Here is a 121,896-nt window from a genome sequence, read left to right as displayed (position 1 = left end):
ACCCATACCATCAGCTCTTACCACCTATCAGGACTCATCTGATCAGGCCACAGTTTTCCAGTCATCTAGGGTCCGACCGATGTAGTCATGAGACCAGGAGAGGCATTGCAGGCAATGTTGTGCTGTTAGCAAAGGCACTCACGTCACTGTTGTCATAGCATTTTAATACCAAATTTCACTGCACTGTCCTAATGGATATGTTTGTCATATGTCCCACATTGATTTCTGCAGTTATTTCAAGCAGTGTTGCTTGTCTGTTAGCACTGACAGCTCTACATAAACACCATTGCTCTCAGTTGTTAAGTGAAGCCTGTCAGCCACTGCATTGTCTGTAGGGAGAGGTAATGCCTGGAATTTGGTATCCTCGGCACACTCTTGTTACTGTGGATCTCAGCATATTAAATTCCACAACAATTTCTGAAATGGAATTACCCCATGCATATAGCTCAAACAAGCATTCCACATTCTAAGTCTGTTTATTCCAGTCATGTGGCCATAATCACATCAGAAACATTTTCACATGAATCACCTGAATACAAACGACACCTCCACCAATGCATTGGCCTTTTATATCTTCTGCATGTGACACCACCACCATCTGCATATGTGCATGTCGCTATCCCATGTCTTTTGTCACCTCAGTGTGCCCTGACCAGTTATCAAAACAGTGTGCACAGAAAACTGTCAGTATGGCTGGAAACCTGAAAATGTGCAGTCTAACAAGATTGTTGACAGGCTGGAATTTCCATGCTCTACGGGTAAAAAGTTACAAAACATGCACAATCTGACTCACCAAAGCATTTTCACCTTTGTTCTTGGAATGAGTCTCACATGAAATGTATTTCAGTTGGGTTACTATCATGAAGGAACACTTTCGTGCAACACTGAAAAGCTCACAACTATGGAAGGACTGACAGAATGCATTTATCTTAGCATTTAGTCTTATATTATCAAATTAGAAGTCACTTGGAGCTGTTTTAGTTTGGAAGGCTACCTATGTAGCAACACAAAATAACAAACAATGATGATCTGATAGCTAATAATAATATATGTACAACCACACTTTTATGCTAACAGCCTAAATGAGACCGTAAGTCCAGAATAACAGTGGGGTTTGTATTAAATGGAGTTAAAACTTAATGTAAACTGCATCATTTGTGTAATACTAAGGTTGTGTGACAAATGGGAGCAACAGTAACACTAAAACAGAAAGAAACAGCATGAAGTGGTACCTGCGAAGAAATATTATCAACAATCAGAATAGGATTTCTATGTAAATATAAGGAAAACAAAGAGTGATGGAAATAGCATCTTTATTATTTTCCCCAACAACTATCATGTTTCATGTCAACAATTCCTCTTGTTTCTGAGTTACTGATACAAAGAGATTTTCTTGCCACGTCTTTGCCGTTCTGTTTTACTTTTTGAAAACAAATTTAAAAGATGTTTCATACAATTTACATTGCTGTTGTACAATGGATCATTTATCTGAAAATCTAAGTAAGAATTCTTGTCAGTCAATAAGATACATATGTCAGCCTCTCACTGAGCATTAGCTATCATCCACATGTACGATCACTCTGTACCATCACAATCTTCACTGACATCCGTATCAAAAACAACATGTTTTTAACTGAAGGTAATAACACATTTCCATTACATGCATGTGTATTTCAGTCATCTAGGGCGCCAACACAGAAAGACATGACCAAGAGTAAAATATTCCACCTCAGAGAAGCAGCTTCAAATGTAATTACCAAAGTTATCCGCTTCTGCGCTTATTTTTCACGGCTAACACTACGTTTGAAGGTCATGGAACGAAGTTCTTGGCCTGCCCTACTTCTGCTTGCAGAAATTGGGCGTAAAGACGGCGAAGGAGATGGGCTTGTCGAAGGTGAATCCTGTTCCAGGCTACTACCAGTAACTGCACTTTTTTCACGTTCTTTACGCTGCATACTGAATCTTCCCATACCTGGTCTGTAGATTTCAATACTTGGTCGATCCTGCAAGGAAAACCAATTTTGCACATGATTTCATTTGTTCTCATTTGGACAAGAAATTTATTAAAACTTTTATTCTACACTGGAATAAGCTATGCCCAAAATGCACTTCTAAGCCGAAAGAACAACCAAGGTATTGAAACTAGCCTGTCAGGATGTTTATTATTTGTGGTTTTCATCTCTTACCCTTAGGAATGTGGCATTACAACTCCATTTAAATTCTATACAAAGGAAAAAAATGCTGAAACTGTAGTCCTTTGTTACAAAACACAACACAGATGACAGAGAATGGCCTCTCCATCCAAACAGAAAAAAATTCACAAGTACACACAGCCCCAACCTGCAGTTCTTTCCACTATGTTTCATCACTCTATGAATCCTTCCATTATTTTCATTGTCCCCTGCCCTCCTCCAAAATTATTCCTACCTTTCCAAATCTAGACCACCATTGAGTCCGGAGATTTAAACACAAGCAATCACTGACTTTGTAATTATGTGACAATCAACACTTCACTTCATCTTAAAAGTATCACAATCATTATTTACACTTTATAGTAAAATTAGCACACAGAGGTCTTGAATGACAGTGTGTGTATAAAAAGTAGAATCCTTATCTCAAAAGACAGACCAAATGACACAAAGAAACAGGTTTCACGCATGATATTTTATTTGATGTTAAGCTGGCACATTGTCTGATTTACTATGAGCTGAGTCAAATGAAAATGTAAATATATTCCTTTTTTTAATTTTTATTGTTCACACATGGCGCAAAACTGTATCCCTCTTCGACATAGTCTCACCCATCCCCTCTGAAAGTTCATCAGCATTTACAAAGAGCCTAAATTGTTGTATAAGAGAAATCTTTTGGGGTCTTCATAATCACATATGCTTCACGTGGCATACCTTTCCAATAGAGTGGCACTTCTTCCAACCCAGAGCTTCTCTGAGTGGATCAAACATATCAAAATAAATCTGGGAAAGATGTGGTGTTGAGTATAGTTGATGCTGAAGACACTCAAAATTCTAGTCTGCTATTGTTGTTCAATGGCCCGTGCAATGTCAGGTTGCAACACAACACCTGCAGACCACAATCTACTTTGTTTCAATCTGACTGCAGACCAAAGATGATTTTTAATGTCCGCAGTTGCAAAGTTTTACCAATTTAAGGCTACTGGCACCATTTTTTATTTTTTACTGCGACACTTACAATTTTTATTTGGCCCTCCTTCATGGGGAAAAAAAGTTATTTATCATTCCATGTTCAGAAATCTAGGAACAGAATTTTTTCAACATACCTTAACACTGAGTATTTCCACTTTGAACTTTTACATGTGTAAACTTAACCTGTGAGCCTGTGCATACACACTGGCTCTTCATATTCCTCATATGAATGTTAACAGCATATATAATAATTGCCATTGCATTATACACTTTACTTACCTTATTTCTAATTCTTCTCTCAGCACGAGGATCTCGCTTACTTTCTGATTCTGTAATATTGCCAGATGCATTCCCCGAAGTTGTGGAAGAGGCTGAACTATCATTACTTTTTACATCTCTGGATTTGTTCACAGACTGGTCATCTCTCAGTTCACAGTTGTCACAAGCAGACATTTCATTTTCATTTATATTCTGCACGCTGTCTGCGTCCTGGTCTTGATTTTCTCCATTCTCTTGATCTAGTGTCTGTTCTTTTTCTTCCTTGCAGCTGACTGCTTCCTCATCTGTGTTAATGTTGTGGCTGTCTGTATCATTTTCTCCACAGTCGGGAAGGAGCATGCCATTTTCTGGGTTGGTACTTCCTTTTTGTTCATTATTGTCATCAAATTGGTAGGTTTTTCTGTCTTCAGCTCTGCTAACATTCTTGGAAACAGCCTCCTCAGTTAATAAATTGTCCGGTTTATCAGTTTTTTCATGCACTACAGTATCTATGCCCTTGCTGTTTGAATCAATACAAACATTAGTAAAATCTAGTGAATTACTTCTTTTCAGTGGCTGACCAGCTTTCGTTCTTATATCAACAATTATTTTTTCGTTGGCCTTAACTTGAGATGACTGGTTACTGCCATGTCCACCCACAGAACTGCTCCTCTTCACAGATTTCTTGTTATCCTGCTGACTAGCTGCTCCTTCAACAATGTCTAATTGTGCACTATTATCTTCAACACCAGACACTGCTTCCTGTTCAGTTTCTTCATGACACTGTTCCTTATTTTCTTTGTCCTCTGAGGCACCATCAGTAGGCTCTCCAGGGTCATCGACTAGTTTCTTAGCACTGATGTCTTTTTCTTGAACTTTGCTGTCTATAGATTTTTTCCTTGTCTCTGATTCACTATGTGAATTAGATGACCTCCTGTGTTCATTGCCATAGCCACTCCTCTTATGTTCTGCATCTTTTCCATATGTATATCTGTCATGTCTTCTTCCTTCAGTTTCTCGATAACTTCTCCTGTTTTCTGACTCTTTAATATTTTTATCATCTTTGCTACTGTGTCTTTCATTACCACCCTTTCTATCTATATCTCTCATTTCCTTATAAGATTTTCTGGGATGTGTGTCCTTTGAAGAAACAGATTTATCGAGTTCTTGACTGGCATGAGCATCCCCAGATTTTGTATTCTGGTTCCTCTCATTTACAACCTTCTTCCGTTGGTCATCTAATAATTTTCTATGTATTCTCCCTTCAGCAAGTTTTTGTCGTTCATCTCTGTAGCTTTTTGGCCCACTTTCCCGGCTCTTCACATCACGTGTCCTGTGAAAATTGATTTACTTTTAGTGACAGGAAGAAAGACATATGAAAGAAAGGGCTGTGTACAAGTGCAAAATTATCACAAACATTAACTGGGGGCCATGTAAATGCGCAAAATTATCACAAACATTAACGTATCATAAGTATTGTTTTTCTTATTGATGTGAAAACACTCCACTTAACATCTTCCGTGCCAGTTTTTGTTGGCTTTTATAATATGCAGTTAATGAGTGCACTACAGCTGCCCATTTTCTGCTAATTAGTAATGATATAAAACTTGGGCTGGCTTGTTAAATAAATACAGAAAAGCCCTTCCCTTACTTAGCAATTTTTGCAGGGAAAGGTGAGACTTGATGGCTTCAAATTTCCAAATCAAAATACATTCGTGTTATAACTTACAAGAGATATTTGCAGCAGCCAAAGACCCGAAGGAAATTAAACTATGAAGAGTACACTAGGGACTCCATCTACAAAATAACAGCCATTCAAAATCTTATAAGAATCCACCACACCAGCTTACATTACAGCACTTAGATACTGTTCTATGGTGGCTTCTAAAAGAGTACATTTAATCATGAAAATGGAATAACACTATTCTCAAGACTTGCAGAAGTGATAAAGAAGTGGAGAAAATGCTAAGTGTGGATTGGTCAAATAGTTAATTACGATTTAGAATTCTTAACATTCTTACAGACTTTTTAATGTTGAAATAGTAGGCCCTCTTGATGTTACATTCCTATATGGTCATAAATGAGTGAGAATTACTTCCGAGAGCTGTAAGATACTGAGTTGAAGAATATGCTACAGCTGCATCACTGTCTCCACTAAAATCAAAAGTGTATGCAGTTTCTAATTGTGATAGTAACTTAAGAAATGTACACACTTAACAAAAAGAAATTATTCCCAAAACTCTAGACATTACTTCAATTTACTACAGAGCAAAGTTAAAAGACTCTCTATGTCTCTGGATGGTAGAACAACTGTGCAGTTCAGCTTGAGAAACAAAAACAGTTCTTCACAGATACATACAAATTGTTATCATTAGATAAGAGAAACAAGATACAGCATTTAAAGATAGGGTCTCACTTTTGCTAGTTTCAGCTTAGAATAAGACAGAACAATACTTTTCCATAACTAACAGAAGAATCATACTTTCACTGCTTGCTGAACATGAATAGTGCCACAGAGATCCACTATTGGTTCTGCTGCTCATACTGATAAATGTTCTCCCATCAACTGTTTCACAGACATCCTGTGACAAACTGCTGCTTCAGTGGGCACCAATTATAAGTTTTCAACCTAGACGAGTTCTTACCAAATGCATAAAACATACGTCGCATCTTACTGCATATGACTGGGAGGTTAATTTTGTAGGCTCATGTCATTAAATACAATCTGCCTGTGACTTACTCAGTGCTTACCAAATGACAAGGCTATCAAGTAACTTACTATGTGAAAGGAAACTTACGCATTAAGAAAAGTTATGTCACAGCCAGTAAGGGAAAGTACAACACTGGTTCATCCATTGAAAGCTGCCTTGTTTCCCAGAAGTTCCAGCAACATCTGGAAAGTCTGACACACTTCCAGCTGCTGGGATAGTTTTATTAAGGAAGTTATTGAAATTAAATTAGCAAGTAACCTTATGAATATAATAGAGGGAAACATTCCACGTGGGAAAAATATATCTAAAAAGAAAGATGATGAAACTTACCAAACAAAAGCGCTGGCAGGTCGATAGACACACAAACAAACACAAACATACACACAAAATTCTAGCTTTCGCAACCAATGGTTGCCTCGTCAGGAAAGAGGGAAGGAGAAGTAAAGACAAAAGGATATGGGTTTTAAGGGAGAGGGTAAGGAGTCATTCCAATCCCGGGAGCGGAAAGACTTACCTTAGGGGGAAAAAAGGACAGGTATACACTCGCACACACACACATATCCATCCACACATACACATGGATATGTGTGTGTGTGCGAGTGTATACCTGTCCTTTTTTCCCCCTAAGGTAAGTCTTTCCGCTCCCGGGATTGGAATGACTCCTTACCCTCTCCCTTAAAACCCATATCCTTTTGTCTTTACTTCTCCTTCCCTCAAGTAACCTTATGAATAGAGATGGTGGTTTTTGTTTAAATTCTGTCTAGAATCCTGCTGTCTCGCTTGTCAAAAAACTGTGGGATAGAATTTAAGCAACCTCATCCATTGATTCTTAATTTCACTATCGATAACTTCTGACACTGGTCATCTTCACTTTGTGATGGTGCTGGTGTTACTGTGTGTGTGTGTGTGTGTGTGTGTGTGTGTGTGTGTGTGTGTGCGCGCGTGCGTGTGTGTGTGTTTTATCTTTACGAAGTTTCTCTGAAAACCTAAGTTTTAAATTCGCTTGCACAGTGCTTACTTGCTGCAGTTTTGCCTTGAAAATGGCAGGGTGTGCTCTTGTGAAATTATCAGCAGTTGTCGACAATATCACCTGCCTGCACTCCTGTAAGGTCCTCAGATGTAACACTTTTGATAGCATTGTGTACTGCGTACATTAGAGGACTGATTCGGAGACAATAATTGTTTTTATCACCATGACAATGTACCCTGTCTTAATGCAACATTTGTGAGGCACTGGTTTATGGACAATAACATTCCTGCAATGGACTGGTCTGCCCTGAGTCCTGACCTGAATTGCTTCAGACCCCCAACGTCCAACTTCACTACCTTCTCTGGTTTTTTGAGGAAGAATGAGCTGCCATTTGTTGTCAGAACCTCACTGAAAGTGTCCCCAGCAAAGCTCAAGCCGCCATAAAGGTGTAGGGTGGACACCTACCCACTAACAGGTGTCTTGATACTTTTGATCCAATAGTGTTTTGCAAAAGGGTGAATGAAAATGTTTTAAAGCAAACTTTCATGACATCATTCAAAACTTGAACAACAACAACACAAGAATCAGGGACTTCTGTTATAGCTATGACTTTTGGTGCTCTAATCACATTATTCTTGAGGTGTTCTCATGTTTGTGGAATTGGTTCGCTGCTTACGTAACTTGTAAAGCTTTCACCGATTTTTTGTGCTTGAAACGTCTGTACATTGCTTTTGGTATATTAATTGGTGTTGTGAAGGAGTGAGACCTTGATTTTTGAGAGATAGGACACAGAATTTATTTTGACATTCACAATCACTCTTGGTACCTTACAGGAGATAGCCACAGAACCTTTCAGAAGTGCACCAAGTATGACTTTAGTGAGTGCCTGGGTCTATCTTTTACTCATCCACAGATTCTTGATCAGTGTGGTGTGTGCATATTAATGGAAGAACACTTCGTGTTAGAGTCTTGGAAAGTGAAAGATGAAGTTCAATAATTCTCTGATGTGAAATCCATGATGGAAGAAAGTTTTAATTTGTTGTTGAAAATTACTGACTTCCTTGCTCTTTTCAACATTCTGCATTGGAAGGAAGGAAGGTCAGGGTTTAACGCATCATCGACAATGACGTCATTAGAGACTAATTCTGCACTGCAGTAGTCTAGACTGTTTTGAATCAAAGACATCCTCATCTAGTTACCTAATTATTTATGATGGGTATTTTTCACTTCTAAAGAGAAATGAGCTTTCTATGTTTTAAGTGATTAAATCATGTTAATGATTCCAAAATAAGTGATATTGCAATACTGCATAAGGACAGTATATCCAGGGATTCCAAAATCCTCCAGCATGGCAGTGCTGGCTGCCCAGAATCAAAAATTCTGCTTACCTTATTGCCAAGGGTAGACAGATTATCAACTGGTGTACATTTCTGTAGTGACTGATTCCGTACTTAAAAAGCAAAACAGAGTTATGAGTTAGGCAGCCCATTTGCAGCAAGCTCTTCCAATTCTGCTCCATGGGGCGGGGACACCAGCATGCACCTCTTAGGTCACCAGGGACAGGGACAGGCACAGGCACAAAGGTAGTATAGTGAAACCCATATCTCACATTTTCATGCAGTTCAGATTTTAAAAACACAAAATAGAGGAAAATGAAGAATTGAGGAAAACATGAAAACCCCAAAAATAAAAGCAAAAACATGTGTAATTGGCATATATGACCAAAAATTGTAATCCTCTCCAATACATTGTATAAAATCTGTGTAAGTGAAGGAATTTAAATATACAAGACAATGTTTATACAATAATTTGAGGTAGCAAATTTCATCAGTTTTTAAAAGATCACAGATGTGTAACAGCAAATAAAAACACATCAAAAAACTGAAACTGATGTACAGGTAAAAGGTAATCAAGCTATTTTCCGACGTAATATGAACACAAATTAGATGTCAAAACACACTTTTTGTGAGATCTTACCTTTGAGCTCACACAGGAAAAAGCAAAAATTGATGAACATGGTGAATTAAACCAAAAACTGTGAGGTATGGTGAAAGGCAATGGAATCTAACATGTGGTGATGTGTGGTTTCCGTCTGTAGCTAATGGTAAAGCAGCATACTCTGCTGACCTAAAGTGTACTGATTGTAAACTTTTCCTTGTTTATTGTGCTAAGTGGTTGAAGTGGAGTGTTCTGAAGTATTGCCAACGCACACTGTTTGCACTTCAAACTCGTCGTTTGCTGTAGTGTAAACAGAGCTGGTTTTGTGAAAGCATGTATATACACAGAAGTTATCCTTCACATATAGTACTTATATATACCAAAGAATATGAAATAAAGTTAAGTGTGCTGTGATTTCAGTGTTTCTCCAACCCAGCAATCCGTTACATTTACAACTATCTGTCTGCCATCACAATATATTACACACCACTGAGGAATGCAACAAAGACAAAAAATGGCTCTCAGCACTATGGAACTTAGCATCTGAGGTCATCAGTCCCCTAACAAAGACAAACAAGCCATTACACAACTGTTCACTGAATACATTCAGTTGATTGTGATGCTGCACATAGCAAATGGAGTAGGCTACATTGGCTGCAGTCAGCAGAGGCACAACACATTCCAGATTCTGTCGACAGGTTCCAAACTCCACTACTGCAAGTAAAATTAATGCATGGTATTGAAGGGCATTAACTATATAAATTAAACCTAAGTGGAAACTGCAGTCACTCCACTTGCTATAGCTTGCTGTTTATCACTCTATATGCTAGAAGCCACCACATTAGCATGACATCACCATGATATAAAACTATTGGCTGCAGGTGGAAAACAAACATCTGAGATGTTACAAACATCCGAGATGTTGTAACCCAGCAGTTTTCACTGTATTTCACAGCTTTCAGTTTATTTTATCATATAGGCTATACATTTTTGCTATTTTGAAGGTGAATATAAAATGAAAGAATACTAAAAAAAAATAATAAAAATAAATATGGCAGTAGTGTGTTGGAAAATGGCTCTTAATTATCTTGTACATGATTAGCAAAAGTGATACTCTTTTCAATTACATACCCTACTGTATTACTAGTGGCAAAACTCACTTCTCTTCCTAAGAGGTCTTGTATCTGATGTACAATTTTGAAATTTTTTCTTGTTTGTTTATGGATTTGTGATTTGGTTACGTAGTAACCACAACCAACTGCGGGAACGCCTTGGGCTGCGGATCGGAGCCACCAGGCGGGGAAGCCGCCGGCGGTGGAGCACGCACCACCGGGTAAAACCAGGACGAGTTGGACGACAGACCAATAACAACCGACAACAACCGACCACGACCGACTATGACCGACACAACAAGGAAGAGATAAACAACGGAGGTTTGTAGAAACCACAACACCAAACACCAACAGTAAATCCACTTGGAACCAGAGCCAGGCAAAAGTCAACAACGAGCAACGACAAGACAGTACTGCTGAGATAGAAACTCAATCCAGAGCGAGTACCAGACTGACTGGACTAGGGCAGAGCGGGTCCCTGTATACGAAATCGGAGGGAGCAGCTATTGGCCGCTGTCTGCATGTGGCGTAGCGGTGGCGCCCTCACTGCGCGAGAGCCGCTGCGCGGAACAGCCGCCGTGGACACGGAGCCCTCTATGGGCTGACCATGTCCATTTGTTCTGGCGCGTGTTCGACTTCCGCGGCGTGAGGTACTAGAGGTTATGTCAGTTGACATATGAGTGTTGGTAAAATTGCTACCTAGGAGGAGAGGAATTAAATTCTGGGATTGATTCACTTATAATTTGTTCAATCACTTCAATGTCAATAGGAAGAAAACTAGATGAATTCAAGTGAGACATCAGCTACAACATAGAATCGAGGTAAACCTACAAGGAAGAAACGTGAACTTGGGAATTTTTAGCATTGATCACGTGGGTTTTTCACAGGGGCTACAAATTTCTGGTGCAGAATCAGAAAAAAACATAAAATAGGAGAACCTAAAATTGATGTTCCACTGTATTTGCGATGTGGCAGGCAGCCCTACTGCACAGAAGAATTTTAAGACAACTAACGCAATTAAGTGGAATTACTATCAGTCTAGACAAACTGTTCTCAGAAATTTAAAGAAAGGAAGCCTTACGATATGTATACACTGCAGCCTCACTGCTGGCACCTTGCTCCATCTGCTGGCACATCATACCTTGCCACCTTGCCTCATTCATTTACACTGCAGCCTCGCTGCTCACTGCCTGCTGGGAAAATTACCCTGAAGTTGTTCACATATCGAGCAGAGTACTAGCAGAGGCAAACACCGCACTTCTGGAGTGACCTCGAAGCAGCCAATCACGGTTCACATTTCAAGACATATGGTGATGGTCATAATGCGAAACACAAACCAGCTCGATATCATCGCTTGGCAAGGATCAGAGCGAGCAGTGATGGTCCAAGTTAAATGGACCAGTAAGACGCAATGGGTTTGATTCATCATCGCCATACCATGCCTGTGAGCAGTAAGGTAGAGCAAAAATGCACTGTTAGAGCAACATGTGGGCTGGCCATGGCAGCACAAATCACTGAGTCACATTGTCACAACTTCCTTAAAAATATATTGGTGACAAGACAGAGTAAGAATGATGATTCCACATACGAACAGTGTATTATCACCATCAAGAAAAACACAGAAAATTTGTTATCTGCCTGAACATAACGAATTTTTTTACTACATTTTGTATAATATAGTTCTGGGTGTATGCAGAATTCTTTGTGACATGAATATCTCAACTTACAAATGCCATTAACAAAACTTACAAAAGACTAAGTTAAACTGTACTGCCTAACACAGTTTCAAGAAAGATACCCTGAATTCCTCGATGATTGTGGAACTGCTGCTTAAAACTGAGATCACCATCCACATTTCAAGGGTGTCCACAGCAACAAGCAGAACATATTTTAGATGGCCTGTCTTAGTTACCTCACCCTACATAAATTTCTACAGTTACTGCCTCAAGCTTGTTGGTGAAACAGACAAAGAAATAATATATGTATCCTCAACTGTTACTGCCCTTTTTCCCTTAACTCTGTATCCAGACAGTGTCTGATGGTTTAAAATCAGTTTCTTGCAAGCACAACAAAGTGCCCCCCCCCCTCCCCCACACTCCCCAAATGCAAATAACTTAATTTCCTGCATATGATTCAGAAAACCTTTCACATTTCACTTACTGTTTTATCGGTTGTTCAAAAAGAGTTGTCCTCTTCATCTTTCTTTTTAAGTGAAGCATCTGAGGAAGGATATGAAACAAAAGGGGCATCTGTGTGTTCATCTGCATTGGAGTCAGGTACATCATTCAAATGCGATAGTATTAGTTACCATACATCTGATGATTAACTGTTGTTTTTATTCTCTACTAGCTGGGTACCTGGTGTCCGAGTATGTACGAGGGCCGTTCAGAAAGTAACCTCCGGTTGATTTAAAAAAATACACCAAGTTAAATAAAAATATTTTAATATATACATCTTACAACTACATCTTTGCACTATTTTTCTACATAGTCTCCATAGCGATTGAGGCACTTTTCGTATCTCTTCACAAGCTTTGAAATTCCTTCTGCATAAAAATCACCCGCTTGTGCCTGGAGCCAGCCTGTGACCGCATCTTTGAGCTCTTCGTCGTCATCAAACCGCTGTGACCCGAGACATTTCCTTAAATGCATGAAGAGGTGATAATCACTTGGCGCCAGGTCTGGGCTGTAAGGTGGATGGTTGATAACGTCCCACTTGAAGGACTCAAGAAGGGCCGTTGTTCCGCGAGCAGAGTGAGGACGGGCGTTATCGTGCAAAAAAACGATACCGGAAGTCAGCATACCACGGCGTTTGTTCTGTATAGCCCATCGTAACTTTTTTATTGTTTCACAGTACACGTCTTGATTAATGGTCCTACCACGTTCCATGAATTCAACCAACAACACCCCTTTGGCATCCCACAACACCATTGCCATCAGTTTTCTAGCAGAAAAATCTTGCGAGGCTTTTCTTGGTTTGGTAGGCGAATTTGAATGTGCCCACATCTTTGATTGTTCTTTTGTCTCAGGGTTCACGTACTTAATCCAGGTTTCGTCACCGGTCACGATTCTGTTTAACAATGGTTCTCCTTCGTCCTCATAACGTGACAGAAAGTCTAATGCAGAGGCCATTCTTTGAGTTTTGTGGTGGTCGGTAAGAATTTTGGGCACCCATCGTGCACAGAACTTACGGTAACCCAATCTTGCTGTCACTATTTTGTACAAGAGAGTCTTAGAAATCTGTGGAAAACCAGTAGACAACTCCGACATTGAGAAACGTCAATTTTCACGAACTTTTGCATCAACTGTCTGAACGAGTTCGTCAGTCACCAATGATGGTCTACCACTCCTCTCTTCATCATGAACGTTTTTTCGTCCACTTTTAAATAGACGTACCCATTCATGGACAACTCCTTCACTCATAACTCTTGGTCTGTACACAGCACAAAGCTCACGATGAATAGCTGCCGCAGAATATCCTTTGGCTGTAAAAAACCTTATGACAGCACGCACTTCACATTTGGCGGGGTTTTCTATTGCAGCACACATTTCAAACTGCCACAAAAACTAAACTAGCGCCGGTACGACAATCACTCGACCACGGCTTGATGCCGACTGACCTGTTGAGTGCGTGAACGCACAGATGGCGTCGCTACTCCCCCCATAACCCGCACTGTGACCAGTCGGAGGTTACTTTCTGAACCGCCCTCGTATTTATTCCAGTCTTCTGTTTGTCCATCTCCTCTTTCACCACCTGACTTTCCTCCTTCCCTCTCCACCTTCTCCTCCCCTTCTCTGTTTATTTCGTACTCCTCTTTTCTCTATCCATTTCCTTCTCTCACCGTCCACCTCTAACACCACTTTGTCTATCTCCTCCTCTTTCCACCTCTCTCTGCCCATCTCCTCCTCTTTCTGCCCATATCCTACTCCTCCACCTCTTCCCCCTCTCCCTGTCCATCTCCTCCTCCCCCTTCCCCTCTTCCTGCCCATCTCCTCCCTCCTGTCTCCACTTCTTCCTCACCCCCAACCTCCCTCCGTCTCCACCTCCCCCTATCTCTGGACGTCTCCTCCTTCCCCCTGCAGTCTCATTTACATGCAGCTCACTGTTCATAATGTCTTATATTCTGAACTGTGTGTCATGCAATGAAATAATTTTACAGATACATTCAGCGGCATGTGTAGATACTGTCTGCATAAAGTGTTGGGAATAGAATTAGCAGAAAGAAGTAATATATTGAAACTTCTAGCTCATGTGGCGGTTTTACTGCACCAACAGTGAAAATGTAGTTATCTATAAACTTATTTCTTCCGTCATTTTTTGGTGAATACTCATGAGAAAAAGTTTTGTAAAGATATGAAATTATGTGTAACTCCTTTTTTTCATCTCCACTGCTTTGATATGTTGGTGATTCTTACCTCTACAATACTTCTTTCCAGGCAGTAAGCAACATTTGCGCCAAATTTGGTTCGAATTGATCCATTAGTTTAGGAGGGTATGTGGAACAAACGAACGAATGAACATATGCACATACATACATTTTTATAATACATATGAATGACTTGCTCTTTACCAAGGTGTTTTGTTTTTGTTATGGAGTTTTAGGTTAGGAAGAAAGAGCAACTCTACTATGCACATCAGGTTTTTGTTTGAGGCTACTTCCTGTAAAATAGTACCCACATGCGAGGAGCTGTTCCTGATGCATTTACATCTGTACAGTTTACAGTACCTTTACTTACGCTAAAGCACTGTACCTCTCTGATATTATGAGATACTGGCCCAGACTCATGGTGCTCTGGCAGAATGCTGCTGTTTCTACCGAGTGGCATAGGACAGCTGTTTAACAACTCTGAAACTGTAAGATTTTTTCCAAAACACCTTTTCAAATGCTCCTGTTCTCTATTTATCACAAAATGAGTGTTATGACACTCTTGTGCACTGTAACATTCAGTAACTTTGATTTACTTATACCATTTTCTGGAGGACTAGCTTGTCAATTGCTCCTTGTTACTGTGGATTTTGGTGCTCTGTGACGATCTACCAAAGCTGTGGAGAGTTTGGTTTGGCAGAACCCATAAATCTTAACATGAGCAGCTATGAGGAAGACAATTTATCCCAGTCCCCATTCCCTTAGACACACAATGTTTATCAGCATGGCTCATGGTGGTCAATGACACATGCCCACATTCAACAGTACTAGAGGACTGGTGGCACTTCAGATTCAGGAACCTCAAATGCTAGAAATTTTTTATATCCCCGCTGTAAAATAATTTTGATGCTGATGGTGTTAAGGCAAACAATCACACCACTCTTTGCGCTACTCATGAAGATCATGACAAATATGTTTGATGGCTAGAGCCAGGGGCACATGTAGCTGATTAAACATCACCATGAAGTGATGGGCAAGCAGTTCATTAACTTATACCAAACTGTTTGTCAAACATCATATTAGTCCCTTGTTTACAAGCGAGCACTGTTATTTCAATTTATTTTGGAATGCTTATACTAAAGTGTACGGTTATACTAAGCATACGACGATTTTGGTAAGTGCCTTCGAATTAGGTTGATAACTTTTGACAGCCAAGTTGCATCCTCTTTTTATTTAGTGTTGTCTGGAATCTACACCCAATAACGACTTTCACTACAGAATATAATCTTGTGCATCTAGCTGCACAGGAAAGTGGTGAGAAGACCTTCATTCCATGAACATTAACATGATCAGTTTCTTGATTTTTGCTGTCAGCAGTTAAAATAGCAACAACAACAGCAGTAACAACAACATTAATGAAGATGATTAAGCAGAAACTGTCAGCATAGCTTGTTCCATCTTCCCTATTTGAAAGTTTTCAAACATTATTGGGTTAATTATTTACTCCATTTTCTACTCTACTGTGAAGCAAGTAATAACGTTGGTTCTACTCATAAAAGAGCTTTACAGTTGTCTTCAAATAACTACTTACATGAAGTAATCCAGAAACTAATATCACTCTTAAATCCTAGTAGTATTTTATGTGGTAATATTGTGACTTACAAATCAACCAACTCCTTCAGGCATCAATCTCACAAAGTATAAGCTGCACTACATGTCAATCAATATCGTAAGAAAACAGATCAATCTCATGCAGTCTTGGTCACAGACTCAGTTGGCAACGCTACTTTTTTTTGTAAAGAATTCATGATATGCTATGCTTTGTGACTGTCTTCTTGGTCCTTGACCTATGCGTCACTGACATTGCCGAAAAAGCTCTGTTGTGTGATGCAGCACCATAAATGCAAAAAGCAGTTGGTGATGACATAGAAATTGCTTGTAGTTCCAAAGAATAATAAAAAAAAAATGGCTCTGGGCACTATGGGACTTAACTTCTGAGGTCATCAGTCCCCTAGAACTTAGAACTACTTAAACCTAACTAACCTAAGGACATCACACACATTCATGCCCGAGGCAGGATTCGAACCTGCGACTGTGCGGTCGCGCAGTTCCAGACCAGTGCCTAGAACCGCTCGGCCGCACCGGCCGGCAAGAATAATCATCAATCATTGAATGACAATAGTTCATTATCTTCTGGTTCACACAATATTGCACCAAAATAAGTCAATGACATGTGAAACAGTAGTTAGTACGAAAATAGTAGTATCAAAACTTCATCACCATTTGATACTCTAAGCATTGAGCAAATAAGACACTATCATTCCTATTTAACAGATGTGGCAACAGTTATGGGCTGCCTCCTCCACAATGTTAGTGAACAGACTACCTAAGCACTGATAATCTTGATGATGAGCACCCTAAACCCAAAAACAACAACCACCACATTATCTCTATAGTTGAGGTGAAGTTTGCTATGTATGCAACAGGTAAGGACACTGATGGACATGTCTGTAAAAAATTCTATTGATAGTATTTCCCCATTATCTTTCACTGTTTGTATCAGAACTTGTGTGTATGAGATCGTCACAGAAGAAGCTGAGTAGCACTGTGGTGAAGTGGATATGATACTAAACTGTTGTATCAAAGGTCGTGAGTTCAAAACACACCTGGACTGTACAATTTTAATTTCTATATTCGGTTCGAGTACATTCTACAAGTATCCACAAATGGCAAGAATCATTGTACTGGAATGTTCTGTAGCTGTATATATATACTGTACATGTTCTGGCCGGAGGCAGTTCGCTCCACACTCTTGTATGTGCAAGTGCTGAATAAACCTTCATTACGTGAAGTTAGTGTTCGTCATTCATCTACTTCCACCTTCCTCTATGTGACACTACTCTGGTAGAGATGTTGGGCATTGGAACTTGTGATACCGCACATTATTGATGACACAGTGGCTCCCCTCAGGCCACGACAGAGCCGCCGTTTACATGGCAAGAAACCTGAGTTCAATCCATATTCAATAGATTGCAATCTATCGGAGACAGAAGAAGAAGAGGACGTCACGATGACAGCAACCCTGTGCCACCACATGAGACAATCTTGCGGGTTCTTTGGTGACGATGGCCGAGATGCAAACAAGTGGCTGAAGGTATATGAGTGTATAGCCAAATTTAACAAATGGGATGACACCGTGTGTTTGGCTAACATGTTTTTCTACTTGGAGGGCACTGCCAAGCAATGGTCTGAGAACAATCAGGAGAAGTTCACAAGCTGGCAAGGATTCCAGGCGGAACTGCGCAAGTATTTTGGTGACACACAACAACAGAAGTGCAAGGCTGAAGATAAATTAAAGTGCAGGGCACAGCATCCAGGAGAAACGACAGCGTCCTACATTCAAGATGTTTTGGAGCTGTGTAAGATAGTGGATCCTCGAATGAAGGAGGAAGATAAGGTTGCACATCTCCTGAAGGGTGTTGCTGAGGACATGTACCAGGCCTTACTCATGAAAGAGGTTTTGACAGCAGACAACTTCATAAAATGGTGCCAGTATATCGAGACAAAGCATCAAAAAGGAACTATACGCAAGGTTTTGACAGCAGACAACTTCATAAAATGGTGCCAGTATATCGAGACAAAGCATCAAAAAGGAACTATACGCAAGAAGTTTGAATGGCTTCCAAATGTTGTATCAATGTCTGTGGTGGAGGAAGAAGCTAATTTCACAAGTGTTCTTCATCAGATAGTGATAGAGGAAGTTCAGAAGGCACCTGGATTGCACAGTGAGCAAAAAACAGAGACATTTTAAGAGGTCATAAGGGAGGAAGTGGAACAGACATTGAACCCAATCTCTCATCCTTCATTTCCTTTTAAAACGGTAAAAAAGTCGAGATCCAAGCAAAGTCACATTCCCACAATGCCACATGAGGAACCTGTTTGGACACCAAGAAAGACTGATGTCTGGAGGATCCAGGATAACCAACCAGTATGTTTCCACTGTGGATGACCGGGACATGTGCTGCACTATTGTCGAGAAAGGCAGCAGATATTTGATGACGCCCACGGTAGAAGACCGATCTTAGCCGACGTCAATTCCGGGACAACAAAGATGAACAAGATGTGGGTGCAGGGCGATGTAGGTCACTATCGCTGCAAGCTACCCACTGGAGGATGCTCCCCAACATGGCGATCAAGGTCTCCATCGCCGTTTAGAAGCTCCAGCCGATCACCTGGCCGCCGCAACCTGGAAAACTAAAGGGTGCGACCTTCCTTGGAGGTGAGGCCACCAAAGAGAAAAATCCTCCACTGTCAATCACTGCAAAAATTATAGGAAACTACGTCGATATCCTCATGGATAGCCGACCAGCCCAAGCTCTTCTGGACTCTGGAGCATCATATTCAGTCATTTAGGATAAGTACCATTACCAGTTGCAGAAAACCATATTTGTCGACAGCAAAACATCTCTGCTGAAGATCGCTAATGGGAAATATGCAAAACCTACAGGAAGATGTGTCATTCGTGTGGGTATAAGTGGCCATACACAGCCCTTATAATTCATCGTCTTACACGATTGTAGTCATGACTTCATTCTCGGATGGGACTTTTTGAAAGCTTCTCAAGCTATTATAGATTGTGGTCGCTTGAAGATTATGCTAGACGAGATGAGATACGGTGGACAGGAAGATGCGCATCTGAGTGTGTGGAGACTATGTGTACTGGATGAAGTGATCATTCCTGCAGTCAGCACTAGAAAGGTAGCTGTCATGTGTCATGCCATGCATCAACCCATGGATCTTGTAGTGGAATGTAAGAGAAGCATACCACTGAAGAATAACTTGGTCTCCCAGCCTCTGTCGTTTCGTTTAAGAATGGACTCGGTGGATTGTGGATAGTTAACTGTCACCGAGAACCACAGATTCTTCCAAGACACATGTGCGTAGCAAATGCTGAGCCATTAATTGCAGAACAGCTGAATGTCATAGAAACCTCCCATGCCAAGACTGTGGGCGAAACTGGCACTACCACTACAAAACAAGATCTTCTAGCTCGACTATCACCGATCTCACTAAGGAACAACAGGGGAAGCTACTTGCCATTCTTCAAGAGTTCTCTGAATGCTTCAATCAACAGGACAAGAGCAAATTAGACAAATCGACGGTGAAGCAATGGATTAGCACTGGAGACTATCAACCAATAAGCCAGAGAGCATACCGAGTGCCAGCAACGGAATGTCGAATAATATGCGATGAAGTAAAGAAAATGATGAAGAATGACATCATTCAGCTTTCGCAGAGCCCATGGTCATCACCAGTGGTTCTCGTTAGGAAGAAGGATGGCAGTTGGCACTTTTGTGTTGATTACAGGAAACTTAATGAGATAATTATAAAAAGGACCTTTATCCTCTTCCATGAATTGAAGATACACTAGACTGTCTGAAGGGGGCTAAGTTTTTCTCAACCATGGACATGTACTCAGGATACTGGCAAATCGATGTAGATGAGGCTGATCGTGAGAAAACTGCATTCGTCAGCCCTGAGGACGCTTATGAGTTTAAGGTAATGCTGTTTGGTTCGTGTAATGCACCAGCAACTTTTGAACAACAATGTGTCTTTGTTATTTAGATGACATTATAGTGTTCTCAGGGACATTTGATGAACACATAAAAAGACTGAGGGCCGTTCTTAAGTGTCTCCAACAAGCCGGACTGAAACTTAATCCAAGAAAGTGTCTCTTTGGAGCAAAAGAAATCAAAATACTTGGGCACCTTGTTTAAATGACCCAGAAAAGATGAGAGCTATAACGGAATTTCCAATTCCTTAAAGTATTAGAGATGTGAGAAGCTTCCTTGGATTGTGTCCTTATTACCGTTGTTTTATCAAAGACTTTCGTATCAAAGCCAGGCCACTCCAAGAGTTGTTAAAAGCTGATGCCAAATTTATCTGGGATGGTGCTCAACAAGATTCTTTCAATGTCCTGCGAAAAGCTCTGATGACTGACCCTGCACTTGGTCTGTATGATGAGAGAGCACCTACAGAGCTACACACAGATGCCAGTTGGTATGGGATCGGCGCTGTTTTTGTGCAGATTTTGGATGGAAAAGAGTAGGTTATAGCCTATGCTTCTAGAACACTTACAAAATCCGAGAGAAACTACTCAACTACAGAAAGAGAATGTCTTGCTGTTATCTGGGCCATGTGCAAATTTCGACAGTATCTCTATGGAATGCCATTCACAGTTCTTACAGACCATCATTCACTTTGTTGGTTGACAGGTCTTAAGGATCCAATAGGACGACTCACCAAGTGGGCGCTACGTCTTCATGAGTATGACATTACTATAGTGTACACAGGTGGAAGAAAACACCACGATGCCAACTGTCTCTCAAGAAATCCTGTGCAAGATCATCAAGACTTTGATGAAGATAGTGACTGTCTCGCTGCACTCCAGGATCTCTCTGCTGAGCAGAAGAAGGACGCCAAGATATCTCAAATTATGCTTGCCTTAAATCAGTCAGAGGATGTGAAAAGACAATTTAAGGTAGTTTATGGATTACTTTGCAAGAAAAACTTTGATCTGTTTGGAAAGAGGTGGTTACCGGTGATTCCTAAACACATGCGCTTAGATGTTGTACAGAAATTCCATGACACACCTGAGGCCAGACGTTTAGGATTTATTAAGGCATATGATAGGATCCACAAGAGATTTTTCTGGCCAGATTTATTTAGGAGTGTCCGTCACTATGTGTCGCACTGTCGAGAGTGCCAGACGAGAAAGGCAGTTCCTCAGAAACCACCTGGCCAACTCATACCAATTCCACCAGCTGAAATGCCTTTCCAGCATCTTGACATTGACCTCCTCAGAAGATTTCCAACGTCTGCTAGTGGCAATAGATGGATTATTGTTTGGATTGATTATCTGACGCATTACGCCATTACAGAAGCCGTGAAAACATCCAAAGCATTCGAGGTAGCCAAATTCATTGTGGAAGGCATTGTATTAAAACATGGTGCCCCAAGGTCATCAATTATGGACTGAGGAATAGTTTTTTAATTGAATCTTGTGACAGAGATAAACCATCAGTGGAACATTACTCATCACATGACGACTGCCTACCATCCACAAACTAACAGGCTTATTGAACACCTTAATAAGACCTTGGACAACATACTATCAATGTTCGTCAATGTTGAGCAGAGCAACTAGAATGAGGTGCTACCTTTTGTGACATTTGCCTACGACACCGCCAAACAAGACACCACAGGATTTACACCATTTTTCCTGGTGCATGGGTGTGAGGCAACGATGATGGACACTGTGTTTCTGTTACGTCCTGATGACGTGGATGACGACTACATTGGCCAGGTGTTAACCAGAGTTGATGAAGCTCGGCAGTTAGCTCGACTCTGCACACTGCAGGCTCAAGAAAACAATCGCCACTGCCCTGTTGTCACCAGCCTGGTGACCTCGTCTGGACCTTCACTCCTGTTCGGAAGGTTGGTCTCTCTGAGAAGCTCCTCAGGTGCTACTTTGTACCTTATAAGGTTGTAAGACAGTTGTCTGATGTTACTTATGAAGTTGAAGATTTCGACCCTGACGCAAGACGATGGATCAGAGATACGATCCAGGTCCTTCAAATGAAGCCCTATAAGGATCCTGCAACCCAGGGTAAATTTGAAGCTCCAGCAACAGGCAATAAGCGGAAAGGTAACAAAGAATGTAGCAGCAAGGGAAGTTCTAAGAAGATCACCGCCAGGGCGAACATGAGTCATCGAGAGTCGGAGTATGCAGAACTGATGACTCGTTCCCAGACTAGGAGGATGTAACTCCGAGATGCTGTTCTCTTAAGGAGGGAGCAATGTCACAGAAGAAGCTGAGTAGCAGCGTGGTGTAGTGGATATGATACTAAACTGTTCCATCGAGTTCAAAACTCACCTGGACTGTACAATTTTAATTTCTATATTCGGTTCGAGTACATTCTAGAAGTATCCACAAACGGCAAGAATCATTGTATTGGAATGTTCTATAGCTGTATATATACTCTATTTGTTCTGACCGGAGGCAGTTTGCTCTGCGCTCTTGTATGTGCAAGTGCTGAATAAGCCTGCACTAGGTGAAGTTAGTGTTCGTCATTCATCTACTTACACCTTCCTCTACGTGACAATATGATATGCAGTGTATTTTCAAATATGTGTAATTGCTGTGCAAAATTCATACTTTATTCTCAGTGATAAACTATATTTGATTTAAGACATATTCTTGATAACCTTCAAGTGTTTTGAACACTGTGCACAATACATTTCACAGTAAATCAACAGCTGCAAGCTGAACCTGTGTGTTCTGCAAAATTTTTTCAGCTATATCTAGTTCTGAAAATGGCCCTAACGGCAGTGTAAGTTCACCTGTAGTTAATACAATACTTCCATCTTTCTTTTATGACTGCACTGTGAACATGGTCTTTACAAAGTATAATCATGTGGCGCAATAAAGTGTTGTGTGCACATTACAACTGTAATGTGTTCCATTTTGTTGTGCCCTTCAGTAGCAGTATAGTGAGATGCATGTACTTAGACAGCTGCAAGCCAAGGGATGGCCTTATGAAGGGACCTGGTCTAAAACCGGTGGTCATTTACGTAAATAAAAGTGTGATTGTAGACTAATGATTTTTCCTGACTGTGTTGGTTGCTGATCCAATCAACACTATGTGGGAAATATGTTACTAGTAATTACCACTGTAAATGGGAATGAAGTTGGCTTAGTATTAACTATATATTATGGAATGTACAGGTATAACTGGTTATTATTTGGGGTAAAAGCATGCCTCTCATATTCCAAAGACATTTGGAACAGCTCATCCAAAGAATAACACAATGTGTAAACAGCCTAGATGACATCACAGGAGCAGCATGTTACAAATTTAGAAGTTTCTTTCAATAGATTCCAGTCCAACTGCATTCACAGTCAACTGCAAAATACACTTTCTTTGTTTATTGTTAAATATTTAAGCCATAACCTCAGCAATGTGCATCTTAAGCCAGTGGCTAAGTACATCACAGAAGAAAATAGTCTGTGAGACCATAAAAATGTAAAATAATACATTCCATCTTCAGTAAAGTGACATACAATGGAAATTTTATTCCTTAGGACACCCAAACAGAGCAACCATTGATCTGGTTGTGCAAAAAAGATATTGCCTTTTACTGGTCCACAAACTGCTAGAAGGTCTTCATATAATTAAGAAAGTGTGTTACATTTGCTTCTGCCTAGCAACCTTCATGCCATTTAAAATGCTTACATCATGAAAAGGTGCACTGCAACATGGTACCTGCACACTGTTGATGCACTGAATGCTGATGCCATTTAACAATTGGTGGTGTATGCCTCTAAAACATTATCAATGTTGCAATAAAAATTTTCCCAAACAGAAATGGAGGCACAAGGCCTTAATTATGGGCAAAAAAGTTTCATTTATACCACTAAGGGACCAAGTCCCACCTGATTATAACCCATAAACTACTGATCTCTCTGCTCAGCCTTCAGTCAAACAAGCAGAGAGATCAGCGCAGCACCTATGGATGTAGGTCTTGTTTCTTTGTAATTAGCATGATACTCATTACATGCCCAACTCTCAACATTTCGAGGCAGATGCACTCTCCCACTTGCCGAGGGCACCCGACTACAATTTTGACATATCTGAGGCACTGTGTTACCAAATAGAAGATAACATGCAATTGACGTGAATTTCTCATAATCACTCATGAAGGAGCTCAATTCATGAGGCAAGATATAACAATCCGAAGGGTGAGATTCTGTTCTATGGAAGTGACTCAAACAATTGGCAAAGGAAATAGATCCAGTGCATTGAATAATTTTTTTCTGTGTGACACCTATTAAATATCAGCACTGGAGTATTACTGTGGAATACAGATGAAGCTTATTGCAAGGATTGTTCAGGTCCAAACAGCAAGCCCACATGAAGCTGCTCCTGTTTAGCCTTTATACGTATGGCCTAAACCACACCACCATTGAGAGTGGGTAAATTTATATTATAATGGACAGCTCAAGAGGGCAATTTGATTCTGGGTGGTTGATGCTACCTCAAATTCACTGTATGACAATGCTTACAACACAAGTACTGACACAGGCCTTATCAAATATCTTTCTTACAGAAGGAACTCCTGAAATAACAGTGTGACAGTTGTCTGCAATTAGAATCATCTGAGTTTCAGTAATTTTGCGGGTGTAACAGTATCCAACACCTGACCACTGCTCTGTTCCATCAAATGTCCAATTCATGGGTGGTGCAACAGTGTGATCTGATGAAAAACATGATGTTGTCAGTGTAATCCAGCATAGCTGACAAGATTCCTCAGATATTTTAGGTCCAGATATGGCAACGTCGGCAGCCCAGTCATATGGGCCCAGACATTAGATGCACCCAGGCCAGAGCCCACAGATGAGGCATCATCATTACACAGGGTTGCACGTTTAGCCCGACACCAGGGTGCCATTATCAGCAACAAATGTTACAAGTCAAAACTTGTCAGAGCCAGGATCTGCCAACACAATCAGCTCCAGCCACGATACTGAGAAGAGCAGAAACTTCAGCAAGCTCACCCAAAGCTGAATTGCTACATACATGTACCACTGCATGCCAACTCCCACTTAGCCCCCCTCCAACCACCTTTCCGGCAGCTATAGGCTCAGGTCCACACACTCATATCAGCATATTCATTACTATAACCAGTGTACGTGGCACAGGTCAGAGTGACATCTAGTTGTTGCCAGCTGTTGTCCACCTGGCACGTCACACTGAATGTTCAATATTTTAGAGGAGATACAGGCTTAGACATAAAACATGGCTGCTGGCCAGCCATCACAGAGACTAATTCTAAATCATTCACATAAAGTGCCAATAAAACACGCTGCACTTCAGAATTCTAAGTTCTTTGTACAATCTGGCAACACTGTAGGTTACCAAAGTGTCTGGAGGAAGTGTAGCCTTCCACTTGAGATATTACAGTGCTGTATCTGCTTTCAGTCTAGTAGAAAATGTTTGCAATGTACACAAAATCGTGGGATCTAGCCCATGACTTCCTTCATTATTTAAACTGCATTGTAGCTGTCTGCTAAAGGTAGCAATCTCACAGAACCTCAAAGATAATTTGCTTCACTTTTTAACCTACCAGCAATAGCAAAACTTTCTGCAAAAGAACTCGTGGCTGTGTCAAGATCAGGACAATTTGAACTCGAGAGTTTCCTCACTCTGCAGTGGCCAACAGCCACTGCCACCCACAACCAACCACTTAACAATGGTTGATACCCTAACAGGTGAACATGGTGTGGAGTATCTTGAGCACATTTCTGCTTTCCCACTGGTATGCATAAAATTGTTTCTTATTTTAGTTTGATTTTCCACATGAAATAACTTTGATAAATAAAGTGATCAGTGTGCAGTACACACCACATGTTGGTTGTTGCTATGAGAGTTTTTATCAAGTGTCATTTTCTTATTTGAAGTTATATTATATGTCTTGCTATTAAAAATTGGATTCTGTACACTTGAGTCTTATGAAAGTCGTTTAAGTGTTATAAAATAGTGTCACAAGTGGAAAAAGATGTAACATTTGCAACATATTCACTTTGAGTTTAATGGAGAGATACAGGCAGTGAGGCACCTCAAAACATCTGTATTGTGTGTGGGGAGAGTGCTACTGGACAAAACACATCAGAAAAGGGTCTTCTTGTTTCAAGAAAGATCATTCTGGCAAGAATGATTTTCCACAACCAAGAAGTCTTAATAATTAAGATATGTGATGAGCTATGACATTTGCATTCAATAGGCTCAGTGCAGAGACTGGTGTATATGTAACACTCGCTTAATTCAAAGCAACAAAAATCAAAGCATTGAGTGTTACTGTATTTTTGCTTGAATGTTATCTGTTTGCTCACTGAACATTCCTAAGCCATATTATAAATGGTGACGAGTTTTGATGGTTTTATGTTAATGTCTTAAGAAGAAACTAAAACCCATCTCCTCATTTACATAGTATTTGAAGAGAAAATATTTTGCACATTTTGGCACAAAAAATGGTGTTGTGCACAACAAATTCCTTCCCAGGGGTGTTTCATTGCAGCTGGCATTTTGCCAAAAACTGAGACACCTTTTAGTTGCATTATAAGAAAAACAACCAACAAAACTGCATCAAGTATTGGTACTACAAAAGAGGAGTTAGTTTTGTAAATCATCGCTCTCGCCCACTGTTTCATTTGAGCTTGTGCCCTCAAATGTTTAATGTTCCCACTCCTCACAAAAATTCCTTTCTGGTTGAAAATGCAATCTAAACCTAGCTTGAAGACACCTTTAACTCCGAACGAGTAGGTTTCTGCAAGTGTGGAATTGGTTAACTACAGGAGCACTGTCAGACTGTTTTACATAATGTGAGAGAATATAAAATGCTGTTGAAATATGCAATGTACTAATACAAATGGCTTACAACTTAGCATCATAACCTTACAACAAAGGCTTATTTTAATAAAATAAAGTATCAGTAACATGAGCATGCCTAAATCAACATGGATTAGTAAGATATTATGCACTTTGGACTTTGGAACGGTCTGTGTTTAAGTGCTGCCTGTGTCATAGTCAAGTAGTATGGAAATTTGACTATTGGAGTAGATTCATAAAGAAGCTCTATTAAGGAATTAGTCAGTACCACAATTTCATAAATAAAATTGTGCATTCACAAAAGCTAGAAACTAAGTTGGCAGAAACAGAAACAGGAATTATCAAGTTTGCAGTATCGTAAGTTTTGTGCCCTTACTCTCTGGGGTACTGGAAGTAGTGGAAGGACTTATGATTGAGAGGTTTTTTAATATTTCCTTATTGATTTTCAATTTCGCTACTTGTAGCTTGGTTACAGGGCAAAACTTGAATTATGGCATGTAAAGAAAACTTTTATTAAACTAGCATGTGCCACATCATTATGAAGTTTCATATTCATGAACTGTAGAACAAGTACTGATCTATCTAACCTAAAGTAGCTAAGAAACTGACCTCCATCACATAATGCTACAGTTTTGACTTTATGTGCTGGAAGGCTCTGTTGTGTCGTATTATGAGACAGCCTGAAAGCTTAAGTATGTGAATCAGCCCCGCAATTTACAAAAGGTTGCTCATGCCTGGTATAGAGCACAATTACTAATAATAACCAGATGCACTGTCTACAGACAAACATCATAAATAACTATCACAATAATTTATGATTTTCACTCTTAAGTGTCTTGAAAACTGAAAAGCTGATTCAATTTTTGGAGAGTCTCCAGTGGTTATACCGCAAACATTATGAGCAGCAACATGTCTTCTGATTGTTACAGATTTAGAAAATATTTTCTTAAGAATACTGTCACTATCCCCAAAACAGAGGAAAACAAAAGAAAAGACAACAACACAGCAGTGATAGTAAAACATGAACAAACACAGAGACTTTACAAGCTATGAATAATATGACCTAAAAAGCAGGCTAAGAAAGCTGTGGAGAAAATTAATGTAGTAAATGTGTGCAATTCAAGTTTAATTCCACATTCTGCAAACACGAAAGGAGGAACAGTCATCAGAACATGGAACAAAGAATGCAAGATGCTGACAATAATGCCTACAATAAAATTAACCTTAAGCAAAATTATCATTCAGTTTATAAATACTGAAAGAATGAAAAGTATCATCTACTCATAATGATTGCAATATAACCACTGCTTATGCTTTGTCAACGAAAGAGGAAAACATCTATTGTATATTGAAGAGCTTTTCAGCTTGCAGTGTTCAGATACAGAGAGAACCCGAAATAACAAAAAGTTTACCAACCTGAGCAAGGGAATAATTCGTTATGCAGTGCTTCACATCAGTGCAGACTTTATTAATTTAATCCCTGATGGTTTCATATGTACAACACCTATGGGCTGTCATGATGTTCATATCAGAATTATCAAGGTGTAATGCAATGGTACACAAGGGCAGATACCTTTAGTATGTGCTGATACTATCCACACATGCTTATGCATGATGTCCAACTATCACTATGTTGGAATATAGCCCTGACTCGGTTTTTGCCTGTGTAAGAATTTCTCAACTGTGGGTGAATAGCATTAACACCCCGGCAACAAACCCAGATACATTATATGCCAATAATCACAGCAAACTGCCCTAAGCTTGCGTCTTCCTGCCAATGAGCCATTTTTTTTTTTTTTCCCCACAGCAGACTGTCCGTTGTGGAGACAATGAAGTGTTACAGTGCTGAAGATCGCTGTGAGTGGAGACATGTAGTTGAAGATGTGATTGTGCAAAAAATGAATGAAAAAATGAGGTAACAACACAAAACAATGAGTAAACCAACTAATGATGATGACAATGATGGGCGGTCATGAATTGAGTGAGTACTATATTCCCAAAGTCATATTATTCAGATTGATGCCGATTACAAGACACATTATTTTCAAGTTGATCTTGAGGTGTGTTTTGCAAACAATGGTGCCCAATTTAAACTACAAAGTCTGCAATTTTTAACTTGTCATATAACATATAATATTATTTATAAAAGGAGGTGCATAAAGAACCATTATACTGCAAAAATGATGTTACAATAGGCCTGATTAAGTATGAAGCAAGCTATATTGAGTATTATTATTTACAGTAGTTACTTATTTCATGAAAAATTGCAGTTATGATATATAAGTATGTTTTTGAGTGAACTACATTACATATATGTATTACAGCTACATGTGAGAAATTATGCCATTGTAAAGGTGTTATGGAACTTTTATTTGCAAATTCTGTAAAAGGAACAAACAAGAGTTTGCACAATTGCAGAGGTGATATGTAGGCCTTTAACTTTTCATTTTTCAGCCTTTAGAATCTGTAGAATGTCTTGTTCCAGTCAAATGTATACTTCCCAGAAAGTCAGATGATAGCGATAATGGGTTAAGTAAATTTGCCACAAGCTATACACAACTTACAGTTGTAGCTAAAATTTATCTTTGTTCCCCCGGACTGAAGCTTACATTTAATTAGTCTTAACAACATTACACATATTGCATTAACAGTATCAAAATAGTCATTAAAGACAATGGGGAAGAAATTATTAACACTGATGGTTAATATAACTGCCAATGACATTTCATTGCACTCACTAACTGTAAAATACGAAAACCAATGACATCATTAGAATATGAATATTTCAAGGCACATGTCACCAAAAGAACTTAAACATTCTCTCATTGTTATAGTAAATTACGTAAAAGATGGGAGAAATCATAATTTGCTCAAAAAATAATTTTTTTGCAGTCAAAGAATTAAGTTTTCTAACTCTATGCCATTTGCTATGCAAGAATTGTTCAGATTACTTCATCAAAACCACAAGTAAATATCTAGTGAACATAGTAAGATAATTCAGCTCCAGTCCTGAAAGTTCATCAACTACGTATTATTTCCTTAGTCATCATTTTGTGATGCTGCCAAGCCATGTCAAATACAAGTAAAACAGAGAAAAGAGCATTCTATTTATTCAAATAATAAGTGGTCAGTATATTTTAAAAGAGTGGAACCAGGAGTGCAGAAAACTGATTGATTAATTAGATATAACATAAAGAACTTGTATAGTTACTGCCATTTCAGCTACACAGCAACCCGTAATATTTGCTATGCAATTATCTGCAGAATTAATGTAATTATAACAATGAACTCTGTTGTCATTTTTGTTTCATTAGTAGCTCATGAACTGAAGGCTATGTTTGTTAAGTCATTTCTCCAAGCACATCCAATGTTACCTGAATGACACCTTTCCAGGATGTTGGATTGGAAGACGAGGAGCAGTAGATAAACTTCATTATTGGTGGCCTCCCAGGTCTCCAAACCTCACACATTATGACTTTTATATGTTTGGTTATGTAAAAGACTGTGTCCTCCCCCCCCCCCCCCCCCCCCCTCCTTCCCTGTGCCTGACACTCTTGAGAGTCTGTGACATCGCACCGTTAAAGCCATGAATTCAATAACGAAAGACCAGCTGCTTCTTGTGTGGCAGGAAATGAGCCACTGTTTTCATATTTGGCATGTAACACATGTTGCTCACATTGAATGCATAAAATTTTGAACTTTTCTCTTTACAGGAATGTTATAATTATGTTACTATCTTTTGTAGTTTGGAAGCAACAAATTTTGAAATCTGTTCCATTTTTTTTAATAGCCCTGTATAGCCACTGGAGACTGTCCAAAAATGCAATAGTGTCTGGTGAATAAGCTTCCCAGTTTACAGGATGCATATGAGAGAAAAATAAAAATAACTGTGGTAATTATCAATTTACAATGTTTAATTTACAGCTGGAGCATCTGAGTATTATTAGCCAGCACACTGCAAACACTAAACCTAGTTATGGAAATGGAAATAAAACTCGCTGATATATACTTTTCGTTTTCTGGTCCTCGGTGGCCACATCTTTCAAATGCAAACTATAGTCACTGATGACGTTCAAGCAAAAATACAGTGATAGTGACTCTTTGACTTACGTTGCTTTGCACGAGGGTGGTTTGAAAAGTTCTCAGAATCACCATGAGACGTCAACGCTTGAGCAATGAGTTGTTCACGTGATATTCATTGGACTGTTGCCTGTAAATATGTGCCACCTCAGTGCTCTTGGAAGAGAGGTGTGGCGGTGATGTGGCTGTTGTTCCTGCGTAGTGATTTACAAAGATGGGAGGGGGATGGAAATCGAGATTCGAGCAGTGATTAAGTACTTTGTAACAAAAGGTATGAAAGCAAAAGACATTCATGCCAATTTCCAGAATACACAGGGGGATCATGCTCCTTCATATTAAACTGTTGCCACGTGGACGAATGAATTTAAATTTGATCGCGAGAGCTTAGATGATGATCCGCACAGTGGTCAGCCACGATGAGTCACTACTCCTGATATCATTCCAAAAGCCCACAAAATGGTCATGGAGGATTGCCGAATGCAAGTGCGTGAAATTGCTCGTGTTTACCAGATGTCATCTGAAATGGTATATCACATTTTAACTGAAGAATTAGAAATGAACAGATTACCTGCAAGATGGGTGCGCCCACACACATGTGCTGTCGCCATGGCAAAATTACATGAACTAAGGTATGAATTGTTTCCACACCCACCTTATTCACCTGATATGGCGTTGTCAGACTTAAATCTCTTCACAGAACTGAAAATTCTTCTTGGTGGACAAAGATTCACTTCAAACGAAGACCTATTTTGCAGGCCTAGAAGAAACTCATTTTCAAGATGGAATCGAGGCACTGGAACATCATTGGGCCAAGTGCATTAATCTCCAAGGGGACTACATTGAAAAATAAAAAAAAGTTTCAGTGATGTAAGTACTATTTTTCTATTCCGTTCTGAGAACTTTTCAAACCACCCTTGTATTAGAGCTTACAGTACTCCCACACTCAACACTTCCACCTAGCTTATTGAATGGAAATGTCACCATTCATGATATATTTCAATTATAGAAACTTTCTGAAGGTTGAAAATCATTCACATCAGAACGTTCTTCTTGAAACAACGAAATCCTACTCGGACATGGTTTGTCTGACAGCACTCTCCCCCCACACACTACAAATGTTTTGAGCTGCTTCCACTGCCTGCACCTCTTCACTGAACCCAAAGCAAACAATATGTCATAAATGTTAGACCTTTTCCCCCTTGAGACTATTTTGTAATACTTAAACAACTTTCAAAATCCTGAAGCATGAAAAATCCAATACTTAATTGTTTAATGCATACTAAACTTCAAATAAGAAAATGACACTTCAAAAATACAGTTGTAGCAATCTATGCATAACAGACTGATACCTTTAGCAGACAGCCAAAATGTGTTAAAAAATGAGGGAATGAGTGGAATCAAACTTTGTGTTTTACATTGTGTCACAGTACAATCACAAAGCTGGTGGACTGGCCACCAGGATTGACATCTTTCACTCTAATGCCCAGTCCCAATACTGAGATATCACTCAATCCTTACTGGATGATCACAGTGTCATTCTGCCCCTTTGTTTGCCAGTCCAGGCCAATGTCAGGACTAGGGCCTATTTGGCCCAATGTAGTCATTAAATGTAGAGTTGTTTTCTGCCCCAACTGAAGGTAATATAAATACGAGTGGTAAACATTTGTGTTAAGGCAGTGGGACCCAAATGCTTACTAGTACAGGTTGTGTTAAGCCAGTGATATGTTCCACAGCTGGAGCCAGATGCTCACTAGGAAGATTAAACATAACTGTGCAATGACAGGCACACAGTTCACTTGCTTGTACAAGACTGTTTGTCACATGACATATTAACCTGCAGTTTAAAATCCTGCTGTGTTGTTTGGATTTGCTTTGTATTGTTATATGAAGCTCGAGGTAACTTGGACCCATGACTTTGTATTTGATCATGCTTACAATTTCGCAAATTGCTCATTCCTTCTATTCATTGTCATCTGGGGCTCACTCCTAATCATAGTCTCACTGCTCATTCTGGACTATACTTTTGTGTATCCATTAACACTGCTTTTAACCCATACTTACGTAGAGCTGGTCATGTTTCCCAAGGTAAATCTGAAGAAGTGGAGAAAATATCTGGTTAAGAAAGAAAGTGAAGAAGGACCAGGTTGAAAAAGGACAGAGGACAAAATAGGGAGACAGAAAATACAACTCTAACATCAAATGGCGGGAAAGAAAAAAAGCTTAATAATGAAGAACATCTTGAAAGTGAAAAAGGCTGTGCATGAAAAAACAAATACTAAAAAATAAGCAGAATACCACAGAGTGGCCAGGGAGAGATTAAGAATGGAACAGAGACACAGTAGGACTGAAGGAGTGACTGGAGGAGTATGGAGTTGAGACACAGCAGGGAGTGAGACTAGCAATTGTTATATCTTTGTGCATTGCAGGTGAGTAAACCACAATTCTATGAAGTGCCACAAGTGTGCCCCAAGCCTACACAACAATAACTTGAATTTTACGATCATTTAAGAACATTAATGCTCTAGCACTTTAACTCAAGAGTATCTTGATTTTCAAATGCAGGCCTCCTTAAACAATTAAAATTTGAAATAAAATACAAGCATATAATGAATTACTGATGGCATAGCAAATCAACAGCAACTCAAATCTCTCTCCAAAACTAACATGAAGTACTGAATCCATGAAACAATTTTATCATAACAGCAATAACATTTCTTAATGAACAATCTATTCTTCCTCCGTAACTTTAACTCTGATATGTATTTACATGCTATTATCTATTCTTCAGTTTCTTTAAAATATTCATTTCTAGCTATTTCCATGTTAACTTCTGTAACAGTTTCCTCCTCCTTTGATTATGATGATAATATAAAACGCTCTTATTTGCAATAATTGTTACCTGTTGTCTGGTGCAGGCCTCTCTTTCTTTTTCTCTTCTCGCTGTTTTAATTTATCATCTTCTCTTCTCTTGCTACTCGGTGGTCCCTGAGGCAATGGTGACCATTCTTTCTCCTTCACATCCTTCCCACTTTTATTGTCTTCATTATCTTCAGTTTCATGACTGCGTAACACCTGCTTGTAAAATCATTGCCAATAACATAAACAATACATGATGTCAAAGATAACTGTATTTAATACAATAAAGTGTTTCTTAAGAGAAATCACAATGGGATGTCCTTACTGCAAACTGACGTCATAGTATTACGAAGTTGATGTTTAACACTCATAATATACCTCCTTTTGTGCTAATGTGATATGCAGGAGCAATCATTGCATGGCTAATCTCTGGTAGCAGAAATATCCTTTTTTTTAAACTTTACAACTATAATCAACCAATCCAAATGGTTCTGGCAAATGTGCAACAAATTTAATTTTAATATAAACTTTCAATGCAGTTTCCTTCTTTGACACCTAAATATTAAACTATGACTTCATCAAAAATAATAAATGAAAGTAAATGGTGCAGATGTATTTGTCGAGCAATAGATTGTTACTGCCCAATCCTTTAACTTGCTCTGAGTGCCATGAGTATGGTCAACCACCTGAGACCGAGTTGCCCTTGTGACCAGTGTATCTCCCTGCGCTGAATATTTCTGGAGCACTACATAAGGCAAATGATGGTACCCCTTTGGAAAATGGCAGCAAGGGATGGGAAAGGACACCAGGTGCATTCAGTATGTATGCCTGGGGGCCTCATTCAAAATGTTGAAGAGGCTATTCTGACAGCCATTGAGGGAACAGGGTACAACCAGCTGTAGTTTGTGGCGCACACTGGAACAACTATGCCTGTCACCTGGGCTCTCAAGTCACCCTTCGGTAATTTCAGTGACTGGCAGAGAATATTGAGAAGACCAGCTATATGCATGGAGTTTCCATGAAACTCATAATTTGCAGCATTGTCCCCAGAGCTGACTGTGGCCCTTTGGTTCTGATTCAAGTGGAAGGAACCAGAGATTTCAAAGGTTCTGTGACAAGTTAGACGGCAATTTCTTGGATGTCTGCCAAAGGGTTGTCAGCTATGTGGTCCCCCCTAAATGGCTCTGTTGTGCACTAAACATCAGATGCTGCTACTCAGGTAACTGACTATGTCTCGGGTGCACACAAGGGATTTTTAGATTATGCAACTATCCATCCAATCCAGATAATAATAACTGTACCAAACCCAGAAGTATCAACAAAAGAAATGCCTCCCACAGGTGTGAGCATTAAAATCCTAATGATTAACTGTCAAAGTATTTGCAACAAAGTGCCTGAGTTTGAAGTGCTCCTGAGAAGCAGTGAAGCTCACATAATACTGGCTACAGAAAGCTGGTTGAAACCTGAAATTGATAGCAGCGAGATTTTTGTGGAAAATTTGGGTGTTTATCAAAAGGATAGGCAACTGGGAAATGGAGGCGGTGTGTATGTGTCGCAGTAGGGAAACTAAAATCTGCCGAGATAGAAATTGCTGCTGCATGTGAGACTGTTTGGGGAAGACTCAGTATCATGGATGGGCATCAAGAGATAACTGGATCCTCCTACCACTCACCAGACTCACTTCATGGTGTAACCAAAAACTTCAGAGAAAATCTCAGTTCACTTGGAGATAAGTTCCCCAATCATACTACAGTCTCCAGTGAAGGTTTTACGTTTCTAACAATTAATTGGGAAAATTATAGTTTTGTTAGTGGTGTGCTTGATAAGACATCAAGTGAAACATTACTAAATGCCTTCTCTGGAAACTACCTAGAACAGATAGTTCAGAACCCCACTCATGATGGAAATATATTGGATCTAATGGCAACAAATATACCTCAACTCTTTGAGGATGTCCACATCAAAACTGGTATTAGTGACTATGATGCTGTTGTGGCAACAATAATTACCAAAGTACAAAGGATAACTAAAACAAGCAGAAAGATATATATGTTCAGCAAGTTAGATGAAAAATCGGTAATGTCATATCTCAGTGAGAAGCTTGGAACTTTCACCACAGGGCAGGAACTTTCAGAGGAACTATGGCACAAGTTTAAAAGAATAGCTGACCATGTGCTGGATAGATACGTATCCAATAGAACAGTTCATAATTTGAGGGGACCCTTTAAAGTATACAGTCACTGTAAACAAACTTCCAAAGAAACGGGAACTATTGCATAATAGGTGTACAACAAAGCAAAGGGCTATAATAGAGAGATGCTGAATAAAACAGGTTTTACTATCAAGAGAACAATATATGATGACCTCAATGACTACCACAGCAGGATATTGTCAAATGAGCTTCCACAAAACCCAAAGAAATTCTGGCTGTATGTAAAGGCTGTTAGTGGCACCTAAGTTAGTGTCCAGTTGCTAGCAAATCAGACAGGAACTGAAACCGAGGGTAGCAAAGCAAAAGCTGAAATGTTTAACTCCATTTTCAAATGTTCCTTTACAAAGGAAAATTCAGGACCATTTCCCTCAATTTAATCCCTGTACCACTGAAAAGATGAGTGCAATAAGTATCAGTGTCAGTGGTGTTGAGAAACAGCTGAAATTGTTAAAATTGAACAAAGCTCCAGGGCCCAATGAAATCCCTATGAGATTCTATACTGAATTTGCGACTGAGTTAGCCCCTCTTCTAACTATAATCTGTAATATATCCCTCTAAATAAAGCCACACCCACTTCTTGGGAAAAATCACAGGTCACACCTGCCCACAAGAAGGGTAGTAGAAGTGATCCTTAAAACTATAATCCAATATCCTCAAGATTGATTTGTTGTAGAAACTTGGAACAAATTCTGTGCTCAAACATAATGAGGTATCCTGAACAGAATGACCTCCTCAATGCCAAGCAGCATGGATTCTGTAAATATTGCTCATGTTAAACTCAACTTGCACTTTTCTCACATGATGTAGTGAAAGCTTTGAACCAAGGCAATCAGGTAGATGCAACCAATCTCAATTTTCGAAAACCACCTGACTCAGTACCCCACCTACATTTATTGTCAAAAGTATGATCGTATAGTGTATAAAGTGAAATTTGTGACTGGACTGAAGACTTTTTGGTTGGGAGGGTGCAGCATGTTACCTTGGATGGAAAATCACTGTCCGATGTAGAAGTAACTTCAGCTGTGCTCCAGGAAAGTGTGGTGGGACCCTTATTGTTCACATTGTATATTAATGACCTTGCAGACAATATTAATAGTAATTCAGACTTTTTGCATATGATGCAGTTACCTATAATGAGGCACAGTCTGAAAGAAGTTGCATAAATATTCAGTCAGATCTTGATAATATTTCAAAGTGGTGCAGAGATTGGCAACTTGTTTTAAGTGTTCAGAAATGTAAAATTGTGCACTTCACAAAATGAAAAAGAATAGTATCCTCTAACTGTAAATCAATGAGTCACTGTTGGAATTGGCCAAATCATACAAGTACCTGGGTGTAATGCTCTGTATGGATATGAAATGGAATTATCACACAGACTCAGTTGTGAGGTAAAGCAGGTGGTAGACTTCTGTTTATTGGTAGAATACTTGGGAAGTGCAGGCAGTTTACAAAGGAGATTGCTTACAAATCACTCGTGTGACCAGTTCAAGAATATTGTTCAAGAGCCTGTACCAAATACGACTATCAGGAAATACTGAACATATACAGAGAAAGGCTGCAAAAATGGTCAAAGGTTTGTCTGATCCATGGGAAAGTGTCACAGAGATGCTGAAAAACCTGAACTGTCTAACTCCTGAAGATAGACGTAAACTATCCCGAGAAAGTCTGTTGACAAAGTTTCACAAACTGGCTTTACATGACAACTCTAAGAGTATACTAAAATCTGCTATGTGTTGCTCACATAGGGATTGTGGGGATAAGATTAGAATAATTACTGCATGCGCAGAGGAATTCAAACAATCATTCTTCCTGCATACATGAATAGAAGTGGTGGTGTTTATATGATTTCCCTGTCTATAAAGAGGTGATGTTAAGCTCCCTTAGGTTGCCTTTGTTTAATCTAAAACATCATATTAAATCATGTATGGATAAATGAAGTATTCCAATCATTTGCGAGATACAGTGGCATTTATAGTGGATTACATTAATAATTTTTCCAATTTATTTCTGCAGAATGAGTATCACACAAACTGAACAATAGCTTCATATACAATGTGTTATTTATACTATAGAAAATGGATTACTTACTCATTGGAGGAGGACAATTTACATGGTGTACATATTATGGGTAGGCAAACAGTGCAGCTACAATAAATTAAATTCTGGATATGCAGCTATACAAATTGCAAGTCTTCCACCAATATTTTGTTCACAAAGTAAGGACTGCATTTCGTACATTGTCCAAGTTAAAGCCACTATCACAATTTTTAAATGTTCCACAAATTGAATCTCAAGCACTTCCTTGACCGGTGAGTCCCAAAATGACAATGTGGAAGCTAAAATCAACATGTTACTGTAGATGAAAGAGTAACCCACATCTATACAATGCTCTACCAGTGCTGACTAGTTCGTTTGTACAATACAGGTGATTAATGGATCTCTCATGCTGATTGGCCAATGAATGAAGTGACACAAATTTGTAAAGGAATCTGCATCTGTTTTTTGATGCAACAAAATATCTTTACATCTTGTTGTTGTTGTTGTTGTTGGTGGTGGTGGTGGTGGTGGCTTTAAGCCTGAAGACTGATTTGATACAGCTCTCCATCCTAGAATTTCATATGCCAGTCTCTACATCCCTGCATAATTACATCAGTAACATGCATTTGAACCTGCTTACTAAATTTCAGCGTTGGTCTCCCTCCCACACTACCTATCATCATCACATTGAAGATTCCTTGGTGCCTGAGGATTTATTTATTTATTCCATGTGATCTGATGGTCCACAGTGTGTTACAGATGTCAGAAAATATCACTTAATTATTATTAACATATATTAACATAAAGTATCCTAATGTATTACATTGCAAAGATTGGTTAAGTTTACTTCACTCCATTCCTTAGTGTTTTCAGTTTAACGTAAATAGCAAGATTACTGTTCTAGGTATTCATTTATAGAGTAAAAAAAGTGACACAACAAATATGACTTCAGGGCGTTGCTAAATTTTATGTTGTCTTTGATGGACTTAATACTAGTGGGAAGATTATTGAACAGTTGGAGGGCCGCATTGAAAGCTCTCTTTTTACAGAGTTGAATGTTTGTATGTAAAACATGCAGATTTGAGTTTTTCCTGGTGTTATGTTTATGTGCCCTATCAATGATTGCTTCTTTTAATCAGGCTGTGCCATATTTTTTTTTTTTTTTTTACCCAACCAAATTTGAAACTACTTCATTATTTATTCGATTTGCCATCTATCCTCAAGCATTATTCTATAGCACCAAATTTCAAACTCTTCTATTTTCTCCTTGTCCAAACTGTTTATTGTCCATGTTTCGCTTCCCTACAAGGCTACAATCCAGACAAATACATTCACAAAACACTTCCTAATATTTAAATTTATATTCAATGTCAACAGATTTCTCTTTTTCAAAAATTATTTTCTTGCTACTGCCAGTCTGTATTTTACATCCTCTCTACTCTGGGCATCATCAGTTATTTTGTTGCCCAAATAGCAAAAATCATCTATGAGGTGCTATCCAAAATTTTCATGACTGGTGCTGCCATCTGTTGAAAATCTTACCTTTGGACGTCACCATCACCCACGAAGTAGTTCCAATCCGCTTGTACACACCGGTCCCAGCACTTCTGCCACTGGTCATACATTTTCTGGCAGTCCTGTTATTTGAGGGTGTTTATCACTGCCAGCAATGCTTCTTGAATCCTCTCTAGAGTGTCGAACTGATGACATTTTAATTTGAGTTTCAGTTTTGGGAATAGCACGAAGTCGCAAGGTGCCAAATCTGATGAGTACGGTGGGTGGGGTACAACCGCCATGTTGTTTTTTGCCAAAAGGTCGTGTGACAGGGCACGTTGTCGTGATGCAGCAGCCAGTTCCCTTGACGCCAAAGTTCGGGCCATCATCGCCACACATTTTCACGGAGCCGTCACAGTAGTACACGGAATTCACTGTTTGATTGGGTGGGACGAATTTTTTGTGCACAATTGCCTTGGTATAAAAGAAAACGATGATCATGCTCTTCACTTTCCTTTTCATCTGACTCGCTTTTTTGGGTCTTGGGGAGCCCGGGATCTACCACTTGTTGAATCATTGCAAGGATCTCTGCAGCACTTATCCCGAGATTTGAACAGAATTTTATTCGCCCATGCTGTTCTGTTCGCAGATCCATCGTAAAATCGCCACGCATCAAACACAGAGTATTACGGAAATCACTGTGGACACGCAATTCGTCCTCCCAGCTGAGTGCCACTCTACACACTGACTCATCAGATATGCAGCTCTTGCCACCTAGCGGTGCAAAAATCTACTACTCCTACTTTCCAGATGGTAGCACCAGTCCCAAAAATTTTGGATTCCATCTCGTATTATTTTTAGTATCATTTCCTAATCTGATGTGCTCAGCATCACCTGATCTACATTATGTTACCTCTGTTTTACTTTTGTTCACATTCATCTTACAAGACACTGTACTTTTCGTTTCACTTATCTTCCAGGATTTTTGCTACAGTAACAATGTCATTGACAAAAACCTCAAAGCTATTATTTCTTCTCCCAGAATTTCAATTCCCACTCCAAATCTCTTCTTGGTTGGCTACACAGCTTTATCAATGTACATGGTGAATAACATCGGGGATGGGCTACTTCTCTGTCCCCTTCCCTTTCATGTTCTTTCACTCTTGTAACTGCAATCTCTGTGTTTTATCCTTGATACCTACAGAATTGTGAAGATTGTAGTCAACATTCCCAAAAGCTTTATCTAGATCTACAAATGTAATAAATGTACCTCTGCCTTTCTTTAACCTTTTTTCTAACATTAATCATAAAGTCAGAAATGCATATTGTGTCCTACATTTCCTGGAACCCAAACTGATCTTCTTTGATGTCGAGCTCTACCAGTTTTTTCATTCTTTCCTAACTAATTCATTTTAGTATTTTGCAACTATGGCTGGCTACTCCCAAAGGATCTCAATAATGTTGAGGGAATGTTGTTTATTCCAACTTAGGTTTTTCAGAATTCTGTCATTACTTTTCACATTATTATATCTCCCATCTCATCTTCCTTTACTTCCAGTTTCCTTATGAAAATGTTGTCTTTCAGTTCATTTTCCTTGTTTAGCTCTTCTGTTTATTCCTTCCATCATTAATTTATATGCTTAGTCCTGCTTTTCATCTGAATTAATGATATTCATACAGTCACTTCTCTAATTTTTCTATGGATGGCATCAATTTTTTCCGTATTCAAACATGTTTCTACAGCCTTGAATTTGTCCTCTAGGTGTTTCTCCTTAGCTGATTTTCACTTTCTGTCAGTCTCATTTTTTGATGTCTGTACTCCCTTTTGCCAACTTTCCCCAGTTAAATTTCATATCTTGTGTGCTGTTAGAGGATTTAATCTGGGGGTCAAATATCTGCTCGTTTTGCCCTCTATTGCCTTCATTATTTGATCTCTAAAAGCTACTAATTTGTTTTGCACTGTATCCCTTCTCGCAGTCACAGTCAATCGTTGTCTAACACTCCCTTTGAAACTCTCAACAACTTCTGTTTCTTTCAACTTATCCAGGTCTCATCTCCTTAATTTCACCTTTCCACTGCTTCTCAGTTTCAATCTGCAGTTCATAATCTCCTGCAACTACTGAAACAGCTGCTGCCCTCTTCAGGAACCACAGATCCACAGGTTGGTATGACCTCTCCACAGATAATCCTCCATTGTTGTTGTTGTTGCAACTATAGTACAGCTACTTGTATCGTACAGGCACGCAAGTTACCACACCTCGGTAAAGTCTAAGGTTCTTGAGGGCCCTACCTTTTTATTGGCCCGAATTTTGATAAAGGTATAACTTCTTTGTTTGATTATGTGTTCATGTCATTTTACTGTCAATTTAAAGGTGAGTTTTAAGAATGGACTGATAGAAATACCACAACAAGCCCTCTGTCCGATCTGGTGAGTAATTCACTTATGGGAACTCTGAGGACAAGGCATTGAACTTGGCAAGACTCCAACCAACAACATTCTGTAGGTACAGGAATAATACATTTGTGGTATGGCCTCACATAAAAGATGCATTTCATCAGTTTTTGAGGCATCTGAATTTCATTAATGCCAGTATTTAATTCATCCTGGAAACAGAGAAGGATGATTGGTTCCTGTCTGTGGATGTTCTCATTCGTAAGCTGAAAATACAGCAAGACATGCTGTACATACCGCCCCCCCCCCCCCCCCCTACACACACACACACACACACACACACACACACACACACACACACACACACAAAAATCTCTAATTACATGTCTGCAGTTTCCATGGCCCTTCACAAACTGCTGGGATCCTTAAAACTTTGGTGCATAGGGCACATGCGAGTTTCAGAGAATGGCACTCCGCAGCTTTGAGTTCTTACTCCTAAAGAGCGTTTCTGAAATGAATGGATATTTCCAACAACAGATTCACTAAACATTTCACGTGAAACCAAAAATATGTGAAACTGAGAACACTGAAGCACTATTAAAAAGATGAGGGTGGATCAAGTTAATTGCATTTCTGCCTTAAATGGGTGCACTTTCCTCAAACACAGGTTGTATCATAGCAAACACTGTGCAAGTGTTCTTCCACCCTCCTATGAAGACTGCATCTATAATTGGTTCTGTGAAGGAGATCTTGTTGCATCAAACAGGAGGTATTACCAGATTCCTTGTGAGAGAATACAGACTGACCAAACACAACCAACTATTGGTGTGAGACACCCTGAACACAATTGGTAGACCTGCTTGCTCAACCAGACAAGCCAGTAGCTGCGAACTTTGTGCAGACATGGTAATTTCCACCACATCAATTTGGTACTCAGTGTCTAAGGAAGCCACACAGATACAATTTTTAAAACATTTAATAAATTGCAATAGACATTTTCATTTGGCCATGGCTTAAGGTCTGGCCCTTGCTATAATTAAAACAGAAAGAAGTTGCTATGGTGTTGCCATCAATGAAGATAAATCGACAAAGGATTCAACTATCTGAGCGCTTTACCCATCTGCTGCTGTGGAGGGTTTACACATCCGCAAGGTGTACATCTATGCCACTGACTAGAATTTGGGTTGTAGACTTGGCTGCATAGTACTCCATGGTATTGCATATAAAACCAGTTATGGTACTGTTTTGTCAATCTCTCAGCTCACTTTAAGGATGACCGGAAGATATTTAGTCGAACTATCAACTGAAGGGTTGGAATCCGTGGGGCTACAGGCCTTAAATTCAATGGATTATTCAGTACTCTATAAAAATGTACAAATACACAGTATAATAACAACACAAGCGTTTAGAGGTTAATCAACACATCTCAAATTATTTCTTGGCCACCAGGTACTGCAGCTCAACTTCCTTTGATGATCTGATGCTTATTTTTAGTTTTTTGTATGTAACATGTAACACAGATGTCTAAGAATCCAAAATATTGAACATCTCCCATTTGATAATGTTAGTATAGTAATAGGTCTACAGACTGCCTTCAATACCGAGATGTCTGTGTGCATAAATTCTCTTTAGAAGTGTACATATGTATTCTGAGCAAACTATAGGTTGCCTCTTACACAGAAGGTTACAGCAACCAGCCACTTTTTGCAGTGCCATTTATTTATTTAAAGTGCTGTTACTGATTTTGAACCAATAGGGTCATCTTCAGACATCTAATTCACATTTTACATTAGATTTCGTGTTTTGTTTCCCCACCTGATGAAACTTCCTTGGGGTAGTGATGCCCTACAACCAAAACAAGATGTGTGACAATGTCTTTTTAATTGCAGTTGTGCCTCATGATGATTTTAAGTGTTGTAAACAAATTATTATTATTATTAAATGGAAGTTGTTTTGGTTACTTACAATGAAGAATCTGTGCCATTATGTTCCAATGCAGGTTGCTTATCATCTTGCAGCATCAAAAACTGTATAATACACAAAAAAGTGCATTATACAGTTTTCGATGCTGCAAGATAATAAACAACCTGCACTGGAACGTAATGGCATGGAGTCTTCATTGTAAGTAACCAAAACATCTTCCATTCAATAATAATAATTTTTTACAACACTTAAAATTGTCATGAGGCACAATTACAATCGCCCCCCCAAGGAAGTTTAGTCAGGTGGGGAAATAAAACACGAAATCTAATGTAAAACATGAACTAGCTGTCTGAAGATGAACCTATAGGTTCAAAACCAGTAACAAGCTGTTTAAATAAATAAATAGATAGATAACATTGTAAAAAGTGGCTGGTTGCTGTAACCTTCTGTGTTAAGAGTCAACCTATATTTTGTACACAGCCATCGACTCAAAATGTCTGTTTTTTACAAAATAGCATTTTGAGCAAACACTCAGAATATATTTTGACTGGGCAACCTTAAGAGGATAATAATCAAAATGCTCATATACTTTTTGTATGTGTGGGAATAACTTTTGTACAACAGAATCAATACTTATAATTTTTGTTTAGCTGACTCGTTATACACAATGCCACACATTTTATGAACACCACACATAAAATTGATATTACAACATATGAAATGCCTGGAATGTTTTTTGGTCAGGGTAAAACTTTTCAGCTGCAGGGAAGTTATAAAGTCAAAAAGTTTAAGTGTTCTAATGCTTTTATATCACTGTATGTATATTTCATCCTTCTTTGTTTATAAAATGGGCCAAGTTAAAAACTTATTTTGATGTTAATTTTCTTTTTGTTTTACAAAAAAAAAATTGTCAGTGCTTCTTGTCGGTGAAATGAAATATGGTCACAAAGCAGAGCAAACACATAGTAGCAAATTGTAAGTTATTCATGCATATGTGGTTTCTTGGTACACTGCTGAGAGAACTGTATTTGTGCCCAGTAACATACCTCTCACGGAGTTTTCATTTACAATAACATTTCCAAAGAACTTAGTAAACCATAGGTACTTAAAATCATCAAAGCCCTTTCCTTTCCAACAACCAGCTACTCTAGGGAACAAATTTCTAAAAGTTATCTTACCAAAGAATGATGAAAATCGCTATTGATATTTCTTTGCCCTGCGAAAGCATGAGCATGAGCATTGAGGACACACAGAAGGACAACATGGAAAAGAAATGTTATATCATTTCGTGATCAGTCAATCTAACCTCCATAGCATGTCAAAGCAGCCACCTACCTCAATATTAAAGTTGCAATCTACAAAAACATTACAGTCTATTGGTCTTTTTATCAATATTCCTGTCAGTCTTTTCCATTCTAACAATTTCTGTGAAACAAAAGACAACACTATAATTCTCTTTTGTCAAACCACTTTATGGAATGCATCATATTAGTTGACATCAGTTCTCTTGTAGTTTTGGCATACTGCATCTATTCTCATGAACAGTGCCACCTGTGATTGTGAAGCTAGTGGGCCACATCTGAGTTTGAATACTACTTGTCAATAAAGAGCATGTCCAGTTCAAAATAGGTCTAAATGTTGCAATTATTTCATACCTTTTTCCCAAATTGTAGAACTGCATTTCCATTGTTGTGACTGCATATACAATGAAATCTAAGAAATTAAGTCTTAAGGCCAAATATCATAAACATAAACCTCTTTTATTTGCGTGGAATAAATGAATGAAATCTAGCTGACCTTTGAACAATATACTTTCATCACTGCAGAGTTTTGATGCGTTGAAAACTACTGCAGATAGCTCTTCAATCTTTATCAGTGATATTCCAAATTTTGAATAAACTATTTTCTCTGGTACTGGCAAAATTATCACTGAAGTGAAATCTTATCTGACTTTATATAAGGTCTTGGGACAAAATTTTGTTGAAAAGTGGAATGTTTGAAAGTATCTCTGCTGATAACCACCAATTATCAATTTTCCCACACAAGCCATGGAAGGGAATTGTCTGAAATAAATTCCAGCAGATCATCTGTCAGAAAGATCGTTAATAAAAAGAAGCCGCATGAATCATTCTCTAGTTAACACATGCATTCTAACAGTAACCATCACACACATGCATAAATAGGTGTAAATAAGTTATTTTTCTCAATTAAGCCTGATGGTATAAAATTCTCTTTTCAACATTATTTCAATACCACTTCTAGGCTCTTGAGATTCTGAATAACAATCAGCTAAATCTCTCGTAGACAGGGCATATTGGTGTGTGGTATACTGATGTAAATGACTCAGAATTGCCACTCTGAGATTCTGTAGAACTGTCATTAAGTTCATCTTATTGTTTCCTACAGAGACTTTCCAGGAGTTTATCCTCTGTGCAACAATAGCAAAGTTTCATTTCTTATGTAAATATGTAACTCACTTTAACTATACAGAGACCACAAGATCAAATGTTAGTATACTCTCCAATTAAGCAGCCCAAACTTTGAACATTTACTGGGGCCAGATGGACGGGGGCGACAAAGACAAGGGAGGAGGGTTGACAGATATTTGAAGATGCTTGTTAATGTGTTCACAGTACACAGGTACCAGTACAGCGGCATGTCGTAAGATACCCAAAGTGCCACACTGCTCAGTCAAATGATATGGCACACCTAAACACATATATACCACCAAAAATACCTACAGCACATGTGAAATGGTGTATGTGTCTCATGTGACACACCATAACATTCAAAGGTTTAATAATTTGCTCTTTATTCATAAAAAATTACAACGAAGAAGCTATTAAGAACACATTATCCTGACATATTCCATTCAAAAACAATCACTGAAAACATTGCAAGGAATTACTCATGACAGAGTTACCAATTATTTAGTCATCATTTGCATTTTGTCCAAGTATATGGTACCCACCTATAGACAATCTGTAACTTATTTCAATAAGTGCTTTTAATAAGGTATATGTTTTTCCCCACCAGCTGCTACGTTTAGCAGCTTTCCGAGTTGAAATTCAGTTCGGATTGTAAAATTCGGTGTCCATTTACACGTGGAACAGTAGCAAAACTGAATTATATGTGAAAGCTCCTTCCCATCACTGTCTTCACTCACATTTTATATGCTCAGTACAGTACACATCAATACCTATCTTTCATAATTTTCGATAACAACATATTATTTATTACAAGGTGAGGCAGAGAAAGTACAGGTTTTTCAAATGGGTAGAGCACTGGAAGAAAAAGGGGGCAATAGTCATTCCTGTCCACCAACTACTGCTGTAGACACTGATGTTTTAGCTCAGTACCTATGGCACTGTGAACCATAGAATACTGTGCATTTAAAGCATAGCAGTTTTTCCCTGCAAAAATGTGAATCTGTGATGACCGTCTTCAGACAATACTTCAATGCTACCCAGTAAGAGTGACAGTAGACAGCAACATGCTACTACAATTGGCAGATTTGCTCCAAAGTACAAAAATGAGACAGAGTGGAAACTACACTGCCTTACATAAAGGAATGAAAATCCAAGCAAGTAGAACCAGTGAGACTTCTAACTATAGCGTTATGAATGGCAACATTCTGTGGCTTTATACATGTCAGGTTGGTTCCTAAAGTAGGTAGAAATGCACTTACAATGAATTGCACTTCCATGCGTAGTTGAAGGCCACTGAATTACAGAAAGAATTTTGCTCACCACTTTAAATGGAATAATACCGTACCAATAATTAGCGACAAAGCAAATTGTCACATGACTTGTGCAGAGAATAAACAGAATTGTAACCCACAACAGCTGCACCAATGATGTCTTCATAGCCTCAAGGTGACAATATGATGCAGCAGGTCACAAATTAGGATAATCCCGCAGTATGATTTGAAGAGGTGGCTGTTCTCTTAACAGTTTCATCCACATGCTATAGCAAAAGATAAGTAACTTTGGTCCAATTTGATGATAAGGTATAGACTTTGTGTAAACATGTTTTTTTCTTCCCCCCCCCCCCCCCCCCCCCCCCCAATGGAACAGTGCAGCAATATACAAAAAGATCACAGAGGACGGAGGAACAGTACTCTTTCTCCCAAACGATAAGCAACAGATGTGCATGATTCTCACACGTACCAGATTAAGTTCATTATTTATACTCAAGAGGTCATCTGAAAGTTAGGATGTATGCAGCACAAGCAAAACCACAAACAGTAGGAGACTAAAAAAATGTTATTATTCAGGACCTGATGGAAGAGCCAGTGCAAATGTTAAGAGTGATCAATAGATAATTTTGCACAATAGTTATGAATTTGTGTCTCTAATGACTGATGATATCTTAATTTTATCTTTTATAAATAACTCTCAGTGTTCCTGTTCAAGCTATATGAACATATCTTACTTTCTGTGTATGTATGTCTGTAGTTTTTTTTCTTTTTCTTTTTTTTTAAAAAATAAACCAAGTGCACATGTTTCAAAACAGCACGTTTCTTCTACCCCACACTGTGTAAATCTGTTTTAGTTACAAGGAAATACTCACTTTCAAAACTGACTCTCCATCTTTCCGTCGTTTTTTTTCTTCATCCTTAATTCTCTTACGTTCCATTTCCTTCCTGCGCCTTTCTTCTCGTTTCTCATCACGTAACTTCTGCTGCTCTGCTCGCCTCTGTTTAATGTATTCCAGTAGAGGAGTTGTTGTTATTTTAGGTGCTGGCTCTGTTAAGTTTTACTGAAGTTTTACTTCAATACATTAGTTGTACAAAAACCTAATTTTTTGCCCATGCAATATACAAGAACAATGAACATCTACCATATTCTGAAACATATCTGACATCATAAAGCACATAAAGGTCACCATAATGGTCATGAAGAAAATTATCATCTATTATTGCCCATAAGATGTACCACAAACAGAATTACATTTATCGTCATAAAGACTGAGAAAGAAACAATGAGATGCAAACAACGTAACATTACTAAAAACTTACTTTTGCTTCAACTGGATAACTGAACAGATACATCAGCCATACAAAAAGAAAATACATTACTATAGGTGAGTCAGCATAAGCTGACTCCTGACAATTGCAGTGGACTGGATGCAGCAGCTTCTTCTGATAACGTAACATGATTTTGTAAATATCTCTATGGCAAAGCATCAGTGTTGTCACAGCTCTGTAAACGGCTAGTGTTTATGTCGACAATCATTAGCACTTTGCAGATGAAAGCTGGCAACAGTGTTGCAAGCTGTCAGGACTCTTCTTATGCTGTCTTGACTATAGATCAAAGGGCCATTTGAGCCTATCAATACAAGACTTCTGCTTTTACACATGAAATAACGACGACAATATTTATTTTGCTTCTATACTTATTTTTTTTGTGTGTGTGTGTGTGTGTGTGTGTGTGTGTGTATATATATATATATATATATATATATATATATATAGTTATAATAGAGGGAAACATTCCACGTAGGAAAAATATATATCTAAAAACAAAGATGATGTGACTTACCAAATGAACGTGCTGGCAGGTCGACAGACACACAAACAAACACAAACATACACACAAAATTCAAGCTTTCCCAACAAACTGTTGCCTCATCAGGAAAGAGGGAAGGAGAGGGAAAGACGAAAGGATGTGGGTTTTAAGGGAGAGGGTAAGGAGTCATTCCAATCCCGGGAGTGGAAAGACTTACCTTAGGGGGAAAAAAGGACGGGTATACACTCGCACACACACACATATCCATCCACACATATACAGACACAAGCAGACATATTTAAAGACAAAGAGTTTGGGCAGAGATGTCAGTCGAGGCAGAAGTGCAGAGGCAAAGATTTTGTTGAATGACAGGTGAGGTATGAGTGGCGGCAACTTGAAATTAGCGGAGACTGAGGCCTGGTGGATAACGGGAAGAGAGGATATATTGAAGAGCAAGTTCCCATCTCCGGAGTTCGGATAGGTTGGTGTTAGTGGGAAGTATCCAGATAACCCGGATGGTGTAACACTGTGCCAAGATGTGCTGGCCGTGCACCAAGGCATGTTTAGCCACAGGGTGATCCTCATTACCAACAAACACTGTCTGCCTGTGTCCATTCATGCGAATGGACAGTTTGTTGCTGGTCATTCCCACATAGAATGCGTCACAGTGTAGGCAGGTCAGTTGGTAAATCACGTGGGTGCTTTCACACGTGGCTCTGCCTTTGATCGTGTACACCTTCCGGGTTACAGGACTGGAGTAGGTGGTGGTGGGAGGGTGCATGGGACAGGTTTTACACCGGGGGCGGTTACAAGGGTAGGAGCCAGAGGGTAGGGAAGGTGGTTTGGGGATTTCATAGGCATGAACTAAGAGGTTACGAAGGTTAGGTGGACGGCGGAAAGACACTCTTGGTGGAGTGGGGAGGATTTCATGAAGGATGGATCTCATTTCAGGGCAGGATTTGAGGAAGTCGTATCCCTGCTGGAGAGCCACATTCAGAAGCTGATCCAGTCCCGGAAAGTATCCTGTCACAAGTGGGGCACTTTTGTGGTTCTTCTGTGAGAGGTTCTGGGTTTGAGAGGATGAGGAAGTGGCTCTGGTTATTTGCTTCTGTACCAGGTCGGGAGGGTAGTTGCGGGATGCGAAAGCTGTTGTCAGGTTGTTGGTATAATGCTTCAGGGATTCCGGACTGGAGCAGATTCGTCTGCCACGAAGACCTAGGCTGTAGGGAAGGGTGACTCCGGAGATGGGAACTTGCTCTTCAATATATCCTCTCTTCCTGTTATCCACCAGGCCTCAATCTCCGCTAATTTCAAGTTGCCGCCACTCATACCTCACCTGTCATTCAACAAAATCTTTGCCTCTGCACTTCTGCCTCGACTGACATCTCTGCCCAAACTCTTTGTCTTTAAATATGTCTGCTTGTGTCTGTATATGTGTGGATGGATATGTGTGTGTGTGTGTGTGTGTGTGTGTGTGTGTGTGTGTGTGTGTGTGCGAGTGTATACCCGTCCTTTTTTCCCCCTAAGGTAAGTCTTTCTGCTCCCGGGATTGGAATGACTCCTTACCCTCTCCCTTAAAACCCACATCCTTTCGTCTTTCAGCCATGTGCTGAGTAAAAGGTATAGTACTCTACTGTGAATTGCCTTTTTGAGCATTTTTGAGAACTTGTGTAACAATTATATTGCAATTTAGTTATTGATTTCATATGTTTCTTCTTTACAAAGTAGAGGTCTCATCACTGACTATTTCAAGGTATATAGTAAAAGATCTGATAAAAAGGATGTGTAACCCAAGTAACTAAGTCCCAAGCTAATGCAGAGTGTACAAATTTTCACTATGCTACATGGTATTCTGACTGAAACCACATGAATCCTTATGTCTCAGTGAGCTAATAACTGTCTCAGTTCCCTTGCTGTTTCTATACAGTACCTCCATTTTCAGCTGTTGCTACAAAATTGTGTTCTTGTAAGAACTCTACTAAACTCATATTACTAAGCAGAACACAGTGAAAGTATTTTCTCACTGGATACTGTGTAAGCTGAGATGAGAAATAAAAGTTAAGCTGTTATGTCTGTGTTTTGTGAAGCAGTTTTGGCAATGCTTGCCTAGAGGTATGCTGGGGCTGCAATATCTGTCAACATCTGATTTTAAAAAATCCATTAGGGAATAGCACACACATTTCATCATCATGAACTGGCTGTAGCCCTTCATGTCCCAGTAATAAAATAATATCAGGGCATGAAATATATTTAAAAAGTGATAGCAGGTAACTAGTGGCAGCTTCTGTAGACTGTAAAACACAGTCACTTTGGTGGCAACAATTTAAGCTGAACTTTGACGTTAAAATCAACCATAACTCAACTTGAACTATGTATTTCAAGAAATGATGGAGAACGACGAACAAGCTGTGAACAACATTAAATAGTTCATATAACTTATGGGAATGCAGCCAGATGATGCCTTCGATAACCACCAATATTTTGATAGGTGCACATCCAGTCATATCAGACGCCACAAATGCAGCAAGGAATGGGTGCGCACCTATCAAAATATCAGCAGTTGTCGAAGATGTCACCTGGCTGCATTCCCTTAAGTTAACATTATTTCACAATATGTACAAGACTTCAATTTTGACACAAAAAACACATCACATATTGCCTGCTTCTCATAAATTATCTCAAACTATCTTCTCATTAAGCCAACATCGATGTAGTGTCAAACTACAGCTAGTAAAGGAACAGTGTCCTGCCCAGTTCTTATGCTCTCCTTAACATTGTCTGAGGAGAAGGATTCATTTTGATGTGATAATGCCAATGAAAATAAAGTCTTGGATGAACAGACAGTAAATGTATTTATACACTTTTGGGACAGAATATCCTCAGTATACAGACATTGCTGTGCTTTATTCTATCAGCAATAAGGCAGAAAAGTAATTAAATTCTCTTCAAATAAGAGGTTTACTTACTGTCTGGAGGTACAACCACATCAATAGTCTGCTTTGATGAGTTGGCTTCCTTTTTCTCTCTTAGTGTTTCCAAAAATGCAATATATTCAGGATCATCTTTTAATGTACCTGCTTTAAGATCTCTCTTTTTCCCCTGACGTTTTTTGGGTATCCTTTGAAACTGTGCAAACTCAACAACTGCTGGATATTCATTCCCTGAAATAAAGATGATTATATCAAATCAAAATTACTCTTGCTCAGTTTTCTTTGGAAATGTTGATTTTTTTTTGACACAATGGAATGAAAGGAAAAAGGAACTCCACAATCAAGCCTCAACAACATCGCAACATCAAACAATTGCAGTATCATTCTCTGTCCTAACATGACATAGAGCATAGGTGTAGAGCGGCATGGTCCTAGCTCAACCCTAGCCATGTCAAAATGCTTGGATGGACCCTGCACTAATCCTCTTACCAAGGAAGAATCCACATCAGGACCAAGAAATGAAGCCAGATCCACCAGATGGTAGTCAGACCCACTGACCAATCAGCCACGCAGATTAATGATGACATAAATGTTGGTAAAAGTAATTGGTGTTCTTTTCTGGGATATAACAATTGCTTTGATAAACAAGAGTATATCCTTCTAGGAAAATCTTAATTTAGTTTGTGTATCAAAAACTAATATTCTGGTTGATCACAACTCTCCAAATAACCATGAGGTGCATGAGTGTCCATTTTCTCAAGAAACTAATGTATATTAAAAGAATGAGTGTCATGAATAACACATTTTTATCAATGTAACTTGAGGCTACTGGTTATACCTAGGTTGGAAATTTTATTCCAAGCTATTGGAATTGGATTTTTCAATAATTCATCAGCACCATTCATTCACTCAATGACATCTGCTTGCTGTCGAAATAAATGTGTGATGAAGAGTCGGATTATCACACAGTAGACAAAATGTCTGCATAGTCACTGAGGAACTGGTTACAACAGAAAACTGAAAGATTTCAAGTTAGTTTCTGTAATGAAACTGATCTTGCCTTTATACAACTTATAAGGAATACGAAAGTGATTCACAAACATGATTATTCAAGGGCTAATTATGAGAATTGTCCAGGACCCCATGTAAGAGAGGCACAGTAGGAAAAGTGTTGGGAAAATCAAGACCAAAATGAGAGGAATATAAGGATGGCTATGATTTAATAATTCACACATGCCAATATCATTAGAGACTAAGCACATACTGAGATTTGAAAAGTATGGGAAAGGAAATCACCTATGTCCTTTACAAAAGAACCACTCCGGCACTAGGCTTAAACTATTCAAGGCATCCACTGAGATCAAAGGTTGAAATCTGAGAACCTTTGATATTTAAAGCAATGAAAAGAGAAACGAAGGACTTGTTGAAACTATACACAAAGATGAGGTAAGTACTGACACTGACATAAGTCGAAAGAATAACAACAATACGAAAGGACAGATGCTTCTCACCTCATAGAGGAGGCACTGAGTGGCTGACAGGTGCGCAATGAAAAAGACTGCTAGATATTATTCAGTTATCAGTCTAAATCCATCAGAAGTACACAACAAAACACATACACATTCATGCAAGTACAAGACACACACATATGACCACTGTAACCTCTGGGTACTAGGTTTTGACTGCAAGTGCATCTGAGGTGAGCAGCAATCTTTGCTGGGATGGGTTGTGGGGATTCAAAGAGGTTTGGGCCAGGGAGGGATGCAGGACAGGTGTGGGGAAAGATGCCTGTGCTTTTTGCAGAAGCATGCAGGGAAGTGGTGGGGGCAGGATAGTGGGTATGGGGATAGGGCAGTGGGGCGGGGCAAGGGAGAGAGATAGAGAAGGGGAAAGAATTACGCAGGCACTGGCAGGACATACATTGTGTGTCAGAGTCGGAGCAAGTAAGGGGATAGGAAGGTGGAGTGTGGGGACTACTGAAAGTCAAGGACAAGGGGTAACAGGAATGAAGAGTATGTTGCAGGGAGATTTCCCACCTATGCAGTTCAGAAAAGCTGAAGTTGCTGGAAAGATTGCAAAGGTTTTGAAACAGTCGAAGTCGAGCTAATCATGTTGGGCAGCATGCTTAGCAACAGGCTGGTCCAGCTGCCTCTTGGCTATGGGTTGGAAGAGGCAAATCATGCTGACAGACAGAGTGTTGATTGTCATGCACATGTGGAATGCAGTACTATGGTTGCAGCTAAGTTGGCTGATCACATGGCTGCTCTCACAGGTAGCTCTGACTTTGATGCAGTAAAAGCTGCCTGTGACAGTGGATTAGGTGGTAGTAGGAGGACGTACAGGACAGGTCTTGCATCTGAGTCTACTGCAGGGATAAGAGCCATGGGGTAACAGGTTGGGAGCAAGAATGGAACAGAAATGAAGACAGATGCGTAGGTTATGCGGGCAGTGGAATGCAGTTGAGGGAGGGGTGGCAAGGATATTTCTCATTTCAAGGCACAAAAGAGGAAGTCAAAAAAGTTACTGAGTTGTTCCAATCCTGGGTGGTACTGAATCAAAGGAGCAGTGCTCCTATGTGGCCCAACATAGGGTATGTGGGAATGATAGGTGACCAGGGAGACGAGGTATGGCAAATCTGTTTCTGGATTTGGTATGGAGGATGAATTTAAGGAGTGAAAGACATGTACATTAATTCTCAGATTACAATAAGATGGTACCTGTGTGAACCAAGTACATTGTGTAAATTAAGTTCTCATATGGCACTTTATAAGGCACCGGTATTTATAGGAAGAAACGAAATTTTTGTCACAAAGAAACGGTTCTGCAACATGCCAAGCAGTGATATAGAAATTGAGAAGTGTGAACTTCTATTTGAGACTGACATAGATACGGAATGCAAAGTTAATACTGTTGGGTCGAGCTGCTCACCCAGTAGGCCTCAATAGTTATGGGAAAAACTGGATGTAAACAATACACTCATCTGGTTGATGGAAAACAAACGACTTATATGGTTGTAGTTTTATGCATCAGATGAATTATTCATTCACTCTTTTAAGTGAAACTAGTCTGTGGGGGCAACTGAATGAAAACAACTGATTCAGTCAGTTGGACTACTTTCCATTCTTTTGAGTGAAACTAGTCTGTGAGAGCAACTCGATGGAAACAATAGAATCAGTCAGTTGTAGTTTTATGTGTAAGTTGGATTATTATTCATTTTTTTCTTTTTTGAAAAGTCTGTGGGAGTAAGCGAATGAAAACATTCGACACCATTGTAGCTTTGTGTATTAACTGAATTTTTCATTCTTTCCTTATGAGTGAAAACAGTTAGAAGGTTTCCTCTCAGTTGAACCACATATCCATTCTTTCAACTGAAAGCACTCTTTAGTGTTATATCTGACTGACCTAGCTATTCATTCTTCTGAGTGAAGCCTGCCTGCAATAGTTTCATTAGCTGAACTCAAGCAGTGCTACATTATGCCACCAGACGGTAGCCCTACCCCAGGGGTAAGTGAAGACATCTCTCAGGGGGTATGGTGAAGTTACTTCATCTCCTCCCCCCACCCCCCTACAATGTTACAGTATGAGTGCTCTTATTCCCGGTGCCATTAATGTTTAGCTAATTAAGCTGACATATCTCTGGGGTAGGCCTGCCATCATTTAAATTGCTGACCCCAGACAAAAACTTCAAAAACCCCAGCCATCTGAGTCAAATAGGATTATTTTCCCAGACACATACAGCCTGTAAATGGTAATTTGGCCAATGGCCCATGGGCAGTGGGCCATGAGAGGGGTAATGTTCCCTCGCTTGTGTTTCAGTGCTGAAAATGTCAGTGGGTGCTCAGCTCCTACTGATCAGCAGACATAAATTACACACAAAGGTAACAAGGATTTGTGAAAGTGCATTGTAGAGACATTCATGTTCAAACATAGTACTCAATTGCTATAAGGAATATGAATGTAAATTAAGCCAGTTTTAATACAGCTCAACGAGTAGAAGGAAATGAGCTTTAAAATATTCAGTTGTCTGGTGGGCAGGGCAGTGTCATGGTGCATGCGATTGCCGATATTCGGCAGCTTCTCACTGTCTCAGTAAAAAAGTATGGAAAATACATGGTGATTAAAAACAACCTTTGCAACTATAATCACATTTATTTCAGAAATGGGGAGAGGTAGAAATGAGCAGTTTGCAACACAATGTTTATACACACCTAAGGTTCTAGTATCCGCTTAACAGAGTTCACTGTGTTAAGGCAATTATATTTTCAAACAAATTGGGGCACATTAACATATTTGCATATTGCAAAAAAGTCTTGTTGTTGTTGTTGTTGTGGTCTTCAGTCCTGAGACTGGTTTGATGCAGCTCTCCATGCTATTCTATCCTGTGCAAGCTTCTTCATCTCCCAGTACTTACTGCAACCTACGTCCTTCTGAATCTGCTTAGTGTATTCATCTCTTGGTCTCCCTCTACAATTTTTACCCTCCACTCTGCCCTCCAATACTAAATTGGTGATCCCTTGATGCCTCAGAACATGTCCTACCAACCGGTCCCTTCTTCTATTCAAGTTCTGCCACAAACTCCTCTTATCCCCAATTCAATTCAATACCTCCTCGTTAGTTATGTGATCCACCCATCTAATCTTCAGCATCCTTCTGTAGCACCACATTTCGAAAGCTTCTATTCTCTTCTTGTCCAAACTATTTATCACCCACGTTTCACTTCCATACATGGCTACACTCCATACAAATACTTTCAGAAACGACTTCCTGACACTTAAATCTATACTCGATGTTAACAAATTTCTCAGAAATGCTTTCCTTGCCATTGCCAGTCTACATTTTATATCCTCGCTACTTCGACCATCATCAGTTATTTTGCTCCCCAAATAGCAAAACTCCTTTACTACTTTAAGTGTCTCATTTCCTAATCTAATTCCCTCAGCATCACCCGACTTAATTCGACTACATTCCATTATCCTTGTTTTGCTTTTGTTGATGTTCATCTTATATCCTCCTTTCAAGACACTGTCCATTCCGTTCAACTGCTCTTCTAAGTCCTTTGCTGTCTCTGACAGAATTACAATGTCATCGGCAAACCTCAAAGTTTTTATTTCTTCTCCATGGATTTTAATACCTACTCCAAATTTTTCTTTTGTTTCCTTTACTGCTTGCTCAATATACAGATTCAATAACATCGGGGACAGGCTACAACCCTGTCTCACTCCTTTCCCAACCGCTGCTTCCCTTTCATGTCCCTCGACTCATAACTGCCATCTGGTTTCTGTACAAATTGTAAATAGTCTTTCGCTCCCTGTATTTTATCCCTGTTACCTTTAGAATTTGAAAGAGAGTATTCCAGTGAACATTGTCAAAAGCTTTCTCTAAGTCTACAAATGCTAGAAACGTAGGTTTGCCTTTCCTTAATCTTTCTTCTAAGATACATCGTAAGGTCAGTATTGCCTCACGTGTTCCAATATTTCTTTGGAATCCAAACTGATCTTCCCCAAGGTTGGCTTCTACTAGTTTTTCCATTCGTCTGTAAAGAATTTGCGTTAGTATTTTGCAGCTGTGACTTATTAAACTGATAGTTCGGTAATTTTCACATCTGTCAACACCTGCTTTCTTTGGGACTGGAATTATTATATTCTTCTTGAAGTCTGAGGGTATTTCGCCTGTCTCATACATCTTGCTCACCAGATGGTAGAGTTTTGTCAGGACTGGCTCTCCCAAGGCCGTCAGTAGTTCTAATGGAATGCTGTCTACTCCCGTGGCCTTGTTTTGACTCAGGTCTTTCAGTGCTCTGTCAAACTCTTCACGCAGTATTGTATCTCCCATTTCGTCTTCATCTACATTCTCTTCCATTTCCATAATATTGTCTTCAAGTACGTCACCCTTGTGTAGACCCTCTATATACTCCTTCCACCTTTCTGCTTTCCCTACTTTGCTTAGAACTGGGTTTCCATCTGAGCTCTTGATATTCATACAAGTGGTTCTCTTTTCTCCAAAGGTCTCTTTAATTTTCCTGTAGGCAGTATCTATCTTACCCATAGTGAGATAAGCCTCTACATCCTTACATTTGTCCTCTAGCCATGCCTGCTTAGCCATTTTGCACTTCCTGTTGATCTCATTTTTGAGACGTTTGTATTCCTTTTTGCCTGTTTCATTTACTGCATTTTTATATTTTCTCCTTTCATCAATTAAATTCAATATTTCTTCTGTTACCCAAGGATTTCTACCAGCCCTTGTCTTTTTACCTACTTGATCCTTTGCTGCCTTCACTACTTCATCCCTCTGAGCTACCCATTCTTCTTCTACTGTATTTCTTTCCCCATTTGTGACAATTGTTCCCTTATGCTCTCCCAGAAACTCTGTACAACCTCTGGTTTAGTTGGTTTATCCAGGTCCCATCTCCTTAAATTCCCACCTTTTTGCAGTTTCTTCAGTTTTAATCTACAGCTCATAACCAATTGATTGTGGTCAGAGTCAACATCTGCCCCTGGAAATGTCTTACAATTTAAAACCTGGTTCCTAAATCTCTGTCTTACCATTATATAATCTATCTGATACCTTCTAGTATTTCCAGGATTCTTCCATGCGTACAACCTTCTTTTATGATTCTTGAACCAAGTGTTAGCTATGATTAAGTTATGCTCTGTGCAAAATTCTACCAGACGGCTTCCTCTTTCATTTCTTTCCCCCAATCCATATTCAAAAAAAGTCTTAATGAAATGTAATTAATGCAAACTATCACCTTACTTTGTTGCAAAAAACATATTAATTTATATTTTATTAGTATCTTGTAAGATGAAGAAGTGTAAGCAGATATGCAGTACTTATCAGTGCTGTAAATTTTCTTCAACAGCATACATAAACATCCAATGCAAGTTTCGTCATAATTCAATCTATACTCATTAAATCTCCAGAATGAGATTTTCACTCTGCAGCGGAGTGTGCACTGATATGAAACTTCCTGGCAGATTAAAACTGTGTGCCGGACCGAGACTCGAACTCGGGACCTTTGCCTTTCGCGGGCAAGTGTTCTACCAACTGAGCTACCCAACCACGACTCACGACCCGTCCTCACAGCATCAGTTCTGCCAGTACCTCATCTCCTACCTTCCAAACTTCACAGAAGCTCTTCTGCGAACCTTGCAGAACTAGCACTCCCAGAAGAAAGGATACTGCGGAGACATGGCTTAGCCACAGCCTGAAAGGTTCATAGGAGAGCTTCTGTGAAGTTTGGAAGGTAGGGGACGACGTACTGGCAGAATTGAAGCTGTGAGGAAGGATCGTGAGTCGTGCTTGGGTAGCTCAGTTGGCAGAACACTTGACCATGAAAGGCAAAGGTCCCGAGTTCAAGTCTAGGTCCAGCACACAATTTTAATCTGCCAGGAAGTCTCATTAAATCTGCTTTAGTAGTTTCTATAATAAACTTTGTTTTGTCACTGCTCCATACATTACTTATTTGGGAAAATACCCTTTCACTAGCAGCATACTGATACAGGTGATATGAACATCTAATCTGGGTGAATTGTTTCACTGTTATTAAATCCAGAATGAGTAACTGTCCTGAATTACTTTTGAAAATATTCAGGACAGAGCTAGAAAAATCATGACTGTCACAAAAAAGGGGTGAGGGGGGAAGGAGACGGATGGTTACCTTAAATTTATGCACCATCTGTAGCACAGGATATCTAAGCAATATTTCAGTTCCATTTCTGGCCTAGTGCATCCTCGTTAACCTGTGTTATTGCTGCTCTGATGTGAACTCACAGTTCCTGCAGGCTCTCCCCTCCCCCACCCCCTTTAAAAAAAACTGTACTGAGGTTCTGCAGGACATGGGTGTCAGATGTGGTCTGTACAACCATTCCATACATTGTGCCAAATGCTGGTTGGTGGCCAGTCAATAACTAACATGGGAGGGAGGGGCGGGGGGGGGGGGGGGGGGGGGGGGGCAGCACGGTGTCTGTGAAAGTTATGCCACAATCTGCACCTTTCTACCCATTCCCTTTTCAGAAATATACATGATCAAAATTGTAAAGATCATTTTGGAAAAACTTTTAGATGTATAGGAGAATCCAGTGTGCTTGCCTCTGGATTTTTGATAGACTAAAACAAAAAAAACCACCTACAGACTAGTTCTCGTTTAGTGAATTTTAACTAAGCTTTATTGCACTCTGTTTATTACCAATCAATTGAATTTCCCCAAACATGAAACAAGGTCCACACAGTTGGATAAAAACCCTCTCCAGTATGCCTCTGGATGCCCTTAAAGCTAAGACCAATCCCGGGAAACCCAATATTGTAAAATTAAACAATGTAAAATCCAGAACGGAATGTTACAATATTACATAAAGGATGATTGCTACTCACTATATAGCAGAGGTGCTGAGTTGCAGATAGGCACAAAAAAAGACTGTACACAGTAAGCTTTCAGCCAACAAGGCATTTGTCAAAAAAGACAAAAAAGACAAAAAACACACACACCCACACACACACACACAAAACCACAGTCTCTGGTAGCTGAAGCCAGACTACGAACAGCAGTGCATGATGGGAGAGGCAACCGGATGGGGGTAAAGCAGAGTCTAGGCTGGGGAGGTGGAGGGACAGCAGCGTAAAGGCGGATGACGGTAAAGAGCTGCTGGGGGAGCATGCAGGGACGAGGTGGAGAAAAGTTAGGACAGTTAGGTAAAATAGGGAGGTTAGACAGAGGGCAGGGGAGAGAGGGTGGGCGGTTGGAAGGGAGCAGAAAAGGAGAAAGTAAAAAGACTGGGTGCGTCGGTGGAATACAGGGCTAGCATTGGAACGAGAACAGGGAAGGACCTAGATGGGTAAGGACAATGACTAACAAAGGTTGAGGTGAGGAGGGTTACAGGAACATAGGATATAGTGCAGGGAGAGTTCCCACATGCGTAATTCAGAAAAACCGGTGTTGGTGGGAAGGATGTAGATGGTACAGCCTGTGAAGCAATCACTGAAACGAAGAACATCGTTTTGGGCAGCTTGTTCAGCAACAGGGTGGTCCAGTTGTCTATTGGCCAGTTTGTCGGTGGCCATTAATGCGGATAGACAGCTTGTTGGTTGTCATGCCCATGTAGAATGCAGCACAATGGTTGCAACTTAGCTTGTAGATCACATGACTGGTTTCACAGGTAGCCTTGCCTTTGATGAGATAGGTGATGTTTGTGACAGGACTGGAGTAGGTGGTGGTGGAAGGATGTATGCGGCAGGTCTTGCATCTACGTCTATTACAAGGATATGAGGCATGAGGTATGAGGCTCGGAGCAGGGGTTTTGTAGGGATGGAAAAGGATATTGTGTAGGTTTGGTGGACAGCAGAATACCACTATGGGGGTGCCGGGAAGGATACTGTGTAGGACACTTCTCATTTCAGGGCATGACTTGAGGTACTTGAATCCCTGGCGGAGAATGTAATTCAGTACCTCCATCCTGAGTGGTACTGAGTCATGAGGAGAATGCTCCTTTACGGCCGCACAGTGGGACTTCAGGAGGTGGTAAGTAACTGGAAAAATAGGGCAAGGGAGGTCTGTTTTTGTACAATGTTGGGGGACTGGGAGTAATTACAATCTGCAAAGACCTCAGTGGGACCCTCAGTGTATTTTGAGAGGAATCACTCGTCACTGCAGATGCGACGCCACAGGTGGCCAGACTGCATGGAAGGGACTTCTTGATATGGAATGGGTGGCACCAGTCAAAGTGGTTGGTAGGTTGGTGGTTGGTAGGTTTGATATGGACAGAGGTGCTGATGTAGCCATCTTATAGGTGTTCAACATTGAGAAAGGTGGCTTGTCGGACTGAATGGGACCATGATTATTATTATTATTATTATTATTATTATTATTATTTGAGGTGAGGGGTGCTCAGTGTCATGGTCATCAGAGCCCTGACCAAAAGTCAGCATGCCAATCTCATGGGTGGGGATGAAGGTTGTTCCCATATGCGAAGCAGGTTATAATGTATTAAAGTCTACCTCCCTTCCCCACCAATTTAGAGATGAGGCCTGATAGTTCACAAAATTTCACCACTCTTATTACACTGGAATCAGTACCTGCGAGGATGGTGGGCAGATCTTCATCAGTATTGAGGGTTGCCCTAATATCAGTATATAGGACACATGTTACCAAAATATGTTTAACTGAAGGTGATACACCAAGAACTTCACAAGAGTGGTGGATCCTCCTGCCAGAGGAGGAAGCCATGTGTTAAGCGGCTACGTCCGATGCGTAACCTGGTAAGCAGAACCTCCTTTCAGCAGTGAGTCTGACATGCCTTTGTAGTCAATTTGAGTGACCGCAGTTTGTTTTCTATCAGCTGCAACCATTCAGTCTCCCACTGATGCATGATACGTCTGTCAGAAAATGGTATGATGGCATGCAACAGGATGGGACACTGATGGACAGCAGCATCTTGACATACTTCCTTGGTGGGTTTGTCGGCAATGTCATTTCCCTGTAGCCTTATGTTGCCAGGTACCCAGCAAAAGATCACCTCCCTGCCAAGGTGTTGGAGCCGCTGTAAAGAGTCATGGATGAGCTGAATCAGCTGGTCTACTGGATACACTTGGTGAAGTGCTTGCAGTGCACTAAGTGAGTCAGAACAGACAAGAAACCTCATATGGTGATGTCTGCGAACCATCTCCAGTACCATCAGAATGCCATGTAATTCTGCATCATAATTTGTGAATTGTTAAGGAAGATGCACTTTAAAAGCTCTATCACGAAAAATAGCAAAACAAAAGAGGACATTTTCTTGCTGGGATCCACCTGTATAAACAAGAATAAAACTGTGGAACATACTTAAAATAGACGAAAACAAAGTCGAAGAAAACATAATCTGGAGTACAAGTTTTCTTGTAGTGTTTCAAGCTTAAAATCACTTTGGGCCTCTGAAGACATCAAGGCAGCAATGGATTCCATCCCTGGCTGTGTATTTAGATGCCTAATAGATCCAGATCCTTGAGAAGGTCTGTAGCACATATCCCAAATGGCTTTGTCGCATGGGGCCGATTCCTGAACAGCCATTCAAAGGTGGGTTGGACCACTCCTCTAAACGTCAATGACTGAGGTAACGCTGAGATTTTCAGTGCCTGTCGAGCCAAAAGGATACAGTGCTGAATCCAGAGTGGTGGTTCACTAGCCTCTCACATAGACTCAGAACAGGGCTGGTTTGAAAGGCTCCAATCGATATCCGAATGCCCTTATGGTTGTCAGCATCTAACATCTTGATGCAGGAAGTATGGGCTGATACACAGACCATGCTGCCATAACCTAAACAAGATCAGAAAAATGCCCTATAAAACTGCACGAGGCAGGACCTGTCAGCGCCCTATGTTTTTCTGCTAAGGTATTTCAAAATATTCAATGACTGGAAGCCCTTTGTTCACAGGTCTTTCAGATGTGGGAGCCAAATTAATTTCAGGTCAAATAATAATCCCAAAAAGCACACAGTTTCTTGAAAACGTAAAAATATTGTCCCCCACTGTGATCATTAGCTGGTTAAAACTTCGACAAGCACGGTTAAGATTTACATGGATTCTTCCTGGGCGAGAACTGAAAACCAGTTGTCCTGGCCCAGGCTTCCAGCCTCCTAAAGGTTAGCTGTAGCTGCCTCATCATCATTATAAGATCAGAGGAAAAGTAGAAGATTGCAATGTCATCCATAAACAAAGAGCATTCAACAGGGCTCCTGACTGTGGAGGAAATGCCATTGATAATGATGGCACAGCCATTGATAATGATGGCACACAATGTGACAATGAGGACACTGCCTTGGGGGATCCCATTCTCTTGAACATAGCAGCCAATGCAATATCAAAAACGCCAGTTCTTGTGAAAGGATTGGATAAGAAATGACAGGTGTCCACATAGACACCATTCATGAAGTTGGTGAGGGATGTTGTACCTCCAACTAGTGTAATTTGCTTTTTCAAGGTCAAAAAACACACAAACCAAATGGTTTCGGTGTGAAAAGGACTCCAGTATCGCTGTCTCCAGGAGAATTAAGTTGTCAAGGGTGGAATGGTAGTGCCTGAAACTACACTGGGAACAGCTCAGGTGACCTCGGGATTTGAGCAGCCAGACGAGGTGGTGGTTGAGCATGCACTGTTAAAGGCACTACAGCCCTTGCCTGGTTTCCAGAATGGAATTAATATTGCCTCCTTCCAAGTTGTGGGGTACTGTCCATCAAGCCAGATCTAATTGAACCAAGAGAGGAGCTGTCCTTTCACTTCAGGGCACAGATGACGAAGCATGCCACAATGGATCTCATCAAGTCATGGAGCACCCTCTCTGGCTGCAGACAAAGCTGATTCCAGTTTCCACATGGGGAATGGAAGGTTGTATACTTCCTCATTATGCGAGAATAAATTGAGCTTCCTAATCTCTGCAGTTCTACAGAACACCTGAAAAGCAGGAGCTTGTATGAATGACATAGTGAAAGAAGTGTTCAGCTAAAACCTGAGCCATGTCTTCTGGCGTGTCCCCCATTACTTGACAAGGCAGCAAGGGGATGCATACTGCCCTTGCCTGAAAACCATCTTATTGAGCTCCAAATTTGCACCAGAGAACCCCTCTTCCATTCTTTTATCACTCACCACACATGCGCTCTCGCAGTTCTGAAGACATGAAAGTTTTCTGTAGTTGGACGGCGTTTGGAGTTCTGCAAAGCTCTTTGTCTGGCCCTGATAGCCAATCAACAGTCGTCATTCCACCAATGTACACGCCATCGTCTGAAGTGGTTACTAGACTGGGAGATGGACTCAGTGCCACCCCACTGGACCTAACAAGTGATATGGGCCACCGTCTCCTGTGCACAATCCTTTTGCTCAAAAATAGCCCGTTGATTGCAAGGCAAACAATTCGCCCTTTGTATCACCCGTCTGTGTGGTCTCCTGACAGCCACTGTCCCAGTCGGCAGACAGATCCACACTGGGAAGTGGTCACTAGATTGTAAATTTGTAACTACTTCCAACTGAACTGATTCCGCAATAGCTGGGGAACAAAACCACAGGTCAATGGCTGAAAAGAGACCCTGTAGCTGTGGAAAAGTGTGTTACCTGATCCAAGTTCAGAAGACAGATATTCTCAGAATCGACAAGTCACTCGATCATCCGACCCCTGGAGCAAGGGGTAGTCGAGTCCCACAGCACATTGTATGCACTGAAGTCACCCACAAGGAGGAATGGGTGTGGGAGTGCCCGGAAGAGTTCTGTCAGTGTGTCTGCATCCAAAGCATCATTAGGTGAAAGATACAAAGAACACACCATGATATTAAAGGGTGCTAGAACTTTCACAGCAATTGCTTGTACGGTTATGGTAAGAGGGACATGAGAGGAGCGGCATTTGTCATAAATGAAAACAGCCACTTCACCTTTAGCTGCTATAAGTGTGATAACCCCGTAATGCAGGTGTGTCGGTGACTTTAAGACGTGTTTCTTGTAAGCAGATGCAAAATGGTTTCTCCTGGACCAGGAGCTGTAATTCTTCCAAATGTGAGCGATATCCATTTAAATTCCACTGTAACACAGAAGTCCCTGTGGAAGCCAATATTTAGTGAAGATTGTTCTTGGCTTTCTGTCTTGGAGTTGGTAATTTACCAGGGAGGTCAGGGGGAACGTTAGCTGGTTCTCGGCTCTCTGGTTCCTCCGATTGGAAGTCCATATCCACAAGAGCATGGTCCCCATCAGAGAGAGAGAGAGAGAGAGAGAGAGAGAGAGAGAGAGAGAGAGATCGCTGATCCAAAGGTTTAACTACTAGTTTCTTGGCCTTGGAACTATTTTTCAAAGGTCGTTTTTCTTTACTTGTGGGAGGTGGTGGTTGCTTGGGTTGTGGGGACAGCTTAGTTGGCTTCTGCTGTTGGGCAATGGTACGTGGCTTAGGTGGTAAGCCCATTGCCAATGGCTTCTGAATGACTTCTGTTTCAAGTGGATTGTTTCCTAAACAGGTACACCGATAAGTACACATGCTTGACCTTGAATCTTGGTATGAGTTAGTGTGGAGGCATCACACTTGGCGACTGGCATCTTAAGGGCTGATGGAAAAGAAGTAGCAAAAACTGGAGGTTGCATAACTATATAAGCTTTTTTAGCTTCACCGTTGTGTATGTGTCTCTTGACTTTCAACTCCTGAATTTTCTTTTCCTCATTGTAAACCACACACTTTCTGCTCCAAACTGGGTGATCCCTGGAGCAGTTTACACATTTTGGAGGAAGTATACAAGAATTGCCTGATTTGTGAGCCGAGTCTCCACAATTGCCACACGTAGCCCTCCCATTACATCCCATGGTGGTATGGATAAATTTTCAACATTTGAAGCATCACATTGGGTTAGGAACAAAAGGTGACCCTTAAGACGGATATAGCCTGCAAGGATATGTTCAGGTAATTCCAGAGTATTCAACATTAGAATAAATGTTGCCGATTTTTCCAATTTGCCATTGACTCCCCTCATATAGTTCTGCACTTCCGTAATGTCCATATTTTACCAGCCTTCAAGTAACTCCGTGGGGTCCACCTCCATTATTCAGAGCAGGTAACCACACCCGTATTAAAGTTAAGGGTGTTATGCAACTCAGCTTCATCCCAGTAGCTTAGATATTTGGTTTCACTTAGCAGTTTCAACTAGAAGTGTTCCATTACAAAATCATTTGACACTTTCTAGAGATCTAGAAATAACTTCCAATGCCTTGTGAATATAGAAATGCGAGACCTTCTCAAAGATTCCCCTCTTCTCTTGATTACAATGAAAGCGTTATGGCACACTAATGCCCTGTTACTATCATTCTGAGGCTTCTTTTTTGGAGGACTGACCAACTGAGCTCTCTTTGACAAGTGGGTGTAGGTACTACCTGAGCGTACACCTGTCCTGTCAGGAGTAGTAGTTTGATGAGACCGCTCCATAGGTATCCCACAAGACGCTAGGGAAACAAAAGTCGACAAAGTCAGAGCCTCCCATGTCTGAGAAAGGCTTATACAACCTGGGGGTGGCTAGATACCGTTTTACCTCAAAAGCCGTTCACCTCAACAGCATGTAGCACACCTTGAGTTTGCGGTTTTTTTATCAGAGAGGTGTGTACCTTTCTTGCGGTCCAGGCAGTGAAGCCAATGTCCCTGTTCTCCGAAACACACAACATTCCACTCCTGCACCACACGGTGGTCACTGAAGCATGCTCAGAGCTCACAGTGACAGGGCTGGTGGTGCTTACTGGTCCCCAGCTCAGGAATCCCGGGGTTGCCAAGACCCGTACTCAGCAAACATATGCTGATCCCCTGAGGGGGAGTAGGACCAGGTGAAGTGAATGGTTGTTGAGGTTCTGGAGGAATGTGGATAGTGTGTCCTCACCCTCAATCCAGAGCACAAAGATATCATCAATGTAACTGAACCAGGTGAGGGTTTAGGATTCTGGGTATTTAGGAAGGATTCCTTTAGATGGCTGCTGAATAGGTTGGGAGTACGATGGTGCCATGAGGGTGATCGTAGCCATATCCCAGATTTATCTATAGGTAATACCTTCAAAGGAGAAGTGATTGTGGATGAGGATATAGTTGATCGTGGTGACTAGGAAGGAGATTGTTGGTTTGGAATCTGTTAGGTGTTGGGAAAGGTAGTGTTCAACAGCGGCAAGGCCATGGGCATTAGATATGTTAGTGTAATAGTGACAAGCTGGACACCGTGTGGTAAAGGAACAGGTATTGTGGAGAGTCGGAGGAGGAATTGGTTGACATCGTTTATACAGGAGGGTAGGTTGCAGGTAATAGGCTGAGGATGATGTTCTATGAGAGCAGAGACACAGTGGGGACACAGTAACCAGCCACAATGGGGCATCTTGGGCAGTTAGGTTTATGGGCTTTAGGAAGCATGTTGAAGGTAGGAGTGCAGGGAGTCATAGAGGTGAGGAGAAAGATGGACTCCAGGGAGAGGTTCTGGCATGGGCCTAAGGATTTGAGGAGATATTGGTTGGTTGGATTAAAAGAAGGGGAAGGGACCAAACTACGAGGTCATCAGTCCCTTGTTCCAAATAAAACAATGACGCAAGTGTGAGAACAAAGCAAACGAGACTGACAACACAAAACAGAATGACAGGAAAAAGCAAAAGAACGAGGAAGGGCTAGAAACATGTAAATGGACAAAAGGGGGACAAAACCACAGAAATGCAAGAAACGGGATGAAGAGAGTAAAACAACAAAGCAGATGACCATGGCTGGCTGACCATGAGAATAAAAAGGAAAAGCCAGCCACCCTGCAACACATTAAAACTTCCACCCTAAAAGCACTAGGGTGGAGAACACAGAGGCACAAAGGACATGCACTAAAACTAAGATCAAATGATAAAACCCGCTCTCATGAATAAAACGTACAACGAAATCAGCCAATGAGGCATTGTCAGATAAAATTAGCGGCAAAGAGTCCGGTAAACCAAGATTCCATCGCTGGGCAGTCAATGTGGGACAGTGCACTAGAAGATGGGCCACTGTCAATCGGGCACCGCACCGACACTGAGGTGGGTCTCACGATGCAGGAGGTAACCGTGGCTCACCCAAGCATGGCCAATGCGGAGCTGGCATATGACAACTGATCCCCTGCGAGAGGCCTGCATGGAAGACTTCCACACATTCGTAGCCTCCTTAATGACGCGCAGTTTGTTGTGCGTACTGTTATGCCATTTCATCTCCCAAAGTAGAAAAACCCTGCAGCTTAAGTCAGAACGTAGGTCAGGTTCAGAGATGCCCATCTCCAGAAGTGGTTTCCGTGTAGCCTGTCGGCAAGTTCATTGCCTGGGATTTTGACGTGACCTGGGGTCCAGACAAACACTGAACGACCGGACCGTTCCAGGGCATAGATGGATTCCTGGATGGTCGCTACCAAAGGATGACGAGGGCAGCACTGGTCGATAGCTTGTAGGTGCTCAAGCGGCCAGTGCACAGAAGAAATGACTCCCCAGTGCATGAACAGGTGTGCTCAAGAGCATGAGATATAGCCACCAGCCCTGCAGTGAAAACACTGCAGCCATCGGGCAATGAATGCTGTTCAATATGTCCTCCATGGATATAAACGAAGCCAATGTGACCTTCAGCCATCGAGCCATCGGTGTAAACCACTTTGTGGCCTCGGTACGTGTCAAGAATCAAGAGTAAGTGGTAGTGGGGAGCCGCGGGGTTAACTGAGTCCTTAGGGCCATGTGAAAGGTCCAGACGAAGCTGCAGCCTAGGTGTGCACCATGGAGGCGTACATGAATGGACCTCAAGTATAGGTGATAATGGCAATTACTCCAGTTCGGAAAGGAGGGATCGGACACAAACTGCAATTAGAAGCCCTGTCCTGGGCCGCTGATGTGGGAGATGAACCGTTGTGGGTGGGAAAAGGAGACGGTTTTCACACGCGCAGGAGAACTACAAATGTGTGCAATGTAACGGACCAGCAGTTGTACACGCCTAACCTGCAATGGAGTGACTCTGGCCTCCACAAGGATGCTCGTAACCGGACTCATTCTAAAAGCTACTGTCGCTATGCAAATGCCACAGTGGTGCACTAAGTCGAGTAAACGTAATGGTGAGGGAGCTGCCGAACCATAAACCAGACTCCCATAGTCAAGGTGGCATAGAACAAGGGCTCTGTAAAGCTGCAACAGCGTAGAGCAATCTGCACCCCAGTTGGTGTTGCTCAGGCATCGGAGGCCATTGGGGTGCTGCCAGCACTTCCTCTTAAGCTGACGGAGGTGAGGAAGCCAAGTCAATCGGGAATCGAAAACCAGTACTAAGAATCAATATGTCTCCACTACAGTGAGTGGATTGTCATTAAGGTAAAGGTCTGGATCTGGATGAACAGTACGATGCCGACAGAGGTGCATAACACATGACTTTGTGGCCGAAAACTGGAAACCATGGGCTAGAGCCCATGACTGCGCCTTGTGGATGGCTCCCTGTAGGTGCTGCTCTGCAACACCAGTACTGGTGGAGCAGTATGAAATGCAGAAGTTGTCTGCATACAGAGAAGGTGAAACGGACGGCCCTGCAGCTGCTGCTAGACCACTAATGGCCACTAAAAATAGAGACACTCAATACAGAGCCCTGTAGGACTCCATTCTCCTGGATATGGGGGGACCTATGGGAGGCACCATCTTGGACACGGAAAGTATGAAGCGACAGGAAATTTTGGATAAAAATCGGGAGTGGGCCTCGGAGACCCCACTTGTATAATGTGGCAAGGATATGATGTTGCCAGGTGGTGTCATATGCTTCTCGTAAATCAAAAGATACGGCAACCAGGTGTTGACATCTGGAAAAGGCTGTTTGGATGGCAGACTCAAGGGACAGAAGATTATCAGTGGTAGAGTGGCCCTGGCGGAAGCCGCCCTGACATTGAGCCAGTAGGTCACGTGACTCAAGCACCCAACCCAGGCGCCGATACACCATATGTTCCAGCAACTTATAAGGAATGTTGGTGAGGCTGATGGGCCAATAGCTATCCACATCAAGCGGGTTTTTACCAGGTTTGAACACCAGAATGATGGTGCTCTCCTGCCTTTAAAATGGAAAGACGCCATCGCACCAAATCCGGTTGAAGATGACGAGATGTCGCTTGTAATCAGATGAGAGATGTTTGATCATCTGACTGTGGATCCGATCTGGCCTAGGAGCTGTGTTGGGGCAATGTGCAAGGGCACTGAGGAGCTCCCACTCTGTAAATGGAGCACTATAGGATTCACTGTGGCATGTAGTGAACGAGAGGACTTTCCCTTCCAGACGCTGTTTGAGAGTGCGAAAGGCTGGTTGGGTAATTCTCCGACGCAGGGGCTAGAGCAAAGTGCTCGACAATAGCGTTTGCGTCAGTTGATAATACACCATTTTTATGTTAACACCGGGAACACCTGTTGGGTTCTGGTACCCGAAAACACGTTTGATCTTTGTCCAGACTTTGGAAGGTGACGTATGGCACCCAATGGTTGAGACATATCTTCCCCAACACTCCTGCTTCTGTTGTATGATAAGTTGGCGAACACAGGCACGGAGCCGTTTAAAGGCTATGAGGTGCTCCAGGGAAGGGTGCCACTTATGCCACTGTAGAGCTCGCTGACATCCCCTTGAATGCTACAGTGACTTACGGCAACCACCAAGGTATTGCCTTTCGCTGGGGCCACCCTAAAGAGCAAGGGATTGTGTTTTCTGCCACAGAAACGATTGTTGTAGCCACCTGCTCAACCATTACATCGATGTTACCGTGTGGGAGAGATTCAATGGTGACAGCAGAGGTGGAAGTTTCCCAGTCCGCCTCGTTTAAAGCCCATCTGGGCATGCGGCTGTCAGCCTGATGCTAGGGCTGTGACAGGAATGTGGGGAAGTGGTCACTACCACACAGGTCATCATGGGCTCTCCAGTGGATATATGGGAGAAGTCCTGGGCTGCAAACTGATAAATCAATGGCTGAGTAACTACCATGAGCCACACTGAAATGTGTGGTGGCCCCAGTATTTAAGAGGCAGAAGTTGAATTGTGACAGTGAATTTTCGACATTTCTGCCTCGGCCAGTAAGCACGGTGCCACCCCACAAGGGGTTATGGGCGTTAAAGTCTCCCAAAAGTAGGAAAGATTTAGGGAGTTGGTCCATCAGTGCAGTTAATACATTCAGGAAAACTGCACCATCTGGAGGAAGATATACATTGCAGACAGTTATTTCCTGGGTCATCCTTATTCTGACAGCCACAGCTTCAAGAGGGGTTTGAAGGGGCACAGTTTCACTACAGATTGAATTTAAGACATAAACGCAAACTCCACCTGACACTCGATTATAGTCACTACGGTTCCTGTAGTATGCCTTATAGCCACGGAGGGCAGGGGTACGCATTGTCGGGAACCAGGTTTCCCGGAGGGCAATGCAGAAAGTAGGTGTAAATCTTAACAGCTGCAGTAGCTCAGACAGGCGGTGGAAAAAAGCGCCGCAATTCCACTGAAGGATGACATCATCGTGAGAATGGGAAGGCATGGAACATTCAATGGGGCAGTTTACGCCAGTCGCCTGAGCAGTCTATATCCATTGTGTCTAAGGGTCCAGCGAGATCTAGGTCCTCAGCGGATGCCAGAAGCTCTACCTCGTTCACAGATGCTGAGCTTGTAGGTAGTGTTGGTGTGGGTGCCACTGCAATTCTCTTGGTCTTGGGGACTTTTTTTTTGGATTTTTCTCGCTGCTCCTTGGGTTTCCCGGGCTGGGAGGATTTCACTGATTCAGTCTCCGGGACTGAGGGTGAGTGTGAAGTCCTACAACCAGCTGCTTTTGGGCTCTTCAGCCAATGGCGGGTGTCTTCTTTCCCACTAGCAGAAACCTGGGAAGGGAATGCCCCAGGGTGACAGGCATCTACTCTTTGGCATACATGGGGAGTTAACGGCACAGGCATCAGCAGAGCGATCCCTGTGTTGTCAGGGGGCTATAACCAACAGGGTACATGGCGGCCCCACCACAATGGACTGGCTACTGTGCTGGATATCAGGTGCAAACTAGTCCTTGGTCATCATCGGCGCAGAAAGCGACACTGCATAGTGCAAGGTGGAAAACGCACCCAGGAAGGTGTCCTCGCCCAAGAGATGGAGAATGAGCGGGACTGCAATGAAAAGATGAGAAAGCGGGCTACAGATCTCACGGCACAATGGACATGATGCACCACGTAAGAGGTCCTTCCCCAATTGGCGCGCTTGTCGGAAAAATTTTGAAGAATGGAGGTCAAACCCTACAAGGGACTATCACATAAATGCCGAAATGTGTGAGACTCCTTTTAGTTGCCTCTTACGACAGGCAGGAACACCTCGAGCCTATTCTTACCCCTGGACCTGCAGGGAGGAGGGGGGGGGGGGGGATTTGAGGAGAGACTGGAGGTCCTGCTGGATTTCTGGAATGGGGTCACTGTGGCACAGTTTGTAGGTGGATGAATCTGAAGTTGGTGGAGTCCTTGATTTATACATTGATTGATTGACTGATGACTGATTGATTAATTGAGAGGGTTTATGAGACCAAATGGTGAGGGCACAGTCCCACGATTCTGAGTTTACTCACAGAAGAAAGAGAGTCTGCTAAAAGTGGACGGATCCAATCAGGTAGTCAAATTATAAAATAATTAAGTTAAAACACACACAATAAAAGGCATAAAAGCTGAGACTGAACCTAAAAACTCGAAAAAAGGGGCTGTCCTTCCATGGGGGAGTAGTTGTGGGGTCCCAGACTGAGAAGACATGAAGAGAGATTGTAACCAAAATCACCCTTCCTCTGCTCCAGGAGTAAAACAAAATCTTATATCTCAGAATAAAAACCACTTCCACAGAGGAAATCGAGGACAAGTTCAACCATCCATCAATTGTCTGCTGATATTAAAATTAAGGAATTGGGAAGACTATACTTAGCACTAAAGGCTAAAAGCAGGGGACATTCCACCAATACAAGGGATACTGCCAGTCTGGCTCCACAAACACACTATGGGTTTGATTTGTTAACAGGAGGAAACAATGGGAAAGTCTGGTATGACCAATGCGTAGACGGCATAAAACAGTGGACTCCTTGTGAGAGGAGCAGAAGGAAGAACACCTAACTGCAGTAAACTCCTTGATTGTGCAGAGTTTATTACTATGAGCCGTAGTGCACCAGATGTCATTCCACTCCCTTGGACAAAGAGAGATTTGACATAGATCTGCGTATCCACAGCCAGAATCATGAAAGGGAATAGGGATTAAGTATCTGTTGCTGTAGCCAGGTGGTCAGCCTGTTCATTCCCTGGGATGCCCACATGACTGGGACCCAGAGAAAGACAAATGAGCAGCCAGCAAGGTCAAGGGCAGAGAGAAGGTCACAGATAGCAGAGACCATTGATTGATAGCCTGGAGGCTGCTCACTGAGTCTGAAAAATTAAAACACTGTGGAGGGAGGCCTGAAAAACAAAATGGAGGGCTCTATGAATGGCTAGAAGCTCTGCTGTGAACACACTACATGATTCCAGCAATAAATGGTGTTCTAAGCCAGTAGGAGACATGAAAGCATATCCCACATTATCAATTGTCCAGGAACCAGCAGGGTAGAAGATGGTAGCACCCTGGAACTCAGCAAGGATGGCACATAGAAAACGCTACAAATCATAGGGACGATGGAGACTTTAGGACCTGGAAAAGGTCGGTCCTAATCCATGATACAGACACCATCCAAGGTGGTGTATGCAAGGAAATACACGGGATGCATTCCTGTGAGTGGAGATGGATATCCCAATGAGAGGATGTGAGACGCATGCCCACCAACGGGCGGTTGTGAGAAGGAGACATCCCTCGTTTGTGAAGAGGACAGGGTACATGGAATGGCCAGGGAATTGGCAAATGGCGACTGCATAAGATACCAGGAGTTGGCTCCGTCATATTTGTAGAGGGGGAATCTCCACTTCTGTGAGGAGACTGTCAATGGGACTAGTGGGAAAGGCACCAAAAACCAGATGCACCCCACAACAGTGAACAGGGTCAAGTAGTTGCAAAGTGGAACGAGCTGCTGAGCCATAAACCTGACTACCATACTCTAGTCTGAACAAGACCAGAGTATGGTAAAGATGGAGAAGAGTGGTATGGTCTCCATCCGAAGATGTGTGGGCCCGGAAGGGGAGAGCATTAAGCTTCCGCTGTGCATGTAGTCTTCAAGTGGCAAATATGGGCAGCCCTGCTAACTTTTTATCAGGAATACGGCCCAAGAAATGGGACTGTGCTACAACATCGAGGAGCAGGTCACCTAAATAAAGTTCTAGATTGGGGAGTACTGTGAGCCACCGACAAAAATGTATAAACTGCATTTTAGAGGGAGAAAACTGGAAGCCACGGGAGATGGCCCATGCAGAGGCCCATCGGATGGCACCTTGGAGCCGGCACTCAACAGATGCTACTGAGTGGGAGCTGCACCAGATGCAAAATCTTCAATGTACAACACCGGGCTAACCACAGGCCCAACAGAGGTGACAAGCCCGCTGATGGCTATGAGGAAGAGTGTGACACTTAGCACAGAACCCTGTGGGATACTGTTCTCCTGAATCCGAGGCGCACTGAGTGAAGTGCCAAATTGAACCCGGAAGAGCTGGTGCGATAAAAACCCTTGGATAAAAATTGGAAGGGGGGCACAGACGCCCCAGTCATGGTGGGTAATTAAAATTTGATAACACCAAGCCATGTTAAATGCCGAATGCGGGTTAAAGAAGACCATGAAAAGGTGCCGGCGGTGAGTAAAAGCCTGTTGGATGGCTATTTCCAATTTGAGTAAATGGTCAGTTGGAGGTCGTCCTGCCCGAAGTCACAATGATATGGGGACAAAAGGCCCCAAGATTGGAGTACCCAACATAAACTGAAGCTAACCATTCTCTTGAGCAGTTTACGAAGTACATTCGTCAGGCTGATCAGGTGGTGGCTGTCGAGAGATGTTGGGTTCTTCCAAGGCTTAAAGATGGGAGTAACTACACTGTCTTGCCATTGTGACAGGAAAGCAACTGTGAGCCAAATGCGGTTCAAGACCTTGAGGAGATGTTGCCTCTGGGGAATGTCCAAGTGTTGGATCATATGGTTGTTGATGGAATCTGGGTGTGGGGCCATGTCTTGTATGAGCCTGCAAGAATTCCCATTCAACGAAGGGTTCATTATAGGGCTCAGCGGGGTGCGGCCGGAAACAGAGGAGTTCTGTCCAATTTGGCGTTTCTGCCAGAGAAAGGTAGGAAGAGGACGCTGATGCTACTGCATAGTGTGTTGCTAGGTGTTCTGCAAGGACCAATGGATCAGTGGACAGAGAGCCTTGGAGGTTAAGATCCTGGACAGTTGACTTTCACTGGTGGCCCAGAAGGCTACAGAGCTTTGACCAAACCTGTGATTAAAAGGCAAATGTTCCCACAGAAAAAACATAGTGCTCCCAGCATTCCTTTTTACTCTGCATAATAAGGTAACGAGCCTTAGCATGGAGACGCTTAAAGGCAAGGAGGCTGGTCTGTTAAGGGCATCTCTTAAATCGTTACAGTGCCCGTCACTGGTCCTGGACAGCAACTGCTACATACTTGGTCCACTACGGTACTGGTCGATGACGAGAGACCCCTGTGGATAGGGGGACAGCAGTGCCAGCGGGATGAAGAAAGTGGCAGAGATGCCTTGCACGATGACATCAATGAAATTCGAGAGGGAGGTGTCGAAGTGCACAGCAGATGTATATAAAGGCCAACTGGCCTGCAGAATGCACAATGTGGGGGCCTGTCTGCCTGATGGCAGCAGGGGAATGATAGAATCACCAGAAAGTGGTCACTGTCACAAAGGTCATCATGGGATGACCAAGGTAAGGAAGCAACAAGAGCAAGGGAGGAGATCGTGAGATCAATAGCAGTAAAGGTGCCATGAGCAGCACTGAAATGAGTAAGGGAAACAACATTGAGGAGAGACAAATCGAGGTCTGAAATAAGTTGGTCAATCAGGAGACCCCTACCCATTGAAGTGGCACTCCTCCACAGTGGGAGAAGGGCATTGAAGTCCAAAAGGAGGAGAAATGGGAGTGGGAGTCGCTGGATTAAGGTAAATAGTTTAACGTGAGGAACCTGCCTACCTGGAGGGAGGTAGACATTGCAAATGGTGATTGCCAGAGTTGTTTGCACTCTAACTGCTATTGCTTCCAAGATGGTACATAGTTGGATCCAGTCCCTAATGACATCAGAGCGAACCAAAGTGCACACCCCACCAGTTGCTACCTCGGGGCCAGCATGGTTCTGACGGAATGCCCAATAACCACAAATGCTGGAGAGTGGTCATCACAGAAGAGCATTTCTTGAAGAGCAAGACAGAACACAGAATAGGAGGAGACAAGATGTTGTATTTCTGGTAGTTGATGATAGTATCCGTCGCAATTCCACAGGATGATCGTATGGCAAGAGTCCACATTAGACATAAAGAAGCCGAGAAAAAGTCATGTCACTCAGTCAGTAGTAGTCACCAACAAGGATGGGGTGACATCCACAAATAAGATGTCAGACTCAGGTTGCGATGGGGAAGATGGCACCTCCAGGGACACCGGGGAGGGGCAGGCATTGCCTTAGAACTTATGTTTCTTCTTCTTATCTTTCAGAGGTAGAAGGGGACAGAGCATGGAGGGAGTACAGGCATCTGCAAGATCCAGAACCGAAAGAGAACAGACAATCTTTGGGACGCACAGATTGGGTCTCTTGTGGCCGAGAGGTGGTAGGAGGCTGCTTGCTTGAGAGAGGAGCCCGAATGCCAGCCCGTGACGAAGAAGGGGGGCACTTCTTCGGCTGGGGAGGGAGAGTGGCTCCCAGATGAGAGGTTGTGGAAACTGCAGGGGAGGGGATGGGCAGAGGGGTACAGGGCTAGGGTAAGGAAGAGGTACAAGGGGGCAAAAGTTGACAATAGTGACTCTGGATGGAGTCTCTCATATTTTTGGCGAGCCTCAGCATAAGACAGGCTATCCAGGAACTTGTATTCTTGGATCTCCTTTTTTCTCTTGTAAGCCGGACAATCCGGCGAGCGAGGGGAGTGTCGGTCCTAACAACTGACACACACAGGCGGCAGAACACAAGGGCTTCCCTCATGGAGTGGGTGTCCACAGTCACAACACAGAGGGCCCACCATACAGCAGGAAGACATATGCCCAAAATGCAAACACCGAAAGCACCACATGGGTGGTGGGACATGCGGCTTACGTCACATATGTAGCACATAACCTTGACCTCCTCTGGGAGGGTATCCCCCTCGAAAGCCAGAGCGAAGGTGCCGGTATTGGGGGGGGGGGGGGGGGGGGGGGGGGGGCACTGTCTTTGCGACCCTTCTGTACATGTTGAACAAAATGAACACTGTGTCGTTCCAGGTTAGCTCCGGTTTGTCATCAGTTTGCAGGATGAGGCCCCCATGAAAAATCGCTCCCTGAATGATATTCAGAGACTGGTGAGGAAACAGACACCAGGAAATTGCCAAGGTTATCACAGGCATGAAGAACTGCGGACTGGGTGGCAGAAGCAACTTTGATCAACAGGGGGGTCCTACCGCATCTTACTCAGAGACTCCACTTCACCAAACTTTTCCTTGATATTCTCCACAAAAAACAATGGCTTTTTGGCAGTGGCTTTGCCCCTATCAGTCGTAGTACAGACAAGGTAGCAGGGAAAGTGTTTCATCCCAAGATGGTCAGCCTGGTCCTCCTTCCAAGGTGTAGCCAGGGAAGGGAAGGCTGCTGGGTCATACGAAACAGCATTCAAGGATCCTACACCATTTGAAGAGACGGCCATTTGAGAACGGCCAGATCATTGTAGCTTGATATGCTTCATGTGCCAAGCATCTTCCCAGATACCACCCAATCCGATCTGGGGCTCTCCCCATGGGTGCCATCCAGCCACAGCAAGGGACGTCTGGCACGGCGGCTGTTTCCGGGAGTTCCAATGCTCCAAGAAGACAAGCAACCACTCCTTAGCATACATGGGAGGGAACAGTTTAGATGTCAGTAGTGTGATCCCTGTGTTGCCAGGGGACTCAGCCAGATGGGCACGTAACAGCCCCACCACTTGGACTGGCTCCTCATGCTGGTGATCTGGCAGCGTGGAAGGGGGGTACAGTGGGGAATGGAGAGGAAAAGGAAGGGGGGAGAGGAATCCACACCGTAGATGCTAGGGAGGGAGTGCTTCCCCAAATGGCTCAAACTAAAAACAGAAAGTTTAGAAGTCGAGATCAAACCTCAAGCAGAGACCTAAACACCAAAAAGGATGAAAGAACAGACAGAAGGAACATAACTGCAAGCAATACAGGGAACCAGGTGGATAGCCAGGTTGATATAAATCAGAACACCGAGAGAGGGGAAGGAGGAAGCAACAGGGAAGGAGGGAGGGCAGGGTGAAGGAAATGCAGCCAGGGAAGGAAAAATTGTCTGCAATAGCTCGGGGACCCATGTGCACCGCATTCGATTCACAAAAGAACCGTGAGCCCCTGGCAAAGGGGGTGGGAGTGCAGTCCTCCTGCCACATAATCTTTTTGTGGTTCAAGACAACAGTGGTGGAGCCTCTGTCAGCAGGTAGGATTGTAAGTTTGGGATCAGTTTTTAGATGATGGATTGCAGTTTTTTTTTTCTGTGGATCTAATGTTAGTTTGCATGTTGAGGGATTTGGGGAATGACGGTGATGCAAGGTTCTAGGTTAAGAAAGTCTGGAAAGTTGACAGGGGTGTGATTTGGGGGCGGTGGGGGTAGGTCACGGCTGGATAGAGAACTGAACTGAGACAGGCAAGCTTCAACATTGATCTTTGGTTGAATCTGACTGGTAGGTTTGGTGGCGAAAAAGTGTTTCCACTGTATGGACCTGGGGAAGGAGAGAAAATCTTTAAGAAGTCCTGCATGTTGAATTTGGTAATGGGACAAAAGGTGAGGCCCTTGGAAAGGACTGATATTTCTACAGGGATGAGGCGTTTGGAGGAAATGTTTGTGACTGTGTTCCAGGTCTGCTTAGGTTCTGGATTCTCTGTGGTGTTGGGTGGGAGTATTGGAGGGTGAGTTAAAGGTAATAGGTCTGCCAGACAGTGTTTGTCAGTTGTGAGGGGATGTGGGGGAGGTTTGGAGGTGGTTGTAGAAACAGTGGAATGTGGCAGTCCAAGGCGGGAGTAGGAAGTGAGCAGAGTGGAGAGTTTTCTAAGGTGGCTTCAGTTGCCAGAGACCGTGGTCGTGTGCATGTGTGTTCATTTGCATGAGTGTGTGTTTCGTCTGCTTTGAAAAAGGCATTGTTGGCTGAAAGCTTATTCTGTTGTGTGACAGTCTTTTTGTTGTGCCACCTGCAACTCAGCATCTTAGCTGTATGGTGAGTAGCAACTATCATTTTCACAATATTGTCACATTCCATCCTGGATTTTCCACTGCCTGATTTTGCCTGACAGCTTTTCTTCCATCCTAAACCAGTGCTGTTTTCCTCTGTTAGTATTTTCTAATGAACTAGTATAACCAATGTTCGTCCTTCTTTCTCTTCGTTCCTGTGTTTCTCTTGTCTGCACATACAACCTACAAGCCACACTGTAACAACCGTCTCAGCCGTGGACAACAGCAGACTGACGATGCAGCATCTTATATCCCACATTACTTCCGCTGATATCATTAATCCTTTACCTTGAAATTGATCTCCCTCCCTGTGTCACTCTTCCATATTTTCAAACACCTTTCCTGTGCCACACGATCCCCTATCACATCCTACCAACCCCACCCCAACCTGTCCCCTTCACCTCTGTATTCCAGTTTGCACCTACTAATTTCACCTAATCCAGTCACATATGCTGTCCCCTTCTTCACACTTATCCACCCACAGACCTGCAACACACAGTAACTTTTTTTAATTATATTTTTTCTTTAATCTCTTTGTGACTTCACATCTTTTGCTATTGATGTACTCTGTCAGATTTGTTCTTGTTTCCTCTTTCCATCCTTTTCGTGATTTTTCTCACACATTTGGGTGTTTGAGAATTTTTTCAGACATAATTTTACCGTTATTTACATATTTTTTCGCGTTTTTTCCATCACCATGGATCCTTGCTCCTTCTATCTGCATCAATACAGAAACATTTCTTTATCCGTAGCCAGAACACAGTCCCACATACTGTTCCTGCGTTGTTGCTTGGTTCATGGAATTCCCCCCCCTCAAAATGGCCTTACCATAAAATTACCTATCTCCTTCCTTCCACAATGACCTCCATCTGCTCAGATTCCATAAAAACTTAGCCCTCACCAACACAGTCCTGCAAAACCACATCAATCAAGCCCAAACCTCCTTGCAATACTTTCTCTCCACCTGCAACATTATTGTGCTATGAAATCCCAATGACTTTGATCTAATTACACACATTGAAACTCTTGCCCTCCAGGAACTAGAGCAGCATGCACAACATCACCTCAAAGAAACTCTCCATCCTGCTCACTTCCTGCTCCCACCTTGGACTACCACTGTCTACCGCCTCTACAATAACCTCCAAACCTCCCCCACATAGTTGACAAACACTGTCTCGCAGACGTACTACATTTATTCCATCCTCCAACACTCCCACCACCATACAGAATCAAGAACCCAAACAGACCAAAAACACAGTCATCAACATTTCCTCCAAAAGCCTTATCCCTGTAGAAATATCAGTCCTTTCCAAAGGCCTCACCTTTTGCCCCACTCCAAAATTCAATCATACAGGACTTATTAAAGACCTTTTCTACTTCTCACAGTCCCTACTGTGGAAACACTTTTTCGCCATCAGCCCTACCAATCACATTCAAGACCAATTCTGAACCCTGCCTGACTAATTTCAGTCCTCCATTCAACCATGACCCATCCCCACTGCCTCCAAAGCACCCCCTGTTAAATTTCCAGAATTTCTAACCTTGAACATTGCTTCACCATCATTCCCCAAATTCTTCAACAAGCAAACTAACATTAGATCGGCAGGAAGAACTGCAATTCACCACCTAAAAACTGATACCAACCTCATAATCCTACATGCTGACAAAGGCTCCACCACTGTTGTCTTGATCCACAAGGATTATCTGGCAGGACTTCACCAGCTGTCAAATTCATTCGCCAAAAAGTGCACCACAGTGATCCCGTTCCAGAAATTCAGCAGGATCTGCAGTCTCTCCTCAAATCCTTGGGCCCATCCAATAATCTCTTCCAGGAGTCCATCTTGCTCCTCACCCCTACCACTACCCTGCACTTCTACCTTCAACAGGCTTCCTAAAGTCCACAAACCCAACCACCCAGGACAACCTACTGTGCCCCCACTGAGAGACACTCTGCTCTTGTATACCAACACCTTCAGCCTATTACCTGCAACCTATCCTCCACCGACTCCCCTCAGTACCTGCTCCTTTGTCATATGGTGCCCAGCTCGTCACTAATGATGCCATCTCCCTTTAGACAAACGTCCCTAATGCCCTGGCCTTACCGCTATTGAACAATACCTTTCCCAACACCCAACAGATTCCAAACAAACAACCTCTTTCCTAGTCGCCATTATCAACTATATCCTCACCCATAATTACTTCTCCTTTGAAGGTGTAACCTACAAACAATTCTGGGGTACAGGTATGGGCACCCGCATGGCACTATCCTATGCCAATCTATTCATGGCTCATCTAGAGGAAACCTTCCTAAACACCCAGAATCCTAAACCCACCTGGTTCAGATTAACTAATGACATCTTTGTTATCTGGATTGAGGGTGAGGTCACCCTATCCACATTTCTCCAGAACCTCAACACCTTCTCTCCCATTCGCTTCACCTGGTCCCACACAACCCAACAAGCCACCTTCCTCAATGTTGACCTCCACCGCAAACATGGCTACATCAGTACCTCTGTCCATATCAAACCTACCAACCACCAACAATATGTCCACTTTGACAGCTGCTACCCATTCCATAACAAGAAGTTCCTGCCATACAGCCTAACCACCTGTGGCCATCACATCTGCAGGGACAAGCGGCCCCTCTCAAAACTCACTGTAACACTGTAATTACCTCCCCCTCACAACCTTGTACAAAAACAGATCTTCCATGCCTTATCTTTCCAGTAACAACCACCTCCCAAAGTACCACAGCCTGGTCACAGAGGAGTATTACCTTCATGACTCAGACCACACAGGACTGGATGTACTGAAATATAAGTGGCGTTCAAAAAGAAATGGGCCAGAGGCGTAATAACAGGAACCAGTACCTGTATGTTAGAAGTATTGACCCTGGCTGTTGAGACACTTGCCCCCACTGTGACACAAGACGGTGAATGGCTGTTTCATAAAATTCCCAGGGCTGCGATGTTAAACATGTCCACAGGTATAGCTGGAGGTCATTGTCCGTGGTGAATCTTTTGTGCCTCAGAGCCATTTTAATGGGACCAAAAACGGCATAATCACAAAGAGAAAAGTACGGACTGTATGGAGAGTGGCTGAGAACCTCCTATTTAAATTTCTGCAGGAGTGTTGTGGATGTGTTGGCTGTATACAGCTTTGCATTGTCGTGGAGCAGAATGACCCCACAGGTGAGATTGCCTGGTCATTTCGATTTGATTGATTGGCAAAGGGTGGTCAAGGTTTGCGAGTAACACTGGTCCCATGCTGCAGGAAGTGAATCAGAAAGGGGTCATCTCGGTCAAAGAAGAACATCAGAGTAACCTTTCCTACAATCGTGTGGATGGCCTTGGATCTTTTTTGGTAGTTTTGACCCTGGATGCTTCCACTGGAGACTCTGTTTTGATTCTAGTTGGAAGTGATGACACTATGACTCATCTCCAGCCACCACTCATGCCAGGAACGCATTCCCTTCCCGAGCATAGTGCTGCAGATGAGCAAGACAGTGGGCCATTCAACATGCTTTCCGGTGTGGTTGAAGACTGTGGGGCACCCACTGGGCACACACTTCGCGCATGGACAGTTATTCCTTCATGATGGTGTGAACAGCTCCAATGCTCAATCCGACCACAGCAGTTATGGCTTTCAATGTCATTCGGTGGTCCTAGGTAATGAGTGCATCCACCAGCTAGATGATGTCATCGGTAATGCAGTGTGGTGCTCCAGACAGTGCATCATCAGCTAACGACACCCGTCCTTCCCTGAAGCACTTGTGCCATGACTTGACCCTTGCAAGGGACATGCAGTGTTCACCGTACACTTGCGACATTCGACATTCCTTTTGCTGTCAGGAAACGAACAACACCTCTTTGCTCTTCTGTTGACGTCTCCATGTCACTGCAATGCGACTGGCAGTGTTGGATGATTTATGCATGCTGTTGCTAGCTCTGTATAGTCACGTGGTGTCCACGCGTGCCGTCTAGCAATGGGCTGTGAACTTCCACACTCTTGTCGGAACCACACCTCATTACACATGCCACGATATTACCCTCCTGTCATCGGTTTGCGCACTCCAGACTCCGGCTCATTTATTTTTGAATGCCCCTTATATATTCTCTGCCAGGGTTTCAACTACCTCCTATTGTGCACTGAAATGAGAAATGTCCTACTCACTATCCTTCCTACCACCCTCTGAACCTATACATTATCCTCATCCATCCCAACTAAACCCCTGCTCCTAATCCCTTGCCTCATGGTTCATATCCCTGTAATTAACCTAGATGCAAGATGTGTCCCATACATTCTCCCACCGCCATATACTTCGGTCTGGTCACATACATTACCTATCCCATCAAGGGCAGCACTACCTGTAAAACCAGTCATGTGATCTACAAGCTAAGCTGCAATCAATGTGCTGCATTCTCCATGGGCATGACAACCAATAAGCTGTCTGTCTGCATGAGTGGCCACTGAGAAACTATTGTCAAAAAACAACTGGGCCACCCTGTTGCTAAGCATGCTGCCCAACAGGACTTTCTTGATTTCAATGACTGATTCACAGTCTTTGCCATCTGGATCCTTCCCACCAACGCCAGCTTTTCCGAACTGCGCATGTAGGAACTCTCCCTGAAGTATATCCTATGTTCCTGGAACCCTCTTGGCTTCAACCTTTGTTAGCCATTGTCCTTACCCATCTAGATTCTTCCCTGTTCCTGTTTCAATGCTACACAGCCCTCTATTCCACCAACGCATGCAGTCTTTTAAATTGTCTCCTTTTCTGCCCCCCCCCCCCCCCTCCACTCTCCCCGACCCTCACTCCCTGCCCTCCGTCTAACCTCCCAACTGCACCTAGCTGCCCTATCCTCTCTACACCTCGCCCTGTGTGCTACTGCAGTAGCACTTTACCATCTCCCGCACTTCCCTGCTATCCCTCACCCTCTCTGCTCCAGCCCCTGCCTTACCCTCACCCAGTTGCCTCTCCCATCACGCTCTGCTATTTGTACACTGGCTTCAGCTGCCAGAGATTGTGGTCGTGTTTGTGTGAATTGCATCTGTGTGTGTGTGTGTGTGTGTGTGTGTGTGTGTGTGTGTGTGTGTGGTGTGTTGGGGGGAGGGGGTTTGACAAAGGCCTTATTGGCCAAAACCTTACTGTGTGACAGTTATTTCGTTGTGACTATCTTCGACTCAGCAACTCAGTTATATGACGAATAGCAACTACTCTTTTCATAATGTTGCAAAATTATAACTTTTCCCTTTAGCTGAAATATATGTGTGCTCAAAGTAACATTGAATAAGTTTGTTAGAACATGGGTACAAGATGTAATTCAACTTATTAATTTTACGGCATTATTTTAAAAGTGGGACTGCTCACTGTATGCCAGAATTGGAAGGCAAGAGCCATTTCAGTTCGATTCCCCATTACATCAAATTGCTTTCACCAGCTAACCTGAGCGTGGTTTTTATGCAGTTTTTCCACATTCGTCTAGGTGAATGCTGAGTGAGGTACCCATTTAAGCCTCATTTACATGACACAAAAACACTTACAACATGAAAAACTTATCTACTTATGAACATTATTACATAGATACATTTAAACACATATAAGACTACCTTTAGTGGTACCCTTGCCTAGCGTCGTAAAGATTATTGTGTTTCGATTGTTATTAGAACTGCAAAGTTTGGAATTTATAAATCTATTTTATTCATTTGTACCACTTCATGGGAACAAAAAATACTGCATGTGATTCTGACGTACCAAAAGCCTGATGAAAATAAAGAAGCCTTAAATATTACATAAACATACGTACTTACGAATGACAGTCATATACAGGGCTATTACAAATGATTGAAGCGATTTCATAAATTCACTGTAGCTCCATTCATTGACATATGGTCACGACACACTACAGATACGTAGAAAAACTCATAAAGTTTTGTTCGGCTGAAGCCGCACTTCATGTTTCTGCCGCCAGAGCGCTCGAGAGCGCAGTGAGACAAAATGGCGACAGGAGCCGAAAAAGCATATGTCGTGCTTGAAATGCACTCACATCAGTCAGTCATAACAGTGCAATGACACTTCAGGATGAAGTTCAAAAAAGATCCACCAACTGCTAACTCCATTCGGCGATGGTATGCGCAGTTTAAAGCTTCTGGATGCCTCTGTAAGGGGAAATCAACGGGTCGGCCTGCAGTGAGCGAAGAAACGGTTGAATGCGTGCAGGCAAGTTTCACGCATAGCCCGCGGAAGTCCACCGCACTTCCATCATGATGTTCGGCATTTCCTAAACAGGAGATTGGAAAACCGATGGATCGGTCGTGGTGGAGATCATGATCAGCAATTCATGTCATGGCCTCCACGCTCTCCCGACTTAACCCCATGCAATTTCTTTCTGTGGGGTTATGTGAAAGATTCAGTGTTTAAACCTCCTCTACCAAGAAACATGCCAGAACTGCGAGCTCGCATCAACGATGCTTTCGAACTCATTGACGGGGACATGCTGCGCCGAGTGTGGGAGGAACTTCATTATCGGCTTGATGTCTGCCGAATCACTAAAGGGGCACATATCGAACATTTGTGAATGCCTAAAAAAACTTTTTGAGTTTTTGTATGTGTGTGCAAAGCACTGTGAAAAATATCTCAAATAATAAAGTTGTTGTAGAGCTGTGAAATCGCTTCAATCATTTGTAATAACCCTGTATATAAATGGAAGAAATCTTACAAATAAGTAAGATGTGATCCTGAAGATAAATTCATGCAATATACTATATCTGCAAAGGCAATTCATATTATGAAACAATATCAATCAAAGAAATTCAAAGGATTTTAATGAATTACGACAAATACTTTATGTGAAAAAATATTTCTTACAAGTGGCAGTATATGATTAAAATGCAACTGATCAAAAAAAATGTACCATATGTGGTTTATGTCCATGTCATCTCAGCATTTACTGAAAAAGAGGGATGAGTGGGAAGACAAAAAAAAAATAAATATTCACATAAAAACCTTATAACATACCACATTTTTAAAATGGATAAAATATATTAAATAATTTCTCCTGCTCTCCTAATGCCATGCAGATAGTCCTAAAATTTGTGCTCTTGAATTTTTAATAGGTATAACAATACTTGTAAAATTTAAAATGAAAGACACATGCAATAGGTAATCAATGCATGAATAGTTCATCTAAGTCACTAACAGTTTTACTGCAGTTCAAATGACATGAACTGTTCAGCGATTTTTCTGAATGACAGTTATTCTCCATACTCCTTACTATTATCTATCCCATGCATCTCACGTTTTCTGCTTTAGTTTTACAATTGTTGCCATAGCTATTAAAAACCCACATGCACAAATTTTCAACACTATTTTTACAGCATTAGCAATTTGTATGGGGTGGGAGAGATTATTTAATACTTTTTAGTCCAATATAAAAATGTGTTATATTCCGATTTTTAGTCTAGTGTGGGTGAAATTTATCAACTAACTTCAAAAATTTTTATGAGGTTAGAACAGACGTATCTGGTAATTTTCAATTTATTTCAGTTTCTTTTTAACCGATTAAACCAAAATATTACTTCCTGCAACATATGTCTCATTAGAGAGAATTGAGCTCACACAGAAGCTTAGCAGCAATCATTCTTAACAGTGAAACATTTGTGACTGGAACAGGAAAACAAGGAAATGGCAGTGGTACACCAAATACTCTCTGCCACACATAAGAAAATAGAGTGAGTTAATATCGTTTTGTCCTCCAGTTCTGAGGTAAATTTCAAAGTTTCAATTCTTTAGCTTACCGAGAAGTTTATTCATAATCAGTTGCAAAATTTGCACTGCACAGACAGACAGACCAAAAAATAAATTACCTTCCACCACACACTACACTTGAAAGCAAGCCAGTATTGCAGTGTAATCCAGATCTGAGTTGTGTTGAAAATTTCAAGTGTCTAGCTTATTGGGAAGTAGTTTAAAACCAATTGCAAAATTTGTACCAAACAAACAGACAAGAAGTCGATGATAAAAACGTGTTAAAAAGTGATTGTTCATTTATATATACATAAATTTACAGTGCAGCAATGGATATTAAACTTTTAAAACAAACCAAAATTGATATTTAATGTCACAAGTATAAAAGTTCGTATTTAAGTAAGTAAATGCATACTTTTGGAAATACTTTATTTTTTTCATTTATATCTCCTTGAAATAAGATTCTTTATTTGTTTGAAAAAGATTTGTCAATCCTAGTCTTGGTTCATGTATAACCCAAAAGGCTGAAAAAGTGTGTAAATAAAATCACTCAAATAAGGAGACTGACTGAAAACATATAGCCACATCCAACAGACTCGTATCAATCAGTTGTCCTGCGTCGAATGAAATCACTCAAACCTGGTGAGTGAGTGAAAACATTCATATACCTGACATGGCCGCATAGACTATTTTCATTTGGTTGTTTCATTTCACTCATTAAACTAACTGAATGAAAAGACAAGCAACTGACCAATCAATTGTTGGTTGTCCCATCACCAATGTGTCATTCTGGTATGGGTCACCATAAACAACTTGATGCTGGTTGCAGCCCAGTTGCACTCGATGTGTTGCTATTTAACATTCGTTTTGTATTCAGTGGTGTATTCTGCTGCACTCAACAGAATTGCATAAGCACCTGCCACTTTTGCTGCATGCTCTCCCCCCCCCCCCCTCCCCCCCCCCAAATGCTTTTACAAATTTCAAGAGTGACATGTTTTCTTCTGGGAATCTTGAAATGTGACCCACCCTGACTACTACTCTCCCCATGACACAGACAACAGCTTCCTGCTTTCAGCTCTCTTCAAGGTAGCAAATAATGCAGAACAAAAAAACGCCATAAAACAATGGAGAAAAGGTTAAAGATGTTATACCGAGGATTAAAACACAAATAAAATGCCAAAGAAGCTAAAATAACAGCATAGGGAAATGTGACTGGCTGACAATATACTATAACCAAGGGTGAGCCAGTCTGTAAAATACCTTGAAGACACTGAAACAAAGTGAAACAAGAAATGCGAGAAAAGAGATAAAATAGCACCATAGGGAAATATGACTCACTGACTACTTACAAAAAACAAGGGTGAGCCAGTCACCCTGTGTTAATATGTTATGGACATCATCTTAAAATTTCTGGAAACAAGTGTGACACATCACAAAATCTTAAAACTTTAGTCACATTTGTTTGAGTGTCACATAAAACAGACGGCAGATTTGTTGGTAAATCTGCCACCGCCTTCTGGTCTAAAAATAAAATGGTCTAGTAATATTTGGCGTCCTGTGATCTGTACGCCACAAGCACCACACATTGGAGGGCCCTGTGGCTGGGGAAAAAGATATGCATTGTAGGGCTGTGGCCTATGCAAAAACAAGTAAGGAAAACATCATTCCATCTGCTTCACTCAATGAAGGTACGCCACAGCTGCATTGTGGACTATACTAGATGCAGCTTATTTTCTGTCAGTTCCATGCAGCTGGCCGGAGTGGCCAAGCGGTTCTAGGCACTACGGTCTGGAACTGGGCGACCGCTACGGTCGCAGGTTCGAATCCTGCTTCGGGCATGGATGTGTGTGATGTCCTTAGGTTAGTTAGGTTTAAGTAGTTCTAGAGGACTGATGACCTCACAAGTTAAGTCCCATAGTGCTCAGAGCCACTTGAGCCAAGTTCCATGCACTCTTTTTCCCACAGATGCATGACTCTGTACAACAGTGAGATGACAGCTTGTAGGGGGAAATGCAGACTGAGCTAAGTGAGGATCACAACTTGCCTCCTTGATTGCTACATCTGCTCTTTTGTTCTCCGCAATAACCATGTGCCCTAGCATCCAGCAGAAAGACACCCCTTTCCTAGCGTTTGTTAACTGGAGAAGGGTACCGTGGATACCCTGGACTACTTTATTGGCTGAATGCAAGCATTGCAGAGACTGAAGGGCACCCAGGGAGTCAGAACAGACAAGGAATTTGGCGCGCGCGCACGCACGCGCACACACACACACACACAAAATATATTTTGCTCCAACATCCTCAAGATCGTGGATAATTCGACAGCGAAGCAGTGAAATCTGGTGGCAACCAAAGGGCATGATTGAGGGGGGGGGGGGGGGGGATGGTACAGAGCAACCAGTGGAATCCCTGTGCTCTGTGTATGGACACATCCACGAATACAGCTACACGGCTGTAGGAAATTATCATTCTAAAAGCATAAGCAGGAGAATAATCTCCCAAGTACTGCACTAAAACTAAAATTATTCTGGGCTCCTGCATCAGTTAATACCTCATATTTGAGCAAGAACATGCTCCACAGCACACATTTTGTGTGGACCCCAAACAGCCTTGTTACTCATGGACAACTGTTAAAGAGAAAGACCATAGCCAGATGAACAATACCATTTGCCAACCTACAGGCACCTGGGTCTTAAATGAAGTGCTTTCCAGTTGCCTTTGAACCGATTAACCAAATGTTCTAATTTGAAACTTGCTGACACTCTTTGCTGAAATGAGACACAAACTCGGAAATTTTCCATTTAACAAAGAAATACTCAACCAGTAGAGCACTTCCCTGTAACAAGCAAAGGTACTGGACTCAAGTCGTGGTCCGGCAAACATTTTTAATCTATCACAAAACTTTAAAAAAATTGTGTTGTGATTACACTTGCTCTAAAACTTTATTCATACTCCTTTTACAGAACTACATTTTCCAGCCCCATCACAGGTAAACCTGCCACACACAAGTGAGAGCTACAAATGAGGTGACATGTTTCATATACAAAATTACACGAAACAAGTGCAGCACATTCTGCAATACAATAATTTCAACATTTGATATTGCTTCTCCACATGGGTGACTGATTCCACAGTATGTTTTCATCTAAGTTTTTAAGATCCACTAGCTGACATGCTTTTCTTCTGTCCTCTTCAATCTCCCAGCTTTTTCTCGTTTACACATTTGTTTTTCCACACTTTGACCTATTTACCCTTCCTTCCATATCAGTCGCTTTGCGTAGCTTCATTTCAACCAATTGTTTGTTTCTTTTATCACCATCACTGCATTTCTTAGTCTGATCTACTCTCGCAGTCTGTATGTCAGATATAAATACCTCACAGAATACACACTATTCCATTTCAAAGGTCTTGGGCAAGATTTAACACCTGAGGCCGTAAAAACAAAGCATGATCTCTCTGGACATCGAAGGAAATTATTCTCAAGTACTGATAAAATGAAGCTGAAGCAAGTAATAATATGCCAAGTTTGTATAATGTGTTACTGTGCCCAAAACGAACCTTACACGCTGCAAAAGACACTTATTTCAATTCAGACCATTAACACCCCAAAGAGTCCATAAGTACTTTCCTCATCACCAAACAGACGTTGATAAGGCGATAAATTCGTTACCAAAACGTGAAACTTCAGAAAGAGATTCAGCCACCATCCTCCTTTGACGCAGATCAGTGTCGCCGCAAACAAGATAGATATCAGCGACGTCCATTATCACATTTTAACTCAGTAATATATGTAAGGCCTGTTTAACCTCGAGATAAATGTGAACTCGCTGGCTGATAAAAATTGCAGAAAGTATAAAGGTTGGCGTTTGTATACACAGTTCCGAAAGATATCACATAACAGTGGTAATACATACCTTTGTTATCCATAAACACATAATTGTCGAACTGCTCATGGAAGGTAAGCAGATCTGCCATGTTTACGAAATTTATGTACACCCTCGAAAATGCATTGCTGCCCAGACTCATGTCTGCAGGAACAAAGTAAATGAAATCATGCTCTGGTAGAGGCGAAACAAGGTCAACAAACACGTCGAGCGTCATCGTTGGTGGAAGCCTCCGAACAACAACCTGTAAGAGTGTCATATAGACATGGGTTCTTCAACTTAACAGCAGTGATGGTTCCAGTAAATAGCACAAACTACTACAATTTAAGTAACTCAGTCTTGCCTTCGTCGGCGGACGAACACGATCTTTCTTCTCTTTCTGTTTATCAAAATCAGATGACTCGTTCTTTGTGTTCTCTCCATTCTTTGATACAGTTTTGTTGATAATGACAGGCTTTTCCTGGAAAACCACACGTTTACTCTTATTCGTTTCTTCATTAACTGCATCCTTCGATTTGGTTTTCAACACAGATGGTAATGGATTTGGTTTAGAATCCTCCGTATCTTTCGCCTCACCAACTTTCTCTGAAGACATTTGTAACGAATCTCATTTACTAAACGTAAGCAACAACCTCTTAACCTAATCTCGTTTCGTGACACTCTCAATCATAACAAATACACGACAAGCAACACAAAACTAAGATGTACATATCAGTCCAAAGATGCTACTGATTATAAGGCAACGAAATCGATACACAGTATTCAGATCTAATAGCGCAATTCTTTAAATGTTTACAGTAATTTATAAAATTCTTACACTGTACTGTACATAGCTCCAGAAAAAAACATTTAGATGTTCTTTGCTAGTTAAACAGATCAGAGTTCCCAACTTTTCGCCTTGCGGAGAAGAAAATATAGTTGAAATGCCGTAAAATGCCAATGGCATACTTCACTAACGCGAGCGAACACTTGAACAAGGAATATCACGAACAGCATTTAATGCATTGGGTAACAATAATCTGCAAGGGAATGATAAGAAGCAGATGTGTTCCCAGTATACAGATTGGTTCCAACGAACTATTATTTATTTGTTTATTTTTGATCCAACATCAATGAATGAAGTATTATACTCAACAAAATTTTGACTGGTTAAGAAGCGTTGCGGACATCGATTTCATATCTTACCAAAAGCATAAGATATGTGATTAAACTGCAAACACATTATGAATTACATTCGAGATACATACATATCAAATGAGGCAATAAAAGACTGCAAATGCCTGTTTTGTTTTTCCTGAATCATTCCGAGAATTATGAAGAAATACAACTTGTTTATCCCTTGTTACGAAAGAGAATCGAAGAAAATATACACAAAAAACTTAATGACAACTCGTACATCCATAGTAAGAGCCATGCTTCAAATCTGCAAACATAACTTTGATGCAGTTTTTCTAAAAAAGAAAGTGTTTTGCAGAACAGACAGGTTCAAGGACTGGTTTAAATCATGTATTAGAGTACTCGTATGTTTTAAAATGAAATAGGAACCGTTTCTGCTCACAAAAACTAACAGCAGTCTAGAATTTCTTAGTTATTTGAAAAAAATAAAGTTTCTCTTGAAACACGTCACAAAAGAGGCAAAAATAAACGAAAATGACAAATATTATGTAATCATCAAAATGAAATTAAGTCTACGCGGAAATCTACACAGGGCTCACAAAAATAATGTATTTGGTTATCACAGCCTGGAAAAAATGTTACTGATCCTAGGACTGTTGTAAACAATTTCAGTTCTAATCATAAAGCAGTTGCTGATAAATTGTAGAAGGAAAAAGTTTGGAAATCCACCTAATACAACATTGGAAGAATTTTCATGTACTGAAATAAGTAATCTATTCCTGTTTCTCGACCCAGTAGGCCAAACTGAACTCCTAAATACCATTAATGTACAGAAGAGTAAATAATCAACTGTTATTACTGATGTTCCAGATTAAATCATAAAAATATCAAGGCACATACCCCTACTTCATTTGACATCTTCAGTATATTTTTATCAAATGGCATCTTACTGAAGCAACTAAAAACATCAGAAGTAACACCTCTAAATAAGAAAGTGACCAGCATTGTATGTGTAACTGCAGACATGTGTCACTACTGCTAGGCCACTAAAATTATTGAAAAAGTCTTCCTTTCACAAATGATTACATTGATCAACAAAATAATATTATTTCTGGGTGTCGAACTGAAATGGGCACTTTCAATATGATACACTATGTCTTAAATGCAGTAGGGAATAGCAGAAAATTTCAGCATTATTCTTAGATCGAACAAAATCTTTTGGTGTGATTGATCATTCTGTGACCCTGAGATTGCTTGAATGATATGGTGTAAGAGGTGTGCCAAATGAGTAGACTAAATCATATTTGTAAAATCGCTCTCCGTTAACTGAAGCAAAGTATATGGATAGAATGAACTCCAGGTAAATTTTTCAGAACCATATGGACTAAGTCATGGTGTTCCACAGTGTTCAATTCAGATCCATTCCTATTTCTAATATACACTAATTATTTACCATTACATGTTAGGGATTCAGAACCAGTACTGTTTGCAGATGACATCAGTCTATTGATTGAAGGAAATAACGAAGTAGAGCTTCCTGCAGTTTTAAAAGATATTATGAAAGAATTGTCTGAATGATTCTGCAGAAATAGGTTAATAGTAATTCCCCAGAAAACATACTCATGCAATTCCACAGAGAACAAAATAAAAATGCAGTACAACCAAAAATATGTGTGCATAATCACTGTTACTGAAACTAAATTTCTTGTGGTTTTCATACAAGAAAATCTTATATGGAGCTCTCATGTCACACTCCTAAACTCAAAACAACCAAAAATGAGCTATGAAGTAATAATTCTTTGCAAAAGCGCTAATACAGAAACAGCAAGAGCCACAAACATTGTTGTAGAGCATTCATTACTGAAGTGCTGTATCATTTTTCTGGGCGAATGTACACCAGACCAAAATAGTTTTCACAATACAAAAGGCACTTATAAGAATAATAACACAAACAAGCAGCAGAAAACCATGCAAATCTTTCTTTAAAGATCTAAATGTCTTACCTTCTCTGCTGTTATATATTGGAAGTAGTTATGCATCCAAATAAAGTGTGCAGAGAAAAGAAAACTGTCCATGATTACAGCACTGTCAGACAGTGACATACATGTTACTCATTGCAACACCACATTACGCCAAAAAGATGTATATAAAGCAGGAACATAACTACGCAATAGATTACCAAGCCAATAAAATCTCTTTCTGAATTGCAATACTTTAAAATGTCTATGACATCTGATCCACTCCAAAACTGCTTTTATTCAGTTCCACAGTATATTATGGATGAAAACATGTAATTCATGCTTTTAGTTGCAGAAACGATGTAAATCTGCATGAATGGTCAAATGTGTAATTGTACAGTATATGGATTCAATTTGCTATAAAAATTTAAGTGACGTATTTTTGATGGTTGTAAAACCAACAGCTAAAGAAAATGTTTTGTCCAATATCTCATGCACAATGTATGTAGTGAAAAAGAAACAAATATATGGACAGGTGAATAAATAAATAAAGTTCCATAATCAGATCCTGGATAGCGCTCTATCAAATAATTTTAGGAAGTTTATATTATGTCAATGAACTGGTCAAGTCCTTGCATGGAATCTCTCACAGAGAAATATGGTGTCGAAACTGGAGACAATGACAGAGAGCTGAAATATTAAACTTATTATCTAATTATAAAAAATGAATGATATTGAATTAAGCACTCCACAAGTTGGTTTTATAACACTGTTCCAGATTTAATTACAAGAAGAGAAATAACACAACAGAAGCAAATTAACAAAGTGTCAGAATTATAGTAGTACCAGAAACTACAACAATTATATTCGGTATCTTATGGCTACAGTGTGAAAGAAATGATTCTTGTTTTCATCAGTTTTATTTCCCTGTTTGTAAGCTAATGCAACAGTTTGGATGCCAAATCTTGGGATTAAATTTTGTCCATTACCACAGAAATTATTTTAGAAAATGTATGGTGTATTGCGGATCTCTGAGGCAGAGAAAAACCATCAATCTGAAGTCTTGTATTTGGGAACTAGCAGCCAGCTCCCTAACACTCTTACCAGTACTGTCAGTAATAATTAAACTTATAGGAACTAATGGCTGATCATAAGAATTCAAGAGATTTTGAGATATAAATTAAATACTTTGGAAAGTAAAACAATAGAAAACTACATTTAATAAAACACTTTTAATATATACAGTATGTCAAAAGATGATGATGAAAAAGGCGCAGCAGACAGATGTGGTTGAGTAGCACATTGAGTGGAATTGTTATACTAATCCTAGGAAGCAAACACGAACTGTTAGGTAACATGAGAAGCCAGCAATGAGGGGTACTGGGTAGGAAAATTCCTGACAATCAGTGGAGCTATGTTGGTTTCAGTAAGCTAGCGAAGAGCAACCATCATAGGGAATATATGTATAAGTGTACAAAGCCACCAACAGAGGATGGTGAAGGCAGCACTTGAAAGTTTTCTTCAAATAATATTCTCTGGTGAAGTAGCTATGACTAGGTGTCATGTATTTTAGGAGCAACAGATGTATAAGGACTTGTAATTAATCTTTTACCACGAAAATTTATATTTCCAAACAGAATATAGATACAACATATTTGGTTGCCATTGAGGAGCTCAACAGTGAAACATGTATACATTGTCTGTAGGACTTCCACCACTGTAGGCAGCAAACTAATTAATTATCAAATTAACAAAGACAGATGCACCTTGAATAACAAAGCAACACACATAGTTTGTGATATACATAAGTTATAATATACTTAAGATGAAATAATATGTGGCTGCTTATGTATATTATTGGCAAATAAACCACATTTCATCTTTAATATGGGAATTAAGTGAGTTTCTCATTGAAACAGCAGATTATAAGATGTGAAAAAATTACAAATGATGCACAAAGTTGTGGAGGGCATAGATTAGCCAAAATTTTTATGTAATCAGATTTAACAGATTTCCTAATTTGTTTAGAATATTTATCATTCGGTTTTTCAAGGAACTGTAGAATGAAAACCAACTTTAGGGTAGCATTTTAGGAGTGTCACAGGGTTGTTATTTCGTACAAAATATGTAAAAGATTTAAAGAGTAATGTTGAAATCTCTATGAGGGTGTTCACAGACGATCCTGTTTCCTATACGAAGTGTGTACCATGCAGGTAAACCTGCAGATGGTCGATATTTGGTGCAAAGACTAGTAGTTGAGCCAGAACGTCAAAAAATGTAACGTATTATGCATAACCAGGCGAAGACTACCGCTACTGTCCAATTAAATTATTGACCGTAAATCACTGGGAATAGTGATGACCATGAAACCTCTGGGGCATCCACCTGAAGCAGGCTGATATGGAATAACCACATAAAACAAGTTGTAGGTAAAATAGGTGTCTGCCTAACACACGTTGGAGGAATCTTAAGGCAATGAAATTCATTCACATACAAGTGTCCTACGATACACTTGTACTGATTGTCAGTTTGGGCCTCTTACCAGTTTGCACTATCAGAAGAGATGGCAGTGGCCCAACAAAGAGTCAAATTTTTCGTCACAGTTTCATTTAATAGTCGTTAGAGTGTTACAGATATGATCAACAGTCTCCAGTGACAGATGTTACAATCCAAGGAGAGTTGTTCAACTTATTACATGCTCTCTTGTGTCTTTTAAAATGGCCACAACGAGGAAATCATAGAAATTAGAATCCACACATAGGTTTGTAGACAGAATGTTCATTCCAAACATCATTTACATATGGAACAGGGACACAGGGATACAGTTAGTGATACAAAAAGTAGTCTCCACCACATGTCACAAAGCACTTACAGAGTACTGATGTGGATGCAGATACCATTACTAGGTGGTATTTGGCTGTGCATGGCTTAGAGTAATGCAGTTTTTCTGCTACACACCTAAGTCTGAAGCATATCTAGCAGCATATTTAGCAGCAATGACAATGGTCTTTCCAGATGGTAATGCCACTATTTGCTGACTACTTGATGCAATGTGGGCTCCAGAACGATCAATATACACAAATGTTCCAATGTTGGTTGCAGTAACATCTCTTGTGGTCGATTTACCGCAAGTATTTTCAGAATTTCATTAAATATGAATACAGTTGTTGTAATAAGTGCTATGACAATTGTGCATAGGAGTTGACAGTGAAGGTGTGAGGAAAAATATTGGAAACATTTAATGTTGAATGAGAGATGAACAAAGGGAATGTTTATCTTTCTACATAAACAAATTAAAGAAAATTCAAACAACCCTTGTAGAACTATAAAAAGAAACATAACATGCTTTTGACTATGGCCATAGGCCAGATCTGAAAAAGAAATTGCCAATTAACAGTATAAAGAAAAAACTGTCAATAACATGAAAATATATTTTTATTTTTCATTAGAATTTTTCGCAGTTGGGATTTATCTGGAAAATGTACGACTGAACAGAATTTTTACACCTCAAAAGTGATTTGAGTTCATATAATTTATTTCTCAAAAATATTAATAACTGAACATACAGAATCTAATTGGATGCCACACTGTATTTGGTACAATATGATACACTATTTCCTTAGAAAGAAAATCTCATGGAGGTGGATGATGGCATGAAACAAGTGCCATGGAGGGAACTAGGTGAAGAAGAAGCTGCAGATACTGCATTAGATTGCAAATACTGCACAAATTTCTTTTGGAAGTCATCTATGTTTTGGAGCTTTGGTTTCTTTAGTAACAGCAGATGTGAAACAAGGAACAGCTCATACTCACTGGACAGATGAGAAGAGCTACACTTCCTTTCGACACATGAATTATTTCTTTCTCAAAGTAATCGTGTCTCCTGCTCTCTTATTTCAGCCTTGAAATATACTTTCAGAAATGACGTTGTAGCTGTAGTATCGTTTCTTCAATCTGAAAACTTCTGTTTTATTCATACACCTCGAGAAGTTAAATGATCATTTCTATGTGAGTAACACTTCACAAGATTATATTTGCTAATAAACCAACTGAAACAGTTAGTCTGTGGTCCCAGCCAGAGTCAGACGATTATAATATAGTACTGGAAGAGATGGAAACCATTTTGAAGACACAAGTGCACTCCCTTCAAAGGCTATGGTCTTCAGCCTGTGGTGAGTAGAACGGCAGAAAGACTTCTGCCTCCTGGAGTGATGAAACGCTAAAGCTAGCCACTTCATTTGTGTCTATGTGGTTTGTAGTATGCAGTGTGCAGTAAGCAATGGCGGTATCTACTTGGACATGATGATGTGTATGGCTCTGAACTGGGCTCTGATTGGGTTATTTTTTCCCTTTTGTTTCACTTTGGCCATCAATGTAGTTGTGTATGACTCTTTGAATTTGCGTGCAATTTACTTGCTGTTGTTTATTATTATGTGTCTCTTGTCAAGCCTTTGTCAGATTGTCTCTGTTTAGTTTTGTAGGTCATTTGCCTCAATAAAGTCTAGCATGCAAGCTTGAAAAGTGGCCACTCTAGTCGAGCGATGTCGTTATCCTGAAGGAAGTCATTCACAAGATGTCCACGATGGAGGCGAGAATTGTCGTCTGTGAGCAGCAGGAAACGTTGCTGCACTCGCTGGACAGGGTGTCTAAGGCGTTCAGCCTGACTGGTTTTGCCTTGAAACAGGTCTCCGACGATTGTCTGATTGAAGGCATATGCGACACTCATCGGTGAAGAGAACGTGATGCCAAACTTCAGTGGGCCATATGGCATGTTGTTGGGCCCATCTGTACCGCGATCCACGGTGTCGTGGTTGCAAAGATGGACCTCGCCATGGGCGTCGGGAGTGAAGTTGCGCATCATGCAGCCTATTGCGCACAGTTTGAGTCGTAATACGACGTCCTGTGGCTGCACGAAAAGCATTGTTCAATATGGTAGTATTGCTGTCACGGTTCCTCGGAGCCATAATCCATGGACGGTATTGACTGTCTAGGCATGGCTGAACTACAGACAACGCGAGCCGTGTACCTACTATCCTTGTGGAATGACTGAAGCTGGAGCCCCTCCGTCTAGTAGGCGCTGCTCACGCATGACTGTTCACATCTTTTGGCTGGTTTATTTACGTCTCTGAACAGTCAAATGGACTGTGTCTGTGATATAATATTGAAAGTCAACGTCTATCTTCAGAAGTTCTGGAAACAGAGGTGATGCAAAACTTTTTTTGATGTGTGTATATATATCACTCAGGCTGTCTTGAAAGGTACAGTATAAATTTCCTTTGCTACTGCCTCAAAACTAATTAAGATACACACGCCAGTTTCAAGATGAGAGTCTTAGGTGACATGTACAATATCCAGCCTGTATTCGAGCTCTATCGACAGTTAGTGTCACAAATCTGTATCAACTGTGGCTATGGCAGCAATGATTTGGTTCTTCAAGTCACTGATGTGCCTTACAGGGGTTTGGTAGAATCTGCCTGTGCCATAACCTGACAGAAATAAGTACATCAATATAATTTCAGGCGACCTAGGACGAAAGGGAATTGGGTCACCTCTGCCAATCCACCGACCTGGAAACAGATGGTCTGGTTTCAATGTGTACAACAGTTGCAGTCGGTATGGACACACCTGTAAACGTTTCTGAAGGAGCGAGTGCAGGGCCATGCTAGGGCTTTGCAGCTCCTGTGACACTCTTCTGAACAGAATTCTGCTGTGAATGTTGAAAAGCCAGCTATATCCGTCCTGTATCGTCTTTACTTGTTTCAGGTTATCCAGTGTGATGTTTTACACTGACAGTTCCTGTCAGCACAAAATTCCTGTACACAGGTGTATCAACGTCTGTAAAGGTGGTTGCTTCCTATACCATAGTTGGAAGTTCCTTTTTAACCTGTGTGTCCAATCTCGTCTGAATAAACAATTCTACACACTGAACCTTTTCTTAAACCATTGTCTTTATGTTTCAGTTGGGTTTATGTTTTCGCATGTTCATGTGTTGTCTGCTTACAGGTTAATGTGAGATTGATGAGTAATGCTATGCAAGCACTAAGTTCTATAAGGTTTAGACAGTTGTAGAAATTTTGTTAGACAAATGATCAGAAACATGTTTATATGTTGTCTTCCATTTTGATCGAAGATTACTCTTTTTACTTATCTGTGTAGGACTGCCACAGAGGTATTGATGTGAGAAATGCCTTGTGATAGTCTTACTCATTCTCTAACAGATCAGAAATTGTTGCGATCATTAACAATCTTAGATGTAGTATATCATGATGTATTAGCTAAAAGGGCTGATATGGACCACCTGATGGGAGTAATTTAGTGCATAAAGGTACAAATTTAGTATAGTTACTGTGATTTCCATTTGCCAGTGGAACTTATTATTGGTTAATAATAGAGACTGTAAGGTGTAATACGTTTCTCAAAGTGATGAAGAGCACTGCTTGAAGCTAACAAGCTTACCATTAGATTAGATAGTATTAGCGTTGTATCAAGCCTTCAATGCAGACCAATAGTAAGTGGAGAAAACTGCTCAAATTAGAACGTTTTTATAAAACGATTTGCATTTACCTATGCACCGACGAACGTCATGTCGGCACATGGCGAAAATGTGCTAATATCTGTAGAATTGTGAGTTTGTTTTAAACGCAGTCTAGTGACACAATACTGAACATTATAGCACTAGCAAAGGAAAATGAAATTTTCACTCTCAAGGGCCATTGACAGCAGCTTAGTGTGGCGATCTTGAGTCTTAAGGCTTTTTAGTTAAATTGACACGGGAGCTGTGATGCAACAATCACACGTGGAACTGATAATGTATCAAGGCAATGTGGTGACAAGTAATCAAGGCTGTGACGTCACGCTGTGTATAAACAGTGACAGTGGATGATAGAACTTGAAGTAACTGGGGCAATAACCTATCATCACATTAGTTGTGGCCTAAGTGGCGTAAACATCTGCATGCCAACACATAAGATAAGCTCAAAGTGGCGGCAAGATCCTTTGTGGACGCTCTGTACAGCTTATTAGACCTCTAATAGTGGAGAAATGCTTTGTAATTGATTTGTTGAGTTTTGAATAATGTGCCTCTCTCCTTAGGAAAGCATTTGATAAATGTTACGCATTTATATTTGCACCTAGACCACGCAAGACTCACATTTATTCCAGGTTGGGCTGCTAATGATGTATTTATATCTGTTACTATAGGTTATCTATCCTGAGCTGACTGCAATCTAATTAAAAAGAATTACAGCAGATGCGTTTCGTTTTTATTTATAAAGCATCTTCCGTGGCTATTGATGTTTCTTCGCATATTCTGCTGTTTCCATCCTTGCTAGCAGCGGTTGGTGTCGAAAGGCTTAATTTCACATCTGCACTTGGCGGTTTTTGGCATTATGCAGTATGTCCTGTGCTGCACTATTTACAATTCACTTTCTTAAACTGTTTCTCATTCTGCACTCATTTCTTCATTCTCTACTTTATACAAACATCATCTAACTTGTTTCATCTATCTGAGAGCTGAGGATCAGTTGGAGATTATGAAAGAAAGAAGACTCGGATCACAGAAAAATGAGCCAGAAGTCAAGATCATATATTTGTGAGAAACCACCGATCTCAGAGACAGTAATATGTCAGAGCGACCAAGAGGTGTGGTTTGGGAGAGAAGGGTGACTCACGCCGAAGCATGCAGAGAAACACCGGCAAATGTGTCACTGACTATATTGCATCGAAGGTACACAGTGGGGGTTCCACTGGCCATAGTGCCGCCCAGCGTTCATGCATGAGCCAGCGTCAATGCCAATCTGTAGCATCGGCGTCTGGTGGCCCAGCCTTGCAGATGTAGCTCTCCTGCTGACACCACAGCGAAGTGGCCGCTGCGTGCATTAGCTGCACCAGTAGCGCAGAACACAGCTGACTGCTCCCTCAAGCTCGACTCGTGGACCCCATGTAGAACGCCAAAGGGAAACTACCGATCGCCATCCTTGTAGCGAGCCTTAGCACCTCTGACCATCTGTCCAGGGCAGCTCGTTCAGTGACCACAGACAGCTCTGCAACCGAAAAACCGCGAGTTCGCGGCCCTGCCCCGCTCCTGCGGCCGGCATCTTGCAGTCCGCCGGACGATCTCATCCAGAGAGAGGAGGCCAGCAGCCGTTCTCATGCTGGTGCAACTCCAAGGGCGACAATCCGCGCCACATCTATGATACATCCGTGCAACAAGGGTTGAAAGTAGTTTCAGTGGGCCGGTTGGCCTCTGATGTCTATCACCAAAAGATCGTCGTGGTTGGCCTGCAACATAAACAATCGTCTTCTTTCTGGATCTAGATGCGGACAGAATGGCTACACATCTGCCTGGTTTGAGGATCTGGGCTCGCTTCTTTATACGTTTTTTCCCTACGCCTCTGACGTAGATATTCTGGAGGGGATAAGTGGAGTACTATTTAATAATCACAACGTCAGCTTCCCTCAGCCCACTTCGGTTCGTACACAGAGGTCACTAGGCGGTGTTGTAACTGCAGCTCATGTGTTTTTCACAGCATGTAGCTGCCCTGTGCTACCCTGATTACTTCATATTTGTATATACACTACTGGCCATTAAAATTGCTACACAACGAAGATGACGTGCTACAGACACGAAATTTAACCGACAGGAAGAAGATGCTGTGATTTGCAAATGATTAGCTTTTCAGAGCATTCACACAAGGTTGGCGCCCGTGGCGTCACCTACAACGTGCTGACATGAGGAAAGTTTCCAACCGATTTCTCATACACAAACAGCAGTTGACCGGCGTTGCCTGGTGAAACGTTGTTGTGATGCCTCGTGTAAGGAGGAGAAATGCATACCATCACGTTTCCGACTTTGGTAAAGGTCGGATTGTAGCCCGTCGCGATTGCGGTTTATCGTATCGCGACATTGCTGCTCGCGTTGGCCCAGATCCAATGACTGTTAGCAGAATATAGAATCGGTGGGTTCAGGAGGTTAATACGGAACGCCGTGCTGGATCCCAACCGCCTCGTATCACTAGCAGTCGAGATGACAGGCATCTTATCCGCATGGCTGTAACGGATCGTGCAGCCACGTCTCGACCCCTGAGTCAACAGATGGGGACGTTTGCAAGACAACAACCATCTGCACGAACAGTTCGACGACGTTTGCAGCAGCATGGACTATCAGCTCAGAGACCATGGCTGCGGTTACCCTTGACGCTGCATCACAGACAGGAGCGCCTGCGATGGTGTACTCAACGACGAACCTGGGTGCACGAATGGCAAAACTTCATTTTTTCGGATGAATCCAGGTTCTGTTTACAGCATCAGGATGGTCGCATCCGTGTTTGGTGACATCGCGGTGAACGCACATTGGAAGCGTGTATTCGTCATCGCCATATTGGCGTATCACCCGGCGTGATGGTATGGGGTGCCATTGGTTACACGTCTCGGTCACCTCTTGTTCGCATTGACGGCACTTTGAATAGTGGACGTTACATTTCAGATGTGTTACGACTCGTGGCTCTACCCTTCATTCGATCCCTGCGAAAACCTACATTTCAGCAGGATAATGCACGATCGCGTGTTGCAGGTCCTATACGGGGCCTTTCTGGATCCAGAAAATGTTTGACTGCTGGCCTGGCTAGCACATTCTCCAGATCTCTCACCAACTGAAAACGTCTGGTCAATGGTGGCCGAGTAACTGGCTCGTCACAATACGCGTCACTCCTTTTAATGAACTGCGGTATCGTGTTGAAGCTGCATGGGCAGCTGTACCTGTACACGCCATCCAAGCTCTGTTTGCCCAGGCGTATCAAGGCCGTTATTACGGCCAGAGGTGGTTGTTCTGGGTACTGATTTCTCAGCATCATAATTTTTTGCGATAATTTCTCGCAGTAAAATTTAATCTTATTATATTCTGTTAGCTTCATGTGCAACAAACACGCCGTAGTAGTTTCATTGTTGGGACTCCTGTCAGAGGCAGGCCAGGTCAGACATGTTCAGTATCGCCTGCCGCTGCAATGGAGGTAACACTCGAGGAACAATATGAGGCCTTGAAATTCTGCTTTCGTCTCAACAGATCTTCAGTTGAGGCCTATACAATATTAGAGAAGGCCTGTGGAGCGTCTGTTCTTCCCTACAGTACAGCACAGCTCGAAGGTAGTTTAAAATGTTTAAAGAGGTAAGACAATCAATTTCAAAGGAAGGTGGACCCAGTGCTCCAGTTACTGCTCATACAGAAGAAAACATCAACACTGCTGCTCTCATTGTGAGAGAGGATCGACGAATTATCTTAAGATCAGTTTCTGAAATACTGAACATTTCATTGGGTACCACCCACATGTTGGTGACAGAAAAATTACACATGACACATGTTTGTGAGCGATGGGTTCCAAGACTGTTGATTCTCTTACAAAAGGATATTTGCGTGTAGGTCTGAACGCAGTTATAGTTGATGTTAGGGGAAGATTCGGAGTTTCTTTCAAATGTAATCACTGCTGATGAAACTTGGCTACATCATTTTGGTCCTGAGAGCAAACACCAAAGTTCAGTGTGGAAATCTCCGTCATCACCAACCCCCAAAAAAGCAAAAGTGGTTGCTTCTGCTGGGAAAGTTATGGTGATCTCATTCTTTGATATTCATGGAATGGTTTATCAGCATGTTGTACCTGCACAGACTTCAGTAACTGGACAATACTACAGGGATGTCCTGAAAACATTGCAAGTCCATATCAGGGGCAAAAGACCACATTACCATGAAGCAGGCTGGATGCTGCATCACGATAATGAGCGGCCACATATTGCCAAAGTTGTTGCTGAATATGTTGCAGTGAATCTAAGTGAAGTGCATCTCTCACCCTCCCTGTAGTCCTGATTTAGCCCCACGTGACTTTCTATTCCCTAACATGAAGAAACTGTTGTGGATGAACTTAGGATATTTCATAGTAAGAACACAACGCTTTTAGGAATAGTGATCTTCTTCCTTTAATATTTCAAAAATAACTCACAGCAACAACAAAAACTTCAAAGAATAAAAACATGGAAAACAAAACCAACTCTTAGGAGTAAAGAAATTCACAACACACAACCAAGCACCACCATAGCAGAGGAGAAGAAACACAGCTCTGATTTATAAACTTTAACACTTCCCCCAAATCAAACTGTTGTGCACTGAAAAACTTTTAAATAAAAAATAAGAGGTCAAAACACGTTAGTTACGAAGTCCTATCTTAATACACTTTGGTTTAAATATGTTTGAATTTGAAGGCTTTGTAAATATGTCACCAAATTCATTTTCAGAACACACATAGTCTACATAGATATCCCCATTTTAATAGAGTTCTCTTATAAAATAATACCGCGCGTCGATGTGTTTAGAACGTTTTAGGAATTCCACGTTTATCACTAATTTAATGGCACTTGCGTTGTCAATGAACAATACGGGCTTGTTCCTTTTTCCACCATCTCCAACAGCAGCCTGTTGAGCCATACTAACTCCTTAGCTCCTTCACTTGCAGTAAACGAACTCAACTTCAGTGGTTGATAGTGAAACTGATTTCGGCAGTTGAGATGTTCAGGATACAGCCGTATCACCAATCATTGAAACAAAACCATTTATTGATCATCTTGTTTTAGTGTTGCCAACAAAGTCAGCATCAGCATAGGCACAAAGATTACCTCCAAGCGAAGAGTAGAAGAGACCTAAGTCTGAAGTATCACGAAGTTATCTGAAAATACGTTTTACGGCGTTCCAATCAGAAGAATTGGGATTAGTCACGGATCGAGCAACTTTTGAAACAACATAAGCGAAATCTGGACGAGTATAGCATGCCAGGTACATTAATGACCCCACAGCCGAACAGTAAGTAACGTTGTTGTCAAGATTATTGCTATATTCACTGTCTAATTGTTCTTTATCACACGGGGGGGGGGGGGGTGAGTTGTTCTTAGCATAAGTTAGTTCAAGTAGTGTGTAAGTCTAGGGACCGATGACCTCAACAGTTTGGTCCCATAGGAATTCACACACATTTGAACAGTTTTGATGACCGAGCCTCTCATGCCAACATTGTAGTTATTCTTCTGAAGTTGCTAAGTTAATCATTACTTGTAAATCTGGAGGTCAAACTCGCATGTTCATAATGTATACTGAACCAACTAGTCTTCCTGTTGCGACTATTTCACTAAGTCGCCGTATGATAACACCTTTGTTATCTTTATATCCACGTTGTGTAGCATGACGCATGACGGACAGAGAAAGGTTGATGTCTGACATCAAGTACATACCAGACATTTTCAAGCAAAGCAAGTGTCCACCTTTTGTTTATGATTATTTCAGTATGAATACTGCCAGTCCCATGTGCAAAAATTACTTCTTTGCCAGCTGTCTGCACACATCGTAGAATCGGAAACTTTTTGAATGTAGCGAAATGCCGTTTATTTGGCGAAATATGATGTGTCGTGCAAGTAGTCCCAAGTCCAAGAATCTGCACTATCAAAATTAACGTGAGACAACAAGATAGTGGCTAGAAATGTGTTTGGCTTGTTGCTCACCTTTAAACTGGAACTCGAATTATTATTGTTGTTAGCTGTCGCTTTTGCTTCTTCTGCGGCCATGTGCTTTCGGCAGTTCGCGATAATATTTCCAGCTTTCTTACAATACAGACACGTCCGACTTTCTTTCTTCTTTGACTTACTCCCGTCTGTTGCAGTTTTTTTCTGTTTTTGATGTTGCTCATTCGATTTTGCGTAGAAAACACCAGCTGCCTGTGTAGCTAGCGAATTCTCAATCGAAAGCAAATTCTCAATTAGAAGCTGTGTTGTCTGCTCAGGTTCAGGAACACAATACTAGGTCGACCTGTAAAATTGATATTCCAGTCCTAATGGTTTGAAAATACGATGGTGGAGCAGTGAAAGGGGCAAAGTTGCATTTGCATTAATTTTGTTCAGTTCACTGCACAACTCATGGAAGGTTTTCGCAAGTAGCGACATGTGTTTTGTTATAGACTGACGTCATCTTTTGACGTTTCAAAGAAACAATCGAACAACGTATACAGTCGCTGCAATGAAGATTGTTCATATACTGACATAAGGGTATCCCAATTTTCTTTTGCGTTAGTCTTCTTTCTTACATGAATAACAGGTCAATCATCAAGCGCCGCTGCCCGAGCATTGTCCCGTTGCCAGCGCCGATATGCATCGGATGGTTCTCATCCTCCCGCTAATGACGGACACTGACGTGTACCATCTATAATCGAATAAAGAGAATGTTCCTATAAACAAAGTTTCCATGTCTCCCACTGATCTTCACTTGACAGTTCGCGAATCTTTGTACGACTAATATCATCACTCAACTGAAGCGCTGTGTGTGCCGTTCCAAAAATTTTGCAGTCTCACGAATATCCTAGAAAACGGGAAAATAGCCTCACGAACCAGTACTATAATTCTCAGAGCCTGAAGCGTTCAAACCTGGGCCCATGACCTGTTGTGGATGAGCTTAGGATATAATTTTATAACAAGAACACAACACTTTTAGGAATAGTGGTCGTCTTCCTTTGATACCTCAAAGATGACTCACAGCAACAACAAAAACTTCAAAGAGTAAAAATATGGAAAACAAAAGAAACTCTTGGGAGCAAAGAAATTCACAACACAGAACCAAGCACCACCGTAACAGAAGAGAGGAAACACAGCTCTGATTTATTAACTTTCGTGGGAGGCATTAACAATCATGTGGTGAAGGCTACGGAGCCATTTTTGAAGGACCTCTCAAAAAATGGTGTCCAGCACGTATTTGAAGACTGGCAGAAACGCTGGTACAAGTGCATCGCACATGGGAGACTACTTTGAGAAGGCCCAACAAAATTATGAGGATGAGTAAAGGTATGTTGTCAAAAAAAAAAAAAAAGATTATTCTTTGTTGAACAGCCCTCACACAACAAGCTCGAGACACAGGTGACTTGCGCCTGGCGAAACGCCAGCGAAACACTCCTATGCAAAATCGAATCAATGCCATTGCGTTGGATAAGGTACACGCAGATCCACACAGTAGTACAAGGACGTTCGCCAGGGACTTAAAAAACTCACGCAGCACGGTGCATCGCATTTTGAAAGGCTCAGATATGCGTCCATTCCGCCAACACATGCTCTAGAGGCTATAGTAGAGGATAAGACCGATAGGATAATAATGTGGGACTGGGAATTAAGCCAATCTACTGAGTTTTTAGAGAGACTCTACTCACAGATGGGTTAACGTATTGGAGCACACGTATGACAGATTGTACTGCCAAACACCAATGGGCTCCATGAACATCCATTGGTTGGGTGTCGCAGATCATGTCAATTGCTGGGGTGCTTTTATCGGTAAGCGAGTTGTTGGTTCCCATTAGTTTTTAGGTAGATTGAGTGGAAGAATAGACGCGATTCTCCTTCGGAACGAACTACCTGCTCTACCTGACGATAATGATTTAAGCACGAGTCAAGTGACGTGGATGCAACAGGATGGTACACATAGCCAGTGCACTGCATCTGTGTGCCAAGCAGCTCGGGTCTTTTTCCCAATAAAACATAGACTGAGTTACGCTGTAGATACTGAATAGCAAGATAACTCGCCTGATCTGTCTGTCCTTGATTTTTATTTCTGGTGGTCAAAAAGGAAATTGTGTACGCTAGGCAATGTGAGAAGTGAGACGAGATGAAAAGTTGCATCAGAAAGGTCTTCTCTGCATTTGATAGGTCATATGATGTAGCGTGTGCTAATGCTAGCATCCATTCTAGGCTGGAACAGTGTCGAGAACAAAACTGCGGTTTGTCTGAACACATAACGTAAGGGAACGACACAATGAAACGGTGCATAATTTTGGTTTTCTCTTTTTCTGATTCCCTTTTTTTAGTTTATTTTACTCTAAGCGTCTGTTGGCTACTTTACTCTGAGTAGACTTTAGGCTTCTTTTTTATGTTACATGACTGTTAATTGATCATCTGTCCACAATGAAGAATCAATAATAAAGTAACAAAATAAGCTCAATATTGATTATGAAATGCAAAACAGCTGCAGAAAATTGCTTTGGTAGCAACTACATAATTCATTGACTGTTTTGTTGGTAGGGAATTGCACTGCAAATGTATACTCTTACCACTCAGCATGTGTGGTAGTTAAGCTAAATAAAAGGTGTTATGTCTTCTCTGTGCTATGTTTATTTACTCTTAAACCTTCGTAAAATTCAGTACATATTTTCGTAGTAGGCATATGCACCTCCACTACTACTGTGGCTATGTAGGTTACTCTCGACCTGTCTCTAATGCAGTCAATACCCACAGCAGAAACGTCGTCCTTGTTCAACCTGTCCCGCCTCATGTGTCGCCACGCCAAGCACCGTCTGCTACCGCCATGCAGCAGCGGAACTTTGCTGCTGCTGGAGTACTGGTTATTCTTCGTGTTTTACTGCCCATGTTAATACATACCGATAAACCAAAATCAAGAACCTTCAATCGTTGGTTAATATATAAAAAAACTAGAAACCCGCCTAGATTGCGAGAAAAGCACCTAGTGTTAACCTAGGTTTTCGCCCCAAGAGGAGTCTCTCCTCTCTAAAGGATTAAAATTTAATTTCGAGCCTAACACCGCAAATCCAAAAGTTCTAGAAGACACAATAGTTGACTTGAAAATCGGTCCCAGAAACAAACCCGATTGGCGTATGAGGCCTACAAAATTGTGAGTAAGATCGCACACAGTGCACATAAAGAGGATAACACAAATAAGGTTTTAAAGAGTATTAACCGCAAACTAATACAAAATGATGCTATTGTCACTAAAGCCGATAAGGGAAACTCCATAGTTATATCCACAAGACCGAAGCTTTTTTCAATGACAACGGGATAGTTATGCTTAACAAAGACCCCACTATTACTCTCCAAAAAGAAATTAAAGCTGGGATCCAAAATACTAAAAATTTGATAGGAGAGTTCCGAAAGAAGGGGCTGGTGAACATGAATCCCAAGGCCCCTAAATTGAGAAGTCAGTTTTAAGTTCATAAGTTAAATCACCCAATTCGCCCTATCGTTGACAGTACGGGAAGTGCCTATCATAAGCTGGCGAAATACTTGCATACTAAGATTAAAGAAAATTTCGTTTTTAGTAAAAACTATTCCGTTAAAAATTCCATTCATTTAGCGACCAGTTTACGCGTGGTATCTTGTTCTGAAGATTCTAAATTAGTATCGTTTGACGTAACAAGTTTATATACTGATGTACCGGTCGACCACACACGCAAAAACTAGAGTGCAATTTGCGTCACCATAAAAAACTTTTGGATAAAGAGGTCAATGAGTTGATGATGCTGCTACGGATCGTTTTAAAACACAACTACTTTACATTTAATGGGAGATTTTACTTACAACCAGCAGGTTTGGCTATGGGGAGCCCCCTAGCTGGGATTTTATCAGAAATTTTTATGAACTACTTAGAGTCTGAGTTTTTTGCCAGTGACAGAGAGATTCTTAGGAGAATAAAATTTTACAAAAGATATGTTGACGACATTATATTAATCATTGATGGTTCTCAAAGTGATGTAGACCATATTTTTTCGATTTTTAACGAGCTTCACCATAATATCAGTTTTACAATTGAGCGAGAATCCGATACTAAGTCATTAAATTTTTTGGACCTCACTTTAACTGTGGTTGACAACCGCATTAAATTTGATATTTTTCGGAAAAATACGTTTTCCGACAATATTATACCTGCAGACTCGGCCCATCCATACGCCCATAAGATGGCCTTTTTTCATTCTAATATTCACAGAGTTACAGCTATCCATCTTGCACCAGATGCGGTAGAAACTGAACTGGTCACACTTGAGAATATTGCTATAAATAATGGCTATAGGCCTCAGTTGGTAAGACAGATGTATAACAAGAAAATAAATAAAAATAATATTACGTCTTCCACCCTAGGGGATGGGTTAGATGACAAACAAGTGGCAACGATATCTATCCCTTACATAGGCAATATAAGTTACAAATTGGGGCGTTTACTCAGGGCCCATAATTTCAGAGTCACCTATTCTACTAATAATAGTTTACATAGGAATTTAATCCACTCCTTGCACAATAAGAGCGATAAACTTTCTCAATCAGGAGCAAATAAAATTACATGCGGGGATTGTCCAAAATTTTACATCGGGCAAAAGGGACGAGCTCTGGGTCTCAGGTATTAAGAGCATATTCCTACTAGAAGCGGTAACGGTACTAAGGGCTCTACTTATGCGGAACACCTTGTGCAAACGGCTCATGCGCCGAGCCCTCCAGTTAATATCGAGTTACTTCATGCCGAGGTTAAGGGCTTAAAACTGGATGTTTTGGAAGAAATGCAGATCTTTAAGCATCTGCAACATGATAAAGACAATATCCTTAACGACCAACTCCTACTAAGAAACATACATTTTTTTGAAGGTTTCGCACCTTTAATCTGATGATCTGGGGATTTTCACATGCGTGCGCTGATTGGCGAGCGCGGTTGGTCAAGCTGTTCATCTTTTTTCTTTTTTCCTCATTTCCTTTTACGATGAAGGTGATTTTAGCCCGTTGAACACCTCACGTTTTATCCCTATGTCTTTATTACCACGACGTCTTTAGATTACATCCCCCCAGCCACCCCCCTTCCCCCCCCCCCCCCCCCCTCCCCAGGCTAACTATTTGGCTTTAGGAATAGTTTTTAAGAGCTCCTCCTGTTGTCATAGGTAGCTTCATATATGTTTCTTTCCTAGCATAAGCAACCGTGTGCGGTTATTTTTAGGCTTCATCTCCTATTTAGCTCGTCACTTATTCTATCCATTCTATTTTTTGATATACGTTGATCCACGGTTGGGAATATAAGGGCTATTTAGCCACGACCCACGTATAAACTTTCACGTATTCGTATGTGCATGCGCATTCAAGTAACTTCCCTTGTCTTGCGCATGTGCATAGGCAGCGGGTCGGGCGTGCAAGTGAGCGACCATTTGCAGCTGCAGTTTATGGCGGGTCATGGCCCATCGAACATAGGCCGGTGTGAGGCGGAGGTTACACCATTAAGTTAAGTAGTGGTTTAGACTTTGTACATATGTACTGTTTGTGTTTTCCTTCTTTTTCGTTTATAAATGTATAGCTATGGTGTTCTTTTAATCATTGACAAAGGTCTTCTTAGGCACTTGTGGGTTTTATTGTTCTGAAGAAGGTGTAGTTAACTACGCCGAAACCTAGGTTAACACTAGGTGCATTTCTCGCAATCGAGGCGGGTTTCTAGTTTTTTAATATATAAACCAAAATCATACTAGACTAATTTGTAATCGCTCTGTCGAATGGGTTCGTTATATTTCGTTTTAATAATCATGTGGTTTGTAACAGAAAACAAAAAAAAATCGTTTTCCTTTGGCAGCAGATGTCACAGAAGAGTGAGCATGAGCAGTATTTGTTTGGGCTGATACCAGCCACATATTGTAAAAAGAAAATTGCAAATATTCGCTGAAACATTAGAGAAAATACACTGGTTGGTTCTGAATGTGCTGAAATGCACGGAAGATAAAGCTGTATAGTGTCTGCACATCGTGTATTGGAGTGGCATAGACCAGCTGCTTCATCTGTCCCCTTAACCAGAAGTCTAGTGGCTTTAGGCCCGGAGAACGAACAGGCCACGGTATGGGACCTCCCAGGCCAATCCACCAGTTTTCAGAGTTCTCCTCAGGTACCAACGAACAATGCAGAGAAAATGTGCTGGTGCGTCACCATGCATGAATCACATCCGTAGTCTGTCCTGACATTACACGTCCTTCAGCAAGATAGGAAGCACGTTCTTCAGAAAGCGGCGATAATGATCACCGGTTAATCTCTGTGGTAGCACGTATGGCCCTAGGAATCTGTCGCCAAAAACGCCTACCCGTACATTGACAGAATCGATTCTGCTGCCTTGTTTCTTGAACTGCATGGGGATTTTCATCGGACCACACATGCTGATTTTGGCAATTTACAATGCCATCTCGTGTAAGCCCTCCCTCAGCAGAAGACAAAATCGTGGAGCAAATTGTGGATCTGCACCACTGTGCTGCAAGAACCATAGGCAGAACTACACTCTGGCAGGCTCGCCTTGTGTCCTAAGGAGCTGGACGCACTGAACGTGGTACTGATGCAACAATTGCTCATGAAGTACTGCCCAGACCAAAAAATGACTAACACCATTACCCTCAGTCTGAAACGTGTCTGCATAAGGATGCCTTCCTTTCATTCCGGTTTCAGCGTACATCCAAGCTGTATCCCTGGCAACTTCATTACAAATGCCTAAACAAATAAAATTCGTAGTATGGGATCGAGTCACAAAGATCCACTACACCAACAACAGGATGCTAGTACAGGTATGCCTTAGCAGCATTTACCCATTATCAGAATCATGTCTGTTACTTGTCTGCAGTATTCTGTAACGTGGCATGAAGAAGACTGAGATGCCTCTATTCCCAGCTCCACTGTTTTATAGCATTTGTCATATCGGGAAATACTTGTTTGGCGCATCTTCCTTGCACGATTGCCTCGTTTTGTTTGTCGCCGTAACACACAGTGTCTGCTACCATCATGCAATAGTGTTACTCAGCCTCTGCTAGAGTACAGATTCTTCATGTTCTGTTTCTCTTAAAACATATCGATGAACCGAATATTCCACTAGACTAATTTTGGACTGATCTATCGAATGGGCTCCTTAAATTCCACTTTAAAAATCATGCTGTTTGTAACGGGAAACAATTCACGTTTTCCACTGACACTAGGGGTCACTGGAAATTGGTGTGAGCAGCACTTGTCTGACTGCAGCTACACATAGCAATAACTAAATTGCAAATATCTGTCGAAACTCCGGAGAAAATACGCCTGACGACTCCTAGGAGGGGCACCCTGTATGTACGAGGTGTGTGAGAAAAGTAATGATACTGAAAACACTGGGAGAGATGTGTACGCGCTGTGTTGTTCTACTTGTGTATACCGGTATGTTCATTCCTTCCAGATGCTCAGTCCAAGTTTCAGTTCCGTGCAGCCATCACATTATTTTTGAGAACACCATCTGTATTTTAGTTGTGTGTTACGAAAATGAAACAACAGAATTTAGAGCAACGTTATGCTGTCAGCTTATGTGTTAAACTTCGGAAATCCGCGAGTGTGACCTTTGAAAAGTCGAAACAGGTCTGTGGGAAACATTTCTTATCAAGAGCACAAGTTTTTCGCCGACACAAATCATTTTTGGAAGACCTGGAACACTTTGAAGATGAACCTCGCTCAGGGAGTCCTTCAACTTCAAAAACAGATGAAAATGTCGAACGTGTGCATGCTCTTATGAGAACGGACCGACGTTGAACAACAAGGATGATGAGTGACTTGTTAAACTTGAACACTTTCCTCGTACATTAGATTTTGACAAAATTTGCACATGTGAAAGGTTTGTGTCAAAATGGTGCTGAAACACCTCACACCTAAGCAGAAAGACACGTGTGCGTTGATCTTATTGAGAGGATTGACAATAACTATAAAAGGTTCAATCAAGCGATCAGAGCGTATGAATCATGAATTTTTTAGTACCACTCTGAGAAAAAGCCGCAAAATGAGGAGTGGCACATTGAGACATCTCCTCGACTAAAAAAAGCTCTAATGAGCGAATCAAAGATCAAAACATTGCTGATTTCATTTAATAAAAGTAGGTATAATGTGCATAAGGAATCTGTTCCCCCAAGACAAACTGTCAACCAAGAGTTTTACAAAAATGTCCATGAAAGGCTCAGGAAAGGGGTAAACCGAGTTAGACTGGACATTTCAGACAATCGATGTTTCACCATGACAACGCCTCATGTCACATAGCCAGTCCTACCACGGAATGTTTGACCTCAGAAGGCAATCTTGTTGCTCCTCAGCAACCCTATTCACTTGATCTGAATCCTTTTGACTTTTTTCTTTTACCGAAATTGAAAAATGTCTTAAAAGAGCGTCATTTTGGAAATGTGACTGACACGTTAAGGTCCTAAGAGTTGAAGCTTTTTAGCGCTGCTACCAATACTGAGAACAACGACTCCATCAGTGTATAGCTGCTGTTGACTCTATCTTTGTAAAAAGGAGGGCAATGGAACACTTAGAGAATAAAATACAGCTTTGCCCTACACATCATAGACGACAATAACTCTAAAATATTACTTATCGATATGAATCTTACTACGTTGGAGGCACAAAGTAAAACTGAGATACTACATTGCCCCACATGTAGGTGGAAATTGTTCAAATCAGAATTATTTTTGTCTGTGAACAATTCTTAGCTTTATTAGTTAGTATTATTTTGCATGGGACAGATATTGAACTTGTACGTTGACCTTAGAAAGATTTTCAGTTAAAACTTATACGTTCTGTACATAATGTATTTGCAGCCTAAGGCCAACTGTTAAGTTTTTTTTTAAGTTCTCCACCAGTGACAGTTATTATTCAGATATTTGATTGGACATCATGTGCTTTTAATACATAATTTTACAATATACCAAGAAAATACATCAATATAGGTAAGAAAAGAATAATACAGTGGTCGTACATTGCATCAAGATTTTTGGTGGGTGTGGGGGCTGAGCAGATAAGGTGGTGACACTGCTGGTGTAGGAGGCCAATCTTAGAGTTGGTGTGGATGGCTATCATACACCTTTAGGCTCCGTGCAAACACACTGCCTGGCTAATTTTTCACCAGTGATTTTACAGCACAGTTTGTCTTCTCCAGCATGGTGGTGGATTTGCTGACCCACACACTCAAGTGCGACAAGGAATGCGGGCTAAGCAGGCTTGTCAGCTGTGCCCACTGTGCAGGTCAGGACCCAGCAGCGGGGTTGTGCCAGTACAGGAGTATGTAGGCACATGGCAACCACAGCTCTCTGGCAGCTAGTACGTCCCTTCCTAGTACCCACAAAGAGGGACATGCACTTAAGTGGGTGCCTACAGTATGCAATGGAAGGCAGGTGTCATGAAGGTGGAGTCACAGGGCCTGAATCAGCAACACAGCTTACATCCAGGGCGGCAGTATTCAAATGTCTCACTGAACGGACTGTAGGTAGTGGTTTGCAATCCTTCAGTGTGGTCCTTCAACAGGAGAAGGTCTGGTCCACCCACATCTTCTTCAATCACAGTGGTGACCAAACAGCAATGGCAGCTTACAGTGGCTACATCCTACTATAGCTGGCTTCGTGAGCTCTTAAAGGCAAAGTCTTCTCTTGGCAAGAGGCAGCACATCAAGAGTCACCAGTAAAGTTACCCTGCAACTAGTGACTCTGTCATTCTGTCAGAATCAGAGTTGCAGACAGGATGAGCAAACACTGAGACTGAGGCTTCACAAACGATCATATTTAAGCTGGACATCGCGGCTGTGATGGGGTTATTTGCTCCCATTATCTGGAGGTGTAAGCAGACATGTCCCTATTTTCATGTCTCATTACTGTCATTTCCCTTTGCCTTCGATCTTTCTGTCATTGCTCGAATGTTGTGAAGTGATTGGGCTTTGGAGGTTACATGTTATGGCTCCAAGTGAAAGGCTCTAAGAATTTATGTGTGCACCCAAAAACTGAGTTTACTATGCAGCTATAGACATCCAAAAACAAATGTATACATCGAAAATATAGCACTACTGCAGTGCCGTACATTTACATTACATGGTAGTTTAAGTTTTCCTTAGTTTTGTTAAAGAAGTTTGTTATACATGAATGAGAATGTTTCTCCATGCTTGTCACTGTATGCATTCTTACAAAAATGTTTTTGTGTAGCATACAGTTTGCTTGGAAACAGTTTTTTTTCGAAAAAAGACATAAGACAATAGAAACAATACTTAAATACATAAGAAGATACATATTATACACAATGGCCCTAGAGTGGATACTTGGTTTTTAATGACATTCAGTTATATTTGTTTCAGATACTATGGATACTAGTTTTTGAGTACTGCAAAACTTTGCTTTTTTAACAATATTACAAATCTATTTTAATCAATACCAGGAATTAATGTACTTGATTTGCTGATGAATGGATAACTTCTTTGTCCTGTCATTCTCCATGGTTTGGAAATCATCCAGAAAAATCTACAGAAGAGTGGCATCTAACATCATTGTTTCATCTGATTACATTGTTTGTGTTACATTTTTGATATCAGGCAGGTAGGATATCTTGACAACAGCAACAAGGATTGCCAGTGTTATTGCCAGTAGCAAAGTCAGTCTGTTTCTATGTGACATAGCTGATTGTGGCACACATGTAACAAATTGTACAACAAATACTTGTTTAAATCATAAGAGACAATACACTGATCTCAGTGATTACCATAGGAACACATCAGTGGTTTTCTATTGTAGTTTATATCTGAAGAATCACAAGAAGTGGCAGGTCAAACAAAACAATAAATACAATCTACAAGGCTAATCCAAAGGTTCAGTATATACACTAACGGATATGGAGGTTGGACACATCTCCATAGGGTGTGTACAGATTACCAAATAGATTTTTTTGTACATTAACTTTTAATCGTTAACAGATTGACTGCTGCCAGAAACACAGGCAGTCCATCGTATTTCCAGGTCACATGGTTATTCCTTATGGAGATGTGAATTGACAGCTCACTTCTCACAGTCATTATTTTGCTTAACTTCGACAGCAGTTGGGTAGATGTGGTGTGACCAGTCTGTCGAAACAGGAAACATGCACAATATCTCTGGACACATTGTTGGACCTTAACCATCTCTGTGGCACAGTGGAAACGTGAGCAGGTGGAACTATGAGTACAAGTTTTTTGGCAAATGACGCATACGCCCATATGGCATAGGATGCGCTGAGCACTTTTAAAGCAAACATCACAGCCAGCGACATATGTTTGTTGGCAGAAACGACCTATCTGTAACGAAAAGCATAGTAAATTCCATGTTAACCTGTCTACACTTCGTCATAGTAAACCAGAAATGAATCGATAAGTGAGACAAAACCGAACTAACTAAAACTTACAACCACACCTATTGGCACATAGAATATTCATTTGTCATTTTTTCTGTTTTACGTTGTTCCTTAGTTGCTTCAAAATTCGTGGTGGTATGTTCTGCCTGTACAATTAATTGAAGACAGTTTATTTATTGCCATACATGTTTCGCATCTTTTATTTGTGAAACATCTTCAGTGGTCTGAAATAAATGTCTCTTTTTTATACACATAATAAACGTATCATGTGGTATGTCCATGTTGATATGTTACATTTTTTGGTGCTTTTCTCTTGTTTTTTCTTTTTTTAGCTTAGAATTAACTCTTGTAGCACTAAATTCGTGATCTGAAATTATCGCTCGTTGTAACTATTTCAGCGGTGCTAGCCCATGCGTGTGGTCCTGAAAATGTGTTCATTAGTCTCCATACTCCAGTTGGTCAAATTCCGGTGTTCTTTCGCCCACATTTGATTCAACAAATAGTGTACATCACTTACACTTTGCATTTTGTGTTCAACATGTGTGTGTTTCCGGTGTGTTGTGTTGCCAACCATCGCAGTGTGTTTACCTCTCGTCTTTTGTTTGTGTTGTGTGTGCGGTTTGATATTTTCATTTGTTGTGTGTGTGTGTGTGTGTGTGTGTGTGTACTCAATGACCAAATCCATATAAGCAATAACTCTCTGATCATGTTAGCTACTACAACAATAACAAACAGAAATCCAAAATGTAGGCAGAAGAAATAATTAATGAATCTTCCTCTCCTTTCTTTTCTCTCTCTCTCTCCCTGTCCCCCCCCCCTCTCTCTCTCTCGCTCTCTCTCTCTCTCTCTCTCTCTCTCTCTCTCTCTCTCTCTCACACACACACACACACACACACACTCAACACAAATATCCATTAAAAAATCACATTCTCTAGAAAGGATGACACATTTCACACAAAAAATACACATGCACACACACATAACAACAACAAATGAAAATATCAAACCACACACACAGCACAGACAAAAGGAGAAAGATAAACACACAGCGACAATTGGCAACACTACACACCGAAAACACACACATGTTGAACGCAAAATGCAAAGTGCACATGATGTACACGATGTGCTGAATCAAATGTGGGTGAAAGAACGCCGGAACTAAGCCAACTGGAGCACGGAGACTAATAAACACATCTCTAGGATCCCACGCATAGGCTAACGGCGCTGGAAATCGTAAGTAACACTGAACGATAGTTTCACTTGACAAAAAGTTGATTCCTAAAAAAACATTACAAAATGTAACAGCAACATACTGGAACAACTACATAGTATGTTTATTATTGTATAAAAAGAAACATGTATTACAGGCCACTGAAGATGCTCCACAAATAAAAGAAGTGAATCGCATATAGCAATAAACAAACTGCCTTCAATTAGTTACAAAGACAGAACATACCTCCTCGAATATTCATTTGTCCTTAAGAAGACCCACAGTAAGTTTGTGCTAGTAAGGTATTTGTTTGCTGTCGGTGGATATGTATTTGACTACACCCTACTGAACAAAACGCTTTGGAGAACATAGTTTGTGCAGAATACCATGACCAGTAGATGTGCAGGTGGCAGGGCACACATGGGGAGAGCGGTGGTGGTGGGTGCTTCAAACACGCACTGTAGGGGACACGCCAAGTACTGGAGAGAAAGTGACAGTCTAAACTGAAGCCTACACTCAGACTCATTGTAAATATTCAGTGAGGCCCCTCCATGCTCACACTTTTATGGTGAACATTCAAAAAGATACGTCACCTCTGCTTTGGTTCGTATCCAGGAAAGAATTCCGCCGAAAATGTAACGATTTATTTTCGTCTGGCTTGTCAGTCACTTGTAATTTTCAGAGAAGTGTCACAAGTGGCGAATTTTGAGTAAAACCTACAAATTTCTCTTGTGCCATGTTAAAATTTGCTTCTTTCCTGAAAACACAGTGGAGTTTACACTGTCTCACCTCACTAATGTGTTATGTATGCAATTGCAAGAGAATTCTGGAACAGTGGTTTAGAAGTTTATTAAGTGAGGAACTGAGGAAAAGTAACGTCAGTATCTTATGAAGAAGCACATCCTTGATTCAAAATAAATGTTTGGAGGAACAAGGGCACTAACACAATTGTTAGTGCAGGTTGCCTATCTTAGGGACAAACATACGTTCAGGGACAAATTTATTGTTCTCTTTTGATTGACAAGTCCTTAACCTATTTCCCCCCTCCCCCGCCTACCTCAACCCCTCAGAAAACCTCCAACCCCTCCCCCTCCCCCTCACTGATAAGGTACACTTTCAGGCCTGAGTTATTCGAATTGCTCCTTCTCACTCTTGTCAATTTCATTGACTACTTAATTAAATTGATCAATTAATTAACCCCCATGCTGACAAACCTCCAACACTCCCCTCCCCTCTCCTCCTCCCCTACCTGGAAATTTATGGAATTGGCTGCTCTGTGCTGGAAAGGAAGGATGTCACGATAGGAAATTTAATTACATAGCAAAAGGTATATTGTTTATTTTAAAAAATTCGGTTGGCAGGGGTTAGATCTCTCTTGCTCATCATTCTCTGCTGTTTAGGAAGATGCAGGTCTTGTAAAATACATCGAAAAGAAATAATTAAATCGATCGCTTTTTTTATTCCAATCACGCAAGGAATACCATTGTGAAACATCTATCACATGTAATCGAAGCAAAGTACTTTGCAGCAATGTTTTTGAATGTGCATTTAGATATATATTCAATTGGGTTTAGTAACTCCTGCAGCAGCTCGTGCTCAAAGACAAGGGTATTTCCGACAAAAGCAGGCGAAGTGTCGCAGGAGTGTTTTCATAAGTGTGTCGTGGTCTTTTCTTTTAAAGTCCGTGTTCTAGTGTGGCAATGGTGGTATTCCTCGGAATAAAACGTGTGGTTGTTTAAATATTCTTGCATCATCTGCAAAGCTCTCTCTTTGTGCAGTG

The 121,896-nt window shown here is 41.2% G+C and overlaps 1 protein-coding gene across 2 annotated transcripts; it reads right to left on the bottom strand.

Annotated features, from left to right (window-relative positions):
* Window positions 1-1,296: 1,296 nt before the first annotated feature.
* On the bottom strand, window positions 1,297-92,576 carry LOC124783505 (protein starmaker). Of its 2 annotated transcripts, none has more exons than XM_047254027.1 (7): window positions 92,224-92,576; window positions 91,911-92,124; window positions 52,436-52,630; window positions 48,532-48,707; window positions 33,945-34,120; window positions 3,441-4,752; window positions 1,297-2,003 (listed from the first exon to the last, which is right to left on the bottom strand). In XM_047254027.1, the coding sequence occupies exons 1-7, from the start codon at window positions 92,473-92,475 to the stop codon at window positions 1,779-1,781; spliced, it is 2,550 nt and encodes an 849-aa protein (XP_047109983.1). In that variant the 5' UTR covers window positions 92,476-92,576; the 3' UTR covers window positions 1,297-1,778. The 2 variants fall into 2 exon arrangements, with proteins under 2 accessions (XP_047109983.1, XP_047109984.1); XM_047254028.1 differs by having other exon boundaries at window positions 33,945-34,117.
* Window positions 92,577-121,896: the final 29,320 nt, after the last annotated feature.

The sequence above is a fragment of the Schistocerca piceifrons genome, chromosome 1 (genome assembly GCF_021461385.2).
Source record: "Schistocerca piceifrons isolate TAMUIC-IGC-003096 chromosome 1, iqSchPice1.1, whole genome shotgun sequence".
In the NCBI taxonomy this organism is placed as follows: domain Eukaryota; kingdom Metazoa; phylum Arthropoda; class Insecta; order Orthoptera; family Acrididae; genus Schistocerca; species Schistocerca piceifrons.
This window is presented reverse-complemented; position numbering and strand designations above follow the sequence as displayed.

What these genes read in the sequence shown, in the direction of transcription:
- LOC124783505 (XM_047254027.1), bottom strand. Translation starts at nt 92,475, where the DNA reads ATGTCTTCAGAGAAAGTTGGTGAGGCGAAAGATACGGAGGATTCTAAA. An exon ending in TGTGTTTATGGATAACAAAG is followed by an intron (nt 52,631 to 91,910) that starts GTATGTATTACC and finishes TCTTTATTTCAG; the next exon opens with GGAATGAATATCCAGCAGTT. An exon ending in TGTGGTTGTACCTCCAGACA is followed by an intron (nt 48,708 to 52,435) that starts GTAAGTAAACCT and finishes AAAACTTAACAG; the next exon opens with AGCCAGCACCTAAAATAACA.